A 122,613-nucleotide genomic window follows, 5' to 3' on the forward strand; every position below is an offset into this window, starting at 1 on the left:
GTGATATTTAGCCAGCCTGTACACAACTATAATACCTTTCTTTTACCTTTTGGTTATAAAGTTTGGATTTTGCTATTTTGCTGTTCTGTTAAATTGATTATACTGAGAGTTGAATTGAAATATACCTATACTATTCACAAGTTTATCAAATAGTTGCAACATCTACAGATGTGTGTTACCCCTTTTTTATTAGTATCTATTATTTTACTGTCTGCTTAATGTAGAGATGAAATTCGTGGTCAACAACATCAGGTGATCAAAACGTATTACATAATAGATAAACTTATTCTTTGCACATCGGTCAAGCGTTTTTGGTTTTGGTAAAAATGAATGCAATTGATTCGACGATAAAATGAAGAAAATCACCTTTATTGCAGCATATCAATTTTATTATTCATCCATGTATGTATTATCCTTGAACATATTAATTAGACCCCCATCTAAGTAAAACCTTTGGTTGCCGGGGTTTTCGTTATATATCGCAAACACGCCATACAATCGAAATCAAAATGTTTACTTAGAATGTTTAAAGGATATCTATTGTGTTTTATTTCAAGATTGGGGAAAATCATTCGAACGAAGATAAAAATGCAATATAATTTTAAATATGATATAGGTATTTTTTTTATTTTTTTTTTTTTTTGGCATTATATTACTTATTGACTCTTACAGAAGACTGTTTTTGTATTTTTAATATTTGAAACATTTTATGCTTACATTACACAGAGAAAACAATGCAACATAATGTTTCCCATCTGTTTTTAATATGTTTAGGACCGCCATGTAAAACATATGAAAAACATATATTGAGACTTACAAATTATTTCATGAAAAACAGGTAATAAATTCATTTGGTGATTATATGTCTTCCTTGTGACTTCATGTATGGAAACTGTATGATTTTTCATATTATTTAGGAAGACTGTAGTTCCCGTGTGATTTTATAGGCACAAAACATACCTTCCCCTATTGGTCCTAAGCATAGGTCTCCATATGCTTTAAAGTAACGAATAATAAACATTTTAAGATTACATAATTAGCCATTATTTTCTCCTCTACCAGTTGCATCGGATTCGCATTATTTGTTAATTAAGAAATCAACGGATGTTTTTTTTTTAAGTTACGGATAGTAGACAAAAGATCTTTTTAAGTCAATCAAAAGAAAATTAAAGGTTATTGTATTGAGCATGTAGTATCAAAAATATATCATCACTGTACTAATCTGTAAATCGAATACATTACGACGTTTTAAGAAACATTATTATATCAAAACGCAATGTAAATAACATATGACTTTTCATACACACACCTTTCTAAATTTATGGAAAATTTAAACAGACATATAGTGAATCCTTTAACACAAATAAACACACAGAAAGTGAGAAAGTAGTATTGAAATAGGTACCTTAAAAACTAGAATACCTAAAATCAATCTTATTATTTGTCATTTTAATTTCAGATAAAAAGCTATGAATTGTTTTTTTTTAGCTTTTTTTCTAATTTTTACACGATATAATAGATACCCAAAGCGCTCAAACATAGACTTTGCCAATAAATTTAATCTAAAGAGGGAAAATAACAGTGACTTACCGTAATAGAGTGTCTAGGTGAACTGCTGGCAAATTGACTGCTGACTATCATTTATATGATATTGTAACAATACAAATTTATTTTACTGTCCTTCAATTTGTTGTGTTTGGTGATTTTAGTGAAGAGTTAGAACAATCCTTATTGGTGGCTGTAAATGTATCCTGTTGAAAGTGGGACGTCCGAGAGAATCTTTAAGAGTGAATACTATGAAACTATTTTTCAAATGTAACAGATGGGTAGTTTTAAAAACTATTTCATGACTTGAACAGATTAAAAGAAGGTTTTTATTGTCAAATGATTTCGTTAGAATTTAAATGCACAAAGAAATGATCATTGTGAATTCTGTCAACACCAATACAATCTCAACGATACCTTTTATTCAGTTCTTGTACTTAAGCAATTAAATGAAAAACAAAACCTTTCAGAAAGTGGTAAAGTTAAAGCGTAGTAATTTACTTTGATTGTATCTCTACTTCTACAATATTACACTCCGTCCTTTCGTATACCTGATACTTTAAAACAAAAAAAGTACTTTATCAATGTTTCTACTTGGTTAGATGGATGCTCGTTTAGATCAAAATAATTTGATTTCGGATGAGATATTGCGACGAAAGATAAATGAACAAAACAGCAGATTCAATCTTTGCATGAAAGTAAGAAGAAGAAATTGTACGAATTTCCAATCTTCCAAGTGCATTTTATCACACTTTAGTGCAGGTGTCCACTGTATTCTACAAAAAAAAAAAAAAAAAAAAAAAATATGCCCACTAAATGCAATACTCTTCCAGCGAAGTCTTCCATATCTTGCATCCAATGTTAAGAACAACTGCGACCGAAAACAATAATGAGGATAGAATATAAGCAGCACAAACTAAGGCACAATGAGGGTTGTTTGTATGTATATATTTAGAAATTATTATCCCTTAATTACGGCCTATCGTAAAACTCAAAAAATAAATTCAAGTGTTCTATAAATGACTAAATCAAAAAGGCAATAACCGAAGTTGTATTTCAAAAGGACGAGACATTACTTTAAATGTCTACAAAATTATATCTATTTTTTTAATAGCTTTAGCTAGAATTTTTAACACAACTATACTAAGACAATTGTCCGAATAATTTGTCGTGTGTAGAATTAAAAGAGCACTAAGGTGGTTGTAATGTATGACATATTACCAAGGTCATTTAATAAAATGTCAACAATACAAGTCCTTACTAAAAAACAAGCTTCAGATTTTAACATTATTAAATATAATCAAATTGACAGGTATTTGTACGGGCTGTGGTTACATGGCAAACTACAAGAATTTTTAGAAACGGGCAAAAAGATAATGAGAGAAAATAAACTGTCATGTAGTTTTCAGATTTGTTAAGTCAAAATCTTACTACACAAACATCCTATCGTATGTGTCGTTTATAAAGAGTGTGTTGGTTAGCTGTCCTGGAAAGCAGATAATTCTAATCTTTGTATTGTTGATGAGAGTCAAATATTGATGTTTAAATAACATGTTATACCGCTTCCTAATGTTTATCGTGAAAAAGGTAACAAATGTATGGTAGTAATTCAGTTTTTGGTCTATGAAAATCTTATCCATAATAATGATAGTAATCTACGCATATGACAAAATTGAAAAAAAATAATGTCAATTCTATAAATATTGCAAATTTTGAAAAACACGTGCAATGTACACATCTATCAATTAGAAGCAACATTGGAATCGTTTATACAGGAAGTTAAAGATTCAAAGGTAAAACAAATATGGTAATAGAAAGCCCAATCTAGCACCGAAAAGTTCATGTCATGTTTAGTAGTTATAGTAAATAGATAGCACTTTTCTGTACTAACACAAATTGACCCCCATAGTGTCTTTACATAGAAAGTAACACAGTATGTTTAGAAAGCAGCTTTTGACATGACATTTGTTGTGTCTTTATTGTATGACTTATGATGTATCGTACTTCTCAACCCAACATTGAAGGACTTGGGATTGATATGACATATGATGATGACATAACTTCTTGTAGTTTTAAACTGGTCTGATCATGAAGTTGGCATGTCGGTGAACTGATTTTAAGTGCGTTTTATTGTGTAATGTTTTTGCCAACAATGGCTAAATTTAAATGGGGAGAGTTGTGATCATGCCAAAGTACATTAACTTCACGGGTTTGTTTTTTAATTTGTATTGCTTGCTTGTTTGTTTGTATGTTTGTTCGTTTGTTTTGTTTTGTTTTTGTTTTGTTTTGTTTTGTTTGTTTTTATTTTTTGCAGCAAACCTGTGAAGTGAGGGTTCCCTCGTCCTTCATTGAAAACCTATAGGTAGCCTGATTTACAGTTACGACACTATAGGATGCACATGTCATGTTATCGCCATTGGTGTATTCACGACAAAATGGAAGAGGGGGTTTTGTGTAAAACCTGAATTTAATCCACCATTTCGTTTGAAATGCATCAACCAAGTCAAGACTATTCCGGTAAAAGCTACTCTGGTGATGTAATGACTGTGAACATGAAAAAAAGCATCGATTGTATTTTAAATGTATTTTGTGGATACTAGTAATTTTTAGTAAATGACATTTTTCATTTGAAAAATATTTGAATTTCTTGTAAGTCGTGAAAACAAGCGCCAAGTTAAAAACTTGTATTGTCAACAAATGTGTGCTTGTACAGTTAGTTTTCATGATGTTGTATGCTATAAAAACCATTTTGATGCAATGTATCGGTTTCACAGAATACTGTCATTATGATGCAGAATAAAATCATTCATGAGAAATAACCTTGTATTGAATTTGCTTAACGCTGTTTCTTAATAAATTGAGATCACATTTTAAGTTAACGGGCTGCAATAGTGATTATGTTCGAATACAATATGTTTATGACGTCTAAAATACATTGTAGTGAGCTATCATAAGAAGCATCAATCACCGATTACCCCTTTCGTGTCAACTGAATGATTTATGGTGTCTTCATGAAAGATTTAAAGTTTCAAAAATTAAGAAAGTTTCACATACTATCATTGCCAATAATTATCAATATGTTTAAACAATCTTTCATTTGGTGAATTTTTATACAAACTAGTATACAAGGAAATGGAACACCAAAAATTTCAATGTATAGATCAAATATCTTTTTCAACTTATTTATAAAATGTAAATTATTTATAAAGGTTTCCCTTTTTCTATAAAAAAAAAAGTGGTCTTACGATAGCAGTCGAGACTGACATTGCCTGTTTACTCTTAGAAAAACGATTTTTAATATCGTTTGGCTAGATCCTTCAATCTCAATTTCCGCTATATAGATGACGTATTATCTTTAAACAATCCCAATTTCGGGGATTTGATACATCGCATATACCCAAAAGAACTTGAGATAGAAAATACTACAGACACTGTGAAGTCGGCATCATATCTTGACCTACACATAGAAATCGATGGTAAAGGAAAACTATTGACCAAACTTTACGACACACGTGATGACTTTTCATTCAGAAGTGTCAACTTTCCTTTCATCTGTGGCAACATCCCTTCGGCATCTGCGTATGGAATGTTCATATCACAACTCATACGTTATGCAAGAGCTTCCCGAAACTACGCCGACTTTTTGTATCGCGCTAGAACTCTAACAAATAGACTTCTGGAACAGGGTTATGTGCTACAAGATTGAAGTCATTACTGCAGAAGTTTTATGGTCGTCATCATGAATTCGTGGATCGCTATGGTGTATCCATCTGCACCATGAAAACTGATTTATTCAACGGGTCATGGTTTTCCTTTGCTCGTTTGTTTACCCCGGACTTGAATTTTTATGAGCAACTCGGTGGGTGTTTTTAGAAAAGCAGAAGACGCTTACCCTACCGGTGCACCTGGTCCATGCTCCCAGTTTTTAGTGGAGTCCGAGTTGCTCATTTGCTTTTGTTCCTTTGTATGTATGATTTTAGTTACTTTATGTTCTTTGTTGTGTATGTCTATTTCCAAGTCTGGTCTTAGTCCTTTGATTACATTCTTTTGATTACCGCTATAACCTTGGTTCCCTTGATAACCCTGTAACAAATTTTCACTGACTTTCGCTACTGCATATACAAAAATGTAACTCTTCAGCGTTTGCCAGGTTTCATTATCAATCTCTAAGACTTGTTTGTATGATTATTATTATTATTTCGTTTTTTTTTTTGTATCTTGATATTTTTTTCTATATTATGTAACCAATTTACACATTATTGGATATGTATTTCAATCGCCCGCCTACAAATAATATCTTATAATCTACGGATTTCAAATTTGATAAGAGGAAATATAGGGAACCGAGATTCTTACGGAAATCGAAGGAATATAATCCAGGGACGAAAACCTAGACTTGGGAAACAGCAAACACAACAATGAACACAAAATTACTGAAAAAAATACATACAAAGAAACAAAAGTATATGAGCAACCCGGACTCTGCTAAAACTGGAAGCATGGACCAGGTGCACCGATAGGGTAATTGTCCTCTGCCCTTCTAGACTCATGCGTCGTGGTACTCATAAAATTCAAGTTCAGGGTCGACGAAAGGGTAAAGGAAATCTATGATCCGCTGAACAAATCAGTTTTTATGGTGGAGATGGATACACCGTAATAATCGCCGATCAATGTTTGTTTATTATTATTTGCTCTCGGTTTCGTTTTTCCGCGTTTTTTTCTGTTGACTTACCTTTTACTGGAAACTTCATTAGTTCTTCTTTCCCCATCAAGTCAATTCAAACAAAATGTAATGCATCAGCTATCTTTTTTTCTAAAGTTTTAGTACTAAAAGGTCGCTCTGATACTATTTTCCTTTAGACTTCTCCTCTCACAACATTATCTTAGTTGAAATGTGTTCCTCAAACTTTATGCACTGATTTGTAGTATTTGTATTTTTCACTCATATGCATCCATTAACTAGGTTATGTTAGCGACATCACTTCACATCAGTCGGAAATTTGTTATTGTCTTATACAATTGTAAAATAATACAAATTTACAATATATTCTAAAATATATGCTTAGTTAAAGGGATGTACCGTATATGAATCAGGAATTTAGTTAAATAATACAATTTCTATATAATTCTATTCTATATGTGATAAATGTAAGTAAGTTAGTAAAAAAATTCAATGCATCTCTGAATTTTATTTGTAGTTAAATATTTTAACATAAATTAGTTTCAAACACAATAAAAATGATTTTAAATCACAATCTTTAAAATTACATGCAGCAATCATGTGTCATATATATATTTGTTCACATTCAGTGAGCTTGTAATGAAGAAGATCAAATGGTCTGTCAAGCTTGGAGAACAAACATATCATTGCAGGTAATAACTCATTAGGATTCATTATTTCTGAACATTAGTAGCTACAATGATGTAACTTGACATGACTTCCGGTGCTGGATTTGGCATCCTGTTTCGATTTGTTTGCGTACTTCTTGTATAATCTTAAATTTCCGACGTATTTGGTTTTCATGGTGTTAGTGAGATATACTGCATTAATGTGTGCGTCATATACAAATTTGAAGCATGTACATGATTGGAAATATTGTATTTATAGACAAATGAATTTTAAAAAAGAGCTATAAGTGAATAATACCTCAGAGCTAAAAAGGTATAATTCCAGACGGCAATCTTCTGAAGGCGGACCATACGTTATTTCTTCCTTTTTAATGCATGTTATCACCTATTACTTAACAGTGTACTAGCAATTTATCATCGTTGAGACGGTAAAACCTATTAAAAAGAAAGAATGCAAAAATACCAATCAATATTGCACTTTTCTCATCAATAGCATTAGAATTAAATGTGTAATACAAGGGATGTAGTCTCAGTGTTAAAGGTACTTTGAAATTTTAATACTGCAAACTTTAATAAATTTGATAAATAAAATCTAATGTAATTGGAGTTCAGACAAGTCTGACTAATGATATGGTAAATTCAGTCCAGAACTTTTGGTTCTCCAACATCAAGTAGGGTGGTTTTGTCCTGTAGGTAAATTTTTCATGAAAAATATTGTGTGTATTGAAATGTACCAGTATATATCTTGCACTGAAACTTAACTTTATCGAGAACTTTACGAATAAAAGCCGAGTATGGTAATATACCCTAAATATGAAATTAATTAAGTGATACGTTAGACTGTATATGGTGTACAATGTAACAAAAAGATTAAAATCAATTAAGATTACAACAAAATACCGAATCGGGAAGGGAGATATTAATAAGTAGTTTAACCAGCAAAACCTAAACAAAACAGATTGTTATAATTTATCAGCCTATAACCTGTAGCCATGGTTACATTATGATACAGCAGGTCTTACAGTTTTACAGCATGTGGTCTTTTACCATTTTGTTAAAGAAAACAAACGCCAAACAATTATAATGTCATATAATGTCTTTTCATTTGTAATCATTTGTTAATTCAGTACTTCAGTCAAACAGGTAACGCTTTGCTCGTCCAAGCAACATGTAATTACTTATATAAATGTGATCTTTCATTTTCATTTAGGAAATACAGTGTATTACTCTAGCCTATTAGCCTACATGCAAGTTTTGTATGAAAATCACGGAGGTCTTAAGGGCATCCATACTAGAATATAGTTACCTTTAGTCAACACAAATTTGTTTTGATAGGTATCTTAAGGTACTGTTGTGTCATCATTTTTTTAAAGAAGACATTAACCGAAATTTTAATGTTACAATGGATACCTTCCAATAACGACAGTTATTCGATACGACAAGGAAGAGTATATTATTGCTCATCTTCACGATGTAGTAATTTAAGATTTCATTATCAGATGTTAGCCAAAGTAAAATTAAGATTTGTCATTTGTACCAGAAGATGTGTACACCAGGTCATAAAAGGGGCGTTTATAACTTCACTTTGAGTCGAAATATTTTAAATCTAGACTTGTTTGGAGGCAACTAAGTTGATGTGTCACGTGTAATCCTATGTTTTACCTTACATTTAAGACATTAATATTCACCATATCTACGCTAATATGTATGTATTAACATTATTTCAAAACGATTTCAACATTGGCCCTATATTGATTCCTTAATTTCATGCGATTCCAATGCAGACAACAACGCCTAAAAACTCCAAAATCTGTTTCAGTCTGAGAAAATTCTTAATTATGTGACGTCATCAATTGCAAAAGACTTTCATTTGAGTTGCAGTGAAGTTTAGAATATTCTTAGACTTCAGTATTTTTTTTTTTAACGTTGGTGGCGCCGGAGCCACTTTTTATGTTTCCGGTATTCTGCATGTCTCTATTAAAGAATGATAGCATTCAATATGGAATTATTTACAAAATAACAAAAGACTCCACTAAGAACTTTGACCTCATGCACCGGTAGTGTAAGCGTCCTATATTTTTTGAAGAAATACCCGTCTATTTTCTCATTGAAAATCAAGTCCAGGGTTTACGAAAGAGGAAAGGAAAACTTTAATACGTTGAACAAATCAGTTTTCATGGTGCAGATGGATATACCGTAGCGATCCACGAATTCATCGTGATGACTACAAACTTCTGTAGTGATGAATTCAATCTTGTAGCAACATATTCCTGTTACGGAAGCCTACTTGTAAGAAGTCTAGCCCGGTACAAAAGTTTCTGCATAAAAACGGCAAACTCAGGCATAACGTATGATTTGTGAAATGAAAACTCCATACACAGGTGTTGAAGGGATGTTGCCATATATGAAAAAAAGTTGACAGTACGGAATGAAAAATTATCACGTTTGTCGTATAGTTTGGTCAACTGTTCTTCTTTACCATCGATCTCTAAGTGTATGTCAAGACATGAAGCAACCTATCCTCTTAAAGACTTTCTAAGTATCTTGTTTAAAATTTGTACAAAAATGTTGTACAGACAACAGACAAGAATCATGGCTCCAGCTGAAATTAGAATAAGAAGTGATGCAAGAGTATTTCAATTATCTGATATTTCTTTAGATACAAAATTGACGTAACTAAATTTTTATTATAAAATGCGTTTCTAAGCATTCTAAGATTTATCATGCATGGAAAATAGGTGCTAATGTACAGCTCACTATAATTCATTAGTAAGAGTAATCAAGGGAAATCAAAATAATATATACAATATAATTCCAAATGACTAAATTTTCACAAACCGTCGCTACCCCTTTACAAGCTGAGCCTAGTAACATGGAAGTTCCTACTATATACTTACTATATACAAACTTTATAAATCACCTTAAAAAACAGATTAAATTCCTCTTCAAATCACTCTTTTTCAACTAGACTTGCTTTGTTTTACTTACTAGAGCGCTCAGTACCTTAAAATTTTTATTATAAATATCTGTAACTTATCGTATGATACCATTAACTATTTCTTGAGGTTTTTAAACTCGCTTGAAATGCTTTAAAAATTACAGGCCCATGACAGATCTTATGAATCTATTCAAAGTTTTTTTTATTTTTTTTCAATTTTATCCACTACACTTCCACAAAATATAATAAAACGAAAATTCACATATCTGATCAAATAGTCATTTAATAAATCGGGATAGGAATATATTTGTTTAATTTCTTTGACATCAGTTTAAGTGACGAAAATAAATGAAAAGAGTAATCATGGGAACCAAAATTCTACCGAAAGAGTAATCAATGGAACCAAGGTTATAGCGGCAATTAAAAGAATGTAATCAAGAGACAAAGACCAGACATGGAAAACAGTCATACATTACAAAGAACACAAAGCAACCAAAATCACACATACAAAGTTACAAAAGCAAATGAGCAACTAGGACTCCACTAAAAACTGGGAGCATGGACCAGGTGCACCGGTAGGGTAAGCGTCCTCTGCTTTTCTAGAAACACCCACCGAGTTGCTCATAAAAAGTCAAGTGCGGGGTAGACAAACGATGGAAGGAAAACCATGACTCGTTGAAAAAATCAGTTTTCATGATGCTGATGGATACACCATAACTATCCACAAGTTCATGATAACGACCATAAAACTTCTGTAACGAAAAAAAGCAAAAGAATGTAATCCAGAGGCAAAGACCAGAAATAGAAAACAGACACACAAACAAAGAACATATAATCACCACAATAATACATGCAAAGTAATAAAAGTAAATGAACAAATCGTATGGGGCTTCTTCCACTCGAATTCCTGTTAGACTACATTTTCATACGTATTGGCGAAATATTTATTGTCAAGTTATTGAAACTCACATGACACGGAGACCAATTGTGCACCACTTATTGTGCACCTCTTTCTGAACTTTTACGAATCACAATATATGACAATGATAAATAATGACCCTTCCAAACAACATTTAGTAGAAAAAATAAAATTACCTTTAGATTGAAAAACTCACCCTTTCCGTCTATCTTATGATGTGTAATGTACTTTTTTCTGGATTGCTGTGATAAATCGTATTATATTTGTGTGTTGATTTATTTGTTTATATTGTGGTATTATATTTTGATCAGTATAGGCATTGCTGTTGATCATTTTAAAACATGTATTTGTAATGAGTTTCTTTAGTGTTAAGATTGCACTTTTGTTGGTTTGTTTTTTTCTGTCTTTCAAGCATGATGTAAAGTGCTTTAGAGTATTTTTAGTTAAGGGGCTATGTAAATGTGTTCATTATTATTTTCTTATAATTATAGATATTTGGACGATATTTTGGGCCTCAATATACTTTAATAGTTTTAATAATGATATATAGCATGTGGAAGTTTCTTTAAATAAATCTTATTTGTACTTAAGAATGTCTGTATGATTGACCTATGTATTCATATCGATACTTGTAAACTGAAAAATAAAATTTACGATAAAAGGGATGATGTTTTATTCCCTATCCCCTTGTCACCATCATATGGTGTTTACATATCATACTGCCAGTACTTGTAATAAAGTGTCGAATTGTAACGAAAGGAATATATATATATCCTCCAACCTACATAATAACATCTAAATGAACTGTCCCACACTACCATACATCGTATACTAAGTTACAGCCCTAGTTTAATCCTACGAGGAGGATTGACCCGGCCAGCGAAAGCTATATTTTATAAAGCCTAGCTGGATGAGTGGTCTAGGGCGCTGGACTTGGTGCAGGTGGTGTTGCCATAGATATCACAGCGGTACGAGTTTGAGTCCTGCGGAGGGAACGACCAAAAATTTGCATCCCAATTTGACAGTTCATTGGGACCTTTCTATATGTTTACATATCTTCCCTGTATCAATCGGATCCGATGGAGCAGTGTAGTGAATAGAGTCGTCACATTCTGAGACGTTTGTATATATATAGATATATATTATTTGGAAACTACCCCTTTACAACGGGGGCAACCGTCATCGGGGTAATTACGATTGCGTCCATAGAGTAGTTGTTCCCGATTTCTTCAATGCATTCAGGCAAAATTAAAATGACGTTTTCTCTGTCTTTGTAGCTTCTTTTTTTAAGTTCAAGCATGGTAAAAAATTCGTTTATTTCATCTCTGTACTCTGTTTTAAGTTCTTCCCAGGTTTCTGAACTCAAAACACTTCTCCAAAATTCCTCATGGCCGCTTCTTGCTTTTATTCACCAATAAATGTGACACAAGAAAAGTTTTGACTGACCAAATGTTTGTTTTTACCAAACATGATATGTTTGCATAGCTTCAACACAAACACACACACACACACATCCACAGACCAGCAACTCATCAATTATATACGAAATAAGACAAATTCTCTGTATGGACATAGGGGGTCAGACATACATAGTCTCAGAATTGGATGATTTTTGTAGACATTGACTATTATCACCATGCAGCAACTTAGAAGACTTTGTATGTAAAAAAAGTCATGACGGTTGCCATCGCAACCGACCGTGGTGATTTTGGACCACAATGCAAGAATTTTCCATCAATTGTTATGAATTATACATTATTGATATAATAGTCACATTACAAACACGATCAAAGCAATATTTTATCATTACAAATCGATATATAGAAATACTTTTTGACAACTCATTTATTTATACCAAGACGGTAATGTAACCCCCCCTTTTTTTTTACATTTTCAAGAAAAAAAGAAGTCCTATTTTTAGTGTTTTTTTAAAGCTAACAAATGCACCGATATTAGTAAATGTTTTAATCATTATCCTTACCAAAATCAATAAAAATTCAGTTAGGTAAAAGTTTTTTTCTATTCTTACCAAACCCTAAGAAAACCCCAAAGAGGTAATTATTTTTCAAAAATTGGTCATGTATAAGGATTACTTTTGTCAACAATTTACACATTTGAACTGTTATAACATGTCACCCTCTCCCGGAAAAATGGCTTCACGCACAGCAGCCATGATGTATTGCAAGGAGTTAGTAGCACATCTGAGTTCTTTTGGATGAGTCTCGATGAGAAAAAGATTTTTCATTTACTGTGGCTAGAAGTGAGTTCAGGCTTTCCAATTCTCCTCTAATGCACTTGATCCTTGACTGCTAATAAAAGTATCGGTCTCCGTACTTGTTGTTGAATAGACTTGAGAAAAATTGCTACTTATATCCTTTAAAAAATGACAAATTAATTAATACCCCAGAACAGGCCATCAAAACTAATGGGATGTTTCTGTAGGTCACAGTTAATTTATCTAGCTTTAGAACCCTTCTACATTTTTTTTATGTGACAAAATCTGGTTATATTTTGACTTTTACAAGTCTTGCAACTCAAGATAATATTGGTTTAATTTTCAGAAATGTCAATTCTCATGTAACCAACATGATACTTCCCACTTAGCCAAAATATGTTAATGAACTAATTAAACTGTACTATAATTAAGGATATTCAAAATTTATGTATGTTTCATTACTTTTGTCAGTAAGGTCATTATGCCTTAAGCCATATTGTATTTAATGTATATATTTAATATAGCCTAGCTGGCCGAGTGGTCTAGGGCGCTGAACTTAGTACAGACGGTGTTGCCATAGATGTCACAGCGGTATGAGTTCGAGTCCCGCGGAGGGAACGACAAAAATTTGCTTCGCAAATTTGACAGTTCTAACATCGATGGGAATTTTTCAGAACCTTCTATAAGTTTACGTTATCTTCCCTGTATCAATTTGATCCGATGGAGCAATGTAGAGAATAGAATCGTCATATTCTGAGACGTTGTATATATATATATATATATATATATATATAGATATATTGTAGTGTATTAACATCTTTATCGGTATCGTTGTAAAATCCTTTAGACTTATATATTTGTTTTTGTCTGTGCTGGATCGTCATGACTGGACGATCCGATACCCATTAAGTACACATTACCTGGCCAGCGAAAGCTATATTTCTATATAGCCTAGCTGGCCGAGTGGTCTGGAGCGCTGGACTTTGTGCAGGGGGTGTTGCCATAGATGTAACAGCGGTACGAGTTCGAGTCCCGCGGAGGGAACGACCAAAAATTTGCATCGCAAATTTAACAGTTCTAACATCGTTGGGAATTTTTCAAACTTTTCTATACGTTTACATATCTTCCCTGTATCAATTTGATATGATGGAGCAGTGTAGTGAATACAGTCGCCACATTCTAAGACGTATATATATATATATATATATATAAGAGTCTGAAAAATTCCCAACAATGTTAGAACTGTCAAATTTGCGATGCAGAATAGAGTCGTCACATTCTGAGACGTTTGTCCCGCTAGTCACAGTGTCTTCACGTGCACACAACACAGTAAAACTTAATTAAATCTTTCTGCCTCCATACCAAAATATATTATATGATTCTTGAAGTTTTGTTACATTTCTGTTACATTCAGAAAACATTTAACAAGAAATTTATAGGGAATGCCCTACGTAAATGAAGTTAAATAAATAACCTATCAGTTCAATTACTCCCTTTGGAGTTATCCTACACTTACTACATTCCTACACATCTACATATGATACACAAACTTACTATAAAGTTTCATCAAACTCCATTGAGCGGTTTAGAAGTAGTTGCACTTACAAGATTTAATATGTAATACCTTGATAGGTTGTTGATACTGTATGTAATATCATGCATGAGAATAGACATATAAAGGGCAAATTTTAAGCCACATTCAATTTGTTTTAAGAATTTTAAGGTATATGATCAATACCTCAGGCTGCTCAGATAACGGTGTCGGTAAAGCTGAGGCTGAAGCAGGGGCAAGGATTTTCTCATTCTGTACCGTGTAAGATACTTTATCTTCATCTTGCTAGTTAAATAGCTTCCTGCAGTTTAAACAAACAGCTGTTTTAAAAAAATAGAAATAAAAGATTTGATTCCTGATTAGAATCGATATACATACATGTATACTTTTCAATTAAATGACAGTATCTTAAGTCCTGTTCTAATGAACAAAGTTCCACATATGCAAATTTATTTGCATATATGTGAATTCAAAAATGCAAATCCGTCCATGTGAATGCATCTACTCTTGTGTAAATTTGCACAATATGTAAGTTGGCATTTGTTCAGGATAAAGCGCAAATTTACCTATGCGTGTGTCCAAATGTATTTAGATGAGTATTTTTCTAAACTGATTTACAGGTGAACATATAGCAAAATTTACGTACCTCTTTTTCAATAAAAAGGGAAATTCTGCACAATTAAAAACAAGGGAAATTGTTTAGCCTTATTAAATCTAGAACATGTTTTTTTTCAAAGATATATATATTTTCTTTGTCTTGGCAGATATTCGGTAAAGTAATGGTATGGTGGTTATGTAGACTACCGCAGTGGATAGATTGGTTCCCATACCTTGCTAATCACAAGCCTAAGCAAATATTCCTACCCATTTTCGAGATAAGACCAAGGATCTCCCAACCCTTATTGGGGGTTAGACTACAACGGAAAATATGTACTTGTATGCAGTAAAATAAAGTCCTGCTGCTTAGTTTATTTATGAGACCTTTGTGTAATTTCATGGAATTCATATCAAAATAATATATAGTCTGTTATTTTGAAAATACCAAACATATGCCGGTTTTGTGCAATCAGAATATTTTATTTTTAAACCATGTATGCATAAATCATATGAACTGCAGTTGATACATGTACAAGTAAATGTATGCTATCACTATTCTACGGCAAACAAAATATGTGTTTACAGTATTACACTTTAAAAGGGTAGGTAAGTAAGGATTTGTTCACTTTATATTTGCATTACGTCTATGGAAGAATTATTCTGACTTAAACTGTGTTATTGAGAAGTTAGGCTTCTTTAAATTTAGCTGAAAAAATAGGATGAGTAGGGTAATGGGAAACACCTATCTTTTTTTTTAAATTTGACCTAAACAAACAATATTTCAAAAGGTATACAATAATACATACTTTTTCCAACTGTTGTGACTCAGGGTCAGATGTCGACGGTGGGGTGACAGATCCAATAGAAAATAAATGAAAAAGGGGGAGGCTATACTTTGCTCATTTCTGCCAAATATCATGCAATATTAATTTATCATTTTTATAGCTGTAGCTATATTATATTGTTTAAGCTGTAGCTATATTATATTGTTTAAGCTGTATCAAAGCAAACAATTGTGATACTATACTAGGTAAACTACAATGGCACTTCATCAGATGCTCAGTAAAATCAGTTTTGCTGCATCAAAAATGTACTTCTTCACATGTAGTGTATTATGCCTATTGTGACCAAATATATGAGGTGTCATTGCTGGGTAAATGTGTTAAGGATTTTGAAACTTCAAATGCCTACCATATATGGCCATTTGGTCTTTATTATAAGAGTAAAAGTCATAAACCCAATGTTTAATAATATTCACCTTAGTTAGCCAACTAGGATAACAATGTCAAAAGAACGAGAAATAAATACCTTTCTGATAGAAAATCAAAGCAGCCAGTAATATAAATCTATGTGTACTTTAATCATAGTGGCGGCTTAGAATGGGGAAAAACATAATCAGAAGTAATAATAATCTTAATTGGCACAAACATAATTACAATATTTGTATGGTTATAACAACATAATACCTTCTAAAATAAGGTCAATGGTTTATATGATTACAAGATACTTTCAATACAGTTTACAAACTACTGCTTAAATAACGATAGAGAAAATCATTACTTAATCAGCTGAAATAATAATACATACCTCGTCTTTTAAACCACAGTTTGTGCTACCAACTAAAGCTTACTCCCAACTTATATTGCTACAAGATTGAAGTCATCACTACAAAAGTTTTATGGTCGTCATCATGAACTCGTGGATCGTTACGGTGTATCCATCGGCGCCATGAAAACTGATTTGTTCAACGTGTTATAATTTCCTCTTTCGTCTATCCCGTACTTGACTTTTTATGAGTAACTCGGCGGGTGTTTCTAGAAAAGCAGAGGTCGCTTACCCTAACGGTGTACCTGGTCCATGCTCCCAGTTTTTAGTGGAGTCCGAGTTGCTAATTTGCTTTTGTTACTTTGTATGTATGATTTTAGTTACTCTATGTTCTTTGTTGTGATTGTCTGTTTTCCAAGTCTGGTCTTTGTCCCTGGATTACATTATTTTGATTACCCTATAACCTTGGTTCCCTTGATTACTCTCTCCCAGGATACATAACTTGTCGTAAACACAATTCTAACACTAGTTTTCCATTACACAAATGTTTTATTTAAAAGTCTGAAAATGAAATGAAATACCATTTACAATAAATATTCAAGTATGCAATATACAAATGAAATCTGATATCATTAATTTTATCAGTACATGTACTACCTCCCTTGACATACATTTTGTAACTTAAGCTCAGATATCATCATATCAAATAATTCTGTTCAGTTTGATATCAGTTGATGTAAAGTGATTCAAAGATATTTTTAAAAAGTATGATTCTGTGTGAAACAAACTTTTAAAAAACAAATATGATAAACAATAGACCACAAAAAGTATATTTTTGCTATATACCTGAAGAAACCACTAATAGTTCGCTGGTATAAATCCAAATTAGTAATCCATTCTACATGTATATGGTCTAACATTTTCATCAAGCACTAACATGGGACAAGACTGTTCAGAAAATTATCATTTCTCACATCGTTCTCCAGAACAATAATGTTATTAAATAAAATTAGCATTGGTACTACTATAAAGGATATTAAGTCCATCACACGAGCACTGTGACCTTTTCCTTAGTAACCATTTTAGTTCCTTTACATGTATTTCTTTGTTTTGTCTATTCATAGTCACATTTTCTGATTGATAATACAAACTCATTGTAAATAATAACAATGACTTGTATCATGTCAATAGTTGTGCTTAATTCTCTGAAAGTATACCTAATCTTCACCTTCTATATCAGTTCTAAGTACTTTCCACACTGCAGGTTTTAAGAGTCTGAAAGAGAAATGTTTCAGATTTCTGTACCTAAATGATATTTGTAAGGTTATCAATATTACCTCCGTTGTCACACATCTTGTTCAGCAAGTCCTGATTCAGGCTTAACACGAGTGGTACTTTTAACATATACATAATTTAATATCTGTCCTACAAAAATATTGAATTCACTTTAGTCAATTATCTCAGATAACAATGTCAAAATAACGAGAAATAAATACCTCCCTGATAGAAAATAAAGGACATCTTGGACAGGTTTTCTTTCATTAAATGTTAGTACAAATCTCTTATTACAATGCCTTGGATAACTTATTTATGTATATATATGTATGAACTGACTACATGTATGTACGAACTGACTACATGTATGATGTTCATGTTTAACATTGGAACAGCCGGCAATATAAATATGGTATCTCACGGAAAGAACATTTATAGGAAAATAAAACAATTTTTTTCGGTAAAAATATACAAATGAAATATGATATCATTAATGTTATCAGTATTACCTCCCTTGACATATACTTGTGACTTCAGATCATATTTTCTTATATGAAATAATTCTTTTCTGTTGTTCTGATATTTACTTAACAAAACCAAAAAGACCATGGTGTAAAGACAGAAAGATATTATAACCAAATCATGGTTCCAAGAAAACTTTGGTCAAAGTTGACAAAAAAGAATTATTCATCAAACTGTAAGAACAAGCCTTTTGTATCATTGCTTTTGACATTCAAGTATTTATAACTGTTGACATCTTATCCAATATAACTTTATGTATTTTCTTCAACTTAGATATGTTTACATTTATTACATATAGCGTGTTTATGATGTTATCATCAACTATTATTCACATTACAGTTCATAGCTAATGAAACATCTTTCAAACATAAAAAACTTAATTAGTTATATGGAAGTTATTTGACCTTGAAACAACTTTTCTATTGTTAAGTGATTCTGAATAATTTTACCAATCTTTCAATGTTCCATACCATTTACAGTAATAACATGTACCTCTGCCCTCTAATGCCATATTATGCAAATAACTTTCGTGATTTGTTTCTGCCTTTCCCTTTACTTGTACTTGTAAAATTTCTCATCCTTCCTTGGTTACAGTTTGATTTCAACAATTCTTTTTTACTGAAAATTGTACAATATACAGTCTGAGAACCTTTGATGTGAAGAAATGAAAGGATATTTTTAGAAAGTAAGGTAAAGAGAAGACAAAGTATGATTTTGGGTGAGACAAACTTAAAAAAAAACCAAATATGATAAAAAATAGACACAAATCTATGTTAGCTATATACCAAAAGAAAATAGTGTGCATGTATAAATCCAAATCAGTAATCCATTCTACATGTATTCGGTCTGACTTTTGAATCAAGCACTGTCATGGAACCAAACTCTTCAGAAAATCATCATTTCGTATATCATTCTCTAGAATAATGTTATTAAATAACATTAGCATTGGTACTACTATAAAGGATATTAAGTCCATCACACGAGCACTGTGACCTTTTCCTTAGCAACCATTTTAGTTCCTTTTCATTTATTTCCTTATTTTGTCTATTCATAGTCACATTTTCTGATTGATAATACAAACTCATTGTAAATAATAACAATGACTTGTACTTTGTCAATAGTTGTGCTTAATTCTCTAAAAGTATACCTAATTTTCACCTTTTATAACAGTTCTAAGTACTTTCCACACTGCAGGTTTTAAGAGTCTGAAAGAGAAATGTTTCAGATTTCTGTACCTAAATGATATTTGTAAGGTTATCAATATTACCTCCGTTGTCACACATCTTGTTCAGCAAGTCCTGATTCAGGCTTAACACGAGTGGTACTTTTAACAGATAAATAATTTAGGTCTGTCCTACAAAAATATTGAATTCACTTTAGTCAATTAACTCAGATAACAATGTCAAAATGACGAGAAATAAACACCTCTCTGATAGAAAATAAAGGACATCTTGGACAGATTTTCTTTCATTAAATGTTAGAACAAATCTCTTCTAACAATGCCTTAGATAACTTATATATACATACATATATATATATATATATATATATATATATATATATATATATACTCGCCTTTGCCAATTTGGGGGAAAAAAATTACTCAAAATATATGATTTTAGGCGAAACTTTTATTTAGGCGAAAAAAGTGGTGTCGCCCTTATTTTCAAGTGTACAATTTAACTTCTTTTACATATTTGTATGCCTTTTCCTTTTGCATGTGAGTACCCAGTATGCCAATTTATAATATGCACTAATCTGAAACTGATGTATTCACCCGTTTCGATTTAATGCCCTTTCATCTGCTTACCTGCTTATATCGTCAATAGGTGAATAATCGTCGTTGAGCGAACTTTACAAAATCATTAATTTCTTTCTTATTTTATATATATATATTGTAGAGACAGTTGTTAATGGATGTAAAATATAGAATCACATTTTCGTAATGATTTTTCCCAAAAAAAACACAAAAGCAATAAAATTTTATTACAAATATAAAGTTTCAAAATGTAACATATACTTTTTGGTGCGTGTATCGGATTACAACACAATTTGATTGGTTGGAAATATCTAACAGACAAGTGACGTTTAGTCCTTATTTGGACACAGAAATTAATAACAAAATTTACTATAATGCACTGTGTTGACCTAGTTAAAGATAAACAAATCTGTAAAATGTTGGCATGTTTTGTTTACACATAATTTGATTTCTGTCCTTCTTTTCTGACAACAGGATATTATGTCATAGATTTGTTAAATGTTCAAATAGATAAAGAAATGTTGAAATAACTAATAACGAAAGCAATGTCATTAAACAATTTAGTCGTCAAACCGTATAGCGTGTAAACTCGATATGTGAAGAAGTAATTAATTAAATGTTAAAACTAAGACTAAACATACCCTAGTCGTTGTAGTATACGTAGTAAAACTTTTCGTGAAGAGTAAAGTATTATTTGTTTGTTATTTCATGTCATTCGTTGTATGTGTGTTTTCGATGTCTGCTTTTGTCCCTGGTCTATATTCTTCTGATGTCTGCTAGAATCTTGGTTCCCTTGATTGCACTTCCTCTTGCACCAGAAAAACATATAATTCATGTCGACGAATTATGAGGTTGTTTAATAATCGTAAATGTAATGGGGTAATTAGTAGGATAAATTCCTTGATCATGTTTTTGTAGTGCATTATATCCACAAAATCGTACTGATATAATATTTTCTTTGTAATCAAATGTATCAGACTTTTCTTGTTTATTATTCTAGTTATCTTATTAGGCATACTTAATAAATCATTCGTCGAAGCTTTTGGCTTGGTGATGACAAACATTAATATAAATAAATCATGTTTGATCTGATTTTTATTATTATTATTATTATTTGCAATATTTGTATAGCCCCAATCTAAACTACATTTACTCTAAGCGCTTCACAGCTTATAAATGATATACAATACAAAGTACGTGGTAATCAACACCTACAATTATACAAAAGAAAGTGAAAATTAAAAAAAAATATGCAGTACCGTAATCATTTATCTTAGATATAGAAATTTTTAAAACCAAAACAGAAAAGGCGAACAAAAAAATTACACACTATGTAATTAAAGCATAATTAAGTATCAAAACATTATTTTAATGGTAAAAAAATAAGATAATTACTGAATCTAAATATTATGGCAGAAGTAAAAAAATATCTAGAGAATAGATTATATATAAATACTTTATCATTTAAATGAATAAGAATTAAAAACAATAAGAAATGTTACCATTTGAAAAATAGGTTGTGTTAAAAATACCATTGATAAAATAGAACATCAATAAAACATAATAACGTCAAAATTTATTTAAAAAAAGCACCATAAGCTGTCTTAAAAAGATGAAGTTTTATTTCTGGATTTAAAAATGTTAACATTGTCTAAAACTCTTAGTTCACCGGGAAGATTATTCCATAAAGTGGCAGTTACCTTGTCGAACCCACGATCAACGTACGATTTCGTTTGCACTCTTGGCGCTTCAAGTGTCACAGAGTTCTGGGAGCGTAGTGATCTTGATGAGCGATATAGAGTCAGAAGCTCTTGGAGATATGCTGGAGCTATACCATGCAGTGCTTTAAAAACGCATAAGATTAGTTTGTATTGACATCGGAATGGAACAGTCAACTAGTGTATGTCAATTGAAACAGGTGTTATGTGGTCATATTTCCTGTGTCGTGATATCAATCTAGCGACAACATTCTAAACTCTGTGAAGCTTGTTACAGGCACTAGATTTCACGCCATATAAAAGGAAGATGCCGTAATCCAATCTCGATATTATGGGAGAACACACTAGATTTTTTTTACACTACAGCACAAATAAACTGCAATACTCTTTTTTTAGGAATCTTTATGCGTAAGTGAAAAGAAACATGGCGTTTTGTCGAAATGTTTAGATGTTTTGAATCGCCAACATATACCAATAATAACCTTTGCACTGTATGTAATAACATCATTATATAACTAAGATTACATGAAAACGAATTAGTTATTATTTACATTGACAAATATGAGTGTAACAAATACTCACTTCTCGCTAGGAAATGTGATTGAGTATTTTCTAGGAGTTGGGGAGTAATCAAGGGAACCAAGGTTATAGCGGTAATCAAAAGAATGTAATCCAGGGACAAAGACCAGACATGGAAAACAGATATGCACAACAAAGAGCATAGAGTAACCAAAACCATACATACAAAGCAACAAAAGCAAATGAGCAACTCGGACTCAACTAAAAACAGGGAGCATCGACAAGGTGCACCGGTAGGGCAAACGTCCTTTGCCCCTTTAGAAATACCCACCGAGTTGCTCACAAAAAGTCAAGTCTGGGGTAGACGAAAGAGGAAAGGAAAACTATGGCACGTTCAACAAATCATTTTTTTTATGGCGCAGATTGATACACCGTAACGATCCACGAGTTCATGGTGATGGCCATAAAACTTTTGTAGTGATGACTTCAATCATGTAACAACATAATCGCTGCTCCAGGAGCCTATTTGTTAGAATTCTAGCGCGATATACAAAGTCTGGGTAGCTCTGGCATAACGTTTGAAATGTGATATGAACACTCCATACGCAGGTCCTGAATGGACATTGCCACAGATGAAAAGAAAGTTGACAGTTTTGAATGAAGTGTCATCACGATTATCGTAAAGTTTGGTCGATAGTTTTCCTTTACCGTCGATTTCGAAATGTAGGTCAAGATGTGAGGCTGACTTCACAGTGTTTGTCATATCCTTTATCTCATGTTCTTTGGGGTAGATGCGATGTATCAAATCCCCAAAATTAAGATTGTTTAAAGATAATTCATCTTCTATAATGCGGAAACTGAGATCAAAGGATCTAGGTAAACGATATTCCTTTTTTCTTATCAGATCTGCTATAAAGCCAGCCTCATAAGAGTGAAGTAATAGCTCAGCAAGTAGAGAAGCACAATTTGTTCCCATTGGAATGCCGACCATTTGTTGAAAAATGCGTCGACGACACTGGACAAATATTTCTTACAATGTGTGAGGAATTTCTACCAAGAACTATATATTTGTATCTAGGTGTACCATCTTATTTTTGGAAAAAAACAAATACGCATAATGTTTTTAAATCGAGATTTTAATTGAGTATGTGGAATAGAAGTATAAAGTGTTGAAAATTCATAAGTTTTGACAATTTTTTTTTATTTTCTTTGTTACTAATAAAACAACAATTAGTAATGACGCCATTATTTTATGAATGTTATCCGATATTCCTAAGTTGTAGTTCGAGATAGCATCTGACGGGTAGCAAATAAATTATTGTTTAAAGTTTTTGAAAAAAAAATGTTCATTTCACACTATACCTTTTTGGGGGAATCTGATATAGAAAAGATGGATTTGCTCAATACGTGCATAATCTCGATGTTGTAAAAAAAAGTATTTTGTCACTGCATATTTATCTTACGTTTCAATCATTTTAGGGTTAATCACTGTTTCTTCATTCTATATGTCATTCTTAGCTAGATATTAAATATTAACTCATGTTTTAATGCAATGATAAACCTTATATCAGAATTAATATACTTTAAATTATTTTAAATTCTGAAATACAACAACATTATATAAATATCCTGTATTTTTTCTAAGGACTTGGGCGAAACAAATCCGGAAATTGTGCTCTTTTGGACCAGACATAGTTTTGCAGGGTTTTTTATCTGCTAGAATACAAAACCTCAAGAATCCTATTATTGCACATTCGTTAAACTCAACTGCAATAAATTTAAAGACATATATAATGCTTACTTGAACAAAAACGTTGCATATTCATGAAATTAAAAAATATATATATATTATATCATTTTCAGAAGTTAGGCGAATCTTTTCCTCAAAATTTGCTGTTTCGGGTACAATATATTTTTACAATATATCTGAACAGCTCTTAAATGTTAGCATAAGTAACATACATTTACACAATTCAGCACAAATTAACTGTAATTAAAATATATATTTTTCGTTTGATGTGAATAATTTCTCTTAAACGATTCCCATTCATTTTCGTTGTTAAAAAATATGGACTTGCTCTCTATGTGCATCATCACGATGTTGTTGTCAACAAAAAAGAATTTTGTCACTGCATATTTATCTTACCTTTCAATCATTTTAGGGTTAATGATTGTTTCTTTTAACTGTCATTCTTAGGTAGATATTATACATAAACCCATATTGTTAATATAATGTTAACCTTATATCAGAATTGATATGCTTTACATTTCAGTAAATTGTGGAATACAAAGGCAATATATAAATATCCTGTATTTTTTTCTCATGACTTGGGCGAAACTAATCCTCAAATTGTGCTATTTTAGGTCAAAAATAGTTTCGAAAAGGTTTTGAATCTGCTAGAATATGCAACTGTAAGTATCCTATTATTACATATATATTAACTTAACTGCAATAAATTTAAAGACGGCATCTAATATATCATTGCACAAAAACATTGCTTATTAATGAAATTATAAAAATATATCGTTTCATGTTCAGGAATTAGGCGAATCCTTTCCTCAAAATACGCTCTTTCGGGCAAAACATGTTTTACAATATATCTGAACAGCTTTTAAATGTAATCATAATTATCATACACTTACACATTTCAGCAGAAATCAACTGTAATTATAAAATATCTTTTTTTCTTGTTTGATCTGAATGAATTCTCTTAAAAGATCCCATACCCGTGCATTTGTTTTGTGGTTTTCATAATAAAACAATTGGTGTTAACTTTAAAGTATATCTTGTACTAGAAGTTATGAATTGATTTGTTGATGGATATTGACAGATATGAGGTTGATGAAAAGATAAACATCTAGGCGTGTAATGGTAACTATGGTAGAAATTAAGATCATTCTATTACTAATTTTCTATGTAGGAAAGAATTATCACGAGCCATAGAGATATTTACTATTTCATTTTCTGTACATTATCGACATTTGTGTGTAATGGAAAATTCAAACTTTTATCTGCTACGAGTAAGTAATTATTGATTATTGGCTTCAACGAAATAGTATAAATTTTTAATTGAAAGTACCAAGAACGTATAAACTAGGTATAGAATTTCAATATCGCCGAAGAAAGTATTCTAATTTAATTGCATACATGTATTTAATTTAAATTTTCATTATATCTTAGAGGGAACATCTTTCGTTACCATATGATTAAGGTAAAAGAAAAACTTCCTTTTACAGCGGGCAGCTCTATCAGTGTATACAATATTTTCTCTCCACGTATGTATCGGAAAGCGAATGCATTATATGAATATCCTGTATTTTTTAGGACTTAGGCGAAATCTTTCCTCAAAATAGATTCTTTTGGGCGAAATAAAGATGAGCATGAAAATTTCAACAGCCCTTGTATAAAACTGTAAGTATTCGTCTTTTAAACTACAGCACAAATCGACTGTAATGTACTTAATAAAGGAATTATTATGCGTTATTGAACAGAAACATGGCGTTTTCATGAAAGTTTGAGATGTTTTGAATCGCTAACATATATGTATAATAATCCTTGCACTGTATGTAATAACATCATTTTATAATGGTAAATATATAAAAATAAACGAATAAGCCATTTGTTATATTGATAAATATGAGTTTATTTGATAGAGTAATTACTAAGAGTAAGGGACAATTCTTTGACTATTTATCTTCGTTGTTATATACTAAAGCCAACGATTCGTAATGAAGATATTATTTTATAAAAAGTATCCGACATTCCTAATTTGTAGTTCAAGATAACATCTGACGGGTAGCAAATAAATTATTGTTTAGTGTTTTAAACAAAATATGTTGGATTCACACTATACCTTTTTGGAGAAACTGATATAGAAAAGATGGATTTGTTTTATATGTGCATAATCTCGATGATGTTGTCAACAAAATGTATTTTGTCACTGCATATTTATTTTAACTTTAATCATTTGCGGGTTAATGATTGTTTCTTTTAACTGTATGTCATACTTAGGTAAATATTATACATAAATCCATATTGTTAATACAATGCTAAACCTTATATCAGAATTGATATGCTTTACATTTCAGTAAATTGTGGAATACAATGGCAATATATAAGTATTCTGTATTTTTTCTCAGGACTTGGGCGAAACAAATCCTCAAATTGTGCTCTATTAGTTGAAACATAGTTTCGAAATGTTTTGAATCTGCTAGAATAGGCAACTGTAAGTATCCTATTATTACATATATATTAAACTTAACCGCAATACATTTAAAGACGGCATCTAATGCATCATTGCACAAAAACATTGCTTATTAATGAAATTATAAAAATATATCGTTTCATGTTCAGGAATTAGGCGAATCCTTTCCTCAAAATACGCTCTTTCGGGCAAAACATGTTTTACAATATATCCGAACAGCTTTTAAATGTAATCATAATTATCATACACTTACACATTTCAGCAGAAATCAACTGTAATTATAAAATATCTTTTTTTCTTGTTTGATCTGAATGAATTCTCTTAAAAGATCCCATACCCGTGCATTTGTTTTGTGGTTTTCATAATAAAACAATTGGTGTTAACTTTAAAGTATATCTTGTACTAGAAGTTATGAATTGATTTGTTGATGGATATTGACAGATATGAGGTTGATGAAAAGATAAACATCTAGGCGTGTAATGGTAACTATGTTAGAAATTAAGATCATTCTATTACTAATTTTCTATGTAGGAAAGAATTATCACGAGCCATAGAGATATTTACTATTTCATTTTCTGTACATTATCGACATTTGTGTGTAATGGAAAATTCAAACTTTTATCTGCTATGAGTAAGTAATTATTGATTATTGGCTTCAACGAAATAGTATAAATTTTTAATTGAAAGTACCAAGAACGTATAAACTAGGTATAGAATTTCAATATCGCCGAAGAAAGTATTCTAATTTAATTGCATACATGTATTTAATTTAAATTTTCATTATATCTTAGAGGGAACATCTTTCGTTACCATATGATTAAGGTAAAAGAAAAACTTCCTTTTACAGCGGGCAGCTCTATCAGTGTATACAATAATTTCTCTCCACGTATGTATCGGAAAGCGAATGCATTATATGAATATCCTGTATTTTTTAGGACTTAGGCGAAATATTTCCTCAAAAAAAATTCTTTTGGGCGAAATAAAGATGAGCATGAAAATTTCAACAGCCCTTGTATAAAACTGTAAGTATTCGTCTTTTAAACTACAGCACAAATCGACTGTAATGTACTTAATTAAGGAATTATTATGCGTTATTGAACAGAAACATGGCGTTTTCATGAAAGTTTGAGATGTTTTGAATCGCTAACATATATGTATAATAATCCTTGCACTGTATGTAATAACATCATTTTATAATGGTAAATATATAAAAATAAACGAATAAGCCATTTGTTACATTGATAAATATGAGTTTATTTGATAGAGTAATTACTAAGAGTTAGGGACAATTCTTTGACTATTTATCTTCGTTGTTATATACTAAAGCCAACGATTCGTAATGAAGATATTATTTTATAAAACGTATCCGACATTCCTAATTTGTAGTTCAAGATAACATCTGACGGGTAGCAAATAAATTATTGTTTAGTGTTTTAAACAAAATATGTTGGATTCACACTATACCTTTTTTGGAGAAACTGATATAGAAAAGATGGATTTGTTTTATATGTGCATAATCTCGATGATGTTGTCAACAAAATGTATTTTGTCACTGCATATTTATTTTAACTTTAATCATTTGCGGGTTAATGATTGTTTCTTTTAACTGTATGTCATACTTAGGTAAATATTATACATAAATCCATATTGTTAATACAATGCTAAACCTTATATCAGAATTGATATGCTTTACATTTCAGTAAATTGTGGAATACAATGGCAATATATAAGTATTCTGTATTTTTTCTCAGGACTTGGGCGAAACAAATCCTCAAATTGTGCTCTATTAGTTGAAACATAGTTTCGAAATGTTTTGAATCTGCTAGAATAGGCAACTGTAAGTATCCTATTATTACATATATATTAAACTTAACCGCAATACATTTAAAGACGGCATCTAATGCATCATTGCACAAAAACATTGCTTATTAATGAAATTATAAAAATATATCGTTTCATGTTCAGGAATTAGGCGAATCCTTTCCTCAAAATACGCTCTTTCGGGCAAAACATGTTTTACAATATATCCGAACAGCTTTTAAATGTAATCATAATTATCATACACTTACACATTTCAGCAGAAATCAACTGTAATTATAAAATATCTTTTTTTCTTGTTTGATCTGAATGAATTCTCTTAAAAGATCCCATACCCGTGCATTTGTTTTGTGGTTTTCATAATAAAACAATTGGTGTTAACTTTAAAGTATATCTTGTACTAGAAGTTATGAATTGATTTGTTGATGGATATTGACAGATATGAGGTTGATGAAAAGATAAACATCTAGGCGTGTAATGGTAACTATGTTAGAAATTAAGATCATTCTATTACTAATTTTCTATGTAGGAAAGAATTATCACGAGCCATAGAGATATTTACTATTTCATTTTCTGTACATTATCGACATTTGTGTGTAATGGAAAATTCAAACTTTTATCTGCTATGAGTAAGTAATTATTGATTATTGGCTTCAACGAAATAGTATAAATTTTTAATTGAAAGTACCAAGAACGTATAAACTAGGTATAGAATTTCAATATCGCCGACGAAAGTATTCTAATTTAATTGCATACATGTATTTAATTTAAATTTTTATTATATCTTAGAGGGAACATCTTTCGTTACCATATGATTAAGGTAAAAGAAAAACTTCCTTTTACAGCGGGCAGCTCTATCAGTGTATACAATAATTTCTCTCCACGTATGTATCGGAAAGCGAATGCATTATATGAATATCCTGTATTTTTTAGGACTTAGGCGAAATCTTTCCTCAAAATAGATTCTTTTGGGCGAAATAAAGATGAGCATGAAAATTTCAACAGCCCTTGTATAAAACTGTAAGTATTCGTCTTTTAAACTACAGCACAAATCGACTGTAATGTACTTAATTAAGGAATTATTATGCGTTATTGAACAGAAACATGGCGTTTTCATGAAAGTTTGAGATGTTTTGAATCGCTAACATATATGTATAATAATCCTTGCACTGTATGTAATAACATCATTTTATAATGGTAAATATATAAAAATAAACGAATAAGCCATTTGTTACATTGATAAATATGAGTTTATTTGATAGAGTAATTACTAAGAGTTAGGGACAATTCTTTGACTATTTATCTTCGTTGTTATATACTAAAGCCAACGATTCGTAATGAAGATATTATTTTATAAAAAGTATCCGACATTCCTAATTTGTAGTTCAAGATAACATCTGACGGGTAGCAAATCAATTATTGTTTAGTGTTTTAAACAAAATATGTTGGATTCACACTATACCTTTTTTGGAGAAGCTGATATAGAAAAGATGGATTTGTTTTATATGTGCATAATCTCGATGTTGTTGTCAACAAAATGTATTTTGTCACTGCATATTTATTTTAACTTTAATCATTTGCGGGTTAATGATTGTTTCTTTTAACTGTATGTCATACTTAGGTAAATATTATACATAAATCCATATTGTTAATACAATGCTAAACCTTATATCAGAATTGATATGCTTTACATTTCAGTAAATTGTGGAATACAATGGCAATATATAAGTATTCTGTATTTTTTCTCAGGACTTGGGCGAAACAAATCCTCAAATTGTGCTCTATTAGTTGAAACATAGTTTCGAAATGTTTTGAATATGCTAGAATATGCAACTGTAAGTATCCTATTATTACATATATATTAAACTTAACTGCAATACATTTAAAGACGGCATCTAATGCATCATTGCACAAAAACATTGCTTATTAATGAAATTATAAAAACATATATCGTTTCATGTTCTGGAATTAGGCGAATCCTTTCCTCAAAATACGCTCTTTCGGGCAAAACATGTTTTACAATATATCTGAACAGCTTTTAAATGTAAGCATAATTATCATACACGTACACATTTCAGCAGAAATCAACTGTAATTATAAAATATCTTTTTTTCTTGTTTGATCTGAATGAATTCTCTTAAAAGATCCCATACCCGTGCATTTGTTTTGTGGTTTTCATAATAAAACAATTGGTGTTAACTTTAAAGTATATCTTGTACTAGAAGTTATGAATTGATTTGTTGATGGATATTGACAGATATGAGGTTGATGAAAAGATAAACATCTAGGCGTGTAATGGTAACTATGTTAGAAATTAAGATCATTCTATTACTAATTTTCTATGTAGGAAAGAATTATCACGAGCCATAGAGATAATTACTATTTCATTTTCTGTACATTATCGACATTTGTGTGTAATGGAAAATTCAAACTTTTATCTGCTATGAGTAAGTAATTATTGATTATTGGCTTCAACGAAATAGTATAAAGTTTTAATTGAAAGTACCAAGAACGTATAAACTAGGTATAGAATTTCAATATCGCTGAAGAAAGTATTCTAATTTAATTGCATACATGTATTTAATTTAAATTTTCATTATATCTTAGAGGGAACATCTTTCGTTACCATATGATTAAGGTAAAAGAAAAACTTCCTTTTACAGCGGGCAGCTCTATCAGTGTATACAATAATTTCTCTCCACGTATGTATCGGAAAGCGAAGGCATTATATGAATATCCTGTATTTTTTAGGACTTAGGCGAAATCTTTCCTCAAAATAGACTCTTTTGGGCGAAATAAAGATGAGCATGAAAATTTCAACAGCCCTTGTATAAAACTGTAAGTATTCGTCTTTTAAACTACAGCACAAATCGACTGTAATGTACTTAATTAAGGAATTATTATGCGTTATTGAACAGAAACATGGCGTTTTCATGAAAGTTTGAGATGTTTTGAATCGCTAACATATATGTATAATAATCCTTGCACTGTATGTAATAACATCATTTTATAATGGTAAATATATAAAAATAAACGAATAAGCCATTTGTTACATTGATAAATATGAGTTTATTTGATAGAGTAATTACTAAGAGTTAGGGACAATTCTTTGACTATTTATCTTCGTTGTTATATACTAAAGCCAACGATTCGTAATGAAGATATTATTTTATAAAAAGTATCCGACATTCCTAATTTGTAGTTCAAGATAACATCTGACGGGTAGCAAATCAATTATTGTTTAGTGTTTTAAACAAAATATGTTGGATTCACACTATACCTTTTTTGGAGAAACTGATATAGAAAAGATGGATTTGTTTTATATGTGCATAATCTCGATGTTGTTGTCAACAAAATGTATTTTGTCACTGCATATTTATTTTAACTTTAATCATTTAAGGGTTAATGATTGTTTCTTTTAACTGTATGTCATACTTAGGTAAATATTATACATAAATCCATATTGTTAATACAATGCTAAACCTTATATCAGAATTGATATGCTTTACATTTCAGTAAATTGTGGAATACAATGGCAATATATAAGTATTCTGTATTTTTTCTCAGGACTTGGGCGAAACAAATCCTCAAATTGTGCTCTATTAGTTGAAACATAGTTTCGAAATGTTTTGAATATGCTAGAATATGCAACTGTAAGTATCCTATTATTACATATATATTAAACTTAACTGCAATACATTTAAAGACGGCATCTAATGCATCATTGCACAAAAACATTGCTTATTAATGAAATTATAAAAATATATATCGTTTCATGTTCTGGAATTAGGCGAATCCTTTCCTCAAAATACGCTCTTTCGGGCAAAACATGTTTTACAATATATCTGAACAGCTTTTAAATGTAAGCATAATTATCATACACGTACACATTTCAGCAGAAATCAACTGTAATTATAAAATATCTTTTTTTCTTGTTTGATCTGAATGAATTCTCTTAAAAGATCCCATACCCGTGCATTTGTTTTGTGGTTTTCATAATAAAACAATTGGTGTTAACTTTAAAGTATATCTTGTACTAGAAGTTATGAATTGATTTGTTGATGGATATTGACAGATATGAGGTTGATGAAAAGATAAACATCTAGGCGTGTAATGGTAACTATGTTAGAAATTAAGATCATTCTATTACTAATTTTCTATGTAGGAAAGAATTATCACGAGCCATAGAGATATTTACTATTTCATTTTCTGTACATTATCGACATTTGTGTGTAATGGAAAATTCAAACTTTTATCTGCTATGAGTAAGTAATTATTGATTATTGGCTTCAACGAAATAGTATAAATTTTTAATTGAAAGTACCAAGAACGTATAAACTAGGTATAGAATTTCAATATCGCCGACGAAAGTATTCTAATTTAATTGCATACATGTATTTAATTTAAATTTTCATTATATCTTAGAGGGAACATCTTTCGTTACCATATGATTAAGGTAAAAGAAAAACTTCCTTTTGCAGCGGGCAGCTCTATCAGTGTATACAATAATTTCTCTCCAAGTATGTATCGGAAAGCGAATGCATTATATGAATATCCTGTATTTTTTAGGACTTAGGCGAAATCTTTCCTCAAAATAGACTCTTTTGGGCGAAATAAAGATGAGCATGAAAATTTCAACAGCCCTGGTATAAAACTGTAAATATTCGTCTTTTAAACTACAGCACAAATCGACTGTAATGTACTTAATTAAGGAATTATTATGCGTTATTGAACAGAAACATGGCGTTTTCATGAAAGTTTGAGATGTTTTGAATCGCTAACATATATGTATAATAATCCTTGCACTGTATGTAATAACATCATTTTATAATGGTAAATATATAAAAATAAACGAATAAGCCATTTGTTACATTGATAAATATGAGTTTATTTGATAGAGTAATTACTAAGAGTTAGGGACAATTCTTTGACTATTTATCTTCGTTGTTATATACTAAAGCCAACGATTCGTAATGACGATATTATTTTATAAAAAGTATCCGACATTCCTAATTTGTAGTTCAAGATAACATCTGACGGGTAGCAAATAAATTATTGTTTAGTGTTTTAAACAAAATATGTTGGATTCACACTATACCTTTTTTGAGAAACTGATATAGAAAAGATGGATTTGTTTTATATGTGCATAATCTCGATGTTGTTGTAAACAAGATGTATTTTGTCACTGCATATTTATTTTATCTTTAATCATTTGCGGGTTAAGGATTGTTTCTTTTAAATGTATGACATACTTAGGTAAATATTATACATAAATCCATATTGTTAATACAATGCTAAACCTTATATCAGAATTGATATGCTTTACATATCAGTAAATTGTGGAATACAATGGCAATATATAATATCCTGTATTTTTTCTCATGAAATGGGCGAAACAAATCCTCAAATTAAGCTCTTTTAGGTGAAGGATAGTTTCGCAAGGTTTTGAATCTGCTAGAATATGAAACTGTGAGTATCTTATTACATATACGTTAAATTCAACTGCAATAAATTTAAAGACGGCATCTAATGCATCATTGCACAAAAACGTTGCGTATTAATGAAATTATAAAAATATATCGTTCCATGTTCAGGAATTAGGCGAATCCTTTCCTCAAAATACGCTCTTTTGTGCAAAACATATTTCACAATATATCTGAACAGCTTTTAAATGTAAGCACAAGTGTCATACATTTATTCAATTCGGCACATATCATGTGCCATACAATTGTTATTTTAGAAGGCTTTTGATGCTCTAAGGCAAGAAACATGGCGTTCTCATGAAATTTTGAGATGTTAGATTGGCCGAAACCTTTCACGACAATATGAGTTTGATCAAAGAATTATTGGTTTTGTATCTTAATAATGATACAATCAAGCTCATTCTTAGAGATGAAATACTTATGAAAAATATATTTTCCTCTTACAATCCTCTTCAAAGATTTCTGGTGATTATTTTTTTTGCGGTATATATAATAAAACAATAGGCGTTAACTTTAAAGTATTTCTTGTACTAGAAGATCTCATATTATATTTATGTTGACAGAAATGGGGTTGATGAATACATTATCATCTCGGCGGATAATGATGAATGTGTTAGCAATTAATATCATTCTATATCTAATTATCTTTGAAGGAATAAATTCAGTAAAAAACACCCATCGCTTCCAATACAAACCCATGTTTTAAGTAATGCCCCTTGTGAATAAACCTTTAAAAAATCAAGCAGTTTTATATATCACTCCTTAAGGTTCATGAGACAAAGCTAACTTTCAAAATGTAGGGTCAAGCGGCATTTTGTGGCCATTTCCATTGCTTTTTTGCATATAATTTGAAAGGGTAGCCAAGGGAACCAAGGTTATGGCGGTAATCAAAAGAATGTAATCCAGGGACAAAGACCAGACATGGAAAACAGACATACACAACAAAGAACATAGAGTAACTAAAATCATGCATACAAAGTAAAAAAAAGCAAATGAGCAACTCGGACTCCACTATAAGCTCAGAGCATGGACCAGGTGTACCGGTATGATAAGCGTCCTCTGCTTCTCTGGAAACACCTGCTGAGTTGCTCATAAAAAGTCAAGTGAGGGTAGAAGAAAGAAGAAAGGAAAACTATGACACGTCGAACAAATCAGTTTTCATGGTGCAGATTGATACACCGTTACGACCCACGAGTTCATGGTAACGTCCATAAAACTTTTGTAGAAATGAATTCAATCTTGTAGCAACATAATTCTACACCAGAAGCCTATTTGTTAGAATTCTATCGCGATACAAAAAGTGTGCGTAGTCTCGGCAAGCCAAGGCATAACGTATGAGTTGTAATATGAACACTCCATACGCAGAATAATCTTTGCACTGTATGTAATAACATGATTATATAATGGTTAGTTTGTACGGATACATACGAATGAGCTATGTTTTTACATTGACAAATATGAATTTATGTAATACTTACTTCTCGTTAGGAAATGTGATAGAGTAATTACTAAGAGCTAGGGATATGTGACTATTTGTTTTCTGTGTTACCACTAATAAAAGTTATCAGACATTCTTATTTGTAGTTTAGTGCTTTAGATAAAAATGTTGCATTTACACTATACGTTTTGGGGAGAAACTGTTAGGAAAAAAACCCTGGACTTGCTCTTTATGTGCAGAATTACGATTTTGTTGTAAACAGAAAGTAGATTTTTTTTTCATTGCATGTATATTTTATATTGTTCATGTTGTTTTTACAATATGTCATTCTCAGTTAGATATTGAACATAATCTCATGTTGTTAATGCAATGCAAATATTTTTTTTTTTCAAAATAAGTATGATTTTCCCTTTCAATAAATTATGAAATACAACGGCATTATATAAACATTCTATATTTTTTGTTCAGGACTTGGGCGAAAGAAATCCTCAAATTATGCTTTTATGAGATGAATTATGATTTCACAAGGTTTTGTAACTGCTAGTATAAAACATCGTAAGTATCAGATAAATATACATTCAGTGAGCTCTTCTGTAATCAATTGAATTACAGTTTCTACCGTTTAAATGCTTAGAAAGAGTAGTCAATAGAAACAAGATTCCAGCGGAAATAAAAAAAAATGTTATCAAATGGACGAAGAGTAGACATGGAAAACACACAAACACAACAAAGAACATAAAGTAACTAAAATAATACATACAAGGTAAATGAGCAGCTCGGATTACTCTTAAATCTGGGAGCATTGACCAGGTGCACTGGTAGGATGGGCATCTCTGCTTTTCTAGAAACATCAATTGGGTTGCTCATTAAAAGTCCGAGGTAGACAAAAGAAAACAGGACGTTTGAGACGTTCAACAAATAGGTTATCATGGTGCAGATAACACGGTAACTATCCACGAGTTCCTGATGACGATCACGAAACTGTGTGATGACTTCAATCTTGAAGCATCAGTAATCCTGTTCCAAAAGCCTTACTGTAGGAATTCTAGCGTGATACAAAAAGTCGTTGTAGTTACGGCAAGCTCTGACTTATGACTTTTTCTTTTTGAACTTTATACGCAAATACTGAAGAGATGTTGCCTTAGACGAAAAGAAAGTGGACAATACGGAAAGAAAAGTCATCGCGTTTGTCGTATTGTTTGTCAATAATGTCATTTACCATTGATCTGTTAGTGTAGGTCAAGATATAAGGCCGAATTGACAGTGGCTTTAGTATTCGTTATCTCAAGGTCTTATGGGTAGATGCGATGTATAAAATTCCCGAAACTAGATTGTTTAATGACTATAAATCACCTTTATAACGTAAACAAAAGGATCTGAGTGAACGATGTTATGCTCTGCGTCGGTCAGCTATTATCCTTCCTTTTTCACTAGTTTGTGAAAATCTTTACTCGTCCCTTTATGCTAGTTGGACTATTGGAAATAATAGATACTAAAAGCACGTCACTGATTGATGCACAATGTGTAAGTTTGTTTAGCATGCATATTGATGATTCAATTGTATGTAGTACTGGTCTGATCCCATCAATATTTAGAGCAAACTTCTGATAAGTTATCAAGTGCTCATTTCACTACGTAGGAGCCATCCTGTGCAAGGAGACAACAGATCTTGTTGACCAACCAATTTCATATTTTTCGTAAAAATTAATATTGAAGAAGAATGTTTAGGGGGTGTTAGAATGCTCAATATATTTATTACATTAAATGTGAATATGTTTTGAGCTACTATTTTACTTGTTTGTTTATTATTGCTAAATATAAAATTGTATTATTGTAAATATGTTATATTAATGAAGGAATTTTTCTAGAATTCATAATCAACCAAGTACCTTTTTTCGCGACTATTTAATGATTCATTTCTTTGTAAATTGGTTAAGAATTTTCGAAGTATTTCTAAAATATTTTTGACTTTGTACTAAAATGCTGCGTTTCTTACAAGCAACTTAATTAAATCAACTGATCATGCTATTTTGGAACTATTTTATGATAGTTTTCTATACACACATTTGTACCTTGAATTAAGTGTTGGATAGTACATTGGCCTCTTCGAAGGATATTGACATTTTCAATGAACTTTGGATTCCTGTTTTTGATTATGGAAATTTTAATATTTAATTAAAAGGATTGAAATCGTAATGTGTCACCTGTTGGCTGAACATTGTGAAGAAGTCATTTTGACATTTACTACTAGTGTAACTATGTGGTATTTCATTGATTTAATGAGAAATAAATAGGTTAGAATTTAACATTTAACACCCTGTAAAAACATCATTAAAACAAACTTGCAAAGGCATAAGACGACATTTGACTTGTCATTCTTATCATAACATGTCTATACTATAATTTAATGAATGAATAACTTGTCACTGTCAATACAACCTTAACGTAATTACTGATGACAGATGACTGAACGCTCTTCAACAGACCATATTTTGATTAAATACTTGGATTTTTTTTTCAAATAGAACCTCGTCTGCAATATTTAGCTTACTGTTTCGCTTCCTTAAAGAGAACTGATATTCAATCCAATAAATAAACACTGTTTTTGTTAGTGTTACAAATTTGAATGACATCCACCTTTGAAATTTTGAAACATTCATGTTTGTCAGATTTTGTAAGGATAACTAGATCAGTTTCTCCAAACCACTTTTTATTTTAAGTTTTTCAAGTTAATTCGAACTATTTATAAAGCATTTAACACAATTTCTTTAAAAGTTAAACTCATAATCAAGTCAGAAACTAGTTTCAAGGGGTCTTTAACAAAACTGTACAAATTAATTCAGTAGGAAAATAACCATGATACTCCTGATCGTAACTCTTACAGCAAAGGGCAACCAAAAAATGAACAAATTCGGCAAAATCACTGTCAAAATGTCCTTATCATGGTCTTCATTGTCTAATGAATTTGTTCTAGGGCTGCTCCAGACTCAGGATGACGGGCACTAGACTTGCACTGCTTTATTCAAAGTTCAGAGATGACTTGTTGGAACAGCTTTCGTATGAAATCAGAATCCTGATCAGACTGAAAAAAAAAAGAAAATATAACTCAAATAATGAAAAGAACTTCACCAAATCCTCACTATGACTAAGGATTTACACATTACGGTAAGTAATCATTAATTATCAAATTCATACTCTGGAACAGGCATTTTGACTAGTTAAGATTAAAATTGGAACATCAGAATTTTGATCAAAGAAGAGAAACTAAAACGTTGGTATATATTTCCAAAAATTTCCGAAAGTAGATAATAAAACTTTTGCTGCTAGCCATAATGTTGATGTTGTTATCATAAAAGAGCAATTTTATTCCGGCTGTTCTTTATTGCTGGAAGTCGTGTTATAAAAATTATATTATTGGACCAAGTACCAAAGAGTGAAGCTCCCTACACTTGATAAGACCGTTTGCATTTTAAAGTGTTTTGTGAGGTCAACTGTCTTTTACAGTTTAATTCATATCCATTCTCTACAATAGACGACTACATTGATGGTATTGGTATTGCACATTTTGACAGTGAATTCGACCTGCTAAAAAGCTATATACAAGTACCTTTGACAAAGACAGCTTGTGAGCTATTTGCTTTTTTTACATTAGATGGCTTGTTTTATTTTACAATCATGCAATTTAATATAACAAAACGAACCTCTAACATTAAGAAAATTATTAATGATGTTATGAAGGACCTTAATAAATTTATCTTTGTATCAGGTAGTACAAGCATACGAACTGTGCAACAATCAATCGAACCTTTTTATTAACACTGAAGGCAACGGGGAAAAAGAGGTGAAATTAGCTTGTTTATATACCGATTTATATTTACATTTTCAATATATCATATCTGCCTTGATTTTGATTTAACCTTAACTACGAACATAAATGTTTGTTTTCAATGTGTAAAAGGTTGTTAGAAGGAACGATTCAAATCATTAAAATCAAACAATAATGTAAAAAGTTTGAACAATATGCGTTATTTCGTACACTTCGCACCAGGTTACTAAATTACACTTTGCACACGGACTTTATACCATTTTTCATAAACCGTACAGTCAAACTTAGATGTTAAGTTGGCTCTAAAGTGAATAAATTTAGAAAATTGTTTTTTTTATTTTGTTTGGAAAGCACTGATGGCAACAAACTCTATGTCTGTGTGTCTCTCATCTCTCAAGCCAATATAGACAAAAAGGTATATTAATCATAATTTGTCGTGCTTTTCTTTATTTTATGACTGTCCGATAATTTTAATGCTGCCTTTTATTTCAAATTTGATAGTAGTAACATCCTCCAATGAATATTAAATTGTAGTTTCCTTGACTGTACAATAAAAAGTTTTTGTACAAGACCCTGCGTAATAAGTTTGTTATTAACACACACAGTATTTTTTTTCAAATTTTGAAACACCATTTGCATAGACATATTGTTATGCCTGTTTTGTTCAAATCTTGAGCCGACCAAGATTGCAAGTATACTTGCAAATCATGATGTCCTTGTTGAATTATAACACTTACACTGCAATCGGCCCTCGTGTGCGTTTCAAGAGTCAATAACTGTAAACTTTTTTTACGGAAATGATTTTTCTGTAACTTGTGTTGAAGACCTAATATTGAACTGATTTACATGTCTAAGCAATAAATAAGAAAATTTGATTAACAGCAATTAAAGCAAACAATTAAATGAATGACAAATTTTGAACTCAAATGACATTTGGTACTAACGAGGTAGTAAAAATCGACCTACAACTATGATTCACGACACACCAGTTACCTATTTTTGAAGGGTGTAGTAAATTAAACATATACTTCATTGTTGAACTGAAACTCAAAGCTTAAATGTTGATTGATTGATATGAAATCACTCATCATTCATAATTAGATCAAATTGTAAACCAACAATGTAATGAAAGTACAACACCTAGTGGGTTACAAGAGAATGTATCTGGTAATAATAAACACTTTGGGGAGTTATGTATATTTTGCCTTGCACTGTGATATTAACATTACAAACTTCAGTTCAGACCAATATTAGATTGATCTTGTTCAGAATTCAAAAGAGTTTCTACAAAAGAGCATTTCATATAATTGAATAAAATTTATTTTAATTATCATTTTATTGATTTAGTTTACATTTATAATATTTTATTGAATATAAACCCTTATGGGATAAGTAAAGAAACAAACACAAAATAAGAAGAAACAATACATTATATTAAGCTATTGAAACTTAGAAATGAAATAAAAAAGACTACAAATATGTATCCACTTCACCAATGTGGACCTCATTTTCGCACATCTAAAGACTGCTTCATTAAATCTACAACAGTTGGTGATTCTCCCATATTTTAATTTAGAATAAGAATAAGTTTATCAAAAGAGTCAAGCTGGCGAAAATCTGGAAATTTTTCTGACAAAACTTTTTTTTAAAAGTTTCTCCTTATTCCTTCATTTTTTGTCAATTAAAAAATCATCTTAAACTTTGAATATGTTTCAACTTCTCTTTAAACGGTATATATTTTTATATCTACCAAATTCCACTTCCAAGTTATGATCACGAACGCGGAACATTTTAGCATCTTTCTACATGTACTTTTAAATGTTTACTTTTAAATGATCTGACATTTGAGTATTTTGTAGCAACATAACCCTGTTCAAGAGGCTAATTGTATGAAGTCTAGAGTGGTCCCATGATAAAGAAATGGTATAACCCTGGCATGCTATATGCTGGGGTCGTCAGGCAATACTACGGAAAACCTGACCACAAACCATAGTGCTGAAACGTGTTGGGAAAAATACCATGTTCCTCGCATGTTACAGAACCCTTCTGTGTTATTCTATCGGAGTAGGCACTATTGAGCTCCAGCACAGAAAGCTGAATTGGCCGACACTTCCCACCTCTCCCTATTTCAAGAGGCAATCAAACTGTGCCGACCCTATTACCCTAATACCCTTAATTTGCATGATTATCGGATATGGTACTCTTAACATTGCCTTACGTTGTAAAATAACAATTTCATACACACAATCATTCTTGGTCATCAAATATTATACTCTTAACATGGCCAAACAACTTTAAATAACACGTTTCTATCTTAATTGTATATGCTTATTACATATCTTGCGAGCCGTACCCTTAACACGGACATACTACGTGAAATAGAATTTTGTACACAAGATAATTGCATCAGATTAAAACTCTAATCGTAATATTGCAATAGCACTTTCAAACTAAAAACATAATTATTAAATCTGACCTGAAGTGAACTATATTCTTGACATGACCACATTCCTTGAAAAAAAACATTCATGCTCATCAAATTGATTTGAACTCTACTCTTATCATAGTTTTACCATAAACTAGCACTTCCAACCCAAAATATGCAGGCTCATAGTGTATTCTTAACATAACCATACTACATGAAATAGCACGGTCCTACTCAAAACATCCATGCTCATTTCATCTGATATGGATTGTTCTTAAATTATGGCCATACTACTTGACAGAGCTCTTTCCTACAAAATAATATATGCTCATCACATCTGATAATGACCAAATTCTTAACATATCCATACTACTGAAAAAAACCCATTTCTTTCAATATCATCACAACATTCAAATCGTATTCTTAGCATAGTCATTCTACTTCAAATAACAATTTAATCCAATTCAAACATGTTTATCATTTACTCTTTACATAGCTACACTACTTGAAGTAGTACTTCCCTGCCCAAATCATTCATGCTAATCAAATCTAATTTGAACCTACATTTGACACGACCTTAATATTTAAAAAGGAAAGTTATAACCCTAATCAACACTGCTCATCCGATCTGATCTGATTCAACATGGCCACATTACTTGAATCAGTACTCTTATTGATAACATTGTCATACTATGTAAAACAGTACTTTCCCACCGAGAAAATCTGATGTAGACGGTACAATTAATATGGCCATACCACTTGGAAGAGCACTTAACTAACATACACATATGTAATAATCGCATCAGGTGAGAACTGTGTTTTTTTTTAATTGCTAAACTACTTAAAATAGTACTTTTCGACCCCAAAATATTCATAGTAAATACATTTTCTTCGAACCTATTGCTGACATGGACATATAAAATAAGTACTTTTTCACCAAATTTATACATGTTGATCATATCTGATTTGTACTGTGCTCTTAATATATTCAGCCATACATAATGTACTCTTAACATGGAGAGACAACGTAGAATAGCACTTTCATACAAAAATTATACTTGTTCATAACATCTGTCTCTCATTACGCTTTAAACATAGCGATACCATGTGAAGTAGCGCTTTCCTACCCAAAACAAACATGCTGATCATATCCTATTTGTACCGGATTCTAAACAAAGCCATGCTACCTATACCAGCATTTTCCTATTCAAAACATACGTGTTTGTCCTATTTGACGCGGACTGTACTAAAACTATTGTCATATTACTTGAAAGTGCAATTCTTAACCAAAATCATACATGCCCATCATATGTTATTCGAGCCCTACTATAGATATTGCCATACTACTTGAAAAAGCACTTTCCTTCCAAAAGCAAATATGCTGATCACATATGATTCTGACTGTATTCTTAACAAGTCCACGGTGCATCAAATAACACTATACTACTCACAACATACATTTTGATTTCATCTGAATTGTACCACGCTTGCTTTGAACATTACCAAACTACTTGAAATAGCACGTACGAAGTCATCACATCTAATACTGAGTGTTGTCATCAATTGGCTTACTACTGAGACTAGTAATGTCCACTAAAACATACTATCTGTTATGTAGATTACTCTTCACATGGCCATATTACTTGCAGTATCACTTTCCAAAGCAAAACATACATTTTCTTCACATCTGAAATGGACTATACTCTAAACATGGCTCTCCTACTTTTCCTCACAAAAGCATACATGCCCATCACAATAGACGCGAGCAGTATGCCTAATATCACAAAACTACAGTATGCAGCTCTTTCCAAACTTTTCGCACTGTCATCTTAATATATCCAACTTTAAATAATGTCCTCTTAACATTGAGTGACAACGGAAGATAGTACTTTCATAACAAACTTTTACCTTTTCACCACATGTGTTTCTTATTATGCTTTTACTATTGTGATATTACATAAACTAGCGCTTTCCTACCCAAAACATGCATGCTCATCACATCACAGTTGTACTGTATTCTTAACAGAGCCATGGTACCTATACAAGCATTTCCTACTCAAAACATAAATGGTTGTCATATGTTTTTCCAGTCCTAGCAATAGCACTTAAAAGAATACTTTACTTCCAAAATCAAATATGCTGATCACATATGATGCTGACTGTATTATTAACAAATCAACAGAGCGTCAATTAAGACTATACTACTTAAAACATATATGTTCATTACATCTGATTCGTATCACACTTTCAACATTACCAAACCACTTGAAATAGCACGTACGAAGTCATCACATCTAATACAGAGTGTTGTCATAAATTGACTGACTTCTGAGACTAGTACTTTCTACCAAAAATATACTATCTGATGTGCAATAGACTCCTCACATGGCCATATTTCTTGCAGTATCAATTTCCAAATCAAAACATACATTTTCTTCACATCTAAAATGGACTATACTCTGAACATGGCCATACTACTTGACACAGAATTTTCCTCACAAAAGTATACATGCCCATCACATTAGACGCCAGCAGCACTCTTAATATCGCAAAATTACAGGAAACAGCACTTTCCCACCAAAACATATATGCTTATTATACTTGATACATTTGATCAGAAATCATATATGCTCATGACAGCTATTTCGAACCTTATTGATAACATTGTTACACTATGTTAAATACCACATTCCCACCGAAAACATCACATCTGGTGTAGACTGTACCCTTTATATGGCCATACCTCTTGCAATAGCACCTAACAACCAGTCACATATGTAATTATCGCATCAGTTGCGAACTGCTCTTTTAATATTGCCAAAGTACTTGAAATATCACTTTCCTACCACAGAATATTCTTAGTCATTACATTTTCTTCGACCCCTACTGCGAACATGCACGTATACGTTATAACAGTACGTTTCTACCAAATTTGTACATGATTATTATATCTAATTCGTACTGTGCTCTTAATATAGCCAACCATACCTTATGTTCTCTTAACAATGAGTAACAACATTAAATAGCACTTTCATACCAAGATGATACTTGTTCATCACATTTCCTTCGTATTCTTCTCTTAACATATCGGTACTATATGAACTAGCACTTTGCTACCCAAAACATCAGGACTCTTTACATCCCATTTGTACCGTTACCTTAACAAAGCCATTATACCTCTAATAGCATTTTCTCACTCAAAACATGCATGTTCATCTTATTTGACACGCACTGTACAAAAACTATTGCCATACTACTTTAAAGTGCAATTCTTAACCAAAATCATACATGACCTTCATATGGTATTAGAACCCTGCTATATATATATTGCCATACTACTTGGAAAAGCACTTTCCTTCCAAAATCATATATACTGATCACATATGATTCTGACTGTATTCTTAACAAGTCCACAGTTCATCAATTAACACTATACTACTTATAACATAAATGTTCATTACATCTGATTCCTGCCCTACTCTAAAGATTACCATACTACAAAAATAGAAGGAACGAACTCATCATATCTAATACGGAGTGTTCTCATCATTGGCGCACTACAATGACTAGTAATTTCTGCAACAAACATACTGTCTGATGTGTAATGTACACTGAACAAGGCCATACTATCTGAAACAGAATTTTCCTCACAAAATTATACATGCTTATCACATCAGACGCCAGCAGCACCCCTAATATCACAAAACTACATTAAACAGCACTGGATACATATGCTCATTATGTTTGATACGTTTGTACCCAAGTCATACATTCTAATATGGAACCCCATTCATGACATTGTCATACTAAGTGAGATACTATATTCCCACAGACAAAATCACATTTATGGTGGACCGTACCCTTTATATTGCCATACCTCCTGTAATATCACTTAACTACCAAAAACATATGTGATTATCGCATCTGTTTCTAACTGCTCTCTTTATATTGTCAAAGAACGTTGAATAGCACTTTCATATTCAATATATTCATACTTGTTACATATCTCCGAACCCTACTGCTGACATGGACAAATAACACAAGATAAGTACTTTCCTACCAAATTCATACATGTTTATCATATCTGATTTGTACTGTGCTCTTAATATAGTCAACCATACATAATGTACTCTTAACATGGAGTGACAACGTAGAATAGCACTTTCATACAAAAATTATACTTGTTCATAACATCTGTCTCTCATTACGCTTTAAACATAGCGATACCATGTGAAGTAGCGCTTTCCTACCCAAAACAAACATGCTGATCATATCCTATTTGTACCGGATTATAAACAAAGCCATGATACCTATACCAGCATTTTCCTATTCAAAACATACGTGTTTGTCCTATTTGACGCGGACTGTACTAAAACTATTGTCATACTACTTGAAAGTGCAATTCTTAACCAAAATCATACATGCCCATCATATGTTATTCGAGCCCTACTATAGATATTGCCATACTACTTGAAAAAGCACTTTCCTACCAAAATCAAATATGCTGATCACATATGATTCTGACTGTATTCTTAACAAATCTACAGTGCATCAATTAACATTATACTACTTAAAAACGTATATGTTCATTACATCTGATTCGTACCATACTTTGAACATTACCAAACTACTTGAAATAGCACGTACGAAGTCATCACATCTAATACGGAGTGTTGTCATAAATTGGCTTAGTACCGAGACTAGTCATTTCTACTAAAACATACTATCTGATGTGAAATGTACTTTTCACATTGCCATACTACTTGCAGTATCACTTTCCAAATCAAAACATACATTTTCTTCACATCTAAAATGGACTATACTCTGCACATGGCCATACTACTTGACACAGCATTTTCCTCACAAAATTATACATGTCCATCACATTAGACGCCAGCATCAATCTTAATATCGTAAAACTACATGAAACAGCAGTTTCCAACCAAAACATAAATGCTTATTATATTTGATACATTCGTATAGAAATCATACATGCTTATGATATCTATTTCGAACCCCATCGATAATATTGTTATACTATGTGAAAAAGCACTTTCCTACTGAAAACATCAAATTTGTTGTGGACTGTATCCTTTATATAGCCATACCACTTGGAATAGCGCTTAACTATCAAACATATATGTGATTATCGCATCAGTTGCCGACTGCTCTCTTAATATTGCCAAAGTACTTGAAATAGAATTTTAAAACCCAAAAATAAAAATACTTATTACATTTTCTTCGAACCCTACTGCTGACATGGACATATAACTAAAGTAAGTACTTTCCTACCAAAGTCATACATGCTCATCATATCTAATTCGCACTGTCATCTTAATATAGCCAACTTTAAATAATGTCCTCTTAACATTGAGTGACAACGTAAGATAGCACTTTAATACCAAAATTATACTTTTTCACCACATCTGTTTCTTATTATGCTTTCACTATAATGATATTACTAGCGCTTTCCTACCCAAAACATGTATACTCATCACATCACATTTGTACTGTATTTTTAACCGAGCCATGATACCTGTACTAACATTTTCCTACTCAAAACATACATGTTTGTCATATGTTTTTCGTGTCCTACTATTAATATTACAATACCACTTGAAAAAGCACTTTCCTACCAAAATCAAATATGCTGATCACATATGATTCCCACAGACAACATCACATCTAACGTGGACTGTACCCTTTATATTGCCATACCTCATGTAATAGCACTTATCGCATCTGTTTCTAACTGCTCTCTTTATACTGTCAATGTACTTTGTCACTTTCATAATCAAAATATTCATAGTCGTTACATATCTCCGAACCCTACTGCTGACATGGACAAATAACACAAGATAAATACTTTCCTACCATATTCATACATGTTTATCATATCTGATTTGTACTGTGCTCTTAATATAGTCAGCTTTACATTATGTACTCTTAACGCTAAGTGACAACGTAGAATAGCACTTTCGTACAAAAATTATACTTGTTCATAACATCTATCTCTCATTATACTTTAACCATAGCGATACCATCTGAAGTAGCGCTTTCCTACCCAAAACAAACATGCTGATCATATCCTATTTGTACCGGATTATAAACAAAGCCATGATACCTGTACCAGCATTTTCCTATTCAAAACATACATGTTTGTCTTATTTGTACAAACATGTAATTTTGGCAATACCCATCATATGACCAAATCACTTGAAATAGCACTTTCCTACATGTTCTTATATCTGATTTGTACTGTGCTCTTAATATAGCCAACCACACCTAATGCACTCTAAACATTGAGTGACAATGTAACGGGTTTTCATACAAAAAGTGTATTTGTTTATTTCATCTTTTTCGTATGTGCTCATAATATATCGGTACTATATGAACTAGCGCTTTCCTACCCAAATCATTCAGACTTATCATATCACACTTGTACCGTATTCTTAGCATAGCCATAATACCTATCATAGCACTTTCCTACTCAATATATGCATGTTTATCTTATTTGACGCGGACTGTACTATAACTATTGTCATACTACTTCAAAGTGCAATTCCTAACCAAAATCATACATACCCATCATATGTTATTCAAACCTTACAATAAATATAGCCATACCACTTGAAAAAGCACTTTCCTACCAAAATCAAACATGCTCATTACATCTGATCCTACCATACTCTTCATATGACCATACTACATGAAATGGCAAGTACGAAGTCATCACATCTAATACGGAGTGTTGTCATAAATTGGCTTACTACTGAGACTAGTAATTTCTACTAAAACGAAACTATCTGATGTGAGTTGTACTCTTCATATGGCCATAATACTTCCAGGATCACTTTCCAAATCAAAACATATACGCTCTTCACATCTGAAATAGACTGTACTCTGAACATAGCCATACTACTTGAAACAGCTTTTTCCTCACACAATTGTACGTACTCATCACATCAGACGCCAGCAGCACTCCTAATATATAGCTAAACTTCTTGAAACAGCACTTTCCCACATAAATATATATGGTCATTATATTTGATACATTTGTACCTAAATCATACATGCTCATCACATCTATTCCGAACCCTTTTGATAACACTGTCATACTATGTGAAATAGCACTTTCCCATCGAGAACATCACATCTGATGTGGACAGTACACATCATATTGCCAAATCACATGAAATAGCACTTAACTACCAAACACATATGTGATTCTCGCATCAGATGCCGACCTCTCTCTCAATATAGCCAAAGAACTTGAAATAGCAAGTTCCTACCCCAAAATATTCATAGTCATTACATTTTCTCCGACTCCTACTGCTGACATAGGCATATAACTAAAAATATTACTCTCCTACCAATTTCATACATATTCATACATGTTCTTATATCTGATTTGTACTGTGCTCTTAATATAGCCAACCATACCTAATGCACTCTAAACATTGAGTGACCACGTAAGAACGGGTTTTCATACAAAAAGTATACTTGTTCATTCCATCTTTTTCGTATGTGCTCATAATATATCGGTACTATATGAACTAGCGCTTTCCTACCCAAATCATTCAGACTTATCACATCACATTTGTACCGTATTCTTAGCATAGCCATAATTACTATCATAGCATTTTCCTACTCAAAATATATGCATGCTTATCTTATTTGACGCGAACTGTACTATAACTATTGCCATACTACTTCAATGTGCAATTCCTAACCAAAATCATACATACCCATCATATGTTATTCAAACCCTACACTTTCCTACCAAAATCAAACATGTTCATTACATCTGATCCTACCATACTCTTAACATGACCATACTACTTAAAATGGCAAGTACGAAGTCACCACATCTAGTACGGAGTGTTGTCATAAATTGGCTTACTACTGAGACTAGTAATTTCTACTAAAACGAAACTATCTGATGTGAGTTGTACTTTTCATATGGCCATAATACTTCCAGGATCACTTTCCAAATCAAAACATATACGCTCTTCATATTTGAAATAGACTGTACTCTGAACATAACCATACTACTTGAAACAGCTTTTTCCTCACACAATTGTACATGCCCATCACATCAGACGCCAGCAGCACTCCTAATATATAGCTAAACTTCTTGAAACAGCACTTTCCCACATAAATATATATGCTCAGTATATTTGATACATTTGTACCTAAATCATACATGCTCATCACATCTATTTCGAACCCTATTGATAACATTGTCATACTATGTGAAATAGCACTTTCCCATTGAAAACATCACATCTAATTTTGGCAATACCCATCATATGGCCAAATCACATGAAATAGCACTTAACTACCAAACACATATGTGATTCTCGCATCAGATTCCGACGTCTGTGTCAATATAGCCAAAGAACTTGAAATAGCACTTTCCTACCCCAAAACATTCATAGTCATTACATTTTCTCCGACTCCTACTGCTGACATGGGCATATAACTAAAAATAGTACTTTCCTACCAATTTCATACATATTCATACATGTTCTTATATCTGATTTGTACTGTGCTCTTAATATAGCCAACCATACCTAATGCACTCTAAACATTGAGTGACAATGTAAGAACGGGTTTTCATACAAAAAGTGTATTTGTTTATTCCATCTTTTTCGTATGTGCTCATAATATATCGGTACTATATGAACTAGCGCTTTCCTACCCAAATCATTCAGACTTATCATATCACACTTGTACCGTATTCTTAGCATAGCCATAATACCTATCATAGCACTTTCCTACTCAATATATGCATGTTTATCTTATTTGACGCGGACTGTACTATAACTATTGTCATACTACTTCAAAGTGCAATTCCTAACCAAAATCATACATACCCATCATATGTTATTCAAACCTTACAATAAATATAGCCATACCACTTGAAAAAGCACTTTCCTACCAAAATCAAACATGCTCATTACATCTGATCCTACCATACTCTTCATATGACCATACTACATGAAATGGCAAGTACGAAGTCATCACATCTAATACGGAGTGTTGTCATAAATTGGCTTACTACTGAGACTAGTAATTTCTACTAAAACGAAACTATCTGATGTGAATTGTACTCTTCATATGGCCATAATACTTCCAGGATCACTTTCCAAATCAAAACATATACGCTCTTCACATCTGAAATAGACTGTACTCTGAACATAGCCATACTACTTGAAACAGCTTTTTCCTCACACAATTGTACGTACTCATCACATCAGACGCCAGCAGCACTCCTAATATATAGCTAAACTTCTTGAAACAGCACTTTCCCACATAAATATATATGGTCATTATATTTGATACATTTGTACCTAAATCATACATGCTCATCACATCTATTCCGAACCCTTTTGATAACACTGTCATACTATGTGAAATAGCACTTTCCTATCGAGAACATCACATCTGATGTGGACAGTACACATCATATTGCCAAATCACATGAAATAGCACTTAACTACCAAACACATATGTGATTCTCGCATCAGATGCCGACGTCTCTCTCAATATAGCCAAAGAACTTCAAATAGCAAGTTCCTACCCCAAAATATTCATAGTCATTACATTTTCTCCGACTCCTACTGCTGACATAGGCATATAACTAAAAATATTACTCTCCTACCAATTTCATACATATTCATACATGTTCTTATATCTGATTTGTACTGTGCTCTTAATATAGCCAACCATACCTAATGCACTCTAAACATTGAGTGACCACGTAAGAACGGGTTTTCATACAAAAAGTATACTTGTTCATTCCATCTTTTTCGTATGTGCTCATAATATATCGGTACTATATGAACTAGCGCTTTCCTACCCAAATCATTCAGACTTATCACATCACATCACATTTGTACCGTATTCTTAGCATAGCCATAATTACTATCATAGCATTTTCCTACTCAAAATATATGCATGCTTATCTTATTTGACGCGAACTGTACTATAACTATTGCCATACTACTTCAATGTGCAATTCCTAACCAAAATCATACATACCCATCATATGTTATTCAAACCCTACACTTTCCTACCAAAATCAAACATGTTCATTACATCTGATCCTACCATACTCTTAACATGACCATACTACTTTAAATGGCAAGTACGAAGTCACCACATCTAGTACGGAGTGTTGTCATAAATTGGCTTACTACTGAGACTAGTAATTTCTACTAAAACGAAACTATCTGATGTGAGTTGTACTCTTCATATGGCCATAATACTTCCAGGATCACTTTCCAAATCAAAACATATACGCTCTTCATATTTGAAATAGACTGTACTCTGAACATAACCATACTACTTGAAACAGCTTTTTCCTCACACAATTGTACATGCCCATCACATCAGACGCCAGCAGCACTCCTAATATATAGCTAAACTTCTTGAAACAGCACTTTCCCACATAAATATATATGCTCAGTATATTTGATACATTTGCACCTAAATCATACATGCTCATCACATCTATTTCGAACCCTATTGATAACATTGTCATACTATGTGAAATAGCACTTTCCCATTGAAAACATCACATCTAATTTTGGCAATACCCATCATATGGCCAAATCACATGAAATAGCACTTAACTACCAAACACATATGTGATTCTCGCATCAGATTCCGACGTCTGTGTCAATATAGCCAAAGAACTTGAAATAGCACTTTCCTACCCCAAAACATTCATAGTCATTACATTTTCTCCGACTCCTACTGCTGACATGGGCATATAACTAAAAATAGTACTTTCCTACCAATTTCATACATATTCATACATGTTCTTATATCTGATTTGTACTGTGCTCTTAATATAGCCAACCATACCTAATGCACCCTAAACATTGAGTGACAATGAAAGAACGGGTTTTCATACAAAAAGTATACTTGTTCGTTCCATCTTTTTCGTATGTGCTCATAATATTTTGGTACTATATGAACTAGCGCTTTCCTACCCAAATCATACAGACTTATCACATCACATTTGTATCGTATTCTTAGCATAGCCATAATACCTATCATAGCATTTTCCTACTCAAAATATATGCATGTTTATCTTATTTGACGCGAACTGTACTATAACTATTGTCATACTACTTCAATGTGCAATTCCTAGCCAAAATCATACATACCCATCATATGTTATTCAAACCCTACTATTAATATAGCTATACCACTTGAAAAAGCACTTTCCTACCAAAATCAAACATGCTCTTACATCTGATCCTACCATACTCTTAATATGACCATACTACTTGAAATGGCAAGTACGAAGTCATCACATCAAATACGGAGTGTTGTCATAAATTGGCTTACTACTGAGACTAGTAATTTCTACTAAAACGAAACTATCTGATGTGAATTGTACTCTTCATATGGCCATAATACTTCCAGGATCACTTTCCAAATCAAAACATATACGCTCTTCACATCTGAAATAGACTGTACTCTGAACATAGCCATACTACTTGAAACAGCTTTTTCCTCACACAATTGTACGTACTCATCACATCAGACGCCAGCAGCAATCCTAATATATAGCTAAACTTCTTGAAACAGCACTTTCCCACATAAATATATATGCTCATTATATTTGATACATTTGTACCTAAATCATACATGCTCATCACATCTATTTCGAACCCTTTTGATAACACTGTCATACTATGTGAAATAGCACTTTCCCATCGAGAACATCACATCTGATGTGGACAGTACACATCATATTGCCAAATCACATGAAATAGCACTTAACTACCAAACACATATGTGATTCTCGCATCAGATGCCGACCTCTCTCTCAATATAGCCAAAGAACTTGAAATAGCAAGTTCCTACCCCAAAATATTCATAGTCATTACATTTTCTCCGACTCCTACTGCTGACATAGGCATATAACTAAAAATATTACTCTCCTACCAATTTCATACATATTCATACCTGTTCTTATAACTGATTTGGACTGTGCTCTTAATATAGCCAACCATACCTAATGCACTCTAAACATTGAGTGACCACGTAAGAACGGGTTTTCATACAAAAAGTATACTTGTTCATTCCATCTTTTTCGTATGTGCTCATAATATATCGGTACTATATGAACTAGCGCTTTCCTACCCAAATCATTCAGACTTATCACATCACATTTGTACCGTATTCTTAGCATAGCCATAATTACTATCATAGCATTTTCCTACTCAAAATATATGCATGTTTATCTTATTTGACGCGAACTGTACTATAACTATTGTCATACTACTTCAATGTGCAATTCCTAACCAAAATCATACATACCCATCATATGTTATTCAAACCCTACACTTTCCTACCAAAATCAAACATGCTCATTACATCTGATCCTACCATACTCTTAACATGACCATACTACTTGAAATGGCAAGTACGAAGTCATCACATCTAATACGGAGTGTTGTCATAAATTGGCTTACTACTGAGACTAGTAATTTCTACTAAAACGAAACTATCTGATGTGAGTTGTACTCTTCATCTGGCCATAATACTTCCAGGATCACTTTCCAAATCAAAACATATACGCTCTTCATATTTGAAATAGACTGTACTCTGAACATATCCATACTATTTGAAACAGCTTTTTCCTCACACAATTGTACATGCCCATCACATCAGACGCCAGCAGCACTCCTAATATATAGCTAAACTTCTTGAAACAGCACTTTCCCACATAAATATATATGCTCATTATATTTGATACATTTGCACCTAAACCATACATGCTCATCACATCTATTTCGAACCCTATTGATAACATTGTCATACTATGTGAAATAGCACTTTCCCATCGAAAACATCACATCTAATTTTGGCAATACCCATCATATGGCCAAATCACATGAAATAGCACTTAACTACCAAACACATATGTGATTCTCGCATCAGATTCCGACGTCTGTGTCAATATAGCCAAAGAACTTGAAATAGCACTTTCCTACCCCAAAATATCCATAGTCATTACATTTTCTCCGACTCCTACTGCTGACATGGGCATATAACTAAAAATAGTACTTTCCTACCAATTTCATACATATTCATACATGTTCTTATATCTGATTTGTACTGTGGTCTTAATATAGCCAACCACACCTAATGCACTCTAAACATTGAATGACAATGTGAGAACGGGTTTTCATACAAAAAGTATACTTGTTCGTTCCACCTTTTTCGTATGTGCTCATAATATTTTGGTACTATATGAACTAGTGTTTTCCTACCCAAATCATACAGACTTATCACATCACATTTGTATCGTATTCTTAGCATAGCCATAATACCTATCATAGCATTTTCCTACTCAAAATATATGCATGTTTATCTTATTTGACGCGAACTGTACTATAACTATTGTCATACTACTTCAATGTGCAATTCCTAACCAAAATCATACATACCCATCATATGTTATTCAAACCCTACTATTAGTATAGCTATACCACTTGAAAAAGCACTTTCCTACCAAAATCAAACATGCTCTTACATCTGATCCTACCATACTCTTAATATGACCATACTACATGAAATGGCAAGTACGAAGTCATCACATCAAATACGGAGTGTTGTCATAAATTGGTTTACTACTGAGACTAGTAATTTCTACTAAAACGAAACTATCTGATGTGAATTGTATTCTTCATATGGCCATAATACTTCCAGGATCACTTTCCAAATCAAAACATATACGCTCTTCACATCTGAAATAGACTATACTCTGAACATAGCCATACTACTTGAAACAGCTTTTTCCTCACACAATTGTACGTACTCATCACATCAGACGCCAGCAGCACTCCTAATATATAGCTAAACTTCTTGAAACAGCACTTTCCCACATAAATATATATGGTCATTATATTTGATACATTTGTACCTAAATCATACATGCTCATCACATCTATTTCGAACCGTTTGATAACACTGTCATACTATGTGAAATAGCACTTTCCCATCGAGAACATCACATCTGATGTGGACAGTACACATCATATTGCCAAATCACATGAAATAGCACTTAACTACCAAACACATATGTGATTCTCGCATCAGATGCCGACCTCTCTCTCAATATAGCCAAAGAACTTCAAATAGCAAGTTCCTACCCCAAAATATTCATAGTCATTACATTTTCTCCGATTCCTACTGCTGACATAGGCATATAACTAAAAATATTACTCTCCTACCAATTTCATACATATTCATACATGTTCTTATATCTGATTTGTACTGTGCTCTTAATATAGCCAACCATACCTAATGCACTCTAAACATTGAGTGACCACGTAAGAACGGGTTTTCATACAAAAAGTATACTTGTTCATTCCATCTTTTTCGTATGTGCTCATAATATATCGGTACTATATGAACTAGCGCTTTCCTACCCAAATCATTCAGACTTATCACATCACATTTGTACCGTATTCTTAGCATAGCCATAATTACTATCATAGCATTTTCCTACTCAAAATATATGCATGTTTATCTTATTTGACGCGAACTGTACTATAACTATTGTCATACTACTTCAATGTGCAATTCCTAACCAAAATCATACATACCCATCATATGTTATTCAAACCCTACACTTTCCTACCAAAATCAAACATGCTCATTACATCTGATCCTACCATACTCTTAACATGACCATACTACTTGAAATGGCAAGTACGAAGTCATCACATCTAATACGGAGTGTTGTCATAAATTGGCTTACTACTGAGACTAGTAATTTCTACTAAAACGAAACTATCTGATGTGAGTTGTACTCTTCATCTGGCCATAATACTTCCAGGATCACTTTCCAAATCAAAACATATACGCTCTTCATATTTGAAATAGACTGTACTCTGAACATATCCATACTATTTGAAACAGCTTTTTCCTCACACAATTGTACATGCCCATCACATCAGACGCCAGCAGCACTCCTAATATATAGCTAAACTTCTTGAAACAGCACTTTCCCACATAAATATATATGGTCATTATATTTGATACATTTGCACCTAAACCATACATGCTCATCACATCTATTTCGAACCCTATTGATAACATTGTCATACTATGTGAAATAGCACTTTCCCATCGAAAACATCACATCTAATTTTGGCAATACCCATCATATGGCCAAATCACATGAAATAGCACTTAACTACCAAACACATATGTGATTCTCGCATCAGATTCCGACGTCTGTGTCAATATAGCCAAAGAACTTGAAATAGCACTTTCCTACCCCAAAATATTCATAGTCATTACATTTTCTCCGACTCCTACTGCTGACATGGGCATATAACTAAAAATAGTACTTTCCTACCAATTTCATACATATTCATACATGTTCTTATATCTGATTTGTACTGTGGTCTTAATATAGCCAACCACACCTAATGCACTCTAAACATTGAGTGACAATGTAAGAACGGGTTTTCATACAAAAAGTATACTTGTTCGTTCCACCTTTTTCGTATGTGCTCATAATATTTTGGTACTATATGAACTAGTGTTTTCCTACCCAAATCATACAGACTTATCACATCACATTTGTATCGTATTCTTAGCATAGCCATAATTACTATCATAGCATTTTCCTACTCAAAATATATGCATGTTTATCTTATTTGACGCGAACTGTACTATAACTATTGTCATACTACTTCAATGTGAAATTCCTAACCAAAATCATACATACCCATCATATGTTATTCAAACCCTACTATTAGTATAGCTATACCACTTGAAAAAGCACTTTCCTACCAAAATCAAACATGCTCTTACATCTGATCCTACCATACTCTTAATATGACCATACTACTTGAAATGGCAAGTACGAAGTCATCACATCAAATACGGAGTGTTGTCATAAATTGGTTTACTACTGAGACTAGTAATTTCTACTAAAACGAAACTATCTGATGTGAATTGTATTCTTCATATGGCCATAATACTTCCAGGATCACTTTCCAAATCAAAACATATACGCTCTTCACATCTGAAATAGACTGTACTCTGAACATAGCCATACTACTTGAAACAGCTTTTTCCTCACACAATTGTACGTACTCATCACATCAGACGCCAGCAGCACTCCTAATATATAGCTAAACTTCTTGAAACAGCACTTTCCCACATAAATATATATGGTCATTATATTTGATACATTTGTACCTAAATCATACATGCTCATCACATCTATTTCGAACCGTTTGATAACACTGTCATACTATGTGAAATAGCACTTTCCCATCGAGAACATCACATCTGATGTGGACAGTACACATCATATGGCCAAATCACATGAAATAGCACTTAACTACCAAACACATATGTGATTCCCGCATCAGATGCCGACCTCTCTCTCAATATAGCCAAAGAACTTCAAATAGCAAGTTTCTACCCCAAAATATTTATAGCCATTACATTTTCTCCGACTCCTACTGCTGACATAGGCATATAACTAAAAATATTACTCTCCTACCAATTTCATACATATTCATACCTGTTCTTATATCTGATTTGTACTGTGCTCTTAATATAGCCAACCATACCTAATGCACTCTAAACATTGAGTGACCACGTAAGAACGGGTTTTCATACAAAAAGTATACTTGTTCATTCCATCTTTTTCGTATGTGCTCATAATATATCGGTACTATATGAACTAGCGCTTTCCTACCCAAATCATTCAGACTTATCACATCACATTTGTACCGTATTCTTAGCATAGCCATAATTACTATCATAGCATTTTCCTACTCAAAATATATGCATGTTTATCTTATTTGACGCGAACTGTACTATAACTATTGTCATACTACTTCAATGTGCAATTCCTAACCAAAATCATACATACCCATCATATGTTATTCAAACCCTACACTTTCCTACCAAAATCAAACATGCTCATTACATCTGATCCTACCATACTCTTAGCATGACCATACTACTTGAAATGGCAAGTACGAAGTCATCACATCTAATACGGAGTGTTGTCATAAATTGGCTTACTACTGAGACTAGTAATTTCTACTAAAACGAAACTATCTGATGTGAGTTGTACTCTTCATCTGGCCATAATACTTCCAGGATCACTTTCCAAATCAAAACATATACGCTCTTCATATTTGAAATAGACTGTACTCTGAACATATCCATACTATTTGAAACAGCTTTTTCCTCACACAATTGTACATGCCCATCACATCAGACGCCAGCAGCACTCCTAATATATAGCTAAACTTCTTGAAACAGCACTTTCCCACATAAATATATATGGTCATTATATTTGATACATTTGCACCTAAACCATACATGTTCATCACATCTATTTCGAACCCTATTGATAACATTGTCATACTATGTGAAATAGCACTTTCCCATGGAAAACATCACATCTAATTTTGGCAATACCCATCATATGGCCAAATCACATGAAATAGCACTTAACTACCAAACACATATGTGATTCTCGCATCAGATTCCGACGTCTGTGTCAATATAGCCAAAGAACTTGAAATAGCACTTTCCTCCCCCAAAATATTCATAGTCATTACATTTTCTCCGACTCCTACTGCTGACATGGGCATATAACTAAAAATAGTACTTTCCTACCAATTTCATACATATTCATACATGTTCTTATATCTGATTTGTACTGTGGTCTTAATATAGCCAACCACACCTAATGCACTCTAAACATTGAGTGACAATGTAAGAACGGGTTTTCATACAAAAAGTATACTTGTTCGTTCCACCTTTTTCGTATGTGCTCATAATATTTTGGTACTATATGAACTAGTGTTTTCCTACCCAAATCATACAGACTTATCACATCACATTTGTATCGTATTCTTAGCATAGCCATAATACCTATCATAGCATTTTCCTACTCAAAATATATGCATGTTTATCTTATTTGACGCGAACTGTACTATAACTATTGTCATACTACTTCAATGTGAAATTCCTAACCAAAATCATACATATCCATCATATGTTATTCAAACCCTACTATTAGTATAGCTATATCACTTGAAAAAGCACTTTCCTACCAAAATCAAACATGCTCTTACATCTGATCCTACCATACTCTTAATATGACCATACTACTTGAAATGGCAAGTACGAAGTCATCACATCAAATACGGAGTGTTGTCATAAATTGGTTTACTACTGAGACTAGTAATTTCTACTAAAACGAAACTATCTGATGTGAATTGTATTCTTCATATGGCCATAATACTTCCAGGATCACTTTCCAAATCAAAACATATACGCTCTTCACATCTGAAATAGACTGTACTCTGAACATAGCCATACTACTTGAAACAGCTTTTTCCTCACACAATTGTACGTACTCATCACATCAGACGCCAGCAGCACTCCTAATATATAGCTAAACTTCTTGAAACAGCACTTTCCCACATAAATATATATGCTCATTATATTTGATACATTTGTACCTAAATCATACATGCTCATCACATCTATTTCGAACCGTTTGATAACATTGTCATACTATGTGAAATAGCACTTTCCCATCGAGAACATCACATCTGATGTGGACAGTACACATCATATGGCCAAATCACATGAAATAGCACTTAACTACCAAACACATATGTGATTCTCGCATCAGATGCCGACCTCTCTCTCAATATAGCCGAAGAACTTCAAATAGCAAGTTCCTACCCCTAAATATTCATAGTCATTACATTTTCTCCGACTCCTACTGTTGACATAGGCATATAACTAAAAATATTACTCTCCTACCAATTTCATACATATTCATACCTGTTCTTATATCTGATTTGTACTGTGCTCTTAATATAGCCAACCATACCTAATGCACTCTAAACATTGAGTGACCAAGTAAGAACGGGTTTTCATACAAAAAGTATACTTTTTCAATCTATCTTTTTCGTATGTGCTCATAATATTTCGGTACTATATAAACTAGCGCTTTCCTACCCAAATCATTCAGACTTATCACATCACATTTGTACCGTTTTCTTAGCATAGCCATAATCACTATCATAGCATTTTCCTACTCAAAATATACATGTTCATTTTATTTGATGCGGATTGTACTATAACTATTATCATACTACTTCAATGTGCAATTCCTAACCAAAATCATACATACCCATCATATGTTATTCAAACCCTACTATTAATATAGCTATACCACTTGAAAAAGCACTTTCCTACCAAAATCGAACATGCTCATTACATCTGATCCTCCCATACTCTTCATATGACCATACTACATGAAATGGCAAGTACGAAGTCATCACATCAAATACGGAGTGTTGTCATAAATTGGCTTAGTACTGAGACTAGTAATTTCTACTAAAACGAAACTATCTGATGTGAATTGTACTCTTCATATGGCCATAATACTTCCAGGATCACTTTCCAAATCAAAACATATACGCTCTTCACATTTGAAATAGACTGTACTCTGAACATAACCATACTACTTGAAACAGCTTTTTCCTCACACAATTGTACATGTCCATCACATCAGACGCCAGCAGCACTCCTAATATATAGCAAAACTTCTTGAAACAGCACTTTCCCACATAAATATATATGCTCATTATATTTGATATATTTGCACCTAAATAATACATGCTCTTCACATCTATTTCGAACCGTATTGATAACATTGTCATAGTATGTGAAATAGCACTTTCCCATCGAAAACATCACATCTAATTTTGGCAATACCCATCATATGGCCAAATCACATGAAATAGCACTTAACTACCAAACACATATGTGATTCTCGCATCAGATGCCGACGTCTCTCTCAATATAGCCAAAGAACTTGAAATAGCAAGTTCCTATCCCAAAATATTCATAGTCATTACATTTTCTCCGACTCCTACTGCTGACATAGGCATATAACTAAAAATAGTACTTTCCTACCAATTTCATACATATTCATACATGTTCTTATATCTGATTTGTACTGTGCTCTTAATATAGCCAACCATACCTAATGCACTCTAAACATTGAGTGACAACGTAAGAACGGGTTTTCATACAAAAAGTATACTTGTTCATTCCATCTTTTTCGTATGTGCTCATAATATATCGGTACTATATGAACTAGCGCTTTCCTACCCAAATCATTCAGACTTATCACATCACATTTGTACCGTATTCTTAGCATAGCCATAATCACTATCATAGCATTTTCCTACTCAAAATATACATGTTCATTTTATTTGATGCGGATTGTACTATAACTATTATCATACTACTTCAATGTGCAATTCCTAACCAAAATCATACATACCCATCATATGTTATTCAAACCCTACAATTAATATAGCTATACCACTTGAAAAAGCACTTTCCTACCAAAGTCAAACATGCTCATTACATCTGATCCTCCCATACTCTTCATATGACCATACTACATGAAATGGCAAGTACGAAGTCATCACATCAAATACGGAGTGTTGTCATAAATTGGCTTAGTACTGAGACTAGTAATTTCTACTAAAACGAAACTATCTGATGTGAATTGTACTCTTCATATGGCCATAATACTTCCAGGATCACTTTCCAAATCAAAACATACACGCTCTTCATATTTGAAATAGACTGTACTCTGAACATAGCCATACTACTTGAAACAGCTTTTTCCTCCTACAATTGTACATACTCATCACATCAGACGCCAGCAGCACTCCTAATATATATCAAAACTTCTTGAAACATCACTTTCCCACATAAATATATATGCTCATTATATTTGATACATTTGTACGTAAATCATACTTGCTCATCACATCTATTTCGAACCCTATTGATAACATTGTCATACTATTTGAAATAGCACTTTCCCATCGAAAACATCACATCTAATTTTGGCAATACCCATCATATGGCCAAATCACATGAAATAGCACTTAACTACCAAACACATTTGTGATTCTCGCATCAGATGCCGACGTCTCTCTCAATATAGCCAAAGAACTTGAAATAGCAAGTTCCTATCCCAAAATATTCATAGTCATTACATTTTCTCCGACTCCTACTGCTGACATAGGCATATAACTAAAAATAGTACTTTCCTACCAATTTCATACATATTCATACATGTTCTTATATCTGATTTGTACTGTGCTCTTAATATAGCCAACCATACCTAATGCATTCTAAACATTGAGTGACAACGTAAGAACGGGTTTTCATACAAAAAGTATACTTTTTCATTCCATCTTTTTCGTATGTGCTCATAATGTATCGGTACTATATGAACTAGCGCTTTCCTACCCAAATCATTCAAACTTATCACATCACATTTGTACCGTATTCTTAGCATAGCCATAATCACTATCATAGCATTTTCCTACTCAAAATATACATGTTCATTTTATTTGATGCGGATTGTACTATAACTATTATCATACTACTTCAATGTGCAATTCCTAACCAAAATCATACATACCCATCATATGTTATTCAAACCCTACTATTAATATAGCCATACCACTTGAAAAAGCACTTTCCTACCAAAATCAAACATGCTGATTACATCTGAACCTATCATACTCTTAACATGACCATACTACTTGAAATGGCAAGTACGAAGTCATCACATCAAATACGGAGTGTTGTCATAAGTTGGCTTAGTACTGAGACTAGTAATTTCTACTAAAACGAAACTATCTGATGTGAATTGTACTCTTCATATGGCCATAATACTTCCAGGGTCACTTTCCAAATCAAAACATATACGCTCTTCACATTTGAAATAGACTGTACTCTGAACATAACCATACTACTTGAAACAGCTTTTTCCTCACACAATTGTACATGTCCATCACATCAGACGCCAGCAGCACTCCTAATATATAGCAAAACTTCTTGAAACAGCACTTTCCCACATAAATATATATGCTCATTATATTTGATACATTTGTACCTAAATAATACATGCTCATCACATCTATTTCGAACCATATTGATAACATTGTCATACTATGTGAAATAGCGCTTTCCCATCGAAAACATCACATCTAATTTTGGCAATATCCATCATACAGCCAAATCACTTGAAATAGCACTTAACTACCAAACACATATGTGATTCTCGCATCAGATGCCGACGTCACTCTCAATGTAGCCAAAGAACTTCAAATAGCACTTTCCTACCCCAAAATATTCATAGTCATTACATTTTCTCCGACTCCTACTGCTGACATGGGCATATAACTAAAAATAGTACTTTCCTACCAATTTCATACATATTCATACATGTTCTTATATCTGATTTGTACTGTGCTCTTAATATAGCCAACCATACCTAATGCACTCTAAACATTGAGTGACAACGTAAGAACGGGTTTTCATACAAAAAGTATACTTGTTCATTCCATCTTTTTCGTATATGCTCATAATATATCGGTACTATATGAACTAGCGCTTTCCTACCCAAATCATTCAGACTAATCATATCACATTTCTACCGTATTCTATCATAGCATTTTCCTACTCCAAATATACATGTTTATCTTATTTGACGCGGACTGTACTATAACTATTGTCATACTACTGCAATGTGCAATTTCTAACCAAAATCATACATACCCATCATATGTTATTCAAACCCTACTATTAATATAGCTATACCACTTGAAAAAGCACTTTCCTACCACAATCAAACATGGTCATTACATCTGATCCTACCATACCCTAAATATGACCATACTACTTGAAATGGCAAGTACGGAGTCATCACATCTAATACGGAGTGTTGTCATAAATTGGCTTAATACTGAGACTAGTAATTTCTACTAAAACGAAACTATCTGATGTGAATTGTACTCTTCATATGGCCATAATACTTCCAGGGTCACTTTCCAAATCAAAACATATACGCTCTTCACACCTGAAATAGACTGTACTCTGAACATAGCCATACGACTTGAAACAGCTTTTTCCTCACACAATTGTACATGCCCATCACATCAGACGCCAGCAGCACTCCTAATATATAGCTAAACTTCATGAAACAGCACGTTCCCACATAAATATATATGGTCATTATATTTGATACATTTGCACCTAAATAATACATGTTCACCACATCTATTTCGAACTCTTTTGATAACATTGTCATACTATGTGAAATAGCACTTTCCCATCGAAAACATCACATCTAATTTTGGCAATACCCATCATATGGCCAAAATCACATGAAATAGCACTTAACTACCAAACACATATGTGATTCTCGCATCAGATGCCGACGTCTCTCTCAATATAGCCAAAGAACTTGAAATAGCAAGTTCCTACCCCAAAATATTCATAGTCATTACATTTTCTCCGACTCCTACTGCTGACATGGGCATATAACTAAAAATAGTACTTTCCTACCAATTTCATACATATTCATACATGTTCTTATATCTGATTTGTACTGTGCTCTTAATATAGCCAACCATACCTAATACACTCTAAACATTGAGTGACAATGTAAGAACGGGTTTTCATACAAAAAGTATACTTGTTCATTTCATCTTTTTCGTATGTGCTCATAATATATTGGTACTATATGAACTAGCGCTTTCCTACCCAAATCATTCAGACTTATCACATCACATTTGTACCATATTCTTAGCATAGCCATAATACCTATCATAGCATTTTCCTACTCAAAATATATGCGTGTTTATCATATTTGACGCGGACTGTACTATAACTATTGTCATACTACTTCAAAGTGCAATTCCTAACCAAAATCATACATATCCATCATATGTTATTCAAACCCTACTATTAATATAGCCATACCACTTGAAAAAGCACTTTCCTACCAAAATCAAACATGCTCATTACATCTGATCCTACCATACTCTTAACATGACCATACTACTTGAAATGACAAGTACGAAGCCAGCACATCTAATTCGGAGTGTTGTCATAAATTGGCTTACTACTGAGACTAGTAATTTCTACTAAAACAAAACTATCTGATGTGAATTGTACTCTTCATATGGCCATTATACTTCCAGGATCACTTTCCAAATCAAAACATATACGCTCTTCACATTTGAAATAAAGTGTACTCTGAACATAGCCATACTACTTGAAACAGCTTTTTCCTCACACAATTGTACGTACCCAAATCATTCAGACTTATCACATCACATTTGTACCGTATTCTTAGCATAGCCATAATACCTATCATAGCATTTTCCTACTCAAAAAATATGCATGTTTATCTTATTTGACGCGGACTGTACTATAACTATTGTCATACTACTTCAAAGTGCAATTCCTAACCAAAATCATACATACCCATCATATGTTATTCAAACCCTACTATTAATATAGCCATACCACTTTCCGACCAAAATCAAACATGTTCATTACAACTGATCCTATCATACTCTTAACATGACCATACTACTTGAAATAAAAATACATAATGTTCAGAAGGCCTTTAATAGCATCTCCTAACTTTTCATACACTGTCCTAGCACGAGATGGGTTATCTGCAACCTGCTTATAATTATAGATTTGTCATTTATAGAGCTCAAATAAGCACCTTTAAGAACCAACCGCGGACCGTCTTATAAGTATATCCAACATAAAAGGCATGTCAACTATTCACTCTAAAGCTATCGTCATGACAAAACCGAGGTTTTGTCACTTCAACAGTATGAGGCAAAACTGAATGAGGGGCTCGCATTCGCCTACCTTACCCAATACAGACATTGAACTATTCCTAAATCTATTTAAGAGAGTATTTATAATGAAATCACCACAATCTTTACACATTGGAGAATTTGGGAAATACTCTTTTGGGGGACTGTCTGAACTATAAGATTTATCCTTGAAATTACCCTCAAAATATTTAAACAATTTAACGACATTCACACTATTTTCTAACCAATCTAAAATTTCTTCACAAGGCTCAATGTTTTTCCATGCATCTATATGCTTATGTAGATTCCCTGCTTGAAAACAGATTTGATCTCGAAACGGCAATTTTTTAAAATCAAATTGATCCCCTGTGACTACCTCTTCAGCGGAAGTAACATGAAACGGAGGTTTGAGAAGCCTTCTTCTGCAATTAACCCAATTTTCTTCAATTTTGTCATCAGTAATCTATAAACGATCAAAATTCAAATCAACTTCCCAATCAGGAACGACTAGATTCAATTTAAATCTCTTAACTTGGCCTTCCTACAAAAAACAAAAACAAAATTTAAATATTACATAGAAAAGATTTCAAACCTCCATTCCACATGACAAAAACCGCTAAGGGATTAGACTCTTTTGGAATGAAAGAAAGAAAATATGCATTAATATGAAAGAAAACGGATTCGATCTGACAAAAAAAATTGGAACATAAAAACTCAATACAAACAATTTATAACATTAACAAATAACAGTCTATTCTCTCTTCTTTTTCGGGCAGTTATTAACGAAGTGTGTAGTTTCTTTACACAAAAAATATGCAACCCTTGCATGCTGAAATCTTTGTCCGAAGCCTGGTCTGCGGGGTCCCATAAACGGAGGAAAACCTGGACCTTGATAACCTTAAGCAAATGGCATCAGCATATAAAAAGGAGGATAAAAATAGGGTGAATTTCACTGATCCAGCAAAACGTTTGCCTCTGGATTACCTTTGGTCTCCTTATTGCCTACTTCGGACTTTGAATCACATTTCTTAGTTTTTGCCAATTCTGCTATAGTTGCTGAAATCTTTTTGTCCTCGCTGGACCCCAGTAATTTAAGACATAGAACACAAATATCTGTGTTATCTTCATACTGTCTGCACGCCTGCAGTGCTTTACTAAAATACTCTGTGTCGCTATGACCCGCCTTAAGAGCACATTCAACAACAACATTCCAAACTAGCCAGAAAAAAACACTTGGAGCTGTTAGTTTTTGCCTACCCGCCAATACCCTTACATTTTTGAATGCCTCCTCAACCCTTTCAGCATTGTGGTGTTGCTTCATAGAGTCCATCTGTTTTTCCATCTGCTTCATCCTCCCTTCTAAATCTGCACCAGAATACACACTAGTATTAACAGGAGGAGATGCCATATTAGACACAGTAGATCTTGTAGACGAATTCCCAACTGATGTCTGCAATCCAAATGGGCCTACAAAAACACAAACACAATCAATTTTAAATACAACAATTTTACAAGATCAACATAAATCCTTGAAACAAAACGTTGGATAATATATTTATATGTACAATGTATGTATAATACAAATTGTTAAAAAAATACAATTTTGAATTAAAAACTTAACATATTATACAAGGTTTAACGATAAACCATGAAAAATTCAGAGTTGACAGTTTGAGACAATGTGCATAATGAAAAACTTGGACATAGGTGAACCAATAATATCTTTACTCAATCCATATAACTGTTGGCCATTTATCTCTGCAAAAGGGCATATACCATAAAAAATTTTAATTTGCAACCTGTAGTCAATACCTATGTAATGATATACAAAGTATATTATGATCCTTTTTTGAAAAACGTTCTGATTGTGGCGCCTTCGGATCACTTGTTTTTAGATGGGTGAGATAAGAATAATGGAAATCAAATTGTCTACAGACTCCAACTACAGACCTTTAACATAATACATCCAAATTTGTTTAGCATTCGTATAAAAATGGTAAGTCTAAGTATTTCACTAACTGAAAAATGGACTTAATTATGTTAAAAAAATAACCTTAATTTGTCTCCTTATCAACCAGAAATTAAGTCATATGTAACATAGAATTCAGTAGGTAATCTTGAAATAATATTCAATTTCTTATTTGATGTAATATGAAGAGTTAATATTTGATACAAAAATGGCTTGCTTAAAGACTTTTCTTTGAAAACTGTAGCTTATGACTATTCCTCAAATTCAAATCACTGTTTAAATCTAAGTGACACCTAATGTCAAATACAGTTCACTTTACCTAGAAAACCTGGGAGAGAAAACGTTGTATACTAATCTAGCCATTCAAATATTGTGTTGTTGTTTAAATCAGAATGATATATCATGCGTCTGTTCTTAAGAAAGCGGTTTTTTTTTTCTCGTTTTTTTTTCAAAGGCATATACCTAGAGAGTTGTGGTATGTAATTAAAGCCGTGAAATATTGAACAATATCAAGGATCTTGAATGGATAAAAATGCTACCTTTCTACATATCCATTAAAACAATAATAGATCCTCTTCTCGCGTTGTTTAAAAAATGTTTTAGATACAATTGGCAATACCATGATTATCTTTACTGTTCACATCATTAAAATTTTGTCAATTCCAAATGTTTATTTTTATACCACTATTTTAATTTGACCTGAAATGCATTTGTATAAACATTGATATCTTGCAAAAAGACGAAAATATAGATTTCAAAATAGGTCAATAGTATTGCTTCTTATTGATTCAAAGATCAAATCATTATTTTTATAATGACAAAAACTCTAGAGCACTAATCATATGTGCATAATTGATAGCTACCGGTTTATATTGTTTTTTGTCATTAGAACATCAAACGATTACCATGTTTAAGCGCTTTTTAAGTTGGTTTTGGCCAGTTAAATGTCATGTTATCAGTTAAATTATTTTATACTAAGATTACCGTCGACACTTAATTTTGATTCACCTTTACTTAGGACGATGGTAAAGGGTCTGATACATTCATAATAAAAGCAATGACATATCAGATGTCCGCCAGATGAAATTTATTTCACAGCTTTTAGGTTTCTTGAATGACCTCCAAACCCTTTATCGAAAAATAAAAAAAACAATGCTTAGTTACGGCTTTGATTTTCTCTTGAGAAATGTCAAAAGTTAATTCAAAGCAGGAGACAATTCACACTCGGATTGCTAATGTCAAATGTATTTCCATGGTGAAAAGGTATAACCTTTGAAGTTAAACCTGCAACGAAGTTAAAAATCAACCTTTATCTTATTCATTAAGTTTTTTTTTTTGGTAGTTAGTGTACGGAGTTGTCGAACTTGTCTACATGAAATTCAGGAAATATTTGATAAATACATCCAAGGAAAATATTATAAAAAATATTTTTTTTAATACAATTAAAAAAAAAAAGATTATGGTAAAAAAAGCAAACCACTACATGTAATATATCTCATCACTCATTTGATAGCTGTACATCAAATCTGCAGAATACCTCTGAAACCCTAAATTAATTGGTGTTAAGCATGCTTCCGTAGACCATCTGATCAGCCCGAGGCCTCAAATATCTCAGGGATCAACACAACTACCTCAAAGTTAAAAGGGGTCTTTTGACCTCATATTTAGCAAAATAAGCTCATCACATTTGACGCAAACTAGTATAAGCATGGCCATATTGTTTGAAAGATAACTTTTCTACCGAAAAATTTCATTACCTTCACATCTGATGCGAATCAGACCCCTAACATGGTCATGGAACGTAAAATAACAATTTTCTACCGAAAATGTATATGCCTACTATGGTCAAAGTTCTTCAAATAAGACTTTCTTACCTTGAATCATTCATTTCCCTCACACCTGTTTCGAAACCTACACTTCACATGGTCATATAACTTGAAATCGTACTTTCCTTACCAAAATATGCACATCACATAAGATGCAAACTGCACTCTTTGCTTTGTTATAGTCCGTAAAGCCTGGTTATCTAATCTGATGCGAATTGTACGCTTGACATGACCAAACTATTTCAAACAGATGATTCGAAGCCTACTCTTCACATAACCAATACTACTAAAATTGCACTTTCAAGCCCAAAATCACTCATGCTCATAAACATCTGATGCGGACTGTAGTCTTAACATGGCCGTATGACAGAAAAACTACCCAAACAATTGCATGCTTATCACATCATATAAGAATTGTACATGGCCAAACTGTTTCAAATAACTTGTTTTTGCTAAAATATACATGCTAATCACTTAAAATGCCAACAGTATTCTTAATATGGCCAAAGTACTTGAAATATAATTTTTCTACCAATAACTTACATGGTCATCACATCTAGCGCAAACCGTACCCCTTAACATGACCGTATGACAGAAAAAAACTACCCAAAAATGCATACTTATCACATCATATAAGAATTGTACGCCTAACATAGCCAAACTGTTTCAAAGAACTTATTCCCGCCAAAATCATACATGCCCATAACTTAAGATGCCAATCATTTTCTGCATATGGCCAGAGTAATTGAAAAATCATTTTCATACCCAAAATCAATAATGTTCATGACAACTGATGTGTACTGTTCTCACTTAAATAGCCACTATACAATTCCAACGATACCAATACTGTGTGAAAAATTTTCGTACCTTAATTCTCTTTACCAATCACATATGATGTGAAGTGAACTCTTGATACGATCATATTACTTCAAATAGCACATTCGTACCAGAATCATGCATGCATATCACATATGATTTGATATAAAGCGCAAGTATGACAATATTACATGAAATAGCACTTTCCTACCTATAATCATGCATGCTTATCACATCTGATTCGTACTGTATTCTTAATATGACTCGACATAACATTTTCCTACCAAAAACGTACATGATCATCACATCTGACGCAAACCGTACCCCTGACATGCCCGTATGACAAGAAACTACCCACAAATGCATCACATCTTATATCTCATCATATAAGAAGTGTACGCCTAACATGGCCAAACTGTTTCAAATAATTTATTCCTGCTAAAATCATATATGCCCATAACTTAAGATGCCAACCGTTTTCTTAATATGGCTAACATACTTCAAATATCATTTTCCTACCCGAAATCATTTATGCTCATGAAAATTGATGCGTACTGTCCTCCCTTAAATAACCTTTATACAATTCCAAAGATAGCAATACTTTGGTTCAAAAAACCCTAAATATGACAATACCACATGAAATAGCACATTCCTACCTAAATCATATATGCTCATCACATCTGATTCCTACTGTACTCTTCATATGACGTCACGACTCGAAATAACATTTTCCTACAAACAACTTACATGATCATCACATCTGACGCAAACGGTACCACTGACATGCCCGTATGACAAAAAAAAAACTACCCAAAAATGCATGCTTATCATAACATATAAGAAGTATGCGCCTAACCTGACCAAACTGTTTCAAATGACTTATTCCTGTTAAAATCATATATGCCCATAACTTAAGATGCCAACCGTTTTCTTGACATGGCCAAACTACTTGAAATAACATATTCCTACCCAAAATCAATAATGCTCATGACAATTGATGCGTACTGTTTTCACTTAAATAGCCATTATACAATTTCAAAGATAGCAATATTTATGAAATATCATTTTTTCGTACCAATTCTCCAAACCAATCACATATGATGCAAGCTGACCTCTTAACGTGATCATACTACTTGAACTAGATCATTCTTGCCTGAATCATACATGCTCATCACATCTGATTTGATATGTAAACTAAGTATGACCATTCTACTTGAAAAAGCACTTTCCCACCTAAATCATACAGGCTCATCACAACTGATTCATAATGTATTCTTTACATGACCTTATGACTCAAAAAAACATTTTCCAACCAATAACGTACATGATCATCACATCTGTAGCAAACCGTACCACTGACATGCCCGTATGACAGAAAAAAACTACCCCAAAATGCATGCTTATCACATCATATATGAACTGTACGCCTAAGATGGCCAAACTGTTTCAAATCAGTTATTCCTAATAAAATCATCCTTGCCCATAAAATAAGATGCCAACCGGTTTCTTAATATGGCAAAAGTACTTGAAATATCATTTTCCTACCCAAAGTCATTAATGTTCATGACGGTTGATGCGTACTATTCTCCCTTAAATAGCCATTATACAATTCCAAAGATAACAATACTGTGTGAAATACCATTTTCGTACCTTCATTCTCCATACCAATCGGAAGAAAAGGCACATTCTTACCAGAAGCATACATGCACATCACATCTGATTTGATATGAAGCGTAAGGATGACAATATTACTTGAAATAGCACTTTCTCACCTAAATTATAAATGCTCATCACATGTGATTCGTACTGTATTCTTAATATGACCTTGCCAGTCGCAATAACATTTTCCTACCAATAACGAACTTGATCGTCACATCTGACGCAAACCGTACCCCTGACATGCACGTATGACAGAAATCTACTCCAAAATGCATGCTTATGATATCATATAAGAATTGTACATGGCCAAACTGTTTCAAAATAACTTATTCTTGCTAAAATCATCTATGCCCATAAGTTAAGATGCCAACCGTTTTCTTAATATGGCCAAAGTACTTGAAATATGATTTTCATTCTCGATATCATTAATGCTCGTGACTTTTGATGCGTAATGTTTTCAATTAAATAGCCATTATACTTTTCCAAACATAACGATATTGTGTGAAGTACCATTTTCGTACCTTAATTCTCCACCCCAATGACATATCAAGCAAACTGAACTCTTGGCATGATCATACTACTTGAAATAGCACAATCTTACCAGAATCATTTATGCTCATCACATCTGATTTGATATGTACCCTAAATATGATCATTCTACTTGAAATAACACTTTCCTACTTCAATCATACATGCTCATCACATCTGATTCGTACTTTATCTTTAATATGATCTTACGACTCGATATAACATTTTCTTGCCAATAACGTACATGATCATCACATCTGACGCAAACCGTACCCCTTACATGCCCGTATGACAGAAAAAAAAACTACCCAAAATGTATGCTTATCACATCATATAAGTATTGTAAGCCTTACATGCCCAAACTGTTTCAAATAACTTATTCCTAATAAAATCAAACATACCCATAACTTAAGATGCCAACCGTTTTCTGAATATGGCCAAAGTACTTGAAATATCATTTTCCTACTCAAAATCATTAATGCTCATTGGAATCGATGCGTACTGTTTGCCCATAAATACCCACTACTCATATCCTATCCCCGTGCAGGTACGGGGGTTAAAAGATAGGCCTACAGCAGCGCAAAGCTTGTCGTAAAAGGCGACTAAATAGTGCTCAGAAACCTAGCAAGGGGCTACGCGCTCTGCCCACAGAGCAGCTGGAATGGGTACCCCTGGCGTGTTATATGTTGGGGTTGTCCGGCTGTAATACGGAATACCTGACCGTTAAACGTAGTGGTGCACCGTGTTGGGAAACATGTGACATAAAAAACCCTTCTGTGTGATTCGATAGGAGTAGGAACCTTTACGCTCCGCCACAGTAGGCTAAATTGCCCGTCACATTCGTCAATGTTAACTTGAGCGGAGGCAGTTCTCAGGTTTGACCTCTCGAAGTAACGGAGAGTTGTTACTCGTACACCTTTGTCTAAAAGAAACGATCGCATCGCAGTTTCAGACGAAGTGGATTTGTTGATACCACCAAGATAGAAATGACTTATTTTACGCACAAAACCGCAGAATTTGGACGAACTTGTAGGATAACATGCTGATGTCGGAAAATGCACTGGGATACCTTTAGTACCAAGACATGTATCATTTAAAGGTTCAGACATATTTTCCCTCGAGTATTCACAAATATCAACACACTGAGCATTAGTATGTATGTCCCTTATTCTTGTATTCTTGAAATCAATAATCAACTATACAAGTATTATAATCAATACCTGTGTCGATTCGACGATATATTTATGATTCACATCGATTACGCAAGCAAATAAACTATGTAAAATGAAATAGATTTATTGTACAACTACCTTCTGCATTATTTGCACTGCACATATGCACATTTCGTACTTCACAATTACAGGATCAAAAGGATCAGAAAACACTTAAATGCGTTATAAAAATATAGCGATAATATGTAAAAATGAAATGAGGATCCTGAAAAATTTGAAAGATCTTTTGGAGACAATCAGTTCAATACTATTATTTGAATATAATAGCATTAAATCATATGAATTTACAACACTGTATATTTCTATCCCCTGTACTCAGTTAAAATACCGACTTAATTTCATTATACATCTTTTGTTCAAAAAAGATGGTACACCTATAGATACAAATACATAGTTCTTGTTAGAGTTTCCTCATACTTTGTAAAAAAGTAATTCCAAATCATCTTCCAAATATACAGAGGAAGATGTTCACAAAATGCTGGAATTTTTAATCGACAACATTTTTGTCCAGTGTGATGGACATATTTTTTCAACAAACGGTCAACATTCCAATGGGAGCAAATTGTGCTCCTTTACTTGCTGACCTATTCCTTTAGTCTTATGAGGCTGACTTCATAGCTGATCTGATCCGAAAGAAAGAATATCGTTCGGCTAGACCCTTTAATCTCAGTTTCCGTTGTATAGATGACGTATTATCTTTAAATAATCCTAATTTCGGGGATTTGATACATCGCATCTACCCAAACGAACTTGAGATAAAGGATACTACATACACTGTGAAGTAGGCCTCATATCTTGACCTACACTTAGAAACAGATGGTAAAGGAGAGCTATTGACCAAACTTTACAACAAACGTAATGACTTTTCATTCAAAATTGTCAACTTTCCTTTCATCTGTAGCAACATCCCTTCAGCACCTGCGTATGGAGTGTTCATATCACAACTCATACGTTATGCCAGAGCTTGCCGAAACTACGCAGACTTTTTGTATCGCGCTAGAACTCTAACAAATAGGCTTCTGGAACAGGGTTATGTTGCTACAAGATTGACGACATCACTACAGAAGTTTTATGGTCGTCATCATGAACTCGTGGATCGTTATGGTGTATCCATCTTCGCCATGAAAACGGATTTATTCAACAGGACATAGTTTTCCTTTCCTCGTTTGTCTACCCCGGACTTTTTATGAGCAACTCGGCGGGTGTTTCTAGAAAAGCAGATGATGCTTATCCTGCCGGTGCACCTGGTCCATGCTCCCAGTTTTTAGTGGAGTCCGAGTTGCTCATTTGCTTTTGTTACTTTGTATGTATGATTTTAGTTACTTTATGTTCTTTGTTGTGTATGTCTGGTCTTTGTCCCTGGATTACATTCTTTCGATTACCGCCATAACCTTGATTCCCTTGATTACTCTTACATGTATCATTCAAACGCCGCTCTTGTTAACCTTTGAGGATCATGCACAAAGAATTCTGCGTAGAAAGAAAAAAAAATTCCGTTAATTATACAATTAACCAACAGAGTCAGTATGTCTGTACTGGGCATTACACAACCACTACTTCATCAGAATAACTAGACTATTGTTGAATTCAACACTTTATGTTCTTTGATGTGTATGTCTATTTTCCATGTCTGGTCTTTGTCCCTGGATTACATTCATTTGATTACCGCTATAACCTTGGTTCCCTTGATTACTCTTTCAATTTGTCTCCATCACATCAACCCAAGCACTACTTTAAACTCAAAACCAAAAACTGTGTCAAATCATGACGGAATTTCCAAAAACCAGTCAAAACCAAAGATCAATAATTACGTGTACATTACAATATAGTTTACTTCAAATATGGCTTTACTAATGCTTCATTTTATTAATATATCAAATACAACAATATAAGAATTTTACGATACAAAGTAAACACACATATAACATAATATAAGGGTAAAATTCCACACTACTACATTAAGAAGACAATTTTTCTTCTTAATTCAATAGTGAATTTGTTTTGAATCATTTTTCAGTATTTCTGATATTTGGCTATCAACTTTAAAGCCAATGCAGCAGTAAGATGAACATTTTCTGCTAAAGTCAGTATCTAGGACATTCCTTAATGAAATTGTTAATTTCTTTTTTGTCTTTAAATTACCTAGGGCTATTTGCTTTCCCTAAGGAGTGTTGACTATTCAAATATTGTGTTATTGTATTAATTTAAAAAGTACATTTTACTTGTGTACTTAAGAAACTATTTTTCAATGTCCTATACCTAGAAAGCTGGGATAGGGAATGGTGTGATGTGTAATAGAAGGGCTGATGAATAGTACATTATCAACGATCTTGAATACAAAAAATTGTGGCATTTCAATCTAATCTGGCAATTAAAAACATTAATTGATACTCTTCTCACTTTGTTTTAAACTTATTTTAGATATCATTGGCAATACCATGATTATATTCATTGTTTACTGGATTGTATTTTTGTCTGTTCTGAGCGTTCCCTTTTTTAAATCACAATCTTGAAGATATTTGATGTAAACATCGATATGTTACAAAACAGATAACAATGAACCAACAGTGTTGCTTCTTATTGACTTAAAGATCAAATAATGATTTGTTTCAATAGCTGTTAAGCTACGATTATATTGCTTGTTGCCTTTAGAACGTCGAACGATTTTTGTTAAAGCACTTTTAAGTAGGTTTTTGATCAATCAAATGTCATGTTATTTGTTAAATCATTTTATACTGTGCTTACATTCATTTTGATTAACTTTACCTAGAATGATAGGGAAAGTTTTGATAATCATAATAAAAGCAAGGAAATATCCGATATTTACGAGTGAATTTTTGGAGTCTTGCATTGTTGGTTGTTCACAATAATGATGTTGGAAAAGAACCATCAGTATGGGCTGGATTATTTGGTTTTGCAAATTGCACACCTCGTGAGGTGAGCTGACGAGACTTTATCACTATAATTTATATAAAAAATAACGTACAAAAATGGATTTAAAATGTTATGAATCTGTATTAGAAAGTAATTATGCACCAACTTTAAATCTTTTGAATTTCAAACTGTTCAGTATAACGCCAACGTAAACTCGCATCTGATGAATCGGATGGAGTGTTAAAACTTTGTTTGCCACGGAGGGCAAGTATAGTCCAACGGAGAACTATTTTCAAATTATTCAAACAGACATTAAGCCATACATGCGAAATTGACAATTGAATGGATGATTGAAGTATGTGAAGAAGGATCAACAGATAATGTAGCACTTCTAGCAGTGAATTATATTGATAGTAACATGTCAATGGTAGATATTGATCGGTCACAATTGCAACTTTTGGGGGCTGTTGGATTACTTATTGCATCAAAACTAGGGAATACAGATCCAATAAAACTTAAAAACCTCTTGCATAAGTAGGAAATTCTTTCGAACTGAAATACACGCATACCATGGAATCATCAAATTTGATAACACTGAACTGGGGATTGTTGTCCGTTACACTGATTTTCTTGATCATTTCTTGAATCAAATGACAATTGCAGATAATTTGCGAGTTGAAGTGAAAAGACATGTTCAAATATTCATTGACTTATGTGCTACTGAAATCGGATTTACTATGCACAAATCATCAGTGATAGCCGCTGCAAGTGTTGCAGACGCAACTAATGGGCTTAACACAAAATTCTATTCCGTTGACGAATTGCTGACGACTTTACCTGATGTAGCGGGTATAGATAGTGACTGCTTACAATTATGCCAGGAGCAAATCAAACGTATATTAACAATTAATTTATTTTAAATAAAATTCTATGAAAAACTCTGCTTTCCTGAGAGTAGCGTTGATTTCTTATGTAATATTTTATTCTGCAACTGCGCTTAAATAATGAACGCTTATAATAAAAACAGTACTGAAAATATTTTATATTCATTTCAGCATGTTAGACTTGTATAAAACAGGATTCGTTCAACTTGAACAAATATTCCCTTCCTGAAATAATATTGATTACATATATTCACCGACAGACTCAAAAACAAACACACAATCAATTACATTTAGAGTATCGTCTTAATCAACTCACCTTTAATATATGCGAGTATTGAACAATATATTGATGAAAGCTCATTTACTCTTAAGATTCTGAAAAAAAATTAAAATATTTGATGATCGAATAAATTGTAATAACATAATTACCAACTTGAATAATTTAGCTAAATACTCAAAACTACAAGTCAAATATGAACGTCCGTGTAGGAAATGGAAAACCAAGTCAAAACTGAAAAGATGAAAACCAGATTCGGAAAATACATTTTTTCTGTCTGTTTTTTTTCTATGAATATTTTCTAAACTATATTCAAACGATATAAGATACATACATTCAAATTTAAGTAATGGACCGGAAATAGAATGCATGTACGAAATGAATACACTCTAACATCAGTCTTGTACATGTACATGTGTCTCCTTTTTTGTATTATTTGTTAATTTGGTAACCGTCCTCTGCTTCAGAGGAAAAAAAAAAAAAAAAAAAACGGAGTTGCTCATAAAACCGTCATGTCCAGGGTAGATGAACGAACGAGGAAAGGAAAACAAAGGGTGCGCTATACAGCTACATTCAGGCGCACTGTTTTGTATATCAAGTTGACCCGGTCAAATTTTGTAAAATTTAAAAGTAAAGTTGAAATTTGGTGGATATATTGTTTCAATGTAATTGATCATTTATACATAGACAGATGCAATATATGTATTGGTAAACAGGTGTTATTTAAATGAAGAATGGTATCTGAAACGTTTCAGTCCCCTGCCGTATAATGTTCACTCCTCAGCACCAGCTGGTTGATTTTCAAAATATCTTATTTCGCACGAACTTTTGAACTAAAATTATGAGAATATGAATCGAAAAGAGTATTTTTACCCTTTTTCCACCTTCTCCACGCATACTTTCGTCCTGTGCTAGTGTCTAATTGCCTGATATGTTATCAAACATAGTAGTTGGTTGTTATTCTTGGAAAGGCACCCCTGATTTGTACTACAACTCAGTAACATTTTTTTCAGTATGTTACCATGGCTATTGGGATTAATAACAATAATCTCTTAATTACTTATAAATTACTTTAACCTGCACACCCCAAGAACATGTACTTTTCAAGGACAAAACACTTGAAATTTCTATGTGGACTGCCTCATAACAGCTTCATTTCAACAAAATGAGGCCAAATTTTCAGATTTGACCTAACCTAACCGTAATGTATTACCTAAGACACGTTGAACAAATCAATGTTCACGGCGCAGGTGGTTACATTGGAACAATCCACCATTTGATGATGACGACCATAACATTTCTGTAGTGATATCTTACATAGCCCTGTTCCAGAAACCTAATTGTAAGAAGTCTAGCGTGATACTGAAAATATGCGTAGTAACGGCAAACTCTAGCATAACGTTTAAGTTGTGATATGATACGAAGGTGCTGGAAGGATATTGCCACAGATGAAAGGAAAGTTGACAATACTGAATAAAAAGTCATCGCGTTTGTCGTATAGTTTGTTCCATAGTTTCCCCTTACCCTTTAAGTGTAGATATGTGTTGTAAAACAATAATATTAAAAATGTTCTGAAGTTCTGAGTAAGCTCTCCTGATTTGTTTATGTTTTTTTCCCAACTTTTAAACACGAAACTTGTGTAGGGTACCTTTAATGCTGACTTGCTTGAGGAACAAATTTTTAAGGATGTTTGCTTGTCATATTTTGGACCATTTGACAGATTGTCGGAATCCGCAGGTCATAATATGCATTCAGCTGACATGATATATTTCCACATCCTTGTCATTTTTTCATAGTTTAAATAAAGAAGCACATGATATAAAACACCGTCTTCTTCGTTAATGTAGCATTTTTTGGGATAGTACTTGATATAGAACACCATCTCCCTCGTTACTGTAGCATTTTGTTGTTGTCATAGTACATGATATAGACCACCGGCACTAAAAAGATTTTTTTCAACTTGTGTCCAGGATTTAGGGTTATTTTATGTCGGATGGCTGTTAATTAGAAGCAGTTGTGCAATTTCTTATAAAGTATACAATCGATAGTCGAGTGAATTTTTTAACATCTTGCACCCAATCAGTAACCATATTTTTTGGTGTAGAGATTAGATTTGATGTTTTCATCATTGCAAGAAGATAAGAACATGCATTTTATTTCCCAAATGTCTTGTTAAAATTGAGCATTTTCTGGGATTAAATGCAAAAGTGGATTAACAAAGAAATTGATTTTACATTATTAATCAATGACTTCTTTTATACCTTTATTTGGGCCTGTGTTGTAAAATGATTTTTAGGCATGTTAAAATTTCTGCTGCTGACAGATACTGTTGAAACTATGCATATTGACAATTTGTACCCGTAAGACACATACACACGTCTTCGGCTATTTTAAAATTAACCCACTGAATTGGTCATAAAATGTCACGTCCATGAAAGACGACAGATAATACAAGTCATGACAAAATAAATAAATCGGTTCTTCCGGTGCAAATGGTTATACTATTAGTGTCAAGTTATCACAGAAAAAATGATGGTCATAACGAGATTATGATGATCGACCATCATTATTTCTGTGATAACTTTATTGTATAAGCAACATGACCGAATTTTATAATCCTACTTTATAAGCATTCTGGTATGGGATGCAGAGCAGGTCAAGGAAGAATAATTTAGTGTCGAAGAAGAATTAATATCAAAGATGAATCGTTATATCTATGCACACTTGCTTTGTCTTTTAAATGAGAATGGTCGACAAGGATTTAAACAACATTCAAAAAGAAAAACATAATCCATATCGATGACGAATAGTAGGAGAAAATGGACACACACAACAAAGAACATGAAAGAAGCAAAATTACACACACATAAAAGTAAACTAACTGAGCATCTCGGACGATACACAAACCACGGAACATTGACTATATAAGCATCTTTTGTTACACTATATAGATTATGTCACTGTTTTATATTCTTTCTGAACTCAGACTCTTAACAGCTTGTTACGATTAGTCATTTGTATTCTGAATGGCTCATTATCAAAATATAACAAATTTAAGAAGAAAGAAATACTCTGTTTATTGTATTTAATCGCATACAGAAAAAAAATATATATATATATACGACACAATGCTAGAACAGAGAAAGAAACATACATGCAATATTAAAATTTTATTGTCTACCACTTGCAGATTACTTATTATTTTAACAAAAGACATTTTTGCATATTTTGACATCAGAACAACATTTAATGCCTAAACATGTACAATAAAAATGACATTGATATACTTATGATGTCCACATCAAACAGTGGGGCACTAAGCAAACATACATCATACCGAACGACAAAAAACAAAAAACAAAAACACTTTGTTAAGTTTGTTAACACTATGAATCACCACTACCATTGGCAGTGTCAGAATTTTATATGGATTGGTACAAGCAGTGACTATTCCAAAATAAAAGCGCATGAAATATGTACAATAGTATACATCTCACGTAGCATGCAAAAAAATATTCTGAATATTTACAACCATACACTGAAAGGAAGGAAGATAAAAATCATTCAAATATATACTAGTGATAAAATTACTTTTTTGTTATATGTTTTTACGGAGGACATTTTGGCACATTTTGACATCATAACATTAACTGCCTACCCATCTACAAAATATGTTGACATTGATATACTTATGATGTTCAAATCCAAAAATGAGGCACTTGAGGCAAATGAGCACACCGAACGATAAAAAAAAAATGTTAGATTGGTTTTTTACATCATGAATCACCTCTACCATATGCAGTGTCAGGATTTTATATTGATTATTGCTAATTATAACTTCTTTGTAGAAGTTGAAATCAAAGATAAACTGTTGTCAAGCAGTGATTTTTCTAATATGAAAACGCATACAGTATGAAGAAAACATTATACATTTGAATGATTTATGTATAATGTTTTCTTCACTTCAATACAGCCTTTTCATAACTGAGATTTTGACCTTAACTTTTCAAATGTCTTGCTATGAAGAGAGATAAAGGTACCTTGTAATTACAGAAAGAAAAGAAAATTGAATTGCATAAAGTAAACAAGGTAGGCGAACTTCGAGGAACACTCACCCATATACTATAAGCAAATCTTAAAACAAAAAAAATGTAACATGTATTGCTATCAGTATCTATTTATTCAATTTCAGTGCATTAGCCAAGGGTTTTCTAATGTTATCTCTCTTTTTCTCTCGCCATAATCCCAAACTAATTCCATTCCGTTTGGAACTGAAAATTTCGTTTGCAAAAACAACCTTTTAACTCCAAATTCATCGATTTGTCCTATAAGCTTACAGTTTGGTGAATGTTTCGAATGGTTAAAAAATCTTGCTGTGTTTTCTTCCTTTTTAAATAGTGTTCCATTGATATCTCTGTTTCCATCTAGATATTTGTTTTTATCGAACACGGCAACAGGGGGCAAATTTTCGCTTTCATAAAACATTTCACGAGTTTTATATTCGTATTTTGTTATCCATTGACCTTTATATTCTACCAGAATATGATCTTTTGGTAAGTTACATTGAGCAAAAACACCAAAACCCTTTCCCTTGTCTATGAATATTTTTTTAATCAACAGTTCGGCGGAAATAACCCTTATATTTTCAGATTGCGGTGTAGTATGTCGTAAAAGTCGGGGTAATTTCACATAGTATCCTCTCGGACTTGTACAACTATCTATTTTTCTCACAGTTGCGATTTTTTTAAAGGCCCTATTGAAACCACTTTTGGCTTGATTTTCATTACATCGATATTCCGTCCGTGTGCGAATGTACGACAGATATGAAGAAACCAAATCGCTTGTCCGTATTGGTGTTTCCGAACATTGGAGTAGGTCAACAAAATCGCTTAAATATGGAACAAAAGAACCAGTGTCCCTAGGATGTGCACTTGTATACTTCAAAGCAGGATTCCGAGGCATCCTTCTGGCGTTTTTATCTTGAAATCACTATACTGTGTTGGTATTCAAAATTTAGTCTAGAATTGAACAATTGAATCACGTCATAAATTATTGCCCTATACCACTATAATGAAGCAAATTCCTATTTTAGCTGTACGAAATGTCTCATCCAGAACACATGCAATTTCCCATAAAAATCTCACTATTAAATAAGGAGTAAGGGAACCATAATATTCAATAAGTGATTTAAGATTCTTTTTACATAAACATTTTATCAGAAATGATCGGTGATTAATTATTACTACAGTTTGTTTATAATCAGTGATTGTTTTGAAGCGATCTACATTTTGCACCTGATCGTGGCGTATCTCTGTCACATTGATACGTTATGATCAGCTGTTAAATGTTGGCTGTTTGAATTCAAACATAAAAAGAAACAAATGCCAGTTTTTATCATTCAAGTGTGGGGAATCTCCGGAACCCGTGGGTAAGATATAATAGGTTTTTTTAATCTTGGGCTAAGGAATTCTTATATCTTACCGTCAGATAATCGTCCCATCTTGCATTCCTACAGATGTAATATTTTTAATGTATCAGTCATAAAAATTCTTTGCTTACCAATATTAGTCATTTTCATATTAATAGGGACTGTTTTAACGAACAAAATCGAATTAACTCTTTAATTCAAAAATGAATTTAGTGCAAATTTTGAAAAAAAATACTGCCTACCCCTTCCCTAAGATATTTGTCGTCATTAATATAACAAGTCCATCTCAAATAATGCGACATTAGGCAGACAAAGACAATTCAGTAATGTAACAGCAACGGAAATTACACAATATAAATTTCGAATGTATGCATACAATTATCATTATAAATAGTTAATATAAAAGCGTTCTTTGTGGCTTGTTTTACAGTATATTTAACAATCACTACCAATAAATAGCTTCTCTGAAGCCACAAAGAATTTGAAGTAAATGAAACGTCTCGCAGCAGAAACAAGAATGTCTATGATATAAATCTACCGAACCATTTTTCTTCCCAGTTTTCTAGGTAAGAGGTCACTTATAAGATTATAATATACACATAATGTTTTATAAATTCACCACGAATAAAAGGAATTGCTTCGTTTCATCTCCATTACTTTTCAGAATGGCTTTACAAAATGGCTGACGATAAGCCACAAACCAATGCTGAAATTTGCAGCTTGATTATGAGCTTTTTTTTTCGTTTGTGAATAAAATATACCCCCCCCCCGGTCGACACAGCATTTAATAAATTCGAAGTTGGACCTTAATTTTCAAATATCTTGCGTGTTTATAATACTATTTTACTGTTTTCTTTTCAGAAGTTATAACAAACATTGAAATTGCAATTTATACCTTTGTGGAATACCCTCACCAACCGGTATTTCAAAGTCAATGAACAAAAAGTCTAAAATATAGAATATGATTACGTACAAATATTAATTAAAACAATATAACTATAAAGAAAGTTAACGCCATAGCCATAAATTACCATAGCATGCAATTTTTTAAGTGGCAGTCAAAAGAAAACAAATCGGTCAGTAGGTGATTCATGTATGTCAAACACCAACCTATCAATTTTTATTTCGTTCGTAAGAAACATTTACAGACCACATAACTATCCTTATATTTTTATTTTCATTTTGAGATAAAATACATGAAATTAAAACTCTGCAAGAGTTATCGTTCTTTATATCCTTTAATGAAGTTAATATTAGTGTGAGACGAATGTATGATTTAAAAACAAAAAGGTTTAAATACAGAAAAAAAAAACATCATTGCAAATTTTGAAATGAAATTTTAAAAAATCCTCCTACCCGTCTTCTGGAAATATATATGTTGTCACTGATATAATAACTCCATCTCAAACATGATTGATTGATTGATTGTTGGAGTTTAACGCACGAACAGCAATATTTCAGCCAAATTCAGGCGATAAACATAACATGGATGATAAAAAGAACATAAATTGATGATGACGATGAAATAAAAAAAAAAAAAAAAAAAAAAAAAAAGATCGGGCAGTTTAGCCTCCTCTGGTGGAGCGCAAAGGTTCCTACTCCTATCGAATACCATTTTAGGGTTCCTTAACGTGTAAGGAACGTGGCGCTTTCCAAACACGGTGCACCTTGGTTTGCGGTCAGGTTTTCCGTATTATAGCCTGACAACCCCAGCATTTAACACGCAAGGGGTACCCCATTCCACCACCTGGGGCACATGACCAAGTTGCTCTGTGGGCAGAGCTCCCTAGACCCCAGCTAGGGTTCTGAGCACTATTTAGTCGCCTTGTACGACAAGCTTAGCGCTGCTGCAGGCTTATTCTTTTGATACCCGGACCTGCACGGGCATCTCAAATTTGGGACACAAAGACCATCCAACGCACGTACAGCTTTGAATGGTTTAAACTTACCATTTACACCATTTACAATTAGCCATTTCAAATTGTCCTTACATCCCCATCCCCATACAAATAACCCCCTTCCCCAATAAAATCCGATTTGAATTATTTGCATTATCAAATTTAATTTTCTATTTTTAAATTCTTCAACACTCAAATTGCTATTTGTAATTTTATTTGATACATATTTCATATCAATGAATACTTTCAAATCTAATTTGCCATCCATTCCATTCAAATACTCCATCCCCCTATACAACATACGCATCCCCCTTTTCGCTTTCTCGATTCACCCATAAACCATAAAATGGGAAACTTTCTGCACCCTATCAACATTTGAAATAACAGATCGATAGATTTCAATGTACGCATAAAATTACCGTAACATACGTGTATTACGATATTCAAAATTTTGATGGTGAAGAGTAATCAAAGAAACCAAGGTTCTAGCGGTATTCAAAATAATGTAATCCAGGGACAAAGACCAGACATGGAAACATTATTTCACAACAAATAACATAGAATAACTAAAATAACGCATACAAATTAACAAAAGCAAATGAGCAACTCGGACGCCAACAAAAACTGGGAGTTTGGACCAGCTGTATCGGCAGGGTAACCATCCTCTGCTTTTCCGGGGTAGACGAAAGAGGGAAGGATAACTATGACACGTTGAACACATCAGTTTTAATGGCGCAGATTGATACACCGTAATGATCCACAAGTCCATGATGACGACCAGAAAACTTCTGTAGTGATGACTTCAATCTTGTAACAACAGAAATTTGTTCCAGAAATCTACTTGTTAGAAATCTAGCACAATACAAAAAGTCTGCGTTATTTACAATAAAAAAAAAACAATCAATATATTTTATGATACCACAACGAGGTTGAAGTATATAAATGCATCTCGCAGCTATGACGAGAATGATGAATATATTAATGTCTATAATATAAATCTACCGAACCAATTCTCTTCCCAGCTTTCTAGGTGAGAGATAACTTATTAAATTAAAATATGTTCTCAAAATGTTCAGTAAGCTCGATTAAACACTACGAAAAAATAATTGTTTATTTTCGTCTTTATTTCTTTTCAGAGAGAGGTGTTTTCCTAAATACTTCAAATGATGGAGTGCTGTATTCTCCAGTCCAAAATTGGATCAATCGTTGATGCCGAAATTCTGTACACCTTGTACATTTACAAAATGGCTGACAGTAAGCTACATACCAATTTTGAAATCTTGCCGCTCGAGTATAAGCTTTTTTCCATTTATGATAGCTCCTATGAAATTTTTCAGTAATCAAAAATTCTGGAATCCTACATTCCCTGAACCTTTTTTTCACTAAATCTACATAACCATTTAAAATTAAAGTATGCATCGCTTTTAAGTATACCTTCTTTTCTGACGCTGGAATCATAGGTAAAATATTGTCCAGCAATGACTCGTCCAACATAAAATAGCATGAAATGTCTACTATTGCATAAAAGTCGTCTAACTTGCAACTTACATTATTCTTAATACAATCTAACATACATTGGAAGGAAAAGAGACTAAAACCATTTAAATATGCAATGTTTTCCTCCCGTCTACACAGCATATTTATAAACGCAGATTTGGACTTTAATTCTTCAAATATCTTGGAGTTGGATGATAATACAATTTTACTGTCTTCAGAGAATATAAAAAACATTGATATTGACATTTTAACCTTTGTTAAATAAACCAACTAATACATATTAAAAACAGTAAACTTCAAAGTAAATGAACAGTAATGTCTCTAATAACAAACTATGAAGTAATGAAGTGCGTTAACACACAAAGCCTTCTTGATGTCTTATATAAAAATAACAGCTTTTATATCATAACTATGTTAAACCCACAATAAGATATAAGTTAATAAATGCATCCCGCTGCTACGAATAGGATGTCGAAGCATTTTCCTCCCCAACATTCTAGGTAAGAGGTAACAAAAGTTATTTTTGTATAATTTTCAATGATTTCTTAACGACATTATGAAACAAAAATCTTCTTTTTACTTTGTTGATTATTATTGTTAGAAAAAATGTCTTTTGAATGCTTTAATCGGCAGAGTTCGGAATTAAACGGGTTGTAAAACAAAACCAGACATACATCTCAACTGATCAATATCATAAAGTTATCGTTTATACCTTCAATGACAAAAGATCGAAATTCTCCATAAACGTTTTTCAACAAGACAGCAGAAAGATGGTACACGTTGTCGTTTAGTCCATTTTATTAAAATACTTCTGTGCCTTTAAATAAGGAAGGACATTTTCTAGCTATTAAGAGGATGTCACACCTAAAACCCTCTGGTTATCACGCGTCCTAAAAATAAAATAAAATATAAGCAAACAATGTCACATTTATTCACAAATAATCTATTATGATATATTATCATATTTTTCTTATGAAACCCATACCTTTCAAACCTGTAAACCTGTGCATTGGAGACAAAAACAAAATATCCAAAATTACCTGTTTAAAGGTTTGGCTTATACCAGAAAAAAAATCGATTGATATTCACTTTGTTGAACTTTGATGAATACATAAATGTCAGGACATATAATGTGGAAATAGTCGAAAGAAAAGATAATTTTATAATTATTTTTCTTTGTGGATCTGAGTTATTACGTGTCGTAGAGACATTTATAATTTCCCTGTTAACCTGGTATGTGTGTGTAATGTAAAATTCGAATTATGATCTGACAATGCTTATGTACATTATTGATTATATAATAAGAAGAAATGTTATATAGCTTTTGACAAGAACTTAAAAAATAAAAGTTACAAGGACGTACACTCAATGTATAGATAACAATACTGCCAAAGAAAGTGTTTTTACTTACCTACATATTTATGTGACCTTTAAATTATATTTTAGGGAGAATGATTGTTCTTTTCTATGTTGCATTGATTTTAAACAAAGAAAAACATAGCTTGATAATAAATAGCTCTATTAGGGTATACAAGAACTTCTCTTACAGTGAATATCAGAAAGCAACGGCATTATTTAAATACTCTCTCGTTTTTTTGTCGGAAACCTTTCCTAAAAATACGCTAGAAATATAATGTAACTAGAGATTTCTTATCAGGCCTTATATGAAACCATACGTATCCTACTTTTTAGGACAAAAATATTAGGTTCCTTTAGCCTCTATACATTTCTCCCATCTATTTAAAATTTTACTTCAATTTACCTGTTATTGAACATAATATAGCTGTTGCAGTTGTTCCATTTTCAATTCCCTTTTTTCTGTAAATAAACCAAGTGGACAGTGTCATTTTCCTCGAATCTAAAAAAAAAATATGTCTATGCAAAAAATATGGATATAAAGCTTCGTGGAGCACAGCATGGTACGACGCAGCACGTAATAATCTGTTAGTGTGGACACAATATTCGCAATTGACAAGCATGAGGGGTTACATTGCGTTTTGGACACTTCAACTTGTTTTAGACACAATTCTGTACATACTAGAGCTTCAATTCAAGTTGAAAGACGCTTTTAGGATGCATGTCAAATCGACTCGAAATCACATGACAATTTCAGAATTCTTATCCAAAAACACAGGGTAGTGATTGATGTAGAAATATCTATATTTTTCTAAAATCAAATTCTGACCAAAAGTTTGTAATTTGGGCATCGGCCCCCAAAGTCAACTGCCTGTAAATTTTGGTCTGATTTTTTGTATTTTTTAATCAATTTTTTTTCAAATATAAAAACCAAATTATATCCAAATCTGAGCATTCTGAAGTTTTATTGGGAGAATCAGTCATCATGGGAATAATGACTTTCAAATTGTCTTGAAATCCCAAAAGTTAGAATTGGCCGTATTTTTTCAAAGAAACCAATATCGTCAAATTTTAAATTAAGCTTGAAAATTGGTTGCCATAGTAACGACAACTTCACAATTTTTTTAAGTTTCAAAATCTAAACTCACTTTGTCATTTTAAACCTAAATACCAAAGTTCATTCGAAGAGGAGTATTTTGAAATTTTGGGGACTCTCACAGCAATACAGACAATCGTGTCGTTAAAAAAGCAAACAAGGGTTTGTTGCCGTTCTGCATCCCCTCTCAGTTCAGAAAAAATGGCAAAGATTTTCACGAGGTATAAAAATTTTAAGAATGATATTCAATATAAGACAAAATGTAAATTAAGATTTAGTAAAGTATGTTAGTGACCATGATCTCGGTGATGAATTCAGCAACGATGTTAGAATTGCTATTCACAGAAAATTATTTCTTAATTGTACAATTAATGTTTTTGTGCGATGTATTTTGAAAAGGTCTTTATGTTGGTTCCATGTACGGAGATTCATATATTGTACTTGGCTTGATGGTGACGTTATGGTTAATTTGTAATTGGATTAAATAAATATTAATATTAAGTGGCAACGGCATTATTTGAATATTCTTTATCTCTTTTCAGAAATCTTTCCTAAATATATGCTAGAAACATAATTTAACAAGATATATTTATCAGATCTTATATGGAACAATATAAGTATCCTATTCTTAATTTTTAGGACAACAATAAAAGGTTCTATTAGCCTCTATACATTTCACCCAACTATTCAAAATTTTACTTCAATTTACCTGTTATTGAACAAAGCTGTACCAGTTGCTTCAGGTTCTTCATTTTCAATTTTTTTTCAATAGTTGTTCCAAGTAGACTGTGTCATTTTCCTTGAGCCTAAAAACAACAATTCTGTTTATGCAAGACAAATATAGATACAGAGCTTCACCGAGCACAGCTCGGTACGACGCAGAACGTTATACTCGATTCACGTTGGGAAAGTGTGGACACAATATGATGCATATCGAATCAGTTTAACTTTAAAACAGTAGGAAAATTCTGAATTCTAATTCAAAAACATAAGGCATATTCATATTTTTCGAAAATCAAAGTTTGATTAGATTTGAGTTATTTAGGCAATGGCCATAGAAATCAATATTTTGAAAATCAAATTCTTTTTAAAATATTTACTTATATGGAATTTGATTTTTAAAAACCGGAATTGATTTTCATGAGAAGTAAAAGTTTTACAAATGATTATCAAAATAAGACCAATATATAAATTAAGGGGGATGTTAATTGTTGAAAAGGTTTTTATATTTGGTTTACAATTGCAAAATACATGTGATTCATTTAATTGAATAAAAGTAATAATAATTTGACTAAAATATCATTCCTATATTGTGTTTTAATCAATTAGTTATGTAATCAACGTAAACCCTTATTGAAAGTTCATTCGATCGAAAATAATGTGGTTTTGTAAGTCATACATCCTTTGATTTTATTAACACATACGAAAACAATTCGAGTTATTCTATTGCAGATAGTCATTATTTTTAACGACCATGCAGTTGTGACATATCTCAATCTGAAATGCGTAAATGTTCACCTTAAAGAGTAGCATTAAAGTATGAAATTTTTCGCTAGATATAGAAAACATTTTACTTATATAATTTTGTAGTAAAATATCAATAATAAATTTCATCACATGAAAGTTGGTGAAAAAATATGAATTATTGAACTTACCTTGCATAAGAATTTGTGAACAATGACCATCTAGTTCAATAATTTTTAACAAAAACTTGTTTAAAACATTTCACCTCTATTCACAGGGCGGGAACTATAGCTGTGCAGACTGCAATCTTGTATATTTATATGTATGAGATTTTTTGCATGTGGTTACATATCACTTACTTCATAGGTCTAAATGGTTACGCCTACCACTTTGAAATATTGCTGTCCTTCATAGTTGTAGTATGTTTATTTACATGAGTCAGATAGATAAACGATATGATTAGCTGGGCGCTTAACAATCTAATCCCCGCCTTGTGTGTACGCTTGTTCAAAATATACGGAAATTTTACGAAATACGGACCACATTCTTGGGTATTGTATCCATGAATCAATTTTTTTTTATCAATTAACGTGGATTTTTGAGTCACAATCATAAAGTTATAAATTGAAAGCGAAAAGTTCGAATTATTTCACTCTGATCCTGTAGCTAAAAACCAAATCTTCGATTAACCAAACCATATAGGAGATTTTGTTTCTTTGACGCATAAAAATAAAAGAATATAATTTTTTATTCAAATCCTTATCCTTACATCAATTATATGGTTAAATTGTAATACACTTCATATTTTAATTAGTTTTTTTTTCTGTTTGTTATTATACATTTCTGACGCCTCATTTTGTTTGGTTTTGATCCATTCTTTTTTTTTTTCATTGAAACGCCCAATCCCTCCGCAACTTGTACAGGAAAAACATTCTTTATCTATTTTTAACGCAGAGCGATTGGAAACTCGGACTTTTCATAGTTTTCCTTTCCTCGTTTGTCTACTCCGGACTTGACTTTTTATGAGCAACTCGGCGGGTGTTTCTGGAAAAGCAGAGAACGCTTATCTTACCGGTGCACCTGGTCCATGCTCTTAGTTTTTAGTGGAGTCCGAATTGCTCATTTGCTTTTGTTACTTTAGTTTAAACATATTTATTCAGGTGTATAAGCACAAGCAAATACAGTATACACATTTATATACAAACTCATGGTAGGAATCGGAAAGAAGCTAGGTAGCTTATACAAAGTTCCGTGTCCTTAAGAGTTAACTTGCAAGGATATTCCTATAAATAAGATGCATGTGGAATGATTTTCGTAACTGACTAGTAAATAAGACAAAGGAATAGAAATAAACAAGAAATGGAATTATAAAATTAGTGGAGAAATGCACTATATGGAAGTTAAAAATTTATAAACCATTCACTTTTGATAATAAACTTCTGAACTGTATGAAAAACTTCTACATTTTGTTCAGCATTAAGAACATTTGAGCCATACAAAAATAAATTTACAGTAATAGGAACATCAAGTGCCATAGAAAATATGATTTCATTTCGTAATAAAGTATATTTGGGACAAAAGAAGAGCAAAAAATGGAAAGTTGATTCGTCAACTACAGGTGCAATTGTGGAATTAACAAGGTTACGACTGAACGAATGTTCGTTGAGTGAAGCACTGTTCATTCGCAGTTTGGCATGTAATATTTGCCCTAGTCGTGTACCAATAAAGTAAAGATTGAGACATTTTATCAAATGTTCCTGAATCTTATTTCTAGAAATGTTTTGTGGCTTTGTATATATGATTTTATTTACTTTATGTTCTTTGTTGTGTATGTCTGTTTTCCATGTCTGGTCTTTGTCCTTGGATTACATTCTTTTGATTACCGCTAAAATCTTGGTTCCCTTGATTACTCTTCAAAAACAATATTTGAAAATTAAAGGTATATATATGTAATAAAACACAAGTTTTGGGATATTCCGAGAACAAGGAGAAATCTACAAATTCCTCCAAAGTTATTGAAACATGTTTTTCTTTCGTAAAACATGTATTTTAATTTAACTTGTTGCGATAAACGACTTATTGAAATGCAACGAACAATATAACAGTGTGACTGACAGTTTTCTATTTAGCCTATTTATAGTTGCTGCTGAAATCAGATTTTTTACGAGGGTATACTGTAGTGAAAATATAGTTTGTACGAATGGCCGTCTAAAGTCTTTGATGATAATGTATGATTCAGGGAAAACTGCAATCTGTTTCAAGAAGTATGGCTCAACTATGAGTACAGTCTGTTTTAACCCGAACATTTGATGAGCATGTTTGTTTTTAGGTAAAAAGTACTATTTCACGTAGTATTACCATGTTAAGAGTAGGGTTTGAATCGGTTGTAATGAACATGTATGATTTGGGAATGAAAGTGATATTCAAGACATATAGCGATATTAATAAAATAGTCCGCATCAGATGTGTTCAGTATGAATGTTTTGGGAAAACATGTCTTTTCTCGAAGTACAGGTATATTAAGAACTCTTTTCAATAGAAACATGATATTTCATATACTATGATCATGAAAAGAGTACAGTAAGCTTACGATAAGATGAAGATAAATGCATTTAGCATAGATACATTTTGGGTAGGAGATTGCTCTCTGTGTAGCTCGCACGTCTGCAGAAAGTGTTCTGTATTCTGCTCTGCTTCTAAACAGGGACACATAGGTGATGGTATGACATTTAAAACTCTGTACAGATGTTGGTTGAGCCTGTTGTGTCATGTCCTGAGCCTGAAGATTGTAGTTTGGTTCAGATCGTTTTAGTTGATGGTAGCTATCTTGCTTCTCAGGGGTTTTGTGCAGAGACTTGATGATGGTATTCATCTCTGTGTAGCAGACAGGATTTTCATTTCTGTTGTTGAGCGCCTTCTTTTGCTAGCTTATCTGCTTTTTTCATTTCCGATGATTCCACAATGTGAAGATATTTACTGTATGGCAGTTTTAAGGTTCACTGGCGATAGCCTCGGGTAGATGGGGCTCGTAAACCTTGGGGGTTAAGCCATCTAAGAGAAGGAAAACTCTGATCTAAAACCACCGCTGCCTTGCGGCTACACCCTTAGACAGGGAAATGCTTTAGAAGACAATCTCGAGGAAAATCCAGAACAAGGAATCTGTAACTTTCTTCCTGTACTTCCAGGATCAGAAGTTTTGTTCAGAACCTAAGGGTGAGGTAACCTCGACAGAAAACGTTGAGTGCTGAAGATGGAGGTGTTGGGCGATACAGCGCCCTTGAACAGACCACAACACCACGCAGAAACAGCCAAAATGACACTTGAAACCATAAAATGTGATGACGATGTATTTTTTGGTAGGTATGTGCTATTCGAAGTAGTATGGCAATTTTAAGAGTGCCGTCCCAATATGTTGTGATGGGCGAGTTTGTCTTTAGTTTAAAGGTACTAATTTAAGTAGCATGGCTATGTTAAGAATATGTTATGAATCAGATCAGTATGTGTGCTTTGGGTAGAAAAGTACTATTTCAAGTAGTATGGCCATATTAGGTGAAGAGTTCAAATAAGATATGGTGAGCCTGGTTGCTTTTCAGTAAAGACGTGTTATTTAGAGTGGTGTGATCAAAAGTGCATTCCGCATAAGGCATGATGAGCAAGTACAATTTATTTCTGGTTTTAAAGAGCTATTCCATGTAGTCTAGACATGTTAAAATTAGTTACAAATCCGACGTAGTGAGTATGTATAATTAGGTAGGAAAGTGCTACTTCAAGGGTTACGGCCTTATTAAGAATAAAGTCGTCATCACATGCGGTAGGCATGCATTTCTTTTGGATAGGTAAATGCGGTTTCAAAATGTATGCCCAAGTAAAGAGTGCATTCCGAATCAAATATGATGAGATTGATTTCGTGAATGAAAGTAATTTTTTTGTATTTTTTAGATAAAGTATGGCACTTTAAAGAGTGTAGTCACTTTAGGCAGGATCATATGTAATGGACATGTATGTTTTGCTTATGAAAGAGCTATTTCAACTAGTATGGCCATGTTTAAATTACAGCAGAATCAAATGTGATCAGCAAGAATGTTTTGAGTAGGAAATCGCTATTTCACATAGTGTGTCTTTTTAGAACGTACAGTCTGCATCAGATGAGCTTGTTTGTTTTGGGTAGGATAGAGCTATCTCTCATAGTGTGGCTTTGTTATAATAATAGTACGAAACAAATGTTAAAAGCACAAGTGCTGTGGGTCTGCAAGTGCCATTTGAAGCAGTATGGGCATGTTAAAATTTTTATACAGATGATTTTGAACACATATGGTCAATTTATCGAGTAACTGTAGGAAAAAACTTGCAGGCGCCACTAAATGCTGAAAAACTTGCAGGCGCCACTAAATGCTGAACTACCTCCGAGTTCTGTTTATAGTTAACTTGTATTCTGTATATCGGACTGAAATATATATGCATATTTTTTTTTAAATTTAATTCCAAAAGAAATTTTCCCTAGAATTAAAAGCCCCTGTAAACATGAATTAACCATATCCGTATTCTATAATGTCGTATACTTGTTTTGTTTTGCTTTTTTGCAGTTTTTTTGTAAGTCATAAAATAAAAGATTGCAATCGGCGAGGTGCGTTTACAAATTATGGGAGTTGCTAGTCGACGCCGTGCGAAGATAAAATAATTAAGCCGCGCTTGCTACCACACCAATCAAACCCTATCGCGACAAGATTTTTATTAAAATCTCAACTATCAAATCAATTTATTCATCGCGTTTAATTACAGCGGCTTTGTTTATGCTAAACACTCATATGTTTCACGTACTATAAACTAAATTTACAAATGTTAGAAAAACAAAATACCATGGTACATGTAAACCACTTAAAAAAAAAAACATCACACTATCATTAATCATTAATGTTTTATGTTATATCTTGATGGACCTTTGTATACCTAGTAAACCAATCATATGTAAATGACCTTATTTATTTAAAGCATTGCGAAATCATGGAGATATAGCCATATGACATTACAAGGAGTCCAATCAAGATTTGTTTCACTCTTTGGTTGACTTACAGCAGTTTGAAAATGTTCACAGACTCACATGGTGTACATTTGTATGAGAGTGAGACAAAAAACTCATTACAGCAGCTAACATGTACATATAAATGTTGCTGCTACATGTAGTAGGACAAGTAATATTTTGTCATATGGACAATTTTTTGGTCAGGTTTCACTACGGCTTGCTCCGCCAACATCTACTAACTAATATTCCCGTAATGGGTGCTCATTACAGACGTACAAATGTATACACGTCCATAAAAACTGTATAGTAGTAGCAGCTTGTCTTTTGTTTTAAGATAATTGTTTGTTACCAAATAATCATTTTGTACAAAGTTTGCTTTAAATAGATTAAGTTATCAATTATAAAGATGGAAAAAATACTTAACATTAACATTAACAGTACCTATATTACCTACATGAAATAGCTTATATGACACGTCTAATTGTCCACGTTTGAAGATTTATTAAATTAGGGAAACAAATAAATGCACCCACCCCACATCAATATTAACCTAGACCGGAGTATATTGAACCATATACAAGATTTCAAATTCATATATTTGCATGAATACTATACGAAATTGTCTCTATACATGTACAATTGTACATACAGTCACATAGATGCAATCGGGTTGTGCGCTATTCATATCATCAACAAAGCCGTAACATGGACTATCGAATTTTGTGTGTTCATATATCAAATGCTTCAGTGATATTTATTTTTTCTAAATTTTGTTCTTTTTTTCTTATCTTCATGGTACTAAAAACAATGAATAGTTTCAAAGCAATTCTCCACTTGTTTTCAAGTTGTATGTGTATCATCGGAAAACATGTACCGGTGAAATAGGCGGATGGTAACGAGTGAAAAACAATTAGAATTACACGATAAATACGGAGGAACACGAAATTAGGGTATCACATAATTCCTCGCCACGACATGTTGCGGGGTATACAAAATTAAATACAGGGTAAGTTCCATTGTCATAAAAAACCAAAAACAAAATAATAATTTTCGAGTTATACTAGTTTTAACGTGACATATAATAAAGTAAAACAAAGCTCAGATTGTATACTTCAGACTTGAAAATATTAATAAGGATACCAGTCAGTAATTTGAACTCATGCGAAGGATATTGTGTTTAGTCTATCAATTTGGTGGTCTAATTAACTAAATATCAACTTTTAACAGAGGTCCGACGTGGTTTATGAGTGGGTATAAGCGAACCAACCATGATCTTATACACTTAGTAAAAAACAAATTAACAAAGCTTGGTTTCTCCTATTTTTTCTCCTTCGTACACTATAATATTTTTATATGAGTATATACTTATGAAAAGCCATGTTGTGCATCCAATCAAGTTGATCATAATTTATACTCTCAAATTTGTATATCCAAATTGGAAAACCATACCAATAATTTTTGCACATTCCCGTACGGTTATATACAGGAAGTTATCTCCTCGCCTGGACCATACGGTAAAATACTAAAAATACGAATTTTCATGTGGTTACACGAGTTTTAAGGAATCACATGCGTTACACTGGCATTCATATATCTACTGGTTTTTTGTGTGAAACTTTTCACGAAACTGGTAAAATTATCCTATTACATATGTAAATGTATTCGAAATATTGGGGCGTTACTGATTTAAAATGTTTGTATTCATACATGGCATTAACAAATGAACATTTAGACTGCGACACTAGTGGAACAAATCACAGAACTGCTCTACTATCAACCCCTTAAATATTATGAAGCAAAGTTTCGAAAAACACCGATACATCTTCATGCAATTGAGATATGTGTACATGTAGGTATACAAATGATTAGAGGTTGAAGTGGCTTCAAGTGTATAGGCAGGAACACAGCAGCAGGAACGGTTGGGAACCGGGCCAATAATTTTCGTTGATACGTCACGCCGTATCTAGTATGCTCTTTTCGCAGTACCAAACGAGGTTTGTTTTCTAAGTAACACCTGTTGGTATAGGTATATAATACATCATCATTCATACATTGTATGTGGACATGCATATATTTACAAGTTAGAAAAAAAAAAAGACAAGACACCCTCAAATGTTATACCGACAAGATTGTTACAGGTGTAAAGTGTAGCCATTAAAGCCCAAATTCACATTTTGAAAGGACTGATAAAATTGTACATCTATTTTTTGTGACTCTTGCACAATATTGGTGACTCTGAAATGCTAAAATAGTATCTAAATATCCTCAGGGAACAGTATATACTTTTTAATGCCTTTATGAACTCCAAAGACTGTCTTTTCACTGCTTTAAAGATCACTATGAATTACGTTAATCAAAAATATTACCTCCCGATCTTGGGTTTATACAAACAAGATGTACCAAAATAATCTAAATTGAGACAGTTAACGCGAAATGAAACAATAATCAATTAAGACTTGATATAGGCCTTATATATAATGACTTTTGTACCCCTTTGTATTTTATTCCGTGTAAATACTATCAGAAATATAAATAATAGTTTAAGTATCTAAAAAATGAAATAAAAGTAGCATACATGTACAACAAACAAAAAGGTTAGGATAATTTTTTTTCGGCAATTGTTGGGGGATACATGCATACAAACTTCTTCCTGAAAACCAGTTTATTACTCGAATATATTTAAGAGAAAAAATCTCCTCTAATAATTTGTAGTGGCCAGTGTGATTTTGGTGTTATCAGTGTCAAATATGATTAGCCACATGTATAACTAGAATAGATATAAACGGTTAGTGTCGATTTCAGACTGGCTGTTGACAGACATATCTGACTACAGCTTTAATGTGTATTTAACATATCTGACCCGGTTTAGTAGAAAAAAAGTTGTATGGTTACTTGTAGCATGTTAAACGAACCACGGAAAGCAGAGGCATAACGACTGTTTGAACTTTCGAAAGATATATTCAGATTCATGCACGTACGTAGAGTATATGAAACAATATGAAGTGCATTGGGCCATAATTACATGTACATGTATATCACACTGTCAGTGCAGGGTGTGTACATTTATTTAGCAAAACCATATCCATAGGTCCCTTGTAAATTCACTTGACACTCGTGTGCATTGTACACCCGGATGTAAGTTGATAATCCCGGCCCAAAGGCGAAGTAATTAATTAATACTAGACTCTTTGCAAACCAAATCAAATAACTGTATTGCAATTAAACATATAAGACAAAACATTTAAACGTTGAAAAAGGAATTCATATTAAACATGTGGTGATAATACCTTTGACAAGATCTAATGTCCTCAGTTCGAATGACGGCTTTAAAAGAAGCGTATCTCAAAATCTACAACAACAAAAAGAAAAAAAAAACACTCCTAATTAATAGATATTCTTCAAGTCTTTATATGGCGTACATTGTACTTATAAATTTGCAATGATGCTATGAAATATGGGCGTAAATAGAACGCTAAGTAAGTAAATTATGTCGGTAAGAGTGTGTAAAACGACAAAATTTCAGACCAAAAAAAAAAAGAACAAAAAAAAAAACAAAAATTTGCATTTTTTGTTTTTCTGGGAGGGGGTGTTTCGTGACCACTATGAAACAGCACCCGTGTAGATGCTTTTATCAACATGTACACGCACATATGGTTCATACAATTGTCTTCTAATTCTAGTAGTTAGACCGTTATCTATAATAAACAATATTAAAAGTATCTAATCAAAGTATAGTCTGTTGGAGAGCGTTCAGTTATCTGTCATCAGTAAATACGTTAAAGTTGTATTTACAGTGACCAATTATTCATTCATTAAATTATAGTATAGACATAATGTGATTAAAGGGACAAGTGAAATGTCGTCACATACCTTTGCAAGTTTGTTTTAATGATGTTCTTACATGGTGTTCAATGTTAAATTCTAACCCATTGATTTCTCATTATATCAATGAAATACCAAGTAGTTGCACTATTAGTAAATGTCAAAATGACATCTTCAAAAAATTAAGTCAACAAGCGACAAATCACGATTTCAATCATTTTAATTGAACGTTATAATTTCCATAATTAAAAACACGAATCCAAAGTTAATTGAAAATGTAAATATCCATCGAAGAGTCCAATGTACCATCCAACACTTAATTCAAGATACAAATGTGTGTATAGAAGTCCATTATTTAAAGAATTAAAGCACTATCATAAACTAGTTCCAAAATAGCATTGATCATTTGATTAAATTAATTTGCTTGTAAGAAACCCAGCATTTAAGTACAAAGTCAAAAATATTCTAAGAATACTACGAAAGGTCTGGACCATTTCACAAAGCAATGAATCATTAATGAGAAACAGTAATAGTCAACTTTTTCAAGGCAACATCTCTTTAGTATTATACTTGCGTATTAAGTTCACAAATCACAAGTCATAAGTCAAAGCGTCTCAAATTTCCTTTCTTCTTTCGTCTACCTCGGACTTGACTTGGTGATTCTAGAAAAGAAGAGCACGCTCACCCTACCAGTGGATCTGGTCAATGCTCCCACTTTTAAGAGTAATCCGAGTTGCTCATTTACCTAGTATGTATTATTTCAGTTACGTTATGTTCTTTGTTGTGTTTGTTTGTTTTCCGTGTCTAGTCTTCGTTCGTTTATAACATTCTTTTGATTTCTACTGGAGTCTTGGTTCCGTTGGTTACTTTTTCAATGTCTTTAAACAGTAGAAACCGTATTTCAATTGGTTATAGAACACTTAACTGAATGTGTATTAATCTGATACTTACGATGTTTTATACTAGCAGTTACAAAACCTTATGAAACCATAATTCATTTCATAAAAGCATAATTTGAGGATTTCTTTCGCCCAAATCATGAAAAAAAATATTGGATATTTATATAATGCAGTTGTATTCCAGAATTTATTGAAAAGAAATTCATAATCATTCTGAAAAAAATTTGCATTCCATTAACTACTTGAGATTATGTTCAATGTCTAACTGAGAATGACATATTGTAAAAACAACATGAACAATGATTATTTCTAAAATGATTGATAGGTAAAATATACATGCAATGAAACAAAATCTTTCTGTTTACAAGAAAATGGTGATTTTGCACATATAGAGCAAGTCCATGTTTTTTTTTAGTTTATATAGTGTAAATGCAACATTTTTTTTTTCAAAAGCACTAAGCAGTGATTTATTTACTAGCCGTCAGATACTATCTTGAACTACAAATACGAATATCGGATAAATTTTATTAGTGGTAACAAAGAAAATAAATAGACAAAGAATTTGATTTGAAAGTTTCTGTCCAGTCAGCCTGCAAGCTTTTTAGAAAATGTTTCAGAGGAGGAAAGAAAAAATAAACAAAATCCATACCAAATTATTCAATGAGAGAGCTAAATGCAGAAGAATGTTGCAAAGTATGGAAATGAAAATACAACACTGAAATGGTCCTACTTTTTTCTTCTTCTGTAAATAAGTATTGTAGACAGATTTTTGTCACACATTTTTTTCTCTTCTACATGTTAGTAGCTGGAATGATTGTTTTGTATGCGTGATTGAAACCCGGGTATTTTCACATCTTCGAAGCAAGACCTTGTTTAAATATAGCGCAGTGTCATTTTACATATAGAAAGCTTGAGTATTAAGGAATATGAGCGCTATCCTGCCTGGGAAGCAAAAGCGAGTTTAGTTTATATATATTTCAATAAGTTTCTGCCTTAGCATGTGTGTAGGTCATTTGTTAACAGGGCTTCTACATTTTTTTTAATAATAATGCTCTACATCAGCATTGCACATATGTGATATATTGTGTGTTCACAACTATCCTTAACGCTTTAGAAAAATGAAGAATGTGCAATTTTAAATAATTGTATGAATCATTCTTTTTGTATCCATTATATGTTTTATAACGATTATATTTTTTGTACAAAGAAGTGCATTATTTTTGCTTTAGTAATCTTGTCGAAACAAGTTATTCAATTATTTCTCAGCGAAGCAGCATTCACTAAGAAGCTTCTTTAAAATGAAGTGTGTGCAATTTGTAATTGTATGCACAGTACTGCTCTCTATCAGAGGGCTAAAATTATTCTGCTGCATACAGTATTCAAGGAACAATTTTCAGAGTGTTTACCACCACCAGTGAATTCAATGTCCCCTGTTTTTTTTATAACGATAGGAGGGAAAATGAAAATGTAATATGCCTGCTAGGTACAGACACTTAGTAGGCAATATTTGTTGAAGCATGCATATTGAATGCTAATATGAATTAAGCTTTAATATATGGGCCATCACTCTAATTGATTATGTTTGACTGATAAATTGAACCGGGTATCATTCCTTATATTAACCAGACTAGAATATACCTGAAGTAGAACTAATTGCTTTAAGTCAGGACCGTAGCTAGAACGGTGACGCTAAAGACCATCTGATATTAAAGGCCTGTCAGGGTGCACAGTACTATTTTGTTTCGTCGTTTTGATTGGTGTTTCATTTGGAAACACTAAATAGAAATTTTAATTTTGATTACACAGGTTTGCAATACTTTAAAAAAGTTATCCCTAAGTAAGCTCTATTTGCCGTAGGGCTTCCTCTATTTTTTTACTGTGTGATCTTTAACGTTAACCCGTCTATTTTGTTCTTCACACATTAATAATAGACAACAACGTTGCCCTAAACGTATATCGCCAACATATTTCAAGGCATTCAAAAGTTATGGACCGGGCACGATTCCTGCACAGACCAAAAGACAACGGGATTCCTATATAAACCAAAACTAATTTTCATTACTGCAATTCAACCCAAAACATGTAACACATTAACTAAATAGACCAAATTTCGTTGAAAAATTTCAGAAATAAAATTCTGAATGTCTCATTTAACAGGAAGTAGATGTCTGGTCAATCAGAACAATTACATATAAATCATTATTCACACAACCAAAAATCTACATATCTAATAATTCTTATTGGTGGAAATAAAGAAAAATGTAATAAAGGTTTTCGGATGGTGTTCGAACGGTTAAAGGTTCAGGCATCTAATATGAGATGTAAATATTTCAATCTATAGCATGTTATATTTGTATTGCTCTTAATAAATTTACCGCTATTCTATGTATTTCGCTGTCTTTTACATGCAATTCAAAGACCAACTGTGTTTATTAATTTAAGCTGGCTCTGTGATACTTACCAACTAAACGCAAATACTTTACTACCTGGATGCCTAAAATTAAAACATTAAAAAAAAAAGATTAATTAGAATGGATATGGTGAATATGACAAAGAAATAACAACCTCATTGGGACGAACAAGTCAACGCAAGTCCTGTATTGATTTTCAATGTCGTGGTATTACATCCCCAATGATCAGCGAATGTTGTCCTTATATGGACAGTACTATTTTTGTCAAAACCGATTAACCCACCCCACTTTAACCCCCTCACGGAACCCTACTGTCATTGTATTACACCCTCAATGACCACCGAATGTTGTCGTTATATGAATAGGAAAAACTTAAGTTAAGCATTTTTAAGTCTAGAGTAAATATTTACTCTTTGAAATATTTTGCTACAAAAGCTATTATACAAGAAACTAATAAAATGAGAGTATATTCTATTTAGTTTTAATACTTTTAAAATATCATATTTCCCCCTTTAAGTCCTTTGTAGAAGACTGAGTCTCTCTGTTTTGATTTTTTTCCCATATGTATACGTCTCTTACAAAAATGTTGAATTTGCATTTGTGTCCATTATTGCATCATTTTTATCAATTATTAGTAGACAGAATTGTCAAACAATGTGAGTAAGGATAGAACAGAAGTTTTTTTTTCTGTTTAACATGCACTTAAAAAAAGCAACCTAGTGCTGTTTATTTAATTTGATGGTGAATGAAAACCCGGGAATGTATGGAAATAGCATTACAAAGTAGCCATAATCAAAAAGTGCAGAAATAGGCATAGGCAACTGTTTTTTTCTTATATAGCCATATGATAATAAACTTATTGGTAATCTTTACTGAGTCACAGAACACGAAGTGTCGAGGACTTAATTTCAGTGTACGTATTTTTTTACTGATGGATTTGACAGCACGTTTTTCTCAAAAACTACTGGAAGGAAAGGTACGAAAATTTCTCAGAAGTTGGGCCTCTACCCACTTATATGCACCCCACAAAAATTAAAAGGAGGGGCGCATTGGCGGAAAAGGAAATAAATCATATAGGACATTGCGATATCTCGGAACTTTAACTGGCCAAGAACTTAAAAATTGGTGTGGTGATAGAGTTTGAGGAGTTCTACAATGTTATGTAAAAAAGTGAATCGATACATTTTGTGTTGCCATGGTAACAAAAAGAAAAAAAAAACGAAAAATGTCGCGGTTTTTTTTGGTGATCTTTTTGATTTTTTTTTTTTGTAGGAAGAATGACTTGAGATATATTCACCAAACGTCAGAGCTATATACAACAATCTAAATATAAAAATGAGTGCATATTTCGAATGTTTTAGATAGCCACCATTTTAAGATGGACGCCATCTGGGAAAATTGTGAAAATATCATTAGAATTTTATTAAATTTGATATTTAGGCTTAAATTGTATGCTAAATTCAAAATTTTGGGAATGATCATAAATGATCGCTTTACAAAAAAAAGTGATATCTTTTAAATCTAAGTAGCTATCAACTTGAAAATTGGTGTTGTGGTAGTGTTTGATGATCGCTATAATATTATCCCAAAGAAGCAAACTGATATTTCATGTGTTGCCGTTGATTTTGTGATTTTTCAAAAGTGTGAATAAGTTTTATATTTTGGATTATTGTAGATGGCTGTCATTCAAAATGACCGCCATCTAAAATAATTTGCCCCACTGGAAAACAGTATAAATGTCATCCAAATTTTCTGAATTGTTGTATATAGGCTTGACAGTGTCTTTCATTTGAGGAACGGAGGGGATTTGTATGTAACTTGCTTGCAAGCACAACTTAAAACTTGTTTTATATTATTTTTAGGGGGTGTTTGTTTCTTGCTTTTCGTTTTTATTTTATTTTATTTTTTTTTTGTCTTTTGTTTTGATTTTTTGTGTTTTCTATTTTTTTTTTTTTTTTTTTTTTTTTTTTTTTTTTGGGGGGGGGGGAGAAAATTATGTGTGGGCCCTGGCTTTAATATCTATGTACCGTTAGATAACATCCGTGGTAGTGTAAATTTTACGCTCGATCTGCAAACTCCAGTGGATTGTTTTTGAATGGCACCTTGAGGTACAATGTCAAAGAAATACATACACTTTCAATAAAATTATTGATTGGATGTCTGGAAAATGCTTGAGTTGGTCCCTTATTGCTTACTGTTAAGTAACAGTCAAAACCAAAAACTTATCCCAGCTTTCCTTTTGTTATAAATTGTACTTTTAGAACAAATTTATCGTCCAGGAAACAAGTTTCTACCAACACATATTGAATGATTAAACAACACATCATTTTCAGTTTTTTTAAGTGATTTCTTCTGTGTGTAACTTCCTAGATTTACGTTTGTGTGTTGTAAAATTTTAGTGTTCCTGATCAATACTTATATAAGAAAATACTAGCTGTCATCGCAAGTCATTTACAGGGAAACAATACAGAATCCCAAGCTACAAAACTGTAAGTGAAACGTGGCCTTATCTCTATGGCCTTAATATTTTTGTCTTTTTTTTTTCATGTATGGATTTTTTGTGAAAACATGTGTATTGCAGACCTATTCAATTTTTTTTACTAAATAAGGTTTAGGTATATTATGCCATTTGGGGTATCGATTTCAACACGTCTGCGTACTAGATATCAGCTTTTTCCATGTGTGGTCTTTGTCCCTGGATTACATTCTTTTGATTACCGCTATAGCTTTGGTTCCCTTGATTACTATTCAAGAAGTATGGCCATACCGTCAGCATAAAATGTGATGACCATGTATGTTTTGGGAAAGGAAGGAATGTGCTATTGGAAGTAGTATGGCAATTTTAAAAGTATCGTCTGCATAAAATGTGATGGGCATGTATATTTACATATTAAAAATACTAATTTAACTATATGTAATGAATCAGATCAGTGTCAATGCTTTTTGGTAGAAAAATGTTATTTCAAGACGTATGGCTATATTAGGAGTAGAGTACAAATAAGATATGATTAGCCTGATTTATTTTCAGTAGAAACGTGTTATTTAGAGCGGTATGACCATATCAGAAATGAATTCCGCATAAGCTGTGAGGAGCAAGCGCGATTTATTTCTGGTTTTAAAGTACTATTCCACGTAGTCTGGACATGTTAAAATTAGTTTCAAACCAGACGTTATAATTGTATAATTAGGTAAGAAAGTGCTACTTCAAGGAGTACGGCCTTATTAATAGTACAGTCGTCATCACATGGAGTAGGCATGCATTTATTTTTTAAAAAATGCATGCCTACGCCATGTGATGACGACTGTACCATTGATAAGGCCGTACGCTAGACATCTTGCGATTAGGTTTCTGGAGCAGGGCTATGTAAGATATCACTACAGAAATGTTATAGTCGTTATCATCAAATGGTGCATTGTTCCGGTGTAACCACCTGTGCCATAATCATTGATTTGTTCAACGTGTCATAGTTTTCCTTTCCTCGTTCATCTACCCTGGACATTACTTTTTTTATGAGCTACTCAGTTTTTTTCTTTTTTTTTCCAAGAAAAGCAAATTAAAATATAAACCAAAATAAGGAGAATTTAGCCCTAACGAAGCAAGAGTAAATTTGTTTGATAATATATTTATATGAGGTTTACACATGTACATGTACAAGTCTGTCATTAGAGTGTATTAAATTCGTACATGCAAAAACAAATGACGAACACTATTTTGTTTCCCGTGTGCAGTTATTTTTTCCCTATGTTTTGAGACAATCCCTACTTCCACCATTCGTTTAATTGTTAACAATTGCCACTTTTCTATATCAATGGTTGATTTAAAATTGAACAAAAATCATTAAAAAAAACTGAAGAGTGGGATCATGTTGAGAGAAGACGCTAATTGAAGGAAGAAAACTTATATAATCCTTATTAACGTTATCCAGTAAAATTCAAGAAGGACGTGTACCAATGGTCAAGGATATCTGTTTTAGTTTTTTTTAACCATCATACACTATTTAGTGTACAGAAGTTTTATGGTCGTCATCATGAACTCGTGGATCGCTACGGTGTACCCATCTGCGACAAGAAAACTTATTTCTTCAATGTGTCATAGTTTTCCTTTTCCCTTTCGTCTACACCATCACGACTTTTTATGAACAACTCCGTGGGTTTTTCTAGAAAAGCAGAGGACACTCAACCTATTGTTCCATACTCCCAGTTTTTGGTGGAGTTTCTCATTTGTTTTTGTAAATTTGTATATATGATTTCAGTTACTTTATGTTCTTTGTTGTGTGTGTCTGTTTCCATGTCTGGTCTTTGCCTCCGGATTGCCTTCTTTTGATTACCGCTATAACCTTGGTACACTTGATTATTATGTATAATGCTGCCATTGTCATCGTCGTCCGTAAACATTCCGTCTCCGGTCCAGCACTTAAATTTGAATGTATGTATCTCTTATGTCTTGAAATGTTTGAAAAAAATGTATTTTCCTATTTCACCTCATGAAAGGGACTGTCATATTTGACTTTTCCTTTTGAGTATTTGTCTAAACTTAATCAGTTTTGGTAATTGTGTTTTTACAGTTCATTCGATAATCAAATATGTTTTGTTTTCAAAATCGTGAGAGTAAATGAGTTTTCATCAATATATTGTTTAACACTTGCATATATTAATTAAACATTTATTCAACAAATCCTGCGTTATACAAGTCTAACATGCTGAAATGAATAAAAAATAAAAAAAATATTTTCAGTACTGCTTTTATTGTAAGCGCTCATTATTTACGATGAATCACAGAATAAGTTTTGAAGAATACATACACATATTCCTCAGACGCAGTTGTAGAATAAAGAATTACATAAAAATCAACGCTACTCTCAGGAAATTAGAGCTTTTCATAGAATTTTGACGGCGAATCGAATGTTATTCTTGTAAATTAATTGATAATATACGTTTAATTTGCTCCTGGCATAATTGCAAGCAATCACCATCTATACCCCCTACGTCACGTAAAGTCTTCAACAATTCGTCAACGGAATAAAATTTTGTCTTAAGCCCATTAATTGCTTCTGCAACACTTGCTGCGGCTATCACTGATGGTTTGTGCATAATAAATCCCATTTCAGTTGCACATAAGTAAATGAATATTTGAGCATGTCTTTTCACTTGAACTCGCAAATCATCTGCAATTGTCATTAAGTTCAAAAATTGATCAAGAAAATCAGTAGGTGTAACGGACAACAATCCCCAGTTCAGTGTTCTCAAAACTGATGATTCCATTGCATGCATGTCTTTCAGGGTGAAATAATTTCCTGCACATGAAATAAGTTTTTGTGGTTTTATTGGATCTGTTTTCCCTAGTTTTGATGCAATAAGTAATCCAACAGCCCCCAAAAGTTGCAGTTGTGTCCGATCAATATCTATCAATGACATGTACCTATCAATATAATTCACTGCTAGAAGTGCTACATTATCTGTTGATCCTTCTTCTTCACATACTTCAATCATCCATTCAATTGTCAATTTTCGCATGTACGGTTTAATGTCTGTTTGAATAATTTGAAAATAGTTTTCTTTCGGACGGTACTTGCCCTCTGTGGCAAACAAAGTTGTCAACACTTCTTCCGACAGATGCGAGTTCACGTTGGCATTGTACTGAACAGTTTGAAATTCAAAGGATTTAAAGTTAGTGCATACAGGGCTATCCAATTCAGATTCATAACATTTTAAATCCATTTTCTACGTTATTGTTTGTAAAAATATAATCAATAAAGTCTCGTCAGCTCACGAGGTGTGTCATTTGCAAAACCAGATAATCCAGCCCATATTTAAAGTCTATTTCCAACATGTAGAATTATTATTGTGAACAATCAACAAATCAAGAGTGCAAAAATGCACTCGTAAATATCGGATATTCCCTTGCTTTTATTATGATTATATCAAAACTTTCCCATCATTCTAGGTAAAGGTGAATCAAAATTAATTGTCCATCATAAGTACAGTATAAAATGATTTAACAAATAACATTAAAAAACCCACTTAAAAGCGCTTAAAGAGAAATCGTTCGACGTTCTTAAGGCTGCAAGCAATATCATCAGGACGCTCTTAATTATGCAGATATATTATAAATTTGTTTTACTTACAATACGATAGGTATTTGTAACAAATTCGATCTCATGTATGATTGAGTGGGAATGTGCTTTTTCACGCAAGTTCTTGAAATAACACTTTATTAACCTAACCATACATGCTCAGCACATATGGTGTGGAGTGTATCCGTAACATGACCACACTACTTTACATTGCAGTGTCTTACACAAATGCATGCATGCTCATCACATCTGATTCGAACCCTATACTTAGCATGACCAAACCTTTCTATATGAGATGCCATGCATACTCTTAATTTGGACAAAATACTTTTATCACTTTCCTACCCAAAATCAGTCATGCTCATTATTATTGACGCGTATTGTACCCCTAAAGTAGCAATACATGTACTGCAAGTCCAAGTATAGCAGCACTGTGTGAAATACCCTTTTCATACCAAAGTTCTTCATATCTACCGATCATGTATGGTTTTTGTAAGAAATTGCTATTTCATGTTTTATAGCATTTTTAAAATTAAAGTCCGCATCATATATTATTTGGGAAAGAAAATGTGGCCATACTTTGTGTACAGCTTGCATCAATTGTGATCAAAATAGTCATTTGATAGGAAAGTGCTTTCAAGTAGACTGACCAGATTATGAGTATGGTACGAAAATATTGGTTTTAGGTAGGAAAATAATAATTTACATGGTATGGCTATGTTAAGAGGAGGGTGTGAATTAGATTTGATTACCATGGATGATCTGGGTAGGGGAGTGCTATTTAAAATCGTTAAGCGGTATTAATACTACAGTCCGCATCACATTAGATGTTCATGTGTGTTGTGGGAAGGAAAGTGCTGTTCAGGTTATATAGATATGTTAGGAGTATGGTTTCAATCAGACGTGATGGGCATGTTTTTTTTTGTTTTGTTTTGTTTTGGTTTTTTTTTGCGGGGGGGAGGGGGAGGGCAGGAAAGTGCTAATTCATGACATATGGCCATGTTAAAAATCAACATTAGATGATGAGCGTGTATAAAATAGGTAAGAAAGTGCTTTTTACGCGGCCATGTAAGTGATACAGTTTGCATTAGATGTGATGGGCATGTAGGTTTTGGGTAGAAAGGTGTTATTTCACTGTGTATTTCAGATATTATGGCTATGGTTTGAGTATAGTTTGCGTCAGATGTGATGAGCATTTTTGTTCCGGGTGGGAAAACGCTATTGCAAGTAGCATAGCATATTACAGTGTATATCAGATGGGATGAGCATGTATGTTTTGGGTTGAAAATTGCAATTTTACATAGTTTGGTCATATTTCGATTAAAGTTCGAATCAAAAACGATGCGCTTGTATGATGACAGAGTTGATAAGGTAGGAAAATGCCTTTGTGCGATAGATTAGACTGGGATTCTAGTATTTTATAGATTTTATGATGCTGATTATTTTTTGCCGTAGAACATCAAAATCTCGGTATGATTTCTTACAATATCTGTAAAAAAATGCAGAGCCCTGCTTGATATAACTACAAAGTACTCTTAACTGTCGGGAAAATTATGTCCACATCATTCAAACTCGATACATTTTTGAATTGGAGTCAAGGCAGTTAGTTATTGGTTTCTGATCACTAAAAGGCTGAAGGCAAGCCTCGAAAATTGATCTCAAACGTTTGAGGGTATGGCACCTAGTGGTAACATTTCAAAGCAATTAATTCTTTCTTACTCCAGTTACATGTGCTTTGTGTTCCAGGCCCCTTTATGGCATTTTATCGTATTTATATAGTAACAATAAATGGAATTTGATGAGTCTATATGTGTTGGGTAGGAAAGCGCTAGTTCATATAGTACCGATATAGTAAGAGCACAATACAAAACAGATGTGATGAACATGTATAATACTGCTATGCCATGAAAGTACTATTTTACGTTGTCACTCAATGTTAAGAGTACATTAGGTGTGGTATTTGTTAAAAACGTACTATCTGTAGTTACATGTCCATATCAGCAGTAGGGTTTGAAGAAAATGATATGACTATGAATATTTCGGGGTAGGAAAATGCTATTTCAAGTAATTTATGAATATTGAAAGAACAGTCGGCAGCTAATGCGATGATCACGTATGTTTTTGGTAGTTAAGTGCTATTCCAAGTGATATGGCCATATTAATGGTACAGTCCACATCAGATGTGATGTTTTGGATAGGGTATTTTTGGATGTTTGTGATGGGCATGTACAATTTTGTGAGAAAGGTGCTTTTTCAAGTGGTATGGTTATACTGATAGTAGAGTTTGAATAACATATGATTGGCATGTATTATTTTGGCCTTGTTAAGACTACGGTAGATATGTGATGAGTCTGTATGTTTTGGGTAGGAAAGCGCTAATTCATATAGTACCGTTATATTAAGAGCACAATACGAAGCAGATGTGATGAACAAGTATAATATTGGTATGATAGTGCTATTGTACGTTATCGTTCAATGTTAAGAGTACATTATGTATGGTTGGCTATATTAAGAGCACAGTACAAATCAGATGTGATGAACATGTATTAAGTTGGTACGAACGTACTCTTTGTAGTTATATGTCCATATCAGCAGTAGGGTTTGAAGAAAATGTAATGAATATTTTGGAAATAGGGATTTGCTATTTCAAGTAGTTTAGGAATATTAAAAGAACAGTCGGCAGCTAATATGATGACCACATATGTGTTTGGTAATTAAGTGTTATTCCAAGTGGTATGGCCATATTAAGGGTGCAGTCCACATCAGATGTGATGTTTTCGGTTAGAATAAGGTCGAAATAGATGTGATTAGCATGTACGATTTCGGTACAAATGTATCAAATGTAAAGATCATCTATAGATGTTTTGGTGGGAAAGTGCTATATCATGACGTTTTGTGATATTAAGAGTGCTGCTGGCGTCTGATATAATGATCATGTACAATTTTGTGCTTTTTTCAAGTGGTATTGCTCTATTTATAGAAGGATTTGAACAACATGAGATTGGTATGCATGATTTTGGTTAGAAATTCCCCTTTCAAGTAGTATGGCAATAGTTATAGTTAAATAAGATGAACATATATATTTTGAGTAGGAAAATGCTATTATAGGTATAATGGCTTTGTTAAGATTGTTTGATTGTTTGATTTCGATACAAATGTTTCAAATATAACGGGCATACATGTTTTGGCGGGAAAGTGCTGCTGGCGTCTGATATGATGGGAATGTTTTGTTTTGTGAGGAAAATGCTTTTTCAAGTAGTATGGCCATGTTGAGAGTACAGTTCATTTTAGGTTTGAATAGTATATATGTTTTGATTTGATAACTGATACTGAAATAAATATGGCCATGTGAAGAGTACATTCCCCATCAGATAGTATGTTTTTTTGTGGAAATTACTCTTCTCAGTAGTAAGCCAATTTATAACAACACTCCGTATTAGATATGATGGCATTGTACGTGCTATTTCAAGTAGTATGGTAATGTGAGAATTAATGATCGAATCAGATGTAATGAGCATGTATGTTTCAAGTAGTGAAGGGTTAACTGACACAGTATGGATTTGTTAAGAACACATTCGGCATCATATGTTATCGGCGTATTTGATTTTCGTAGGTTAGTGCTTTTTCAAGTGGTATGTTTGCATTAATAGTAGTTATAGCGGTAATTAAAAGAATGTAATCCAGGGACAAAGACCAGACATGGGAAACATACATGCACAAAAAAGAACAAAGAGTAACTAAAATCATATATAAAAAGTAACAAAAGGAAATGAGTACCCCGGACTGTACTAAAAACTGGGAACATGAACCAGGTGCACCGGTAAGGTAAGCGTCTTATAGTTAAGTGCTATTCAAAGTGGTATGGCCATATTAACGGTACAGTCCACATCAGATGTGATGCTTTCGGTGGGAAAGTGGAATTTCGCATAGTATGCCAATGTTATCAATAAGGTTCGAAATAGATGTGATAAGCATGTACAATTTCGATACAAATGTATCCAATATAATGAGCATATATATTTTGGTGGGATAGTGCTCTTTTGTGTAGTTTTGCGATATTAAGGGAGCTGCTGGTGTAATGGGCATGTACAATTTTGAGAAGAGACTGTTTTTTCAAGTGGTATTGCTATTGTAATAGTAGAGTTTGAACAACATATGATGGGTATGCATGATTTTGGTTAGGAATTGCTCTTTCAAGTAGTATAGTTATAGAAGAATCCGCGTTAAATAAGATGAACATGTATATTTTGATTAGGAAAATGCTATTATAGGTATTATCGCTTTGTTAAGAGTAGGGTAGAAATGTGATGTGATGATCCTGTTTGTTTTCGGTAAGAAAGCGCTAGTTTATATAGTAGTGATATATTAAGGGCACAATACGAAACAGATGTGATTAACAAGTATCTTTTTGGTATGAAAGTGCTATTGTACGTTGTCACTCAATTTTAGGAGTACATTAGATATGGTTGGCTATATTAAGAGCATAGTACAAATCAGATGTGAAGAAAATGTAGAAATATGGTACGAACGTACTCTTTGTAGTTATATGTTCATATCAGCAGTAGGGTTTGAATTCATTTGTAATGACTATGAATATTTTGGGGTAGGAAAGTGCTATTTCAAGTAATTTGGCAATTTTAAGAGAGCAGTCGGCAACTGAAACGAAAATCACAACTGTGTTTGATAGTGAAGTGCTATTTCAAGTGGTATGGCCTCATTTAGGATACAGTTCATATCAGTTGTGATGTTTTCGATGGGAAAGTGCTATTTCACATAGTATGACAATGTTATCAATAGGGTTCGAAATAGATGTGATGAGCATGTATGATTCAGGTACAAATGTATCAAATACAATGAGCATATATATTTATGTTGGAAAGTGCTGTTTGAAGTAGTTTTGCTATATATATTAGGAGTGCTGCTGGCGTCTTTTGTGATGGACATGTACAATTTTGTGATGAAAATGTTGTTTCAAGTAGTATGGCTATGTTCAGAGTACAGTCTATTTCAGATATGAAGAGGGTATATGTTTGATTTGGAAAGTGATACTGCAAGTAGTATGGCCATATGAAGAGTACAATTCACATCAGATGGTTTCTTTTAAATAGAAATTACTAGTCTCAGTAGTAAGCCAATTTATGCCATCACTCCGTTTTATATGTGATGACTTCGTACTTGCCATTTCAAGTAGTATGGTCATGTTAAGAGTATGGTACAATCAGATGTAATTAGCATGTTTGATTTTGGAAGGAAAGTGTTTTTTCAAGTGGTATGACTATATTAATAGTAGGGTTTGAATAACATATGATGGGTATGTATGATTCAACAAGTACACTTTTTGTATGAAAACTCATTCTTACGTTGTCACTCAATGTTTAGAGTACATTAGGTATGGTTGGCTATATCAAGAGGACGATACAAATCAGATATAAGAACATGTATGAATATGTATGAATTTAGTAGGAAAGTACTATTTTTAGCTACATGCCCATGTCAGCAGTAGGAGTCGGAGAAAATGTAATGACTATGAATATTTTGGTGTAGGAAAGTGCTATTTCAAGTTCTTTGGCTATATTGAGAAAGAAGTCGACATCTGATGCGAGAATCACATATGTGTTTGGTAGTTAAGTGCTATCTCAAGTGATTTGGCCATATGATGTGTACTGTCCACATCAGATGTTATGTTTTCGGTGGGAAGGTGCTACTTCACATAGTATGACAATTTTATCAATAAGAGTGTTATTTCAAGTGATATGGTCATGTTGAATCAGATCAGATGGGATAAGCAGCTTTAAACAGGGTTATAACTTTCTTTTTTGAATTGTTAGGTCGTGTTAAGTGGATGTTCGAATTAGATTTTACGAGCATGAATAATTTGGGTAGGGAAGTACTACTCCAAGTAGTATAGCTATGTAAAGAGTATATAATAAACATGTTGAATTGGATTAAATTGATATTTGAAGGAGAATGACTATGCTAAGAATGCGATTAAAATATGATGTGATGATATGGAAAGAAATGTGTTTTCAGTAGTATGGATGTGTTGAGCGATCGGTCATCATCAGATGTGATGTGATATTATGATTTTGGTAAGAAAGAGCTCTGTCAAGTAGTATGGCCATATTTAAAGTACAACCCACATAAGATGAAATCAGGATGGATGTTTGAGTAGGAACGTGCTATTGTTATGTTAATAATACGGTATGAGCCTTATGTTTTGGGTTGAAAAGTGCTAGTTTACGGTAAAGCTATGATAAGAGAAGAGTTCAAATCAGTTTGATAAACATTATGGATTCTGAGTTAGAAAGTGCTATTTCAAAGAGTGTGGTCATGTCAGGAATATAGTTCAATTTACGTCCGATTTAATAATTATGTATGTTTTGAGTTTGAAAGTGCTATTGCAATATTTAGATTAAAGTTTTAATCTGATGCAATTATCATGTGTACAAAAACTTTATCTCACCAAGGAACGTGCTATTTAAAGTTGTTTGGCCATGTTAAGAGTAGGTTTTGAATCAGATGTAATAAGCATGGATGCTTTTCGTAGGAAATTGCTGCTTCAAGTAGTATGACCATGCTAAAAGTACGGTTAAAATCAGGTGATTGTTTGTGTAAACATGCTATATAATAAGGACGTGTTAATAGTACAATACCCGACAGATGTGATAAGCATGTACATTAGGGGGTAGAAAGTTGCTCTGTCAATTAGTGTCGCTACATCAAGAGTATAGTCTGCATCAAACTTGATGAGCATATATGTTTTGGGTAGGATAGTTTTTTTTTAAGTGAAATGTTCAAAGTAATATTCGAATAAAATTTCATGAGCATGAATAATTATGCGTATGAAATTGTTATTTTAAACGTAAGGCCATGTTAACAATACCATATGCGATAATCATGCAAATTAAGGGTATGGAATTGCTTTCCAAATATAGTGACCATTTTAAGAGTAGCGTTTGAATTGGATCTGATGTAGGAAGGTCATATTCAAAGTATCAAATATGGTGAGCATGTATAATTTAGAAAAGCGACGTTCGTAAGTAGATTGGCCAAATTCAGAGTACATTCAATCAGATGTGATGAGCATTCATTTATTTGGTAGGAAAACGTATTTGCACATAATGTTGCCATATACCGTCATTATCATATGTAATTACCATTTAGGAAGTGCTATTTCACGCGAAATGGCCATGTTTATAGTAGGTTTCCAATAAGATGCGATGAACGAATATTACTTGGGCAGGAAAGTACTATGAACATTTCAGAAGTACTATCTGTAGCAGTTATGATGAAAATGAATGTTTTGGATAGGAAATTTTTTTTTTTCAAGTAGCATTGAATGTTGCGGATACAAACCCCTCTGATCAAAAAAGCATGTTTGTTTTCAGTGGTATTATTTTGTTTTTTTTTTCATGTGGGATATGTATTTCATTGTAAAGAAAAAGGTTTGCAACATATGTCATAAGAATGCACGTTATTATGGTCATGTTAATTGTACGGTTTGCAACAGCTGTGATGTTTTGGGTAGAAAGCGCAATTTCATGGTAAGAGCACGGTACAAATCGAGTGTAAAAGAGCATGTATGATAGGTAAACGGTACTTCATGAAGTATAGCTATCTTAAGATTGATTGATTGATTGATATATTTAATGTTGGAGTCTAACTACTGAGCAGCGACATTTTAGGTATATCCAGGCGATGAACATGAAATGAAGAATGGGACGGGACACAAGGATGATAGAGTCGGCAAAGTCTGATAGCCTCTGGAAATAGGGAGAGGAGGGAAGGGTTGGGCAATTCATCCTCCTGTGACGGAGCTTAATAGTTCCAACTTCGATAGAATACCATAGAAGGTTTCTTTAACATGCGAGGAGCAAGGCATTTTTTCAAACACGTTGCACCACTATGGTTTGTGGCCAGGTTTTCCGTATTATCCCCTGACGACTCCAGCATGTGGCATGCCTAGGGTACATCATTCGGGCACCACTTTATACTTCATAGAATTATGCCTCTTGAACAAGGGTATGTTGCTAACAAAATAAACCAATGTCAGATTATTTAAAAGTAAACATTTAATAGTATAAAGATGCTAACAATGTTCCGCGTAAGTGATCATAATTTGGAACTGGAACATGGTAGATATAAAAATATACACCGTTAAAAGAGAAGTTGACAAATATGCCAAGTTTTAGATGAGTTTTCAATTGCAAAATAAATAAGGAGTTAAGGGCAAATTAAAAAAAAAGTTTTGTCAGATAAATTCCCAGACTTTCGCCAACTTGACTCTTTTGATAAACCTATTCTTATTCTAAATTAAGATATGGGTGAATTACCCATTGTTGTAGATTTAATGAAGCAGTCTTTAGAAGTGTGAAATGAGGTCCACATTGGTTAAGTGCATACGTATTTAATCATTTTTCATTTCATTTCTATGTTTCAATAGCTTAATATGATACAGTGTTTCTTCTTATATTATATTTGTTTCTTTACTTATCCCATAAGGGTTTATATTCAATAAAAATATTATAAATATTAACTAAATCAATAAAATGATAATTAAAATATACATTTTATTCAGTTATATGAAACGCTCTTTTGTAGAAATTCTTTTGAATTCTGAACAAAATTAGTCTAATATTGGTCTGAATTGAAACTTGTAACATTAATATCACAGTGCAAGGCAAAATATACTTCACTCCCAATAGTGCTTATTACTAGATACCCTCTTTTGTAACGTACTAGGTGTTTTACTAGTTTACAATTTGACCTTCATATGAATGATGAGTGATTTCATATCATTGCAAGCCTCGTTATTTTTATTTTTGGAAGGAAATGGCTGTCAATCAACATTTAAGCTTTGGATTTCAGTTCAACAATGAACGTATGTGTTTGATTTACTACAACCCTAAATAAAAGTTGACTGGTGTGTCGTAATTCATAGTTGTAGGTATAATTTTACTATCTCCTTACTACCAATACATTTGAGTTCAAAATTTGTCATTCATTCAATTGCTTGCTTTACTTGAGACTGTTAATCAAATCTTCTTATCTATTGCTTAGACATGAAAATCAGTTCAATATTTGGTCTAGTACACAAGTTACAGAAAAATCATTTCGTAAAAAGGTTAACAGTTATTGACTCTTGAAACGCACACGAGGGCCGATTGCAGTGTAAGTTTTATAATTCAACAAGGACATCATAATTTGCAAGTATACTTGCAATCTTGGTCGGCCGAAGATTTAAACAAAACAGGCATAACAACATGTATATGCAAATGGTGTTTCAAAATGTGAAAACAAATACTATGTGTGTTAACAACAAGCGGGTTCGCAGGGTCTTGTACAAAACTTTGTATTGTACACTCAAGAAAACTACAATTTAATATTCATTGGAGGATGTTGCTACGATCAAATTTGAAATAAAAGGCAGGATTGAAATTATCGGACAATAAAACGTCATAACAGTCATAAAATAAAGAAAGGCAGGACGGATTATTGTTAATATATATTTTTGTCTATATTTAAAAATTTATTCATTTAAGAGTCAACTTAACATGTAAGTTTGACCGTACGATTCATGAAAAATGGTATAATTTCCGTGTGCGAAATGTAATTTAGTAATCTGGTGAGAAGTATACGAAATATCGCATATTGTTCAAAAGTTTTACAATATTGTTTGATGATAATGATTTGAACCGTGTCGTCTAACAACCACTTTCACATTGAAACTAAACATTTATTTTTATAGTTAAAGTAAAATCAAAATCAAGGCAGATATGATATATTGAAAATGTATATATAAACAAGCTTAATATCACCTCTGTTTTGTCCCTGATGTTGGGTTAATAAAAAGTAACACGGATGGTTTGAATAATCGTAGCACAGTTCGTATGCTTGTACTACCTTATACCAAGATACATGTATTAAGATCCTTCAAAACATCATTAATAATTCTCTTAATGTTAGTGGTGCGTTTTGTTATATTAAATTGCATGATTTTATACTAAAACAAGCCGTCTGATATCTCACAAGCTGTCTTTGTCAATGTCACTTGTATATAGCTTTTTAGCAGATTGAATGCACTGACAAACTGTGCAATACCAACACTATCAGTGTGGTCGTCTTTTATAGGGAACGGGTATGAGTTAAACTTTGAAAGAAAGTTAATCTCACAAAAAACCCTAAAAATGCAAACGGTCTTATTGTGTTTAGGGAGCTTCATTCACTGGTACTTGGCCCAATAATATATTTTGTATAGCATATATTAAATCTCTATTCTCACGACTTCCAGCTTTAAAGAACAGCCAGTATAATGTTGCTGTTTTATAAAAACAACATCAACATTATGGCAAGCAGCTATCTTAACAAAATCTGGCACACATGCATGTTTCAAAATTTCAAAAGTGGGTCTCATTCAAAATTGTAACACTTATAGTGCAGCCGAGCTTTGCTATGTGCAAAAAAAATAATTTCAAGTATCTAATCAAAATATGGTCTGTTGGGGAGCGTTCAGTCATCTGTCATCAGTAATTACATTAAGGTTGTATTTACAGAGACCAGTTATTCATTCCTTAATTATAGTGTAGACATGTTGTGATTAGAATGACAAGTGAAATGTCATCAAATACTTCAGCAAGTTTGTTTTTATGTGATGTTTTTTACAGGGTGTTAAATGTTAAATTCTAACCCATTGATTTCTGATTATATCAATGGAATACCACATAATTAATTTTTTAGTAAATGTCAAAAAGTTCAATCAACAAGCGAAAAATTACGATTTCAATTATTTAAATAAAACGTTACAAATTCCATGATTAAAAATTTAATTGAAAATGTTAATATCCATCGAGTCCAAAGTACTATTCAACACTTAATTCAAGGTACAAATGTATGTATAGAAGTCTAATATTTAAAGAATTAAAGCAATTTTATAAAATAGTTCCAAAAAAAAAAAAAAAACACTGATGAGTTGATTAAATTAATTTGAGTGTAAGAAACCCAGCATTTAAGTACAAAGTCAAAACTGTTCTAAAAATACTACGAAAGTTCTGGACCAATTTACATCATTGTAATGCATCATTAAAGAGTCGCGAAAAACAGTACTTGTTTGGTTATAAAGTCTAGAAAAAATCATTTATTTAAATAATATATTTACAATATTACTATTTTTATATTTAGCAATAATAATCAAACAAGTATGATAGTAGCTAAAACATATTCACCTTGAATGTAATAAGCATATATAGCATTCTAACACCCCCTAAATACAAGTCAAAATGCTATAAAGCTTATAAAATTGTAAAACATTCTTTTTCAATATTAATTTCTACCTAAAATATGGAATTGGTTGGTTTACAAGATCTGGCCTCTCATTGCAAAGGACAGCTCCAACATAAACGTCGCTTGCGTCTACAAAAAGTATGAAAACATTTTCTTAATCTGGAGATATGAAGACCGGAAAACTAGTCAACAGTGATTTTATATTTTCAATACTTATCTGGCATTTGCCATTCGACCGAAAGATGGGATTCTCCCTAAGACTAAGAATTTGTGTTAAATGTTCAACGGCAGTAGCAAAATTAAAACAACAAATGTCTATAGAAATCAAACATGACCATATACCTCATTATTTGCATTGGAGTAACGAACTGAACAATTGCTTCAACTTTAGCAATAAGGGTTAGACATGTTCTTGACATCTGCACCATGAAAACTGATTTATTCAACGGGTCATAGTTTTCCTTTCCTCGTTTGTCTACCCCGGACTTTACTTTTTATGAGCAAGTAGGCAGGTGTTTCTAGAAAAGCAGAGGACGCTTACCCTACCGGTGCACCTGGTCCATGCTCCCAGTTTTTAGCGGAGTCCGAGTTGCTCATTTGCTTTTGTTACTTTGTATGTATGATTTTAGTTACTTTATGTTCTTTGTTGTGTATGTCTGTTTTCCATGTCGGGTCTTTGTCCCTGCATTACATTATTTTGATTACCGCTATAACCTTGGTTCCCTTGATTACTCCTTGACCTATAGTATGCATTAAGTAGTCAACTGTTGATTTTCAAACTTCGAGATTAACAGTGAGATTAGCAGTTGATAACTTATCAGAAGTTCCCTCTAAATATTTGATGGGATCAGACCACCTATAACCACATACAATTAAATCATCAATATACATGGTAAACAAACTTACACACTGTGCATCAAACAGTCACATGTGACGTGCTATTAGTATCTAATATTTCCAATAGTCCAATGACCATAAAGGGACGACAAAAGATTTTCTCAAACTAGTCAAAAAGGAAAGATAATAGTTGACCGACGGAGAACATAACATAGTTCTATCAGATGCTCTTGTTTCCGTTAAAAAGGTGATTTATTGTCATTAAACAGTCCTAGTTTAAAAATCGCATCTTCCCATAAGAACTTGAGATAAAGAATACTACCGACACTGTTGATTCGGCCTTATATCTTGACTTACACTTACAAATCGATGGTAAAGGAAACTATTGACAAAGAATACGACAAACGCGATGACTTTTCTTTCCGAATTGTCCACTTTCTTTTCAATTTCAAACTTTCTTTGCAACATTTCTTCAGTATTTGCGTATAAAGTTCACAAATCACAAATCATAAGTCAGAGCTTGCCGTACCTACACAGACTTTTTGTATCACTCTATAATTCTTACAGTTATACTTTTGGAACAGGGGTACTGATGCTTCCAGATTGAAGTCATCACAACAAAGTACATGGTCGTCATCAGGTACTCGTGGATAGTTACTGTGTTATCTGCACCATAATAACCTATTTGTTGAACGTCTATTTTTTCTTTTTTTTTTTTTCGTCGACCTCTGACTTGACTTTTTATGAGCAACCAAGTTGGTGTTTCTAGAAAAGCAGAGGATCCCCACCCTACCAGTACACCTGGTCAATGCTCCCAGTTTTAAGTGTAATCGATAACATTCGTTTGATTTCCGTTGGAATCCTGGTTCAGTTTATTACTCTTTTTATGCATTTAAACAATAGAAACCGTATTTCAATTGATTACAGAAGAGCTCACTGAATGTGTATTAATCTGATACTTACGATGTTTTAGATAGAACATGATGACATTTCGTTCAGAATTGCCAACTTTCCTTTTATCTGTGGCAACATCCCTTTGGCTCCTGTGTATGGGGTGTTCAAATCACGA

General features: G+C 32.7%; 6 long non-coding RNA genes across 15 annotated transcripts in view; 2 read left to right on the plus strand and 4 right to left on the minus strand.

Moving 5' to 3' along the window:
• Nucleotides 1–1,912, minus strand: part of LOC148626746 (uncharacterized) — a 20,132-nt gene extending 18,220 nt beyond the window's left edge. The window contains exon 1 of one of the 2 annotated variants that reach the window (XR_015922020.1): nucleotides 1,591–1,853. This is a non-coding gene — a long non-coding RNA (uncharacterized LOC148626746). Of the gene's footprint in view, nucleotides 1–1,590 lie in introns of both variants that reach the window. The other variant, XR_015922017.1, reaches the window with a different exon arrangement.
• Nucleotides 1,913–8,550: 6,638 nt separating this feature from the next.
• On the minus strand, nucleotides 8,551–19,849 carry LOC148626747 (uncharacterized). Of its 5 annotated transcripts, none has more exons than XR_015922377.1 (5): nucleotides 19,725–19,849; nucleotides 18,950–19,075; nucleotides 15,922–18,085; nucleotides 14,705–14,819; nucleotides 8,551–9,496 (listed from the first exon to the last, which is right to left on the minus strand). It is a non-coding gene; the product is annotated as an uncharacterized LOC148626747 (long non-coding RNA). The 5 variants fall into 5 exon arrangements; XR_015922368.1 differs by having other exon boundaries at nucleotides 14,705–14,838; XR_015922389.1 differs by having other exon boundaries at nucleotides 14,705–14,838; nucleotides 18,928–19,075.
• Nucleotides 19,850–24,811: 4,962 nt separating this feature from the next.
• On the plus strand, nucleotides 24,812–27,384 carry LOC148626748 (uncharacterized). The gene is made up of 5 exons (XR_015919292.1): nucleotides 24,812–24,865; nucleotides 25,285–25,325; nucleotides 25,779–25,865; nucleotides 26,594–26,679; nucleotides 27,100–27,384. It is a non-coding gene; the product is annotated as an uncharacterized LOC148626748 (long non-coding RNA).
• Nucleotides 27,385–27,608: 224 nt separating this feature from the next.
• Nucleotides 27,609–96,083, plus strand: LOC148626749 (uncharacterized). Of its 5 annotated transcripts, none has more exons than XR_015922079.1 (16): nucleotides 27,609–27,680; nucleotides 28,410–28,495; nucleotides 28,916–28,956; nucleotides 29,410–29,496; nucleotides 30,226–30,311; nucleotides 30,734–30,774; nucleotides 31,228–31,314; nucleotides 32,044–32,129; nucleotides 32,552–32,592; nucleotides 33,046–33,945; nucleotides 35,866–35,952; nucleotides 38,372–38,562; nucleotides 39,164–39,638; nucleotides 86,925–87,042; nucleotides 94,387–94,557; nucleotides 95,141–96,083. It is a non-coding gene; the product is annotated as an uncharacterized LOC148626749 (long non-coding RNA). The 5 variants fall into 5 exon arrangements; XR_015922068.1 differs by lacking the exon at nucleotides 39,164–39,638 and having other exon boundaries at nucleotides 33,046–33,132; nucleotides 33,810–33,945; XR_015922071.1 differs by lacking the exon at nucleotides 39,164–39,638 and having other exon boundaries at nucleotides 33,046–33,132; nucleotides 33,899–33,945.
• Nucleotides 66,148–68,032, minus strand: LOC148626750 (uncharacterized). Its single transcript, XR_015922026.1, has 2 exons — nucleotides 67,671–68,032; nucleotides 66,148–66,938 (listed from the first exon to the last, which is right to left on the minus strand). It is a non-coding gene; the product is annotated as an uncharacterized LOC148626750 (long non-coding RNA).
• On the minus strand, nucleotides 81,515–91,512 carry LOC148626751 (uncharacterized). Its single transcript, XR_015922037.1, has 4 exons — nucleotides 91,393–91,512; nucleotides 90,447–90,543; nucleotides 89,048–89,143; nucleotides 81,515–88,175 (listed from the first exon to the last, which is right to left on the minus strand). It is a non-coding gene; the product is annotated as an uncharacterized LOC148626751 (long non-coding RNA).
• Nucleotides 96,084–122,613: the final 26,530 nt, after the last annotated feature.

Source organism: Perna viridis, chromosome 1 (assembly GCF_037379345.1).
Source record: "Perna viridis isolate PV_CMFRI_1.1 ecotype Kerala chromosome 1, ASM3737934v1, whole genome shotgun sequence".
NCBI classification, from domain to species: Eukaryota; Metazoa; Mollusca; class Bivalvia; order Mytilida; family Mytilidae; genus Perna; species Perna viridis.